At 47.4% G+C, this 120,057-nt stretch overlaps 2 protein-coding genes and 3 long non-coding RNA genes across 9 annotated transcripts in view; 4 read left to right on the forward strand and 1 right to left on the reverse strand.

Moving 5' to 3' along the window:
- ZFP64 (ZFP64 zinc finger protein) overlaps nt 1-6,197 on the forward strand; it is an 8,871-nt gene extending 2,674 nt beyond the window's left edge. Inside the window, exons 3-6 of the mRNA XM_064391423.1 lie at nt 401-562; nt 859-921; nt 1,407-1,658; nt 3,420-6,197. Coding sequence (XP_064247493.1) covers nt 401-562; nt 859-921; nt 1,407-1,658; nt 3,420-4,711 — 1,769 coding nt within the window. The 3' untranslated portion in view covers nt 4,712-6,197. The remainder of the gene's footprint in view (nt 1-400; nt 563-858; nt 922-1,406; nt 1,659-3,419) is intronic.
- Nucleotides 6,198-21,798: 15,601 nt separating this feature from the next.
- On the forward strand, nt 21,799-73,530 carry LOC135282210 (uncharacterized). Of its 2 annotated transcripts, none has more exons than XR_010348504.1 (4): nt 21,799-22,125; nt 67,591-67,641; nt 69,880-69,929; nt 72,804-73,530. It is a non-coding gene; the product is annotated as an uncharacterized LOC135282210 (long non-coding RNA). The 2 variants fall into 2 exon arrangements; XR_010348503.1 differs by lacking the exon at nt 21,799-22,125 and adding an exon at nt 39,232-40,452.
- A 10,974-nt stretch (nt 73,531-84,504) lies between these two features.
- LOC135282027 (uncharacterized) lies at nt 84,505-86,027 on the reverse strand. The gene is made up of 2 exons (XR_010348384.1): nt 85,735-86,027; nt 84,505-85,014 (listed from the first exon to the last, which is right to left on the reverse strand). It is a non-coding gene; the product is annotated as an uncharacterized LOC135282027 (long non-coding RNA).
- A 265-nt stretch (nt 86,028-86,292) lies between these two features.
- LOC135282028 (uncharacterized) lies at nt 86,293-96,013 on the forward strand. The gene is made up of 3 exons (XR_010348385.1): nt 86,293-86,431; nt 93,252-93,373; nt 94,141-96,013. It is a non-coding gene; the product is annotated as an uncharacterized LOC135282028 (long non-coding RNA).
- Nucleotides 96,014-97,386: 1,373 nt separating this feature from the next.
- On the forward strand, nt 97,387-111,616 carry SALL4 (spalt like transcription factor 4). 4 transcript variants are annotated; one of them, XM_064391599.1, is made up of 5 exons: nt 97,387-97,538; nt 97,819-97,948; nt 104,943-107,465; nt 108,059-108,366; nt 109,435-111,616. In XM_064391599.1, exons 2-5 carry the CDS (start codon nt 97,879-97,881, stop codon nt 109,852-109,854), a joined length of 3,321 nt encoding a protein of 1,106 aa, XP_064247669.1. In that variant the 5' UTR covers nt 97,387-97,538; nt 97,819-97,878; the 3' UTR covers nt 109,855-111,616. The 4 variants fall into 4 exon arrangements, with proteins under 4 accessions (XP_064247669.1, XP_064247668.1, XP_064247670.1 ...); XM_064391598.1 differs by lacking the exon at nt 97,387-97,538 and having other exon boundaries at nt 97,672-97,948; XM_064391600.1 differs by lacking the exons at nt 97,387-97,538; nt 97,819-97,948 and adding an exon at nt 98,342-98,585.
- Nucleotides 111,617-120,057: the final 8,441 nt, after the last annotated feature.

The raw sequence follows: 120,057 nt of genomic DNA on the forward strand, positions 1-120,057 counted from the left end.
TGGGCTATAGTGTTGGTTAATTGATTTAAAAGCTGCTACTTTGGCTGAGATATTTTCACCTGTTATTCTTGTGAGTAACAGCTAAAAACAGTAGAGTTGAAAGAGGCTGAACTTTTTTAACAATTACAAAAATAATTTGAGTGATGCCTTTTGACAACATTTGCCATATAAATAATGATATTTTTTTCTCATTTGGGTTATAACACAGAGTTGAAAAACAGATATGTCTTTATTTGGTGTTTGGAAGAGAAAAACCTTTTTCCTTTCCTCCTCCCCCAGGTAAAGAGCAGCCCAGGAACAGGAATGTTGCTGGAAAAAAAACAGAATTCATGAAACTAGACAATTATTAGATTTTTTTTAATCTGATTAGAGAAGTTATTTAAGTTTTTTGTGTGTTTAGTTTCTGCCCCAGAGTTTGTTTTTGAGCATGGCTACCAAACCTACCTGCCCAGCGAGAGCACAGAGCCTCCAGCTGCTGCTGTCGTCTCCACACCACCGAAAGCAAGGTCCAAGAAACCCTCCTCCTCAGTGCCCCTGAAGAAACTCAGCTGCCTGTACCCAGGTGAGATGGGGATTGTCCCCATTTTAATGTGGAGAGCTTTCCTCTGGTGGCACACAGGAGATTTGATAGCTCTGGAGTGAGCTGCCTCTAAGGGGAAGCATTAGAAACTCAAGTTCACAGGTGGGCTGGTCGCTGTTTTAAGCAGATGTGAGTAAACAAGATGAGGAATTAACTGTCTGTTAACAGTGAATTTTAAAGAATTGTTGAAAATAAACATGCCCAGAATATGGTAATGTATTTTTAATATTTTGTTAGATTTTCCTTGAATTTAATGATCTTTATGCTCCTGTTTTCAGGGTGCCAGTTCAAGACTTCCTATGGTATGAAGGATCTGGAACGTCATCGGCGAACACACACAGGTTTGTGTTCCTGTATTTTCTTTTGGGTTGGTTTCCTCCTTTCAGCTTTTTCACAAAAGCCCTTTTCCTATGAAGTAATGTCCCTATGAACAGGATGCAGACATGTCTGTGCTTTCTAGCATTGTCCTGGCCTGTGTCTGAGGACCTGCCTGATGGGGACATGCCCTGTCAGGCACAGCCGAACACTGGAGGTTGGTTTGAGGCACAGTTTAACTTCTCGAGTGCACACCATGTGTTTATCAGGGCGCAGTGTGGTGGGAGTGCACACACCTGCTTTGCTCTTTATATTAAAGCACTTCCATGATTTTACCTCCCAATTTTGGAGTTGCAAAGGGAGAAGGCTCCAAAGGCTCTGCTGTTTGTCACAGCTACGCCTGCAGCCCCTACAGACGAGTCCCTTTCATGGTCAGCATTCAGTCTGTGCTTTGTGCTTTACCACACACCCTCCCCATGCCCAGGGCTGAGTGTGAGTGCTGCTGTTGCAGGAGACAAGCCCCACAAGTGCGAGGTGTGCAGCAAGTGCTTCAGCCGCAAGGACAAGCTGAAGATGCACATGCGCTCGCACACGGGCGTGAAGCCCTACAAGTGCAAGCACTGCGAGTACGCGGCGGCCGACAGCAGCAGCCTCAACAAGCACCAGCGCATCCACTCCAACGAGCGCCCCTTCAAGTGCCAGATCTGCCCCTACGCCAGCCGCAACTCCAGCCAGCTCACCGTGCACCTGCGCTCGCACACAGGTGGGGTTCTGCTCACATCCCTGGCTGTAAGGGTTGGAGGGTCACAGAGATGATTTGGAGTCATGTATAGGTGTCCAGATCCCCAAAAGGGATTATCTGAGTTCCCAATGAGCGCCCCTTCAAGTGCCAGATCTGCCCCTACGCCAGCCGCAACTCCAGCCAGCTCACCGTGCACCTGCGCTCGCACACAGGTGGGGCTTTACTCGTATCCATGGCTCTAAAGGTTGGAGGGTCACAGAGATTATTTGGAGTCATGTATAGGTGTCCAGATCCCCAAAAGGGATTATCTGAGTTCCCAATGAGCGCCCCTTCAAGTCCCAGATCTGTCCCTACGCCAGCCACAGCTCCAGCCAGCTCACCGTGCACCTGCGCTCGCACACAGGTGGGGCTTTACTCATATCCCTGGCTCTAAAGGTTGGAGGGTCACAGAGGTGATTTTAGGTCATGTATAGGTGTTCAGATACCCAAAAGGAACGATTTGAGTTTGCAACAAGTGCCCCTTCAAGTCCCAGATCTGCCCCTGTGCCAGCCACAACTCCAGCCAGCTTTAGTTTTGTTGCTGCTTCTATTTTTCCAAAATGTATTCTTTTTTTCAAAGCTGTCATGCGCACACCAAATTTCAGGAGAAAAGTATGTAGAATACATTGCTTACTAGAATTAAATTAATAATCTTCTAGAAGGTGAGTGTAATCCCCATTGCTCAGAGCGAGATCATCTTCACTTGTTGAACTAGTCACTGAACATCAGCTTCCTGTAAATTTGAGTGAAACTACTCTTAGAATTAATAATCTGTGGCCTGACACAAGTTTTTATCTAAATCCTGGCAGTGTCAGTTAGGGATGGGCAGGAACATAAAGAAATACAGAGTAGGCCACTCTTTAAACAAACAGAACCAGCATTTGCTATATTCTTTTTTATATATATTGTGCTACCCTGTATATGAAAATTAAGTCATTGAAATATGAACTGTGCCTTCATCAGCAAAGCAGATAAAAATTCAGTAGCTGAGTGTGCAGCTGAGGCTGTAAAATAAACTAGATGAACAAACAGTGCATCTTCATTAATAAAGTCTGTTTAATACAGATAGTACACCATGTATCTCAATTATTAAACAGATACATGGATTAGCACAGTAGGCCACAGCTCGATTTGAAAAATATCCAGCTAAACCTATGACATATGTAGCTGGATAAGCAAATTATGCAAAATTATACAGCTCTCACAAACTTTATAAAATATTAACTTCTAAAATAAATCAGCCATTTGCAGTTTGATTATTAAAGAGGATAAATGCTTCTTGAACTAAATACACTTTCTTTTTCCTCTTTTCACCAAGAGTGTCTTAGAACCTAACAACACAATTCTTCCACTTTTTCAAAATAATGCCTACCTAAAGACTTCATCCTCGGGTGAAAAATACAGAGAACTGTATTTTTAGATTTAAGAAAGAAAAGAGAGTAGTTATTTAGTTAGGTTGCTGAGTTTGCTTTGGATTTTTTTAAATGGCTTTAGAACAGCCTCACTGGAGTTGATTAGGGATTAGCAGAGCTCCACCTTAACGTGGTCATGGATATGGTGACACCAGCCTGCAGATGCAGAGAATGCAGAATAACGGGTTGAGATCTGAGTGTGTCAGAGCAGGTGAGGATCCTGTGTCACGAAATTCCTCCTGACACCGAGAACGCGTTGGGCACTGAGGACGAGGCGGCTGTGGGGGCTTCATCCAGGTGTCCCTGTGTAACCCGTGCCTCCCGTTGGCAGGAGACGCCCCTTTCCAGTGCCAGCTGTGCCCCGCCAAGTTCAAGATCAACTCGGACCTGAAGCGGCACCTGCGGGTGCACTCGGGGGAGAAGCCCTACAAGTGCGAGTTCTGCGAGGTGCGCTGCGCCATGAAGGGCAACCTGAAATCCCACGTGCGCATCAAGCACAGCATGGAGAACACCCTCAAGTGCCCCGAGTGCGACTTCCAGTGCGGCAACAAGACCAGCCTGAGGCACCACATCCGCAGCCACCAGCCCGAGCAGCCCGTCAAGTGCTCCGAGTGCAGCTACTCGTGCTCCAGCAAGGCGGCCCTCAAGGTGCACGAGCGCATCCACGGCAAGGAGCGCCCCTTCAAGTGTGACTTCTGCACCTTCGACACCAAGCAGCGCAGCAACCTCACCACCCACGTCCGCAAGGCCCACGGCGACAAGGCCAAGGGCAGGAAGCACTCGCTGGACAAGAAGGAAGGAGAGAGGCCGAAGCAGGGCGGCTCCAGGCAGGTTGCCAAGCTGGATGCCAAGAAGGCCTTTAAGTGTGACCTGTGCGACGCGTCCTTCGTGCGGGAGGACTCCCTGCGCAGCCACAAGAAGCAGCACAGCCTGTACAACGGCTCCAAGGGCGGCGAGCTGGCCGTGCTGCAGCTCCAGATGGATCCTGGCCGCCAGCCCAGCGCCCCCATCACCGTCAGCCACCTCCAGGTGCCTCTTCAGGCCGCTCAGGTGGCCCCGTACAACGAGGGCAGAGTCAAGATCATCGTGGGCCACCAGGTGCCTCAGGCCAACAGCATCGTCCAGGCCGCCTCTGTGAACGTGGTGCCCCCGGGGCTGCTGGGCACGGGGCAGGAGGAGGTGCTGGGCAGCGGCCGCCTGCAGCTGCTGGGCCAGGTCAGCGTGCTGGCCCCAGCCCCGGTGGCCGCGGGGGACGCGGGGCCCGTGGCGGAGCCGGCCGTGCTGCTGAGCGCCCAGGAGCAGGGCGAGGGCAGCGCCCTGCACCAGGCCCTGCTCCCCGGGGCTGCCCCCGGGCACGAGCCCCCCGCCAGCCAGGCCTTCATCGCCAGCTCCGGCATCAGCTGCTCCGACCTGGAGGGGCTCAACGCCCTCATCCAGGAGGGGGCCACGGAGGTGACCGTGGTCAGTGACGGCGGGCAGAGCATCACCGTGTCCACGGCTGCTCCTCCTCCCCCCATCTTCTCGTCCTCCTCCCACACGGAGGGCCCCAAGCAGAGCTATTCCATCATCCAGAGCGGGGCTCACACGGCACTGCTGTGTCCCGCAGACTCCATCCCCGATTAGGGGCTGCTCTGCAACAGGGGCTGCTCTGGGCACAGAGAGTGCCCTGGAACAGGGGCTGCTCTGGGCACAGGGGCTGCTCTGGGCACAGGGAGTGCCCTGGAACTGGGGCTGCTCTGGGCACAGGGAGTGCCCTGGAACAGGGGCTGCTCTGGGCACAGGGGCTGCTCTGGGCACAGGGAGTGCCCTGGAACAGGGGCTGCTCTGGGCACAGGGAGTGCCCTGGAACAGGGGCTGCTCTGGGCACAGGGAGTGCCCTGGAACTGGGGCTGCTCTGGGCACAGAGAGTGCTCTGGGCACAGGGGCTGCTCTGGGCACAGGGGCTGCTCTGGAACAGGGGCTGCTCTGGGCACAGGGAGTGCCCTGGAACAGGAGCTGCTCTGGGCACAGCGAGTGCCCTGGAACAGGGGCTGCTCTGGGCACAGGGAGTGCTCTGGAACAGGGGCTGCTCTGGACACAGGGGCTGCTCTGGGCACAGGGACTGCTCTGGGCACTGCTCTCTCCTGGGGCACTGCTGAGCCTGCCAGGAACGCCCAGCACACAGCTGAACTCAGGATTTGTCCTCCAGGGCACCTTCCACTTCCTCGCTGTGTTTGTACACTGAAGTATCTTGTGTGTGAGGAGGAGGAGGTGTTTGTATTTCTGTGCCTGTGCTGCAGTCGAGGCCCTGCTCCTTGGAAAGCAGCTGTTGCCAGTGTCCCCAAGCAGTGACACCCCCAGTCTGGCTCCTGGACTGTGCTGCCTGAAGAGGAGATCCTCCCTTGTGCTGAATTACGTGCACAGCAGCCTTGTTTGATGCACACGTGAAAAGACAATGAGCTGAGGAGTTTGCTGGGCTGAGGTCTCTCAGTGCTGTGCTCTGTGTGCACTCCCTGCCCTGGCTGGGCCTGAGGAGCCCCACTGCTCCAGCCCAGGTGAAGTGTGAGGGGCTGCTCCTCAGTGTCTGTAGAAATCAGTACACCTGGTGCTCGAAATGCTCCTGCAGAGAGCAGGTGATTGTTTTCAGAAAGTAAAAGAATGTTGTCCCTCTGTGAGTAGTAACTAACTCTGTTAGCATCAACACAAATCAGCTCTGGCATGGTGATGGCTGTCAGAGGTGCCTGTGAGTTAAAGAACAAAACTGGAAATATATTTTTTACAAACACTACTTAACCTTCTGTTTTTATTTTGATGCTGCCTGTTGGGAGTTGCATGAGTGGTAAAGATGTATTACATTTTGGGTCATCTTTTCACGTTAAAGGAAAAGATTGAATTTAGTTTAATTGTTTTTTTTAATCTTCTAATCCAAGGGTTTTCACTCCAGCAGAAATTCAGGTTGGATCACAAGGAGATGGTAATTTATTATTATATTTATGATAATTATATCTCTATATATAATTTTATTAATTTATTAATTATGATTTATTAATTCATTTGTTGACGTTATTAAATAAATTAATCCGTTTGATTGCATAAATATCATTAATAAATAATTAATTATCATTTCTTATTTATTAATTATATTTATCTCATTTATTACGGACATTTCTCTGATGAAGGAATTCCAGGCTGTATTTTGAACTCAGCAATTGTCCGTGCAAAGGTACCACAGATTAAAGCGGTGAGTTTGCCCATCCCCGGTGGCAGAGGTGAGCTCTGCAGGCAGGCTTGCCTCAGCTCCCAGTGCTCCATGCCATCCATAGGTGGTGCCAGAGGCCCAGGGAAGCCCTGCAGTGTGCTCTGGCTCCTGGATGACATTTCTTCTTTAACACTTCCCTATGAAAACATTTCAAAATTCAGCTTTTTAATCTCACTTAAGCGAAAAAGCTGCAGATAAAAAGAAATGCCCAAAGTTTTCTGCAAGAAGCACATCTGTGTCCAAAACTTACCCCCAGCTGCTGTTAAATTGGTAATATTTTGCTCCCTGGTAATGAACATCACCCTGTTCCAGTCCCCAGCTGTAGGACTGGCACTGCAGGAATGATAAACGGGATTTTGGCAGAGCTGTGCTTTGCAGAGCAGCTCAGCCCCTGCCTGGAGTCACCCTGAAGACGCCACAGCTCTGTTATCTGCCCTGCAGCTGCTCAGAGAACCTGCCCAAGTAGGAAACCAGAAGTTCTGTCATATTTAGAGACTCACCTTGGTGCTGGGCCTCAGAGATAAACAGGAAAGATAAGGAAATGGTGTGAGTGAATAGGCAGAGCTTAGCGCTGCTGCTCCAGCCTGCTTTGCCTGACTGCATCCTGTGAACAAGCTAGAGACTTCTTCCTCCACCCTGAGAAAAACCAGCTGAGAACCGGGGCTGACACCGGGGAAATTTCTTTTCAGTTCTCTCCCCAATATTCTGGCTTGAGTTCTGTGTATGGCAGTAATGGTCTGTGTAGTTTGGAGCTGGCAGGAGCAGATTGTTTTAATCTCTGATGTTCACTTAATACATTCTTCATGTTATCAGCAGAACCATCCCAGGAGGGAGCCTGGTAATTCAGAACAAGTGTCTCCTGTAGAGCTCTCCTGCCTCTGAGCACATGGTAAATGAATCCTGTCCCTCCCTCCCAGAGTTCTGCCATGGCCTCACAGCTCTGGAGCAGGCTGGCTCTCTCCAGGACCAAATATTGGGATGGAATTTTGTTCCTGCTGCCTGGAGATCCCCAAGCTCCCCTGGAAAGTGCTGGGCCCAGGAGCAGAGCTCAGTGTTCCAGTGCTGCTCACCCAGCACAGCCCTGGCTGCAGAGGGAAGGGAAAATGTGGATTTCCCACCCAGCACAGTCCTGGCTCCCAAGGAAAGGGAGAATCTGGATATCCCATCCAGCACAGCCCTGGCTCCAGGAGAGAAGGGAGAATCTGGATATCCTACCCAGCATAGCCCTGGCTCCTAAGGGGAATTATAAATTTGGATATCCCACCCAGCACAGCCCTGGTTCTTAGAGGGAAGGGTAAATCTGGATATCCCACCCAGCACAGCCCTGGCTCCAGAGGGAAGGGTAAATCTGGATTTCCCACCCAGCACAGCCCTGGCTCCAGAGGGAAGGGTAAATCTGGATTTCCCACTCAGCACAGCTCTGGCTCCAGAGGGAAGTGTAAATCTGGATTTCCCACTCAGCACAGCCCTGGCTCTTAGAGGGAAGGGTAAATCTGGATTTCCCACCCAGCACAGCTCTGGCTCCAGAGGGAAGTGTAAATCTGGATTTCCCACTCAGCACAGCCCTGGCTCTTAGAGGGAAGGGTAAATCTGGATTTCCCACCCAGCACAGCTCTGGCTCCAGAGGGAAGTGTAAATCTGGATTTCCCACTCAGCACAGCCCTGGCTCTTAGAGGGAAGGGTAAATCTGGATTTCCCACCCAGCACAGCCCTGGCAGGTTCTGCTCCCTGCACAGGTTTTTCCCAGGTTGCCCGTGGGCTCCCAGGTGTGAGTTTATGGTGTGTCACAGCCTCCCTCCTCCCTGGGGATGAACTTCTGCCTGCTCAGAGGTCTGAGGTTAAACTGGGCAGGCAGAGGTGCAAAACCTGTGCATTTCCAATAAACCAACCCCAGCTCTTGGGCCTTCCAGCCCTTTGGGGTTTGTTGCTGTTCCTGACGCTGCTTTTTAAAGCCAGACCCAGTTCCACATGAGCTGATCCTCCAGCAGACCTGCTGCAATGTGCTTTTCTCCCGTGCTTTGTGAGGCAGGAATACACAACAGGCAAAAAAGCTGAAGAAAAATGCGTTTGGACACCTTTAACTGTGTTTTGGGGAGGCTGGTTCTGACTGAGCCCCAGCTCAGTGTTCCCAGTGGGGTTTGAACAGCATGGGATTAAATTTATCACTGGTGCTGTACCTTTTAGGTGGTTTTGATAAAAACTTTTAACTGTTATTTGCATCCAAATGGGAGATTCCTGCTCCAAACCAGCCTCAGGTGTCCCGTGCACAGGGGGATTCCTGGATATGCCCAGCAAGCACTCCTGGGGGAGTGGATGGGACCAAGCCCCCACTCAGATGAGGCCTAAAAGCAGCAGAACTTGGCCCAAAGCTGCTCTGCTGGGAACTGGGGGAAAACCAAACTTCTATTGAATACATCTGGGGCTTGCAATTGAAAAATTGTAATCAAAATATTTCCCAGTCATTTTGGGATGAGCTCTTTATTACTGCTGTTATCTGACTGCACTGGAAAGTACCTTCTGTTGTGGGCTTAAAACGTCAGAGACATGCCTGGACATTTTCCTCTACAATGCAAAGAACAGGGGAAAGGCTTGGGGTTGTTTTTGGTTTTTTTTTTTTTAATTTAGATACCTTTTTTATTCTGTATTTCTGATTCTTTCTTTATTTGTGTTTGAAGTCAAAATACAGTCAGTCATCCTTTCTGCACTGTGCTGCTCTGCTGACTGCAAAAATATTTCCTGTGTCCTCAATGGCAAGACCTCTATCCTATAATTTCAGGAATATTGACTGGCTGCTCTAATGGCTTTTTACATCTCCAATTGGAAAATCTTTAGCCTTGTTATTTAAATTTTAAGAAGAGAAACCAATATTGTTACAAGAAACTGATGTCTCCTGTCACTTCCCCAATGACCTTTCATGAGGTGATAAAGGTTTCTATAGTGACCTGAGGAAATGATGTCTCAGGTATCAGCGTGAATTAAAAGTCTGGGGCAGGAAAAGCTTTCTTTTCTCTCTCTCAGGTATCCAGTTCTGCCTTTGTCTTTATTCCAGTGCCTGGACATGGAGAAGGACTCAGAAAACATCCAGTATTTGGTTACATGGCTGTCTTTAGAGGCTTCACAATGGTGCAGGGAAGGAAAACGTCCATGGCAAAGCAGAGGTGGATTTTTTACAAGCTGTGTCCACTGAATTCTGGAACCTGTGGGATCAGCCAGTTTATTCCAGCAGCTTCAGGAGCTGTGTTTGCCTCTCTAAAACCAGGAATTGTCACTGACTGCAGATCCAGCTTTGACAGAGGTGTTCAAGTTCCTCCATTCAGACCTGTGTAAACTTACCTTTAATTCTGAAAGTGAAAGCTCTTGGTTAGTGAGAGTGCTGCATTTTGTAGGTAAAAGTTGAACATGATCTGGGAAATAATTAACTGAGCGCCTGCAGAGTGCTTTGAGGTATTTTTATTTGGTTGTTGTCTCTTGGTTTGGTTTTATTTTAAAGACACAAGGATACATTTCTGCCTTCTCGTGCTGCTGGGTGGAACAACCTGTTCTCAGTGTCTTCCAGTTAACAAACCTGGTGTGAGACACTCAAAAAAGCCTTGGAGAAACCTCCAACGTTTTCAGCCTGAGTTTCCCATCGATGTCCTCCAAAGTGAAGGAAAGCTGATAAATCTTTGTGCTGTCTGTGGTGGCAGGGTTTGAAATCAAGGCTGGCCCTGGTGCTCTGAGCTGCCAGAGAATTTTCCATCATTTTGCTCCCCAAGCCCTGGGCCAGCAGAGCAGAGCAAGGCCAGCCCTGAGCCCTCACCTCCTCTGCCTGGTGGTTGTATTTGCACTTTCTAGATGTCAGACTGAAAGAAAAAATCCTCCCTACACCTTTTCCTAGCACAGCTCACAGCTTCCTCCTCCCAAAGTGTGGCTGCCCTTCCTGCCATAATTAATGATTGGCCATAATTCATGATTCTATCAGCAATGTCAGTGTATCAGACATCATTCCAGCAGTTTGCTGCTGGATTCCCCACCTGGAGAAGGATATGGAGAGCATGGGAATAACTTGGATACCTCAGTGATGAGCCAGATGCAAATTCCCAGATAGATCCTGGAGATAGTCACATCTCCTGATGGCCCAGAGGAAAATCTGAAAGAACAGGAATGCATAAAGCTCAGCTGCATAATGCATGGCAGTCATAATTAATAGATTAAAGTTCTTTGTGAAACATGCTTTTTTGTTCTAATAAAGGGAAGGGACTACAAATGGTGACACAGTTTGAACAGAACAGCAATGTGAGATGCCATGTTAGAGTTGTAAAGCTAAAGAGGTGATAAAAATGTACCTCGGGTTTAAATTTTTACAAGGCTGATGTAAGACTTATTACCTTCAATAGCAGCACTTTTCCTTGTCTCTGGGCACTTTGGATCCTTCTGCTTCTCAAAGTACATTAAATTGCTGGGGCATTATTAAAAACTTGCCAATCCTTGCTGCTCAGTTCCTCCTAAAAAGTTCAGGATTCGTCCTGCGAATCACTTTGCCTTAACAATGTTAAATTTTGCTTTTGTTGTAAAATCAAGCAGATCAGCCATTGATAGAACTTTAATTGGCTGGGGATGCTCATGATTTTTTTCCTTTAAAAAAAAAAAAGCCTGCCAGCAAAATTGCTTTTTGGTGATGACTCTGCTTGAAAAGTGCTCTGCAGGGGCCCATTCCCAATTGATTATCTTTCACAGCTAATAGCTTCAAAGGCTATTTGGTGGACAGTCCAGTTTTACATTTAAATGTAAATCTCGATAGCCTTGACAGACTGATGGTCAGAGAAAAGAAAGGTAAAACCAGTAAAATGGATGTACAGCTGCTATAACTTTCACCAGCTCCTCCAGGGGCAGCTGGAGTGAAATTAAAATGGTTGCAGTGTGACAAAGCTCTTCGAGGGGATGGAGGGTGGGAATTCCCTGAGATGCAGCATTAATAAGGTGCTGAGTGGCCTGGCAGCCCTGAAAGTTCCGTGTGGTGTCAGTGGCTCCCATCTGAGCCGCTTTGGGGTCAGGAGGGGAGCTGGGAGCTCTGGAGGCACCTGGGCAGAGCCAGACTTTGGATGGAGCCGCAGCAGGGCCGGTCCTGGCCAGGGCAGGGGGGACACGGGGGGCTCGGCCCTGGTGGCCTGGGCATGGCAGAGGGGCCACAGCTCCCTGGGACCAGGGGTGCTGCCTGGCAGGGCTGAGCTGGCCCTGCCTGAGCGCAGTCTGGTTCTGACAGCCCTGAAATCACAGAACCACCGGGTGGGAAGAGCCTCCAGGGTGATGGAGGCCAGCCCAGCCCCGGCACCTCAGCTGGACCCTGGCACCCAGGGCCACATCCAGGCTGTTAAACACACCAGGGATAGGGACTGCACCACCTCCCCGGGCAGAACATCCCAGAACTTTATCACCTTTCTGGAAAAAAAACTTTTCCTAATATCCACCTAAATTTCTCTTGGTGCAGCTTGAGACTCCCCAGAGTGACTGAGCTCATTCTCACTCATCCTCCCTGGGAGAAGAGGTGGACAGGGAGCTCCTCAGCTCCAAACACCTCAGCAGCCCTGAGAAGGTGACTTTTCCTCATTTTTAATCTTTGTTGCTGTGGAAACAGAGCACAGACACTCACTGCTCCTTTCCACTGCCTGCTTCTCAGGACCAAACAAATCCAGAATTTTCCAGGCTCCCAAAGGAAGGGAAAATAAGGGAGAAGAATGGAGAATGTTCAGTGTAGAGATGCAGGAGGGAAGGTCTGCTCAGGAAAACAGGGAGGTGTTCAGGGGTGCCTGGGGATGGCAGCACAGAAGGTGTTTGTCCCAAGGAACTGGCACCCTGGGAAAACACCCCTTGTCCCTGCTGCCACTCTCCTATGGATTTATGGAATCTTCTACATAAAGCAGAGAGAAGAAGAGAATGCTTTTATTTAGATCAAGTTCAAAATCCAGTCCAGTGGCACAATATTCCTGTGCAGTGGAGTAAAGTGCATCTAAACATTTTTGGTTTTTCTTCTTCATATTTTTCTTTTTATTTTTTTCCCTCTGGTTGGTTTTTTGTTGGGTGTTTGTTTTTGTTGTTTTGAGGTTTTTTGTTGTTGTTGTTGTTGTTTGGTTTGGGTTTTTTTTTGTTTTTTGGTTTTCAACTTCTACAGCTCCATAAATCCTCTGCACCAAATCCCAAACTCCCTCAGGAGTGCTGTCCAGCACATTGATCATGGCAAAATGGGATCACACCCGGGCAAAACCCACCTGCCTTTATTTGTCCTTCAGGGCAGCGCCATAAATTAACAATGATGCCCCCCAGTGAAATCGTCTCCTCCTTCCAACACCAAATTCATAAAAATGCATAGGACGTGTTTAACAAAAACTAACACTTGTTCCTCCTTCCCCTGATAAATTCCCTGCCCCATTTCTTAATTTATTTATTCAGGATGCACAAGGCTGAGGCATCAGCAGAGCAGAGACCCCATCAGCCACGTGGAGAAGGTTGGGACTTCATTGGGAATGAATTCCCTTTTCCTCCCCGGGTAGGTAAGTCTGAAATAACAAACCCAGCTATCAACCCAGCAGCTGTGAAAAGGGAGGATCCATAAAATCCATGGGCAGAAATACAACTTTCTGGGTATGTTAAGCTCTGAATAAATTATCCATGTGGCCACTGAACTTTGCAGTGATCTTTCCACTGACTTCAGGTCAGATCCCTCCTTAAAATCTGCCTTGTGGAATGACTGGTACAGAAACCAGAAACGAGCAGAAGAAAAAACTTTACTTGTTCTTTCCCCTTTTGGCAGTTTCCTGCTCTGGGTTCAGCTTTCACCGATTTATTCCAGAGGCCTTTGGCCCATTGGTGCAGAACTGGTCAATTTGCATGTGCAAATTTCTATTCTTTGCCCTGTCTCTGTTCCATTGAGTTCAGTTTTTGCATTTGGTAAATAGAAATACTTTGTATTTGGAGAAAAACTGGGCCGCACACACAGTTTTTCTTCTGCTTACTACAAGTAACAGCAAGTAAAAAAAAAAAATAAACAAACATGTTCCCCATTAAATCAGTATTAATTCACACAGGAAATCCACTTCATCAAAGGTTTTCCCTTTTGAGCTCTCCATGTTATAAAGATGTTAATTTCTTAAAATCCCAAACTATCATTGTTTTAGCTCATGTTTAGACACAGAGACTGTACCATAAAATTAAGAACATTCCTCTCTTCCCTTCTGCATTGTTATTAGAGGGAAAAAACTTACAAAGCAGAATTTTCTTGAAGGGGACTTCCGGAAAACTTTTCAATTTGTAAACATTTAAGAGTCGTACATAATTTAAATATTGGGTATAATTTCCTGTATTGATGCTGGTAAAAATCTGGCTGTTGATTACTTTTCTGTGAGCTGTTTTTTCTGAAGGAGCACGGTATCACTGTGGCAATCAAAGCAGTTTGGGGCATGGGGCTGTTTAGCATCCTGCTGATGAGTTATGCCATCAATACCAAACTGATTTCCAAGATAAACCCAACTGAGGCATAACAAAGCCCGAGTGATGGCCAACTGTGCTTATGTGATCATCTTACAGTGGTTACACAGCTCAGAGCTGCTTTTATCACCGGCCTGCTGATGCATTTATTGTGGCCTTTGCAGAGAAAAGGATTCAATTAAAAAGGCATCGTGGTGTTATCAGGCAAATTCTTCAGCTCAGCTCCTGGTCGTTAAAGCAGTTACTCAGTTTGCACTGAATGAATCGAAGGAAAATGGAAGCAGGAGTGATTTGTTAGAAAGGCAAAGACGTGGGTACAGTGCAGGAGGAGGACGTGAGGCCCGGGGTGAGCACATCATCCCGATGTACAAACAGCTGCTAATCTTATCAATGCACAGATGCCTCCGTGCTGCATTTAAAAGCAAGCTGCCTTTATTCCAGCTCCCACTCCATTGAAATCTGCTATAAATACCGACTTTATAACACTGACCCAATGTATCAATTGCTCAGTTCAAAAGAAAAGCTTTTTTGGAGGAAGGGGGGAACGGAGTAAACGCAGTGTGCTGTAAAAGCTAAGTGGTTTTATTGGCACTTTAAAATACCCTTTTCTGCTGGACTCTGTCAGCTCTGATTATATATAACAACACTGGTTATGTATTAAAAATGTGTGTCAATAGCTCTGGCAGCACTGTGATTTGTCATTTGTGTGCCAGAGGTCCCAACAGGCTCGATTGACAAAATCTGGCCGTGCCTCAGAGGGATCACACAGGGGGGATGTGTTTGGCTGCTAAATTGATAAGAGCAGCCATCTCAGTGATTTAAATAAGAAACTTCATGGAAATGCCAGTGCAGGCTGCACTTGCACAGCTCTCACAGCTCTCTCCTGGTGCCAGCAGAGGAGCTGAGGCTGCCACAGGGCAGGAGGTCCTGGCAGGAGTTTGTCAATCAAGTGATGAATAAAGAGCAAAGAGTAAGGACAAGGTAATTCCTATTCACACGGGACATTTAATGCGTGCCCTCAGAGCTAGAGCCTGTGAACTGCTGCTCCCAAAACACCTCTGCAGAGGGGGGTAAAGGTGTATTTGTGTTAAAACTTGTGTTTTCCGCTGGTGACTGACTCAGAAGTACCAGACATTTTTTGTGTGAGAGTACAGCCAGGATGGAGCCACTCAGACATCTCATCCTGCCTAAACTCCCTGAATAAGCTGCATTGAAAGCAAGCTGTATCCAAATTGCTTCCACAGAGCAGTCAGGCTTTTCAAAGCCGGCTTTCAAGGCAGGAGTGGATATAAAACAGGGAATAAAGCCTCCCTGCACTGGACACGAGCAAAGCTGTCCTCAGGCAGCAGGTGTGGAGCCTGTTCTGTGCAGGGAGGGCAACCTCTGCTTTTCAGCAGCTTGTTCTGCCTGCGTGTGAGCTCCCAGGCTGGGAAATGAAACATCCCCCAGGACAGCTCCCTCTTTGAATGCTCTCAGCTGTAGCCTACATAAATTACGCTGTGCTGAGACTGGAGGAAGTAATTTAATGCTGGAACTCTGCAAAGGCTCTGGCTGCTGCTTGTGCTGAGGTGTAGCTGTGTTATGCATCACAGATAAACAGGGACTTTTGAGGACCCCCCTCTTCCTCGTAGTCTCCCACGGGGGTGAGATCAGTGAGTTTCTGTTGATAATTGCTGAGCACTCGGTGCTTTGGTTTCTTTTCAGACCATCCTCAGCTGAAGGCCAAGCCCAGAGGATCACCCAGAGGATCAGCCGCTTTGGCCACAGGTGGAGAACATTCCCTTCCTTATTTTCTCTGAATATTGCAGCTCCACCATCCCCAAAATCACCTCGGCTGCATCCTCCAGGCCTGACCATGCCAGGCACTGAGCAGTGCCTGTGTGAGAGAAGCTGCTGCTCCCTGCTTTGCTCCCCTCCTGGGCAGGGGCACCATGGGCTGTCTGCAGCATTGCTGCTCTGAGCCACATTTCTAAAGAAAATTGTGTTATTGTGGCTGGCCAAAGCTCTGCTGGGACCAAGCTCTCAGAGCCCCCAGGAGAGAGCAGCAATGCTTGGAACCACCTGGGGCAGAACCTCCTGCCCAATATCAGCCCTGGCTGACAGCACCGAGTCCTCCTGTGGATGGGAAACCTCAGCATTATCACTGTAGGGTGATAATAGCGGCCTTGTCCTATTTATAAAGCACATACTGCTCTTCCAGCGGCGTGCAAATAGAAGGTAAATGAAATAATCTTTTGAAAACATTTTTTGGTTTAAAGCTCCTTTTATAACCTTGCAGTCCCGAGCGATGGGGACAGTCACAGAGGCTGCTCACATCCTGCCTGCTCTCTCTGGGCACAGGGAAGCAGTTTTCTCCAGGCTGAGTCACAGCAGTGCCAGCTCTGAGTCACCCTTTGGAAGCGTCTCCAGAGTGAAGTTAAACTCAGCAGCCCTGAGCTGGGCTTTGCAAACACAAGAGATGTCCCAGGCTTCTTCACTGCTCGGTTTAGAGACCCTGCTGTTCAGCTTACAAGTGGAAAAACTGTTAATAGAAGGGGGAGGTTATATTTTAATTTATATATTTTATATTATTTATATTATATTATATTTTTATATATTATATTATATTTTAATAATATTATTATTATTATTTTCAAACAAGTTGACCTTTCTTTATAAGCCGCGTATTTTGCCCCGGTCTCTGGGTGCCCAGCCGATCCCGAGCAGTGCCCAGGTGTTTCTGGCCGAGCTCAGTGCTGTGTAACACGAACCCATCCCGTCCGTCCCCGGCCACTTCTGTGAGCAGCCTTAAGATGTCACTGCCCGCCTGGCCGGGCTGTGCCGCAGGAAACACGCTGTTATTTTTAACACATCTCCCTCCTCCGGGAGTGACAGACAAGGTGCTGATGGCAATTGGCTGCTCTCACAGCATTCATTAACTGGGCTAAAAGTGCCTTTGGTTTCCATTTCCTTCTGCTGAGCCCAGCGCGGGAGAGCTGCGGGCTGGGATGGAGCTGGGCTCTGCCTGCTCCTGCTCCTGCTCCTGGGGCTGCTCCATCCTCCTGCCAGGCTGAGCCCTTCCCTGGCAGCCTCCCCAACATCCCAGTGCCTTTTTCCCCCCTTCCCAGCCCCGCTGTTTCTCCAGGTTCAGCTCTCCCTGTGCTGAGCCTCTCTCGGGGCTCTCCTTGTTCCCAGAGGTTCCTTTGCAGTCTCTCCTGCTTTTCCGCAGCTGGATCCTGGCTGGAACACGTTTCCTTGGGGCTCTGGTGGTTTTTAGTGCCTGCACTGAGAGGGCATGGCTGCAGCTGGGCACAGGGAAGGGTTTGGAGGGAGGGCTGCAGGTCCTTGCAGCTCCTGCTGCCCTGGGATGCTGCAGGGAGGTTTCTGGGGCCCAAATAAACCCTGAGAGTCAGTAAGAGTCTGATTTCCATAATAAAATTATAAAAAAATAATAGAAACATTATTTCTCACCCAGCAGGCTGCAGGGCTGGGCAGTGCCAGGTTGTGGTAAATCCCACAGTGCAAACCTGTGTGAGCAGTGTTCATTGTGTTTCATTTCCATTTGCAGGGACCAGGCTGTGCAAAGGCAGGGATGGCTGCTGACCTGAGCACAGCCTGCAGCTGCCAGGCCTTTCACTCAGCTCTTTCAGATCTTGGTGCCACCCTGAACTTGGCCAAAATAGCCACTGACAACCTCCACTGATCTTTAAATTAAATGTGTAGTGCCCATCACACTGACACCCAAGAGCTTTAAATTAAATGTGTAGTGCCCATCACACTGACACCCACAGAGCTGGGACTGGTGCCAGAGCTCTCTTTGCTTGAGAAGTCCTTGGGCACTCCAATGAGTTGAACTGAACGTGGAATTTCTACTCAGAGATGCTGCATGTCCCCTGAGCATCTGGCACTGAGTCAAGGTTAAACCGGGAAAGAGGTTCTACTTTTCATCCCCTTTACCCATATTTACACTTGGCAGATGTAGAAATACAAATCTATATTTGAATATTTAAAATCTATAAAAGTAGAAAATATTTCTAGAAACAAAATTAGGATTTTCAAAATATTTTGTCAGATGTTGCAGTTTGAGCTTCCCCTCTCCTGCTTCCTCCAGGAACAACTCCATATCTGTATCTAATTCATAGGAATAAAATCAATGTATAAATTCACATTAAAGCATACTTCTCTGAAGTACAAATCTGTGACAAAACCCGTCACAACTCTTGGTCTGAGATATTTTTTTTTGCTATTCTACCAGCTCCTCCATCCTCTCTCACAGAAACTTTTTTTTCCTTATAATTCTACCACTGCTTAGCTGGGCTCTGGTCTGCATTTTATTTCCTTACCAGCACAATAATTTAACTGGTGACTCCTGCAAGAGCCCTGAGGTGACAGAGTGCCATGGACAGAACCATCATCCCACAGCTCAGGCTGGTCCCTTCTCACCCTCTGAGGATTCACTGCACATTTCTTTTGGCAGGGAAATCTGCTGTCTGCCAGATTTCTCTGAGTTCTCTGCACTGGGAGAGAGACTCTGGGCGGTGAGGGGGAGCTGCACCCCTTTAACAGTGCTCGTTAATTAGGAATATAAGTGAGGATGAAATAATTGCCTTCCTGTTGAGGAGTGAAACGTTGAAGCGTTGGTGTTAAATGTTTAGATCTCCAAGAAAACAATGTATCCACGTCTTATAAAATTTATGGCTTTGAAATAAAACAAGTAATGGATGGTAAACAGCAAGCAGTGTGAAGAGCACAGCAAGGAGGGTGTGCTGGCTCTGGGGTAGAGCTCTCTGATTCAAGGTTTACTACTCGACCATGGCTTCATGAACCTTTTTGTGACCCCGAGCAAGTTACTCCCATCTCACTATTCTTCCATTTCCTCTTTCTGTAAAATGATATTAATAGCACTTCAGCTGCAGAGCAGGTTTATTGTACAAGGCTTAATGAATGTTTGTCTCCCTGTGATTGAGATTCTTTCCTGCTGGAGGCAAGAATTTTAAGCAGGTTGATTAAGTAGAAAAGGTCTCTAACTGAAGCTTTTTTAAAAAGCAAAAGGAATTATTTCTTAGGGATTTTTTAAATCTTATGTGTATTACAATTGTCAAAATACAGCAGCTTTAGTTCCTCTTATTTAGTAACTTTAGTTTTGTTTCTGCCAGAAATTCTGCTGGGGGATGCTCTGAGTTTTGAAATGATCTAAGGCAGCCCCTGCTAAACTTCTTGCTCTGAGGAACAGCAGTTACACAGTGAGAAAATGTGTCACTGTCTCAGCACTGCACACAGAGTTCTGGAACTGTAGGAAAGAGGAATTTGGGGTGTTCAGACAGATCCAATCCTCCTCCATAAGGCTGCTCTGAGGTTTGAAGCTCTGAGATGTGCAAAACTTGGTGTTCACAAGGAGCAAACTCAGCAGGATGGGTGACAAAGGCTGTGCTGGGCTTGGAGCACCAAATGCACCCAGGAGGGAGCACTGAAGGCAGCCCTGGGACACCCTGAATGCCTCAGGGAGGCAGCAGCACCCACCTGTGCTCACCTGGGCTGGAAATCCCAGCAGCATCCCAAAGCTCCTGCTCTGGGAAAGAGGATTCCCGCTGTGCCAGGCTGCCCAAAGCTGTGGCTGTGCCCTCTTCAGTGTGCCAGCTCCCTGCTGACACCTTTACCAGCCCTCCCCAGGTCCAGAACTTTGTTAAAAATAAATCTCCGTGCCCCACCAAGGAGGGCTCACGAGCAAGAAGTGCCAGGAGCAGCTGTGTGAATTTAATCTCTGTTCTGGGGGTATGATGAAAAGCTTGGCAAGGATTTGGGCAGTGCCCAAAGGAGTGTTCAGAGCACCATGGTGGGGCAAGATTTAAAGCTGCTGCTGGTGGCAGAGACAAAAGATGGGATGTTTTAAGAGTTAGGCCCAACAGCATGCACAGTGCTGCCATTATTATACAAACAGGGCTTAAAGTCCTTGTCTTTCTCCCTGATGTGTTCAAAGCAGTTGCACTGGTTAATAAAAACCAGGGGCAAGTTTTGGGTTTTGTCAGAAAATGGAGTGGTTGGAGCCTCTTCAGAAGCTGTGGGATGTAATTCTGATAATAACTGCAACTTATAGCTGAGAAAACGAGCTCCCTTGTTAGAACTGAAACGGCCAACAGAGACTTTGTAAAACCTGCAGAGAGAGAGAAAACAGGGGGCTGTATAAAGGAATATTTTGCTGTGGGAGCAATGGGTTTAACACTGGCCAGCAAATCTTCCTTTTTGTCCCTCTTTACTTTGATGCAGTGCCCTGATGCTTGCTCCTGAACCTGACCTGCCTGTTCCTGGTATCAGCTGTGGAATGAGCAGACCCAGTCAGAGGCAGCAGCCTGGTGGGGACAGTGCAGAAAGGGGTTCAGAGGCACTCCTGGGGCACATCCAGAACTCCCAGGGGAACCTTAAACCTAAAAATGGAGTTGTATTTCTCTTTCTACAAGGCTGTTTAAGGATAAACTGTCTAATGAAGAAATGATACTTAAATTATTTTTACTTTAAATTCAATAACTAACTACTTGTGTTTTGCAATGTGGACTTTTTAATCTAATTACACATTACTACCTAAACTCATTAAAAAGGTGAAGAAGGACTAGCTTCTGCTTTAAAACTTATTTATATATAAGTTCTTCTTTATATATAAGTATATATTCTCTATATCTTGCTTTATATATATATTACTATATCCTAAACCTTTAAACTCTAAGTTTTCTACTATGTGATATTCCACACTTCTATTTAAACTACACACTCATCATCTCAGTTTTATTATTTAATTTTGGAATTTTTCTTTATGGCCTCATGTAGTGTTCTCTTAGGGGTCAGTGTGTGCTGCTGCCCCTGCCCTTGCCCAGGGACCAGCCTGGTGCCACCACCCTGGTGCCACCAGCCTGGTGCCACCTGGCAGGAGGCTGGCCTGGAGCAGAGCAAGGGGGCTGCTGTAAAACCCAACCAGTTTTGTTGGGGGTTGGATTCAGATAACAAATTAGGCTCAGCTCAGTGAGGAAACTTGGAGGGTTTAAATGAATTCATCGTTTGCTGATGTTTCTGTTAGGAGTAATGTGTTCTTTCTGTTTGGCAGAGCAGTTAAATGTTCAGTGTCAGCCTAATCCTTCTGATGTCTGGGAGGCTTTCATTTATGAAATCCTCAGGTTATTCAGATCCTGCTCATGTAGAAGTGACTACAAAATTAGCATGAAATCTCCCAGCAGAAATCAGAGGTTTCATGGAGCTTTCGCAGTGAAAGAACAATAACAACAATCATTTCTTGAAACCTCTTCACAATGTCATACTACGTTTAGGACGTGTTCAAAACATCAAGTAGATCTTTGCTGTCATTCAGTTCTTTCCAAATAAATTGTGAGAGTCTAATTCAGAGGGGGTTTGCTTCCATTACCTTTTGGCATTCTGAGGCTATGAACCCAATAATCTTCCCCATGCAAAAATATGTTTAATAAGCTATAAAGCTGCATTCTGTCCTCTCTTCCCTGTTATGGGCATCCATCAGCATCAGGAAAGAATTGCACATATAAACATGTACTCAAATGGAACCTGCAGGGAAAATCAGATTGACCATCTTCTTTCACAAAGAATCATGTTTTTCCCAGGCTGTTTGCAGAGGTTTTAGAACCCATTAAAAACAGAGCTCCTCTTTTACTATCCTTAGTCCTTAATTTCTCAGACGTGGGTAGAGTGTTTGTGTTTTCCTAATAACAGTTGCAGGGGTGGTTTGGTGGGAAACTGCACATTTATGTAGACAGTTTTATGCAGCTTTTAATTCCAAGTTTATTAAAGACAGTTTTGAAGGGACAGTTCTGAAAAGAGAATCCATGCTTGCAATTTTTCATGTTAACAGTTTATTTACTGATTTATTTCAGCTGCTAATCTCTCTATTGCATCCCCAATCACTTTTCTGCATCAGAGGAAACAATCAGAAAAAGCTGCCATTGCCCCTCCAGGTTTCTCGTTGGCTAATTGAAGTTTTTGGCTCTTTATCCTGTTGATTAAAAGAACAGCTGAGTGGAAGTCAGAATGCAAAGCGTTTACAGAGCTGCCACACCCAGCCCTGCTCTTTGCTTTACTCTGATTAATTTAGCAAATGAAAAACCCCTGTAAACTCACATATTTTTGCCCATAGTTGCTCTATAGTTCGCAGTAAGCCTTGGGTAAACTGGCCTGGAGATAACAGAATCAGTACAACAAAGGCTTCCAAAAAGCTTTTTCTGTAAAGTAACATTTTGTGCTGGGGCACATAGATGGTATGAAATGGAACAGCCCTTTTGGAGAAGCTGCCTTTAATTCGGTGTATGAGAAAAACAACTGTCACTGTTTACACTCCTCGCTCAAGGTAAGCGTGTTTGTCTAAAGTATTACCCCAGCCTGCCTTGCAAACACTCGAAGCTTGCTTACCATTTTTCTATATATAGACTGCTCTGTGGAACTGTCTTTATCAAAACTTTGGGGGAAATCTTTAACAGGATCTGAGAGACTTGCCTAATTTATGCAGCCATCTATTCTCCTCCTATTGATTCCCTCCATGATATATGTTTATCCTCCCTGCCTGTGAAAACCTGGAATTAAAACCGAAGCACTTCTGGTTTATGCCTGTAATTGCTGGTAGAGAAGAGATGGGGGTTATGCATAAAAGCTGTAATCTCTTTAGTGAGCTTTAAACAAATCATCCTGTAAATCCCAACACAAAACTACCCCGAGTTTACAAGACAGAAACTTCCAAACAGCAAACCCTTACTTCACCACAGTTTTTGGAAACTATTTTAGAGGCCCCTTCCCACACCTTTGTGTGATGAAATACCCTGAAATGAACCAGCTCCCTGATTTGAGAGGGCACAGAGAGACTGGGGCACGCGGTCCCCACATCAAAACTATCCCGGAGAGCTCAACCATTGATGATTTCAATCTCCACTACTTTATCTCTTTGTTTGCTGCTCGGAATGCTACCGATAGCCGCTTTGTCTTTGTAATTGTTTTAATTAGCCGCGCAGCGTGGGCCCGGCCCGGGCCTGCATGGAGGCCGCAGCAGGCCCGGGCAGCTCCGTGCCCTCACGGCTGCCACCGCCTCCTCCTGTGCCCCTTTTTCTGCCCAGAGCTTTGTCTGTGCCACGGGACAGAGCAGCTTGGTCTGTGCCAAGGGAGATAAAAAGCCACCCAGATATTTCTGGGGATGGTTCCATTAGGCCCATGCCGTCCCGTCGCTGCTGCAGGCACGCAAAGCCCATATCGATTGGCCTTCTCACGAGTCTGTCTGCAGCAATTAGGCCGATATTTATGGCAGTTACTGTACTCTCCTCTCGGCGAATTTCTTCTAAATTATTGTTTCTTTGGCTCTCTAGTGTTGTTTGTTCTCGTTGACCACATCCTTCTTTTGTAAGTGGAAATCTGGATGTTCAATTATGATGTAGATCTGCAACTCATTAGCAGTAAGCTTTGGTGCTGTGGCCATTTGAAGACAATTCTGTCATTTAACTTGTGGGAACTTTTGGCAGTGTGTATGTTTTGGGGGGGAGGAACCCAAAAGTTTGGTTTTAAAGTTTATCAGTAACATTAAAACCTCAAATCCTTTCATAGTATAGTTTCTGCCCCCCCCCAAACAAAACCCCCAAAACTAAACAAAACAAACAAAAAAAAAAAAAAAAAAAACACACCAAAAAAAAAAAAAAAAACCAAAAAAAAAAAAAAAAAAAAAAAAAAAAACACCAAAACCAAAAGAAGACCACCACAGAAAAAGAAACCTGTGCCTGGGATAGGGGAATGTGAATAGAGAGAGGTGCTCCATGAAAACACAAGTTTTCTTTGGAGTTGGTTTGTTCAAACTAGCCCAAGGTCAGTCCTTGGCAATTATTGCCCCACTTCAGCATTACTACGTTCTGGGCATTACTAAAAGCATGTGCTGTGTTACCCAGGACTCCAGCCTGGGGCTCTCAAAGGGGGGACCTGGGGTGTTCCCCCTCTGGGATGAGTTTAGCTCATTAATCTGTGTGCTCCATCTCACTGCTCTCCTTGAAATGTGCCCATGATAAAGGATTACTTTGGGATTTGATGGACTGGATTGAGATAATTTTCTACTTGGAGTTGAATGGAAATCCTAAATGCCTGGGAATGTCTATGCTGTGTTAACCTAAAGGCACTGCTGCTTTTCTGTGGTGCCAATCCTTGCACTTTTCCTCTGGCTGGAGAATGTGAAAAAGGTGTATGGTGGGGAGAGGCCTGGAAGTTCTTTCGTAGAACCAGCAGACAAATAAACTCACCTCATGAGGAGTGGGAGGGACAGGGGCTCCTTCAGGAGGGGAAGCAGTAACACATTCCCTGCCACATTTTACCCCTCTTCAAGATAAGAGCTAATTTCAGTTTCTCTGCTCCATGTCCGTGGCTGTCAGACATGAGGGGACAGAGAGGAGTCTGTAGTTTGCCTCAGCACTGCTCAGTGCTGTTGGTGGGGTGGGGAATGGCACAAATTGTCTCAAGATTGATTGATTTTTACATTTATAAGTCATGAAGCAAAAACCTTGGATGCAGATTTCTTGTTTGACCTTGGGCACCTTGTTCAGCCCATGGTGATCCTCAGCCTCCTCCCCCAGGCAGAAGCTGTGGCTCCTTTTGCTTTTCTAGAATGTGGCTAAAAGCCACTAAAGATTGCAAAGAGCTCAGAGACTGCTTGAAGTAAATCTTTTGGGGTTGAGAGGAAGAAATCTGAGCGTATCTCTGATGCCAGTGCTTAGCCAACCTTTACAGAAAAACAAGTAATCTTATTTATATCTGTTTATGTCTATTTGTTTCCCTTCTCCAAATAGAAACAGAACTCTTGAGTGGCACTCAGGCTCAGCTGTGCTATGCCATGGGTGCCAAACTGATACTTGTAGGTGATATTTGAGTATTTTAATCAAAACTGAATCAGTTAAACGCTGCAAATGTCTTTGCACTGTGAAATCATGCACTTGCAAACTGTGAATTTATATTTCTGGAGCCTCCATGTGGATTACTCTGAATTTGGATGTGCATTTACTGCAGGGAGCAGTGGTGGCACTGCTGAGTGGGCAATCCAGTTTGGATGAGCTTATTTCCTGACATATCGTGGACAATTCCTGTACAAATTAAAGGTGCAATTTGGTGTTTGATGCTTTTTCACATGCCAGATGCTGTGGCCACTCTCTGATGAGCCTGAGTGTACAGCAGAAGCTGCATTTCTGTGCTGCCATTACAGGGCAGTTGTTGGGCAGCCTTTTCTCTCCAGCCTGGACCAGTGTTGTGATAATGCTCACAGTGTGCTTTAACAGGAGGGAAACTGGCTGAGCACTTGGATTGCATGCCTGCCTCATAAAGGCACAAAACCAGAACAAGCCGAACCCAGAAAGAATTCCTTGCCTGCAAAAAGCTTGTGGAAAAAGGCAGAATTACCCCAAAGGAAGCTTGACATGTTATTAAGAGATTAATGTACTCTTTGTGATTAGGATGGAGCCTTTGGTCTGGAGTCGATTTTCTTTTCAGATCAACAAACCTTGTTCACTGGTTATTTACTGGATGAAGGCTCCTGTAAAGCACCAGTGCAGAGCTTTTTGTGTTGCTCCATCTGAGTCACAATTTATAAATAATAGCTGTGTTTACAAACGAACCCCGAGCAGAGCTGTGCCGGGCGAGGCAGTGGCTCAGCTGAGACACTTTAATTAGCTCTTACTCAAGAGATGCTACTCAACAAAGGCATCCCAGTGCCAGCAGCACTTGGTGGTGTCCTCATGGCGTGCTGGGTTGGTGATCTACTGACCACTTTGGACACATGATGGTGGTTTTATGTTGGAAATACTGCATGGGGAAGCTCTGTAAGTTCTGTGAGCTCTGGACACTGGCAGGGAGGAGCAGAGCCTCTCCTCTCCCCAGGCAAACCCCTGTGTTGGAAGCTTAAAGAAAAATATCTCCTGGCAAGGCCCACGAGAACGTATCCAGTCTTACATTCCTGGGTTTCCCTGGGGCTCTTGCTGCCCCAGGTGCCCAGTCTGGAGAGGTGGAGATGCCCATGGAGGGGGGTCACCTGTTGGAGAACACACTCACCTTGAGAGACCAACATCCTGCTGCAGAAGCTGTGCTGGGGAGGGGGTTCCTGTCCCTGGGGTGGGGAGGGTCACTGTAAACCTACTGTGGGGCCTGAACTGGGAGAAATCCGTGCCAGAGCTAAAAGTGCTCATTTCTTACACAAGAGCTCTTGTAGTAATGCATTGACCCAAAGGCAGCTTGAGTGTAAACAACTAATTGGAAAGGTCGAGTGATTATTTTCTAGTTTTCATTTTGAGCTGGATGGTGAAATGTTTACATCTCCTATAGATATGATTGATGTGGAGAGCAAACAAGAAAAAAATCCTTTGCTGGGTCAACAGGTTACTTAGAAATGTGTAGAAAGGTTAATCCCAAAGCTTCTGTCCTTCTTAAGTGACCATTGTTATTTATGTATTCATAACCCTGGAAAAATCATAAAGACCTTTCCCCCCACTCCAGGAAGTTATACTCCTGCATTTACCTGTTACAAATGACTAACTAAAGTAATCCACAATTTTTATGACCTCTCACTGCACTTTCAAATGAGGTTTTCTTGCTTTGTGAGAGCTTGCTGAGGTATTACTTTCTGCTCAGGTGTAACTGAAATCCTGGGTCATCCATTCAAGAATGTTGTTGCCTGTGAGATATTAATTGCTTCTCAAACCTCAGAGCTGCTCCAGCTTCCAAAGGTTAATGGAGCAGATAGATTTAGGACATGTTCCTAACCACACAGGTTATCCTCCCTTCCAGAAATATGACACTCGCTGAGATGGGTCATTCATTTTTATTGTTGAAAATGTAACGAAGCATGGCGCTTATAATCCACCGGCTGGGAACATTTTACCTGGGGGAAGAGGCCACGATATGAGAGCTTCAGTGGGTGCTGGCACGTGCAGCTTTGTCCCTGCTCTCTGGGAACAAACCCACCTGGCACGTCCCTGTGCCACCTGCCTGGGCCATCTCCAGAGGTGCCCCCACCCCAGGGCTGTCTCTGTGCCCTGGGTTCTGCTCCCCTCAGCTGACACGAGCGTGCTTTGCCGTGGTGTGAGACACACCCAGTGAAATTTGCAGTGAAACGTTGGGTTTTTTAAATATCACCAGGCCAGGAGCCCTGAACTCTGTGCCAGACAAAGCTCCTGAGCAGCACCAACAAATTCCTCATGTGAGCTTCCTGAGCCCCTCCTCGTTTTCAGGAGTTATCTGAATTCTATCTATCATAAACCCTTGGCAATGCAGCTGCTAAGTTTTGATAAATATTCAATAAGCCCCAGGATTTACCGGGAAGATTCATGAGGGTCCCCTCATCCCTCCCACACACACTGTGGGCTCTGGAATTTTGAAAATATTTGCACAGGTTGTGTGTGAGCAGGATGTGTGGACACGAGGCTACCCTGGTGTGGATAACCTCCAGCTTCTCCTCTTTGTCTTACAAATGGAAGAGCAGTTTGGCTTTCCAAGTCCTGCACCCCTCTATGTCCTGAAAGCACAACCAAGGAGGTCTAAATCTGGTTTATATCAGTTAAAAGCCATATCTTTTCTAGCCAGTTAATGTTTTGACTGATAAATATTATCAATGCTCTGTGCAAAAAAACCCAGAAATTCTTTTTCTGGCTTTCTGGTGTCTGTCAGTGAAGTCAGCTACTTTAAAAGGTTGAAACTGTGATATCAAAGTGAAAATTGTGGTATGAAAGTGTCATCCTTGTTGTTGTTATAACAGGTCATATTAAAAATAATTATGGAAGATCTTTTTAGAACGATAAGGAAAAGAAAAAAGCTTTCAGCAGGGTGTGGGAGAGATCCATGCAAGCACTGATCTTCAGGTGCCATCCTGGGGAAATCATCACTGTCTGTGCACAGGCAGGTGTCACCCAGACTCTTCCCTTTCATCTAAAGGTGAAGGCCCAAAGAAATACTGCCCTCAAACCTGGGAGGGAATTTTACCTTGGGAGAAGAGGCAAAGCTTGTGCTGCAAGTTTTGGCCTTGTGGAAGGGTCCATCCAGCATTCCTGACTCCAGGCTGCTTTACCCCAGGGCCTGTTCTCCCTGTCCTGAGCTAGTGGCAAGAGCTCACTGAAAAAATCTCAAAAATATTCAGTGCAGTTGTGCTTCGTTATTTTAATTTTAAAATTAATTGAAACCCTACATGGAAAGGGTGCTTGGGCCTTGGCAGGGGCTGCCCAGGGAGGTTTGGGGTGTCCAGGGAATTCCTGGAGGTGGCACTCAGAGCTCTGGGCTGGGGACAGGGTGGGGATGGGCACAGCTGGGACTGAATGGACTGGGAGATTTTTTTCCAACCTCAGTGATTCCATTATTCTATATAGATTGGAATATATATATATATATATTTAGGAAGAGCCTGTAGGCTTTTTTTCTGCCCACAGAGATGGGTAGAAAATTGTGATGCTCCCCAGGGTGTTCTCTTGTGGAAACTCAGCTTTATAGACTGCAGAGCTGAGTGCCACACTGTAGAGTGGGAAAGAGGGAACTTTGCACCTTAATCACTGAGTGATACTGAGGATGAAAATATTTCATTACTTAGGGCATAGCAAATGGAAGATCAATAGGTAAAGAGATTAAGAGCACCCAAAACAGGCACATGTTGCTGTGGAGCCAGGGAGGAGGTTGTGAAAGGGCTGGCCAGGGGCAGAGTGAGATGTTTGCTGCTCCTGATGCAGTTCGGGCTCCTCTGCTGCTGCTCAACACAGCCACCCAAGGGTTATGCACACCACAAGGGGAGAACAGTTGTTTAACAGAATTTCTTCACTCCTGCCTTTGGATTAATTGAATCCTGTGCAGGCCTTATCAGGAAGAGCTGTCAGCAAAGAATTCCAATAATCCAATCAGGAGGTCAGGAGTGCCGGAATAAGTATCTACAAATCGGATTGAGAGAGCCAAAGCTGAAGGCAAGCAATATTCCAGAGATGGCAGAAGAGATGATTTCACCACATTGCTGATATCATTAATGGAGATTGATAAGTTCAGCACAACAGCCATGTTTTGTTTATTGCGCTGCAAAGGTGATAATTTAAAATCCTGATTCAAAAGGCAACAGAACAAACCAAGAAGTGTAAATTGGGTGGTAATAGCACCTAAACAGTCCCACTCTCACGTTACAGTCTGTGCAATTTTATGAATATCAAGGACTTTGAAGGAGGTGTCCAGTGTTAACCGCCAGGTGAAGTACAAAGCCCTTGATAACTGAGCAACAAATGAGTTAAGAGTTAGTTTAAAAAAATAAAATCGTTGGTCATGGGACTGCTGGTGTCAAACAGTCACCTAAAATTAGCAGCTATTCCACAGTGCAGATATTCAGGAATACTGTTTCTATCAAACTGTTCTTAGGAGGAAATATTTTAGTGGGTGACTCAAACCTTACTCACTTCTTGTTGTGTGTTTGCTGTTGTATTTATCAGAGGGGTCTCTTCACCTGAGCTGTCACATAAAAACGAGGCTGTCCAGAGGTGACTGAAATAAATCCACCTTGCAGCCTGCTTTCGCCTGTCAGGCTGTTCAGTTTTGGGATGGGGTTTTTTAGGTTTTTCCTCTAGGAAATGACAGTCTCAAGAAGAGAACTGCAGTGTGTGCTCAGGGCAGGCTGTGATGGGAAAAGCTTTGCCCCGGGTGGAGCTGAGCCAGCGCAGACCTGGGGACTTGTGGCTCTCCAAAGGGAAGGAGTCTGAGCTCAGTCAGCCAGGGCAGCTTTGGGGCTGGGAGCTGGTGATGTGAAACCCAATTCCCTAATAGGACCAGAGGTCTTCTCTCACTCTTGTTGAACAATTTCAATTTCCTGCCTGCAGATGCAGAGTGTTTGTCTGCATATCCATGCAGTGCTTGTTTTATTCCTGTCTGCATTACAGGGTGGTATCAAATGGCATAATCTGCATATGTCAATTCAACAGAATGGACTGAAGGTGGGAACAAGTGAAAAGTTCTTAGTTCACTTCCCTCACCCAGGAATGAGTGGCAGTAACTTTGTGATTTAAGCCAGTGTGACTGGGAGTTGATTTGGTCTCTTGCTGACTGCAGAGGGGCTTTCCTGAGCCATGAGGTGCCTCTCTATTGTAAAACCTTGTATTTCTAACCTTTAACATCTTACCAAGAGTACTGTCCATTGCTTTCACATCATTATCTGAGTTTAAATACCTCTCCTCTGAGCTTAATCTTTAAACCTTGCTTAGTGCTACCTTCATACTTAATCATTCTCTTGCTTTGCAAAGCACTTGGGCATCATTCCGATGATAAATTTCAGCTTCATCAGCTACTGACCCACATCTGCTCTGCAACTGCTTGTCCCCACAGGTCCTGGGGTAATGTTATAATTAAAGAGCAGCTGCTGGCACATACAGGCTCCATGGACTCTGTCATCAAAGGGCAACTGATGTCCCACATTAACTGAATGGATCTCTAAGGAATTTCAGTGATAGAAACCAACTTTTGTCCTCGGGAGAAATCACAGCGCATCTGCCTTGTCCTGGTGCTCCTGCCTCAGCCACTGGTGCCTGGAGGTTTGGCCGTGAGGTCTTGGAGAGCACAGGGACCACCACCCATCCCCATGAGTCTGGTGATTAAAGCTAAATAGCAGAGGAATTGAAAAAGTTCATTTATGAATCAGCAAAAATGGATACCGGCAAATAATCTTGTGTTTGGTGTATGATTAACCCTTGGAATTTACTGCAGCGGGATATTACTGAGGCAAATAGTTTAGTAGGATTTAGGGATTAGAGAGATGAATAAGAGGAGCATTTACTGGTTACCTTCTCCAGGTTTAGGAAAGGTAATTTCTTCCCCGTGCAACTCAATACACGAGTTCAGCAAACACCCACCAGCATGAGGACAGGCAATGTCTTCTCCAGCCTGTGGCTCCCAGCAGCTCCCCGGGGCCGGGCTCTGCTCCCCTGGGTGCCAGGCTCTGCTCCCCGGGGCCGGGCTCTGCTCCCCTGGGTGCCAGGCTCTCCTCCCCAGGGCCAGGCTCTGCTCCCCTGGGTGCCAGGCTCTGCTCCCCTGGGTGCCAGGCTCTGCTCCCCGTGGTCAGGCTCTGCTCCCCTGGGTGCCAGGCTCTGCTCCCCTGGGTGCCAGGCTCTGCTCCCCGGGGCCGGGCTCTGCTCCCCCGGGTGCCAGGCTCTGCTCCCCCGGGTGCCAGGCTCTGCTCCCCCGGGTGCCAGGCTCTGCTCCCCTGGGTGCCAGGCTCTCCTCCCCAGGGCCAGGCTCTTCTCTCCTGGAGCAGGATGAACCATCATCGTGCTGGTCAGTCAAGCACTGTCCTCAGAGCCCAACTTCTCCCTGCTCTGGGAGGATTATTTTGGCCCTGTGCTTCAGGCCAGGACTATTCCACACCCTCAGCAGTTTGGGGCTTTGCCCTCCCACCTTTTATTTACTCCTTTCTTTATTTCCAAAGGCCAGCACCCTCCGCAGTGATCATTATGAGTAATGGACAAGCTTATTTATTATAAATCTCTTCGGGGGTAGTTAACGAGGCCAGGTTTCTGTTTAACTGTCCCACTGTAACCTGCTTGGAGCAGAGCTGTGCTCTAAACATAATGACCTCTTAATGCTTCTTATTTATTTATTTAGAGGCAGTATAAACACCCTAGGCCAGAACCTCTGTGGCTACATCAGCCTGCCCCCAGCAGCCAGGATCTGCTGAAATCAATGGGGCTTTACTGATTTACATCCCCTGAGAATCTCCATGTAAAATAAATTCCAGCCAGGAGGTAGAAGATATATGGATATGCAGAAGTCAGATAAATTGGTGTGTTTGTATGACACACAGACATTTCAGGGTCAGCAGTAGGTACAGAAATCAGAGTTCCCTTAAAAGAAAACTACTAATCCGACTTATTAAAGCTGATTTATGTTTGTTAAAAAACAGTCAGGTGACAACTGACTGATGCATATCTTTATTTGCCTTGGTGTAATCCTGCATTTCTGTTTTGCACTGGCAGCCGTGATGTCTCGCAGTTTTCAGGTCAGAGTCTGATTTCAGCTGTCCCCAGGAGGGTGGTGCAGGGAGCAGCACAGCCCTGCTTTGTGTGCGTGCACAGAAAAAACAGCTTTTGCAACACTGAACCCCCCCTCCCCGCACTCCCAGGAGCTGTAAACTGCCCCATCCACCTTAAAAACAACAAAATACCTTTCAATCAAGAACTTGCCAAATGCTTTTCAAACTGCCAGCCCAGCCAGCCAATTTTCATAAATTGCAATAATCCTAATTTTGCCCCTGCCCCGACTGAGGTTGCTCCTCAGAAAATGCCATGCAGGGTTTGCTCCGAGTGAAGTGAGTGTGCATCCCATTTTCTGAGGCCACAGCCCATGGTGTGCACAACTGGAAGTTGGATTAAGCTGCAATAGGTGGAATTCTACTAAGGAATGTTAGTGTTGCATATTTTAAGGACATAGTCCTAGCTGACTCATTTCTCTGCTGTTTTTCCCCCTCCCTCAGGATGAAAGAACAACCCAAAACTTCCAAAACAACGATTTCTGTGGGTTTCAGTGATGTAGCCTTGTCCCTTAAGCCATGACTACTGTACTATGACTTATTATAATGCTGTGCCATGAAACACCTCATAAAAATGTTATTTCCTCTGCTTTCTTCTGAGCCTTTACAAGAAAATTGCTTTCAGTCTGCTCAAATCCTGTTACTTTTCATAACAACCTCTTCTAAATAGAAGCAGTGTAATTAACTTAGATTGATAAGAACAGACCAGAAAAATAAGGGAGATGTTTAACTTTCTTTCCCCTTATTTTGTTTATTGCTTTGTCACTTACCAAAGGTTGGAAGGAAGGGAAAAAAAAAAAAGTAATTGGATGGTTTATAATTTGTGACCATTTAAAAGAATAAATGACCTGAATCAAAGGTCAAAGCCTTTGTGCTTTCTGCAGTAGAGAGGTTTTTGTTTTGTTTTCCCCTGAATCTTTTTATATTGGAAAAAAAGAAAAAAAAAATTAAAGCAGAATGAAATAAAAATCCTCCCTGTGCGTGTTCACGCACGCCAGGGTTCCGAAAGGCCCTTTACATCTTCTGATTTAAATGCCTTTTTTTCCTTAAAGCTTGCAAATATCAACAACATTCCTGCACACTGTAATCAAATACTTTCCCAAAAAGCCATGGAATGTGCCATAATTTGTCAAAGATCCTCACTGACAAGTTTTTAGTAAAGTCCACTACAGCAAACCCTCCTCGGCCCCCTTGACCCACGTAGCAAGAGACCTTTGACCCTATTTGGGCCTCTTTTATGAGCTTCTTTCACTCTGACCAGATGGCTAAACTATCAAAGGTTTTTATGAGTAAAAACTGCTTTTCAAACTCACAAGTTGTATATTTCTCTCCATGTTAATGTGAACTATCAACCCAAAGGCTTTAAATTGAAAACACAAAAGGTGCAGCGCAGCTGCCGCATTGTGCCGGCTGGGTGGGGATGTTTGCAGAGTAAACAGCTGATGGCCACATGAAGACAGTTTAAGGCCAAATAGTTTAAAAAAACACCCATCCAAACCCCAATAAATTATTTTTCCCCCGGATATTGTTTGGAGCCTCTGAACGGGGTGTTTGCATATTCATTCGCAGCTCCCCCCAGCCCAGGCTCCCTCCCTGCCTGCAGAGCGCTGCCCCAGTGGCAAATTAGGACTAATTAGACCAAATTGTGTCAGAAACAAAAATAGAGAGATTACACACTTCTAAATCAGTTTGAATTTCAATGCAAACATCTCTGAACACCTGGACATCACTTTCTTAGAGCTGTTTTGTCCCTTGCTGCCTGTGTGCTCTCAGAGTTGCACTGGGGAGGATTTTTAATCTGAGATTTGTTGTTACTGTACAGGTCAGATACTTTTTTTTTTTTTTAATGTAATATACTCCTATATGTCTTTTATATAAATTATCAATGTACTGTATGTGTTTCACAGTGTTTGCTCTCCCTGTTTTTAACAGGTGTTTACCAACTTTTAAATCAAGATCCTATAAATCACAGAGAGATTAATAACAAAAAATCATAGCCCCCTAGGTTTTCCCAAGAGAGCTAGGGAATATAATCTGCTCTTCCTCTTTCTCACAGGTCTCCAAGAGCTCTTTTTTAACCCTTCCCAGTCTGCCATGCCATTCTCTCTGTGGAGCATTTGTTTCATTAATGAAAAGTCTTGTGTTGTTCAAGTGGGAGAACTCCATTTAACATTCTTAATGAAATTACTTTTATGCAAGGTGTTCCTTTAATTCACTTGGAAATGAGGGACTTAACTGGCTATGTATCTTTTTGAGTCAGATATTCTCTCCTCTCACTTAAAATCACAAAAGGGTTTTGTTTGAAGGAGAACAGTGTAGTCCAAGTAAGATAAAAGATAAATATTGGGAAGAAGTCCCTGCTTTAGTGAAGCCAAGGTGTCTGGTAACACCAGGCTGCTAGATCATGTGCTCATCATGCTTCCTGAAATCCCAAATCCCACAGGCCAGGGCTGTGTCTTCTCATCAGCAGCTGCTCAGCCCTACTGTACTCGGAGCTGTCAGTCATGTCAGCACACATTGCAGGAGAATATAATGTACAGAGAAAGAGATGTAAAAATGTGTCAATTTTTCTCATACCTGAGAGAAAAAAAGAAATCAACTTATCCTTCCCTCCTGTCTAAAGCTTTTCACTTTCTCAGATTTCTTTACATGTGACTTGTTAATCCATCAGTCTTGTTTATCCAACCAGGTTTATTAATGACAAATGTTGCTGGCCTTGCTGAGTTATGACTGTAAACTGAAAGAATATGAGGGCCAAGGTGAAAAGGTGATTTCTTTATAACAGCTGTAATTTATCCTGGGCTTTGGCCAGGCCTTTGATTTTGGACTGGCCCTGGATATAGTATTCCTACTGATTGCATTAGAATAGCCCTCAGGGGTCATGCTGAATTCCAGGGCCCTGGAACCAGTTAGAAGAATGGAAGATGACCATATGTGCAGGGTTAGGGAATGATAATAAGGTGCAGCACAATACCAGCCCGGGTGTTGTGGAAATCCTCTGCTCTGCCTTCTGCAGGCTGTCATTCATATCAGCATTGCATAAGAAATGCACCCCAGCCTGGCCAGGGGGAGGAGAAAAGAAAGCAGGAAAAAAGAAATTAAGTCTCTTAGTTAGTCCTTGGGTTCATTAAATGCCTCCTGCCTGAGAGGGCTGGAGTGTCTCGTGTCTCCTCTGTGGAGGATTCTGAAAGGACAGGAGGGGCCGCTGCCATCGAAAGCAGCTTCAGCAATTGCTTTCCTCAGGTGTCAGTTCCTGTGCAAAAGCCACCCTGCCCCTGTCCCACAAAGCAGGAGGAGATGAGAATATGAGGGTCCCATCCTGGCTGTCTCTTGGTGAGTGTTCCTGTTCAGGTCACAGCCCATGGGATGGCAGCAGTGCTGCCAGGGCAGGGCTGGGCTCCAGGGGTGCTCTCCCCTCCTGAGCCCTTCCCCAGCTCCAGGGAACCCTCACCTCTGCCAGCCTGCCCAAAAGCATCTCTTACCAGCAGCACATCCTCTGCCTTGCCTCTTGAAACTGCTTCACTTCCCGTGGAATTATGAGGGTTTAAAATGGAGTTGTAAGGAGAGCACAAGGCTGTGTGTAATTTTCCTAGCTCAGGGTTAGGGCACTGTACTGGAGAGGTAAAGGGGCTCTGCTCTAGCAAATATCTGCATTATTTCATGTCCCATTCTGAAGTGCAAATCATAAGAAACTACAGGAAACAGGAGGTCTGGGCTCACCTGCCCTCCAGGCAGCTGGATTTCCACTTTGTAGGTGCAAACAGCTGATCCCACCGCAGTGCCACTTGTACAGCTCAGTGACACACACTGCTAGGGACAAGTTTTCACAGGTGCAAGATTGCCTTTGAAAAGAGATCAATCCACCTCCTAAAGCAGTTTTATTAACTGTTGACAATTCCCATTATTTCTCAGGCATGGCTGCACTGTCACTCTTGGGCAGTCCTGGGGAGCTCGTGCTCTCTGCTGGCCTCAGAGGCTTTGGGCAGGGTGATGCTGTACCTGAGCTCCACAGGGCACAGCCGGTGTCTCAGCCAGGGCAAACCTTTCACTGTGGGGACCCAGGCCTGGCTCTGGGGCTGCACACCAGGCTGGACACGCTAGTCCTGCTGCCTGCCAGGCTGTCACTGCGTGCTGCAGCTGTGATTTGCTGCCTCGAGTCACTGTTTTCACACCAGTCAGTCTCTATTAGCACACAGCCTGCCCTCAGCTCTTCCTCCCATGTGCATCTCTTGGCCTCTGCAGTGTTTCACCCTTGCCATGCATTAACTTATTAATGCTCCAGCAGTACTTCATCAATTCAAATGGTCCAGGCTTTACCCAAGGCCAGGATGAGCCCACTCTGATTCACCTTGTCAGGGCGCATCTGAGCATCTTCCTGAAGTGCTGCAAATGCTGCTCCTAAGCAGTGAAATGCACGTTCATGTTCTCTCCAAGGATGAGCTCAGGCAGTGGAATAGCTGGGATCAGGAGGGAGACATTAGGCTTTGCTGAGAGGTGGGAAGGAGAGGTGAACATTTGTGAGGCACTTGCTGCAAGAATTTAACATACAAAGCCACTCAGGCCCCAGCTTTGTGTTCTTCACAGCCAATATTTCAGAAAATGCAGCCTTAAATTCCCTTATGTTCTGACTGCACAATTAACAGCAAGGCATCAGTCTGCATTAACAGAACGCAAACTATTTGAAGTTTCATTACTAAGTATGGAGAGGCTGTGGAGTTTTACCTCAAAATCCATTTCCATTCCTAATGAAGGAAAGCAATTATGTTTATTTACATGTCCTTGTTTCTGAGCTGTGTTTTATATATTTATATGTAGTACTCAGAGCCTAAAAGCACAGAGATAAGGTACCTGAGTATTTGGGGAGGGGGCAATCAGTGGTCCTGCTAGAAATGCTCCACATTTCATGTGAAGCTTTCCATACCTCATTACTTCATTAAGAAGCACCAAAACAGTCACTTTTGCACCAATTCTTAGCCCAGCTGGAGCTGGTGGTGCTGTGGTGGGGTGCTGCTGTATTCCCAAACCACTGCACCACAGTGGCATAAACACAAATTCCCTGAACAAGAGCAGGGCAGTTTGTCAGCACAGGCAGTCATGACTGACAGATGCTTGCAGGGCTGGCTGCTGCAGCTCCTGCCTGCCCCTGTGTCATTCTGGCTCTGCTTGGTGATAACTGGCTGAGAGGTGGGAGCAAACAAACAAGGAACTTCTTCAGTTGCTCAGGTAGATCCATTTGTCAGCCTGACACTGCTCAGTCTGACACTGCTGCTTGTTCGCCCAGAACTTTGGCACTGCTCATTTAAACAGGCACGTTAAAAAGAGCAATAATAAAATTGCGTCCCTCCGTTTGTCCTGGAGGGCTGGGCAGAGCCCTGGAAGGAGCAGGAGGAAGGGAAATGCAAGCCTTTCCCAGGTAACTGCACCTTGGGCTCACGTCGAGCAGAGCCCTGGTTTTATCTGCACATCTGACATGGCACTGGCCTCACTTGCAGAAAGCTGACCTTGTGTCAAACAAGATGATCTGACTGACATTTTCTATTTCTGGAAATGATTAATCTGTTTAGAAAAAGTTCCGTTAAGAAAAGCCTTGAAGTTTCCTTCTAGGTTTTCATTGATTTCTGAAAGATTGAGTTACATTTCCCATTCATTAGAGACTGAGGAGCTGCTATTAGAGAAATGCTGATCCCAGTGCTGGCTGGTGCCTTTGAGCTGTTGGCAGGGGCTGCCCAGGGGGGTTTGGAGTGCCCATCCCTGGAGGTGTCCCAGGAAGGGCTGGAGGTGGCCTCAGTGCAAAGCAATGAGCAGCTGTACTTTCCTTTTACCTTCACCTCCACTCTGCTCAACAATTCCATCTCAAAAGTCCCACAATGCCTTTTTTACCCCACAGAATGGCAGTCAGGGTTCTCTCCAATACTTTTTGCATTTCATTTTTCCCCAGCCTGTTCTGAGCTATAAATACTCCCAGGAGCCATTAGGCTCCTATCAGATGCATTCATATTTGCCCTTCTTCTGGCATTCCAGTCTCCAGCTGAATCTGATAAGCAGATCAGTCACTGCCATGTCAGCTGAGAAGAGCAATGTTGTACCTTAATATTTGTCATCATTACCCAACACACCCATGCAGAGCAAGCTGTGAGGAATGCAGGTTTTCATGCTTTATCAGCTGTAACTAAACATCTGGTTACAAAAAAAATGAATCACTCAAAGTTAATGAAGGTTATGATTTCATATAATCCTTTTCAAGCAAAACAAATTCCACTGGAAGAATATAATAGATTAACTGTGGAACTGAATCAATTGAGGTTTTGCCATCAGTTATTTATAACCCATCCGGTTTCCATTCTCAGCTCAAACTCTGTTTTGTCATTGCCAGCAGGACTTTTGCATTTCTTTTTAAATGTGCTCTCGAATGCATTCATTTGGTAGTTTCCTAGAAACATAACCACTGGTTTAGTTAGGAGTTCAAGCAGATTAGTTTAGTTTGTGTTACTGGAACACTGCTTTTAACAAGTGAGAATAAAATGCAGGTGTTCCTTAAATTCAGGGCTTGTGTGCAATACCAGGGTCCAGCTGCAGAGGTGGAGGGATGTGGCTTTTCTCTCCATCAGCAGATCTGAACTATTTCACACCCAGCAGGAAGATCTTGGCAGTGCCCTGCCAGGATGAGGAAGGAAATCTCAATTTCCCCTCTGGGATGGGAGGGGCTGAGGCACTCTGGTGTTCAGAGCTGCTGCCCAAGGTGGGCAGTGCTGTGCTGGACAGGAGGCAGAGAGCTCCAGGGAAGCCAGAGGCAAAGGAGGGAGAGATTTTATGCTGGTGCTCTTGGAGAGAAGGTTGGAGTTGGCTGGGAAGAGCAGGCAGGCAGTCTGACAGCTCTGGGCAGAGCAAACCAGCAAACCAAAGTAGGGGAAAATGACAGACCGGAAGTCTCCCAAATTGAAAAGGGATGCATGAGTGCTTTAAAATCACTAAACAATTTCCTGGCACATGGGTGACAGAATCTTAGGATGTATGACAGGGGAAAAGTGCTTAAATTAAGCCTCTGGATTGTATTCCCTATCAAATTATTATTTATCGTAATGTAATTTAGACTACTCATTTGATTTCATGCTAAAAGCAAAACTAAATAAAACTGCTTTCTTTTTAAGAATGCTGCTCCCTGCAGCCCTGAGTCTGGGATTTAGCAGACTAATGGGATCAGTCATCCCCTACTTAAATACATCCTGGACAGCATTCAAAGGAATGTGGTTGTTTGTGTCCAAACTGGGCTGTCCTCTTTTTAGCATCTCTGAAAATAAGTGAAGATCCTGGAAGTGCTGATGGTGCCAGGGCAGGGCAGGCTGTGCCTGCAGGAGCATCTCTCCCATCCCACTGGCCCATGGCCTGCTCTCCTTGACTTCCCCCTCTGGGTCTGGGATTCAGTGACCAGGCTGAGTGTGCTTGTGAGCAGTGGGAGCAGTGCATTGGCATCCAGCCTGCTGCTGAGTCCCTAAAAACGCAGGTAAAATGAGATAATTCACATTAAATAAAAGGCAGGAGTGTTGGATACACAGCAATTCAGGTGGGAGCAGTGGGAGCGCTGCATTGGCATCCAGCCTGCTGCTGAGTCCCTAAAACCTCGGGTAAAATGAGATAATTCTCATTAAATAAAAGGCAGGAGTGTTGGATACACAGCAATTAAGGTCTGACCCCCAGAGCAAACCAAACCTTCCTATGGGAGCAATCCCTGAGGGCTCAGCTCTGTCCCCTCGTGCTGCCATGTAAATCCAGAACAGTTTCCTTTGATAAATCTGGGAACGGGACAAAGCCACTGCAATTAATCATTTAGTGATGAAGTACGAAAGCAAATGGATTCGGGATCTTTCTGGAAGGTGAATATGAACACAAAAATAGAGTTGCACTGCCAGCCCCCTTTCTGCTGGATAAAGTTTCACATCCTTTAAAGGACACCCAGTTGTCTCCTCTGTGTAGCAAAGATCTCCCACCTCTTTCACAAAGCTCCCATGACTTATCTATTTTTGTTTTTCCCAGCTGTTGTTGTAAAATCTGTTATCTTTAATGTATTACCCTGAAAAACAACACACCTTTGAGAAGGCCAGTGGACTGTGACATAATTAGATGCAAAATGCACATCTAAAAGCTGTTTACTTCCTGTAACACCAGGATAACTACTAATGAATCACCCACTCTGGGGATTCTCAGTTTGTAACTGGATACTCCACAAACTTCTTATCAGATCAACAATGATTTCTGTCAAAAAAAGGGCAAAAAAAAGAAAAGTGGGGGTGGGCAGGTTTTTTTTTTCCCCCTGAAACCAGAGTTTAGCCTATATGCACCAATTCTAAAGCATTTTTAGCATGTCAGGCAGAGTAGTCATGGTGAGTTTGAAGGGATAAGGGAAGATAAAGTGTATCAAAGCAGGATCTGACACTCGTGATGCTATGCAGACCTTTCTTTCTGAGAGCATCTCGCGGGCTGGACTGACAGCAGGGATTAATCCATGCAATGGCAATAAACAATAGTTGAAGTGGGGTTGAGGCCTAACACCTGGATGTTGTGTTAGCCGCAGCCCAGGAGCCTGCTTCACGCTGGGGCTGAATTTATGTGATTCTGGCACTGTTGCTTTGCCAGCGACAGGTAAAACTGCTCAGCCCTCATTCGTGAAAGGACTTTTTTCCGTTTTTTCCATCTTTTTGTCCATGGCTGTGTGATGCAGATAAAATGCTTCAGCATGTTTCTGTAGGGCCTCGTTGCCAGGTATGAGCGGCTGAAGCGCACAGGTTGCCATTGCGTGGTGATCTCCACATCCATATTTATCCATAGTTATCCATATTCATCCATATTTACCCAGGATCAGCCTTTCCCTGGCTGGCCACGGGCACCCTGAGGTGGGTGCGGGGTCCCAGGGGTGCAGCTGAGTTTCCCAGGCAGGACAGGGCTCCCCTCCCCGCAGGCCGCACTGGGGCCATGCCGAGCATTGTCCTCAGCAGAACCGAGTTTGTCACCTCCGCTCAAGCGTGTCAGCCCTGCCCAGGGTGCAGAGGGGAAATCTCCCCTTATCTTCCTCGGGGTGACCCTTCCTGGCTATAAAACTTGCCAAAAAGTTTGCCTAAAGAAGCCGAAAGGGCATGGAGAGGCTGGAGCTCCAGCAGGGATTTGCGGGAAGGCCCGGTGCAGCGAAACCTCGGTGGGAAGTTCACCGTGTGGGGGCTTTTCTCCATTTTTGACCTCATTTACTCTTGTGTATTATCTCTGACTCCTCAGGGTCAGCCTATGTAGGTCAGGGATTCATTGACATAGATGTTCATCCCTCTTCTTTACAAGGAAAAAAAAGGCAGGGGGGAGAAAAGGGAAAGTGGGTTGGACAGACTGGCAGAAGGCCCCAACAGCCACGTCCAGAAAGTGATCCAGTGGGAGGATGTGAGGGGATGCAGCAAGAGGAAAAGTGGTGCAAGGGATGCTTTGGGCCAGCAGTTTGGAAAGCCATCCGAATTGGGAGCCATCACACTGCTCTTTGTGGGATGGACCAGCCTGAGAGCAGAGCACTGCAGCCATGGCGCACACAGCCCCAAGCACACCTAGGCTGGAGCTCTTCCAGCTGCGTGGTTCAGTAAAATTACTTGGAGGATTTAATTATCGTAGTTGTGCACTAGGAGATCCCCTGAGAAAACAAAGGGAAACGGGATGTATTTGCTGTTTCATGCTCTGTTACAAGCATTTTTTGCATTCAGCAGCACCAAATGATATGAATTGAAAATCCAATAGCTAAGATGCTTGGCCAAGCTCAAGAGATTTTGCTTAGGAAAACAAGGAATTAAATCCAGATTTCCCAAATCCATGTGCAAATTCCATCCTGCCAGTCTGGGTCACTCACAGTGAATGAAATCAAGCTTTGACAAGGGGCAAGATCCCTTTGGCTGTAGTTATCTGGAGGTAGAAGTGGCTATTCCACTTTCACCTGTCTCATCTGGCTCTTTATAACCACCCAGTCTTTCCTCAAACATAGCACTGAGAAGTATCAAATATATTTTTGTGAACCAACCATTCTGTGTCAGCTCCTGCAGAGACATTAATTTGAATAAGTAGCTGTGATATTTTTTCTTCAATGCCTTTCTCTGTCTGGACAAATAGCACAATTTCATCCCCTTCCTCTGCTCCTAGGCCAGTGTATTTAGATGTTACAGAAGAGATTTTGAACTCACTGATCGCTTGCCAGGCCCAAGGTCTGAGGCTGTAGGCAGTGAGGTGTCTGGAATACAGAGGTCTGCCTAACTCAGTCCCACTCATGTGTTACTGGAAGCATTTCTGCTAAATTCAGCCTTACCATCAGCCTGGTCATGTTTACAATGTGGCCCTTTTGGAATAGATGGGAAGGATTTGCAAAGTGAATGTGCCTATAAAATCTCTTATTTCCATGCATCATTTGAGTGATTGTGTGTGCAGGAGGACAATGACTGAGTTGTTTCCTATGTATTCAGCAGTTTTTTCAGGCAGCAGCGTGGGCACAGTGGGTTTTTAGGGGCATTCATCAGTGCCCTCCTCTGTAACCTGCCTCACAAGAGTTCACAGAACTTGATTTCAGGAATGTTAGATTTCCAGAAGGAAAAAAAATAAAAATGCATCAAGCAAAGCTTGGAAATGCTGGCAGGCAGGGGAATATTGCACATTAGGGCAGCTGCTCAGCCTGGCAGAGTGCTTGGAGCCCAGCCATTCCACTGCCTGATGACTGCACCTCTGAGGCCTTTTTCTGCCCATTTTTGGGTTGTTTTTTTTTTTTTTTGCCCAGTTCCTTTAGGCATTTAAAAACCTGTTTCTGGCCATGAAGGCTGCTTGGGAAGGGAATGTCCTTGCTGTGGTCATGAATAGGGGAATGTCTGCTGGGTGAGTCAGAGCCAGCTGCAATTAGGTAGGAGCCACTTTGTGAAACATCTGATGGTGGGGCAGGAGGAGCCTGTGGGGTTTAGGCTTGGTTTTACCAAGACTCAGCACAGTTTAGGCACCAGTTTGTGCCTTCCTCCTCTCTCAGCCCTCCCTGACTTGTCCTTCCATGAGGACAAGAGTGTCGTGGCTTTTTCCTCAGGGCCCAGCACACAGAGGCTGCTCTGAAAACTCTGGAAGCTACTAAAATACAGATAATGCATTCACAATATTGGCTGGATCATCAGATAATTAAACCTTTACGCTAATGAGCACCTTGTAGCAGAAACAGATCTTGCTCACAAAATTTCACCTGTGATTTATTTCTTGATCCACCAAATGTTGCTCACAGGTCTACAACATCTTTTAATCTAAGTGTTCCAAACTGCTTTCAGAACAGGAACTCCCAGGTCTGGCAGCAGCACTGGGTGGGGGATACCCACCTTGTTCATTTGCATTCATTGAACTGCTGTACTAATAAAACAAAGAAAAGCAAATGGAGTCTGTATCCAGCTCTGTTTGGTGATAAACCTCCTTGTCACTGCAACAGAAATGAACCTTTTGTCAGCAGCTCTTAACAGGAGGGCTGCAAAGACCCCACTTCCTAAAGTGAGGAAACGGCCAAGAAACAGCAGAGCTCTGACATCTGAATTTTAATACACCAAGCCCTTAGGAAGCTGATGGGGAGGGGGGAAGTATTTGTGCAAAATGGTTTTATTGGACTGTTTTCTCTCCATTCAGGAAGAGTAGTTGCCCTAACAATGGCACGAATGTAGTGTATCGGTGAGTTGTATCCCTTGAACTCCAACTTACAGAACAAAAGACTTCTAAGAAGCATCCATGCAGCAGATGTTTAGTTATCTGAAGTGTCAGAATGCCAATTAGATATTGAACATGGCAGGAGGAGGGTGGAGTTTCCAAAACAAATGAATGATGAATAGGAACAGTTCCCGAGTTTGGTCTAAAGTCCTGCTGTTCTTTTGTAAAATGATTTGTGGCAAATTTGTTTTGTCACTGAGGCATAGTTCCCCTTCAGGATTTAAGTGATTTTTATAATCACTCCAAGGAAACATAAAAAAAAAAAAAAAAGGAAAGGGAAAAAAAAAGGAGAAAGAATATGAGGATAAAACTCTTTATTTGTTATGAAGAACAGGGTCTAAAAATGAACATGTTTTAAAGTGTAACCAAATAATCCTGTCTTCCATGTGGTTCATACATAGGGGCTACTCCCCCACAGTGAAATCCTAGCCTTGCATTGCAATAGAAAGGGGATTCTTTCTCAGGAGGGAGTGGAGAGGGGGGGCAAAACATGAATGAATTCAGTGGAAATCGTTTGTTTCAGAGATTAAATTTTACATTTTATTGCTAGTCAGTGCCAGGGTAATCTTGTACCTGGTGGCATGAAGGGGGTTAAAACAAAATCAACGAGGTTACAAAATGCCTCTGCAGCTGACTTGCATTTTTATTGTCATTGACCTCAGTAAATCATTGCTAGAAATTAATATAACGTGCACATTTTCAGCTGAGTGCTCTGTGTTTAAAATACTCATCTTTGACTCACAGTACGCTCTGGATTATTCTTCTAAACAGTCACACACAACTTGTAAATGTACTCAGGACAACTGATCCTGTGTGTCCCTGGCAAATAAGAATAATGCTGGGCAGAATAAAATAGCAGGCAGCAGAGAGGAAATTGGACTTGCATTGACTTAAATAAGCAAGTGCTGTGACAAAATTGTTTAGTTCTCTTTTGACCTTTGGAGGTCACGTTTGACTATTTATGCTATCTCCTAATGCTCTACTTCTCCCTGCCTGGTAACAATTATGTGTTTATGCTGTGCTTTGCCTTCCCAGTTGGTATATTAAACAATCACTAATTACTGCATGAAAATATACATTCCTGTTTTGGAGCTTCCTGTAAGCACCCGCTCTATTTAAACAGGCAAGTGAAAACCTCTGTGTTTTAGTCCTGTTAAAACAAAGGCATAGAAACCAAAATATTAAAAAACTGACTCTTTTTTTATCCAGATATAGGAACAAACAGCAAGATTTATTTTGGGGAGGGGGGATTTGAATGATGTGGGTATATTTGGAATTTTTTTGCAGCAGTGTAATCAAAGGAAAAGCTCGGCTGAGCACAATTTTAATGGACATTTTGTGATCATCTTTACTGTAGTATTTGGCCCTTTTGTCTTAGGTGGGGTATTGCTAAGAAAGCTGAGAAAAAGGCCTTTTTTACTGTCCTACATTTGACAATTGCTGTCAAATTCAGCAGGAAGGACAATAAGAATTCAGGGTCTCAGAGTGATCACTGAGTTCTGCTGCTTTGGGAGCTCTCCCTGTTCCCACTGAGCTCCACTGACGTTGTGTATTTCCAAAGGCTGCCAAGCCAAAGGGAAGCTAATTTAAGGTTGGATCCTGATGCTCTTATTTAAGTGAAAGAGATTTGATGTTTAAGATACTCAGAGATTCCATTTTCAACTAAGCAGCAGCCACCAAACACTTTCAGAAAATATGAATAATAAGTTTTCATGGAAAGCATCCAGCTACTGTAAAACCTCTTTGTTTTCTTTTTTTATTACTGTTTTTTCTGCCTCTTTTTTAAATTGTCTCTCCTTTAGTTCAGTGCTGCAACTTGAAAATAATTCAGGCAATTTATTGTTGCTACCATGGAGAGACAGATTGAGCAATTCCCCCCACCGGGGTATTTCAATGCATTTCAATAAGGCTGTTAAGCACCACATAGGTCATGCACTTTGCCCACCTGGTTCCTCGGTGTGTAGTGCTTAAAAGTGTAGAAATCTGATAAAAAATTGGTTACAAAATACAATTTTCTTCTTGCACTTTTAGTTTACAAACTTTATTTCCACACTGAACATTCCTCAGAGAGATCAGTTTGTGCCAATGACAGTGCTGGGTGATTTCTGAGCTTCCTGGCCAGGCTTGGTCCTGCTGCTTTTCCTTTTGGAAGTGCTGGGCAGCTGCACACAGCGAGTGTTGGTTGTGCCCAGCCATGGCCAGTGAATCAGCAAACAGAAATCACCTCTGAAATCTGAATATTCACTTCTATATTCTCCTGAGTATTCTCTTGCCTTGCACTGGAATGAAGTCAGCCCCGTGGTCTGGGTGCCTGTGCTGCTGCAGGAGGGGGTCAGGGTGTGCCAGGCTGTGCCCCCCCCAGCAGGAGGCACACAGTGACAGAATCGTGCTGCCCATGACGTTGCAGTACGTAAAGCAGTGAAACGGGCAGGAAAGCCATTTCCCAGGCTATTTCCTGATTTCCTGCTCTCTGCATTCCTGCACATAAACCTTTAATTCATTTCAGAATGCAGAGGTCATGACAGAAAGTCAGAGGATAAATATACCCTTTTGACAAACAGAAGGTTGACAGCAGTTTTTAGCTGCACTTTCGGGGCCAGGTGTTTCCCATACACTGTATGGAAATGTGGCCATGTTGTGTTAGTGTTTCAACTGTAAACACTCTGCAGCTTTATGCTCCAAAATAATTTCTTGAAGGCAAGGCAGAAATGTTCACAGGTCTGTCTGTCCAGGGAGACCTGGGGTTGCAGTGACCTGGGGACTGCATGGTGTGAAACGAGTCACAGAGTCAGGATTTGTTTGTCAAATGTCCTGCAGGGAATTGCTGCTGATGCAGGAATTACACATTTCATATTCTCTTATGATGGAGCAATGCAAATATTTGCTTTTTGGTAACAAAGCAGTCAAAGACTTAACTGGCAAGGAGGCCATTCTGTGATCCCTGAGTATTATATTGCAATTTTTTGTGCTGGTTTATTATGAGAACAGACTGTGAGTGAAGGGAGAGTTTTGTCACTATTATACAAGAGGAGATAGGTTGGACATCAGCAGGAATTTCCCCATGGAAAGGGTGGTCAGGCTTGGCAGGGGCTGCCCAGGGAGGGTTGGAGTGCCCATCCCTGGAGGTGTCCCAGGAAGGGTGGAGGTGGCACTCAGAGCTCTGGGCTGGGGACAAGGTAGGGATGGGCACAGCTTGGATTTGATGGTCTTGGAGGGATTTCCAACCCCAATGGTTCCATGATTCTGTGAAACACAGGGATAAGGTACAGAGTTATGACTGGTGGCACTTCTTTGCCCAGGCCAAACAATGCATTGTTCCTTGCAGATATTTTTCAAATAAATCTTTGGGCTGTGGGAATGATGAAACAGAAGCATGGCCTGCACTGTGCTGAGCTCAGAGTCGTGCAGAGAATCTCCCACCAGAGAGAGGAAGTGAAAATCCTGCAGTGAAATATAGAATGCATAGGATTTGGTACCTGCCAGGAGGGCTGCACCCCAGGGAGTGAATGCTGCACCCCCAGGGCACGGTGGCTGCCCACGAGTCCCAGCTCAGCCTCTGGGGACGTGCCACAGTCCAAGTCAATAAAGTGCAGGAGTTTTGTTTAGCTAAAAAATCTTTTGGATTAGATGGCTCAACTTGAAATGATCCTCTGATAAGCAGAGAGAAAATACACCCCCTCATTTGCTGTTATTTGGAAAAGAAGAGCCTAAAGAGGAAAGGGATAACTGTGAGTGCCTGGGAGCAGTGAGTTCAGGGGGGTTGCAGATGGTCCTTAAACCATAAGAGCCTCTGGGGCTTCCCTGCTGAGACACTGTCTTAAAAGATAGCTCTGTGCTTTTACCTCTTGTGGCTTTTGGTTGGTTTGTTTTGTTCGTTTTTTCCCTCAGCAAGAGACAGATTTGATCGTTCAAATAAAACTAGAATAGGACCTGCCTTTAAAGAAATAAAAAAAAAAAAAATCAGAGGACAGGGGGCTGATCTCCCTACTGCAAGTGCAAGATCTTGTGTTGTGCTTCCACTTGCACAAGGTGTGGGACTTGGCAATGATCTGTTGGACCAAAAATATCCTGGGCTGCTAAGTAAGGATAAGGAATAGCAAAACAATTGGAGAGAAAATGGATGGGAGAATAAAAATCATAGCAAAAAAGATTGGAAAGAAAATGGATGGGAAAAGAAAACTCAGTTTATCTTTTTCTGCTGTCTTCAGCTCCCTTCTCAGCCCCAAGGCTTGGGGTTTGTGCCAAGGATTTCCAGTCACACACAGGACAACTGAGAACCCACAGAAAGGGAGGGGTGGATGGCACCGAGGAGCTGTTATCACCCAGATCAATGTTTCCTGCAATCCAAACCACTGTAGTTTGCTTGAAATGAATTGATTGCAGCTGTCCAGATGTCACTGGCTCCCAGCAGCTTCCAAAGTGACTTTTCCCCTTGGAAAACTGAAGATTTTCATGTACTTCCCTCATACATCAGGTCTCCCAAAGGATATCCAAGTGTTATTATCCATTATTTTGCTGTTATTATCCCTTATTTTGGGTGCTGGCAGTGGGTGACCAACACAAACCCCCTCTGCAGCTGTTCCAAAAGCTGATGGATAAAACCTGGAAGATGCTACTGAGAAATAAAACAATCCCCTCTGCACATTACTATTATTATTTGCCTTACAAATCAACTTGGTCTCATTAGATACCAAAGTTTGAAAGCAACCTTCAAACAACCCTCCTTGCCCCATCCTCCAAATAAAAGGTGGAGGAGATAAATAGATTAGGGTCCTGTTTGCATATTGATAAGAAAAAGTACATTACATCAATGTAACCAAATATCTTATCACAGCCATTGCAGACTTCAAGGTCCCCATTAATATGAGAGCAGGGGAAAACCTGAGTGTTGAAATCGGCCCATGGAAGAGTTTGGTTCCCCTCACTTTGTGTGAGGTGATGGGAATTACTGTTCAGCAGGGACTGAAGGAAGTGTGGCATCCTCTGAGGTGGCTCAGCTGACCTAAGCCTCCTTCAGTCCCTCACGTGCCTTAAAGTGACTCATGGACAGCAAAGTTTGCCCCAAACTGTGGCAGCAACTCCCCCTGGCCAGCACAGCAGCAGCTCCTTCATTCACCAGCTACTGGACTCTAAGGGAGCACAGTTGCCCTTTCAGATTTTTTTTTTTTTTTTTTTAAGTTGAAGGAAATTTGGGAAAGGAATTTCTAAGCCAGGATGTCAGTGTTGCAAGGATGGATGTGTGTTTTGTGCAGCTCTTCACCTGACTCTGTTTTCCTGCTCAGCCACCTCAGAGGCCTCTGGTTTTGCTCTTTTCCCGGGACAGCAGCAGATTTGGGTGTCCTTTTGGTGTGTTGCCTTAGCTCCAGAGCTGCTATTTAGTGATGCCAGCGATGATTTCCTTTAGTGATGGTTGTTCTGCCTGGCCCAGCCCCGGGGTGGGAGCAAGGAGCAGGTTCTGTGCTGGGATATTCAGCACAGCCTGTGAGGAAGCTGAGGGCTGAGAGCTGCTCAGACAAAGTTTGTGACCTTCCTTCTTCCCCTTCACAAATTGGGTGACGCGATGGGATTCAACTTGGGCCTTGCACTTTAGCCATTTGTGATGGCTTCTCCACTTCCAAATTTCCCCTGAAAATAACAGAGAGAGCAGAGGAGCATTATGGGCTCTGCAAGAAAATCTGCAAACCTGCACTCAGACAAAGGAAAATAGAGAAAAGCAAAACTTGTCTCTATTTAACAAGGTGAAAGGTAAAAAACCAAACCCAGTGTATCAACTGTAAGGCACAGCCAGGGCTTCCTCCCCAAAATCCCTCAGTGAGGAGCTGTCCTGGGCAACAGCGACCCAACAATTTCAAAGTTTCTTTTTTTCTTTCTCCTCTCGGAAAATCCGGGACTCCAACCTGAATGATTGTTGCATGCTAAATAATATTAGCATTTAAATAGGCCAGCATTGTAGTTAACAACTGGGTGAGAGTAATGGGAGGGTGGCAGAGCTGGGTTCACACCTCTGCCCCGGCCCTTTCCTACCCTCAGCTGCGCAGGGAGGAGGCAGCGCCTCTCCCCCTTTGTTTAACATCTTGGCAGGGATAATGAACATCCAGCAGCAGCTATAAAAAGCTCAAATCCTAGGCCTGGCTTTTAGTTTTCCCTCCAACTGTAAACCCATGTCTTGCTCCAAATATGACCCCGGTCAAGAAACTCTCCATAAGCTGCTTGAAACACATTTAAAAATTCTCTTTTTATTTCGTTTAATAAGCTTGACAGGCTCTTGCCCATAAGGAGGCTGCACAGAATATGTGTATACTCAGGTGTCCTCATTGTCACAGCTGAGATGTTGATATGTTGCCATGGAGGAAGGCTATTAATGAGAGGAAATTAAATTAGATCACCTCTGTGCATTTATCTGCACACAGCACAGCTTCAGTCTCGAGGAGAGTGAGTTCTTGTGGGAAAGCAATTAATAGATGCAGGTGCACAGGAAAAAAAATGCATTTCTTACAGATCTCTGAAGTATGCAGATGATATTTAGGCTCTTGGACATGCTAATCACCAAATTTCCCAGATACCGGCTGATTTATTTCACACAAATTTCACAATTAGCAAAATGTCTTGTTTCTCCAGAGCTCCTTTCCAAAGGTAACAGATGCAGTTGTCTGAGGCAGGGGATGTAAATCGTTTTAGCAAGCTGTTAGAGATACCCTGTCCCACAGCAGAATGTGGGATCGGAGGTGCCCAAAAATCCTGGAGCCCTGCTGAGTGCTGAGAGACAGGAGGAGTGTGTGGGGTTAGCTGGGACAGGGACGGCTGCAGTGAGCAGCAAGTGGGTCTCTAAAAACAGGACAGGAGGCCTTTGTGTCAACAGGAACTTTCTGCCCTGATCATGGAGATGGAGATGATGAGACCTGAATGGAGCCCACACTGGATCCTCAATACTGACAGATTGGCTGGGCTGTTTGCTTTGGCTTTTTCCTTCTGCTATATGTTCCTTGTGCCAGTGTGAAGGAGCTACAATTGCCCCTGGAGGGCTCCAGAGCCAGGGAAGGTGGGCAGGACCCTCCTGCACAGCCCATGGACCTCCCTCCTTTGGACTCCCTGAGGAGGAAGGGACAGTAATTACCAGCCACGGGGATCTCTGACCAATCAATTCCCACTCCGTGACAATTCTGCGCTTATTTTGCGTGATGGGGTGACAAACGAAACATTCTATAACTGGAGGTAATTGTCCTCAGTTTCAAAACAAGAAAATTGAGCCCCAAGGTCACCAGAATTACAGTCAGCTACAACACAAGGTATTATCCATAGGGGGTAAAAATCCACCTTCTGAACAATGAGCTCGGTAGGAAATGGCACAAACTCTTTATTCTGGAAGGAAATTCTGTAGACTCTGAAAAACCGTAATTAATATAGAATGTGTATATTATACATTAACAGTGTCTTAGCAATAAAGAAATATACTAGATCTAAATAATTATGTCACCCAAGATTTTTAAAGATATCTTGGACTTCTAAGTTTCTTGAGAGATGTACTTAAACTAACTTGGTTTAAGAAAATGTACAGTATATTTGCTGAGGTTTTGTCCCAAATTAAAATGAGTTAAGGACAACTTTTTCTTCTCTGCTCAGCCACAAGGCAGCTGAAATCTGAACAATAAATTCTGCCCTGGGCTGAAATCCTGTATGACAATCCCAGCCCAGAGGGAAATTTCTGAGATGAGCCACAAGCCCTGCAAACAGGAGCTGATAGTGATAACAATCCCTGCCAAACCTTTCACCGGGCCTGTGCTAGTGTGTGCCACTATAATACAATTTCGTATGTTAAACAACAGATGTCAAACAGAAGAAAGGAAAGAGGCCTTTGCTTTTCTTCTGTTGTGGACCTTGTTCTTCCAAAGCAGCCATTTTTTCAGTTGCCATGACAGTGTTAATAGGAGTTTATCATTTTCCCATGCCTGCTGCATACTAATGAGGGATCAATTCATGACTGTTATCTGTAAGGCTGGGAAGGTCCAGCGCCAGTCCCTGGAGCGTTCAGCACCTCAGTTTTTAGGGAGCACTTTGTGCTGCTCACCTTTCATCCAGGGCAGGCTGAGGAAATGCAGCAGCCAGGGCTAACGACCCAGTACAGCCACCAAAAAGTTTGATTTGCTATTTCCTGATGTGTGCTGGGGAAAAGCAGCTGTGAAATATTCACGGAGATAAGGAATCTTCAGCTGTGCGGGGAAATTGAGATTTCTGTGAATTTGGCTGAACTTGGGGCCCTGGAAACTTTTTCTTTGGAGCATTTAGGTTTAGGCTGTGAGGGAAAAGGCAGATGTCACCTTCTGCAGGAAGCACTGGGATCTCAGAGGGGTTTGGGCAGGGCATTGTGTGGGGTGGGGGTCCTGCTCCCACCAAGCATTTGCCTCAAATCCAGCGGTGAAAACAGATGAAGAAACTGAGATTAGGGACTGACTGCAGAGCTGGTGGGCGTGGGATTAAAGTGGTGCTGAACAGTTTTATCCTAAAAGTTTAGGACACAAAATCCAGCCCAGCATCACAGACTGGAGGAGCTCAGCCCCAGCTGCAGAGGCTGCTCCTCCCCATCAGTTCATCAGCTGCACTGGGAAATCTGGGGTTGAAATAGGATTATTCCCATTTCGGCTGTGATTTATTCTTGGTAGCACAGTGAGTTCAAAACAAGGCCTGTTGGAGCTCTGTAAGACTTTCAAATGCATTATACATCATGACACTGATAATACCATGGATTTCTAGATGTAAATTTTTCACCCATTTTCCTTTTGGCTTCCTGTGTTTGTTTTGCTACTATAAAAGCCCAAAGAAATGAGGGCAGACTGTTTTCCCTTTTTCTCCACGCAGATTTTTTTTTCTTTAAAGAATTCTGAAAGCATTTTGGTCTTTTTTTTTTTTGTTCATTCTTTTTCTTTTTGTGTGTGTGTTATTTGCAGTTGTTCTTTTATCACTATCTTCAGGAAGCAGCATTACCATGCTGCAGATAAGAGGCACATCCAGATGTGCATATCAAAGGATGAACAACTACTTATTAAGAAAAACTTCTTTTGCGCCGAGCAGGGTTCAAAGGAAGAGTAAAGTCTGAGGCATAAGCGACAAAACTGTCTGGCAATTCTGTGCATTGTCAACCTAATGCACAGAACGGGGGAGAAAAGGGTTTCATCCCAAAGAAATGGCTGCAAAAAGTGGAAAGGCAAAAAGACTGGAAGGGCAAACACCTTTCTATGCAGTGACAGTATCACCCGTTCCTTTAATTTTTGTACATTAAAAAAAAAATAAGTTGTTGAAATATGACTTCTTTTTTGGGTTTTTTTGGCTGTAATATAAAGCAAAAAGTTCCCAGGAAAAGGCAGATGAAACCAGACTCCTGATCCCATTTGGATAATGCTGGGAAATGCTTGAGCTTATGATGACTGTGTGACAAAATATCCATGTGTTACTCACCCTCTTCATAAAATATTAAAAAAAAAAATCCCAAATTCCTCTCCATTGCTCCTTCAGTGGGGTTGGATCTGCTGGAATGATGAAAATCAGCTTTGTCCCCTCTGTTCCCCTGCCCTCTCCCACCAAAGGCTGGGGAGACATCTCCAAGGAGGGTTTATATTCTGCTTTCTCTTTGAAACGGCTGGACTCTGAATATCTGAAATTACAGCTCATTTCAGGAGCTGAAATGTAAAAATGCTTCTGAAATTCAGGACTGTAAGACTGGGAGTCTGATGGAAATGTTGGGGTGAGCAGGATGTACTCAGGATTCATCCTGCAAATGATCGGGGAAATTCAGTTGCAAGCACAAGATTTTCCCTCGTTCTTTGAGAGGCCTTTTGACAGATTGATTATTTCTAATCAATCTTTCACTGCGAGTAAATTGAAATAAAATCATATTCAGGTTCCCAACCTGACAACAACACAGCATAGGATAGTTTAGCAGCTGCCTTAATCACTGCAAGTTTCTGAGCTCTTTTCATCTTTAGCTCTGTTGAAAATATGAGATTGCATAATGCACTCCTATGTTTTATATAACAGCCTCACATGGCTTCACATTATAATTTCACATCACTTTTACCTCAGAGTTTCTAACAGGTCAAGTAACCTTCTGATTTCATTTAAAGTTTCCATTATTCTCTCCTGAAAAGGAAAATCTAGCTCTTGTTTGGACAGCTTTGGTAACTCCAAAGGAAAAATTGGGCATTATAGTGAATACAAAAGATTCACTTTCCATGCATTAGGCTTTTGAATTGCTTTCTTAATGCAAAGTTGGACAGGAGAGTATAGGCAGGGAAAAAAGATCATTTTGTGTCCATGGTCAGATGTCAATATTGACAAAAATAAATGGAATGTAACAATAGATCCTTGCAAAGATGAAGGTCATATGACTAAAATGTCTAAGCAGACCTTGCACTGTGGCTGTATCTTATTGCTGTTTGTGATAAATCACTGGGTCCCCCCTTGTTTAAAACATGCAAAAAGAGTTAATCTGGAATTTTAGCCTCTTTTAGGCAATAATAGTGAAGGTGAATCTGAACTGCAGCACTTAAACAATGAAAATAAAACTAAAATTAAGAAAAAGAAAGCAAGAAATAAGCCTAGGGATGTCAGGAGTGTTGGTGTCACTGAGGTCTGTGCACATCACTCCCCACTGCATGGTTTGAAATTTATTTGCTCCAGACTCAGACATGCAAACTGCTCTCCCTGCCCAGGGCACTGGCTGGGCTCCAGTTTGTAAATTGGGTTAATTAGTGATAGTCTGTAAATGCACTGTGGCTTCAGCTGAGAGCTCTCCTCTTGTCAGCCTTTCTTGCCCAAGTGAATCCCTTTATGAAATCGGTCTCTGAGATTCTTCCAGGGTTTTGTTTTGCCCGGTTAATGCCATTGTTTAAATGGAAGAGGCTGTTCAGCATTCAAGCCTTTTCCCCTGGAGGCTCTTCCCAAAGTGAGGAGCAGAGCTGAGCCCTGCACAGCCCCTGGGTGTCTGTGCCACCCAGAGTGGCACTAAAGCCCCAGCAAAAGCTGCTTTGGCTCCTGGGCATCACAGAAACCCCACTCGTGTTTGGGACCTTTGGCTCAGCAGCTCTTGAGAAGTTGGAAGCGTCATCATGTGAGGTCTCCACACACAGTTTCTCATTTTTGGTGTTCTTACCTCTTCCTTTTTTATTCCCTAACCCTGGCATTACTGATTGTGTGAATGTCTGGGTACCTTTTGTGAGACTGACAGATAACCCTTGGACACCTCGTGTTCCCTGTTCAGAAATATGGGCAGACACCGTAAACCAATTTTAAAAAATAAAAAAAACACTTCAAGTACTTCAATTTCCAGCTGATTTATAGACCTGATGAAAGCTATTTTCTTGACATGAAATAATTTTTTAAAAATTACTCTTTGTTTATTACCACTGCTGTCTGAGAAGTTCCTCATGTCTTGTCTTGCATGACAAAAATGGACTGTTGAGTTCAGCCCAGAAGACAAAGCAGTGGCCAAAGGTTTCCCAACCATGGCATTGTCCTCCCGGGGTGCTGAACAGCCCCAGCAAGTCTGTTTCAATTACACTGCCATTTCCTAACTCAATCCAAAATATTTCTTCAAAAGGCTCATCTGGTTTAGGGTCATGATCACAGGTGGAAGGTCAGTTAGTCATTGGCAGACATTCTCTTCTCACTCCAATCTTTCATAAATCTTCAAGGAATGCAGCAGTTTATGGCAGGGGGAGCAGGGCAGGGTAAGAGATATTTACACAAAATTCTTCCAATTCACTGTAAGTAGGAGTTTTTCCTTTTTGGAAATGAGGCTGTTTGCCCACTCTGAAGGAGAAGGAGCTGCATTGCTCCTGGGCACAGGAGGTTTCTGTCCAGCACAGGATCTGAAGGGAATTGATGTCAGGGTGCCTGCAGTCACTCATTCTCCATGTGCTATGGATATGATAATGCTGGGCTGAGCCACTGCCACCTCTGTGTGCCAGTGGAGGGAAAAGACTGGGGGAAAACCCTGAAATTTCAACAAAAGCCACGTCGTGATGGCTTTATTTGCTGATTTGTTCAGTTCAGGACATGGAGGCTGTGCCTGGCCCCAGCCCAGCGAAGGGAGATAAAACCTGAGGCAGAAGCAGGTCCCCAGGGGTGCCCTCAAGTGCCACCTCCTCTCCCCCAGCTCCTGGAGGTCTAAAGCCACCCTGGCAGTGCCAGTCCTGGGCTCACCCCTGACAATTTCAGTGCAGCACCCAGAGGCTTTGGAGAGATTCAGGCAGGTTCATTTCTCTGACTGTGAATCTGAGCAGGGCCACGGTGGGAAATTCTTACTCTGACCCAGTCTGGCTTCTGGAGTGTCCTGAGTGAGCCTGGGGCTTGTCTGAGCTGCTCCAAGTACAATGGGCCTGTCCCAGAAAACCAACCGTGCTGCCACTGAATGGCAAAAGAACAGTTCCTTAAACAGCTGCTGAAATGAACTATTAATTAGATGCAAACATGGCAAGGAAGATTCCCGTGTACCCTTGGTTGTGCTGGAAAATGTACAGAAATTGTCTGGGTGCTTCAATGTTCTTGTGTTAAAAAAATAATTAAATACTAGAACAGTTCAGTTATACTCATCACACAAAGAGTGTTTTCCCTCATTCGGAACAGTTTGTGAAGTTTGGTAGGTGAAAACTGTTAAAAAGATGTCAAGTGTTAGCAGCAATAAATCCGTATTGGTTTTGCTTCTCAAAAAGATTACAGATTTTAAAAAATCCATAGCAGAGATTTATCCAGTGTCAGCAGAACTTTTAGTGCCTCTCATAAAAAATATATGGGCTGATTCTCCCCTCCTGATTATTGGTAGAGCACAACAAAAGAGTTCTGAACATGGGTTTGATGATGGGGTGTGAAATGTTTCAGTGATTTGTTTTGTGTTTGTTCCTTTCATTTCTAGATCACTCATGACAAACAGCAATGTATCAGCAGGACGAGACAATTTACCACTGCATGAGCTAAAAGGGGGAAAAAGTTCCATACATTTTATATCCCTTTTGTAGTCACTATAGTGCACTAAAGATGACCGTGGGTCACGGAGCTTGTGCTCAGCACAGTTTATGTGTTTTATAACTTTGGGTGATCTCACCCTGTTTATTTTAGGGTCCTTAGATAAGGATGGTGTTGTCTGGGCTTTCTTTCATAAAACCCACTTTCCTGACATGAGTCAAAAAATTACTTTCTCGTAAAAATAAAAAACCCCAAAGCCCTCAGCTGAAGCTTTTCCCCCTTCTCAACTGAATGGATTTTTCCTTTGTTTGTACATGACAATTTGGGGGGGAGAGTTTTGTGCTTCATCTGCTCATGTGACTGTGTCACATGTGTATCAGTTACAAAAGGAGCTTTGGCATGTTATGTATAAATCTGCATTAAGAGAGAAAATAGGCAACTTTTACGTGACTGGTATCTCATTCCCAGTAATTAACTCATTAACCATCTCCAGCCACTGTGGAGCAGGGGCAGAACAGCAGCAAAGGAAGCTTTTTGTGGCACCTCCAGGAACAGTCAGTATTCCTATCTCAGCCTCCGGTTCTCATGGCATAAAGTAAACCTTTATAAATCACAAACTGCTCATGTAAAGGCTCTTGTGGTGATTTATGCAGGAGAGGATAAAAAACTCCAGTTTGTCACTTCAGACCCGTGGTGTCTGTCTCTTTCTGTAGACAGCTCACCCCAAGCAACTCTCAGATTTGTTGGCTGGTCTGACCTGAATTTGAGGGGAAGGCAGAAGTCTCAAAGATTGTGATTCATTTCATGAGAAGTGCTGGATATCAGAGAAGGGCATTTTTATTTCCAGGCTGCAGAAGGGGCTCTCATGTGTCCAGTCTTTATTGGACTGTGAAGTATCCAACTGTAAAATAAACAGGAAACCTTCGTTCCTTTCACTGCTCTTTCTGTGAGATTTCCCCCAGCAAGTAAGTGCCTTAGAGAGGGCAAAACCAAAAGGGCATGAGCACAACCAACAGAAATTACTATAAGGCAGGTTTTTAAATTTGAAACAAGCCTTGTAGTTTGTTCCCTGTACCAAAGACACACAATCCCTTTCATCTCCATCACGTAAAACTAAAACCAAGCAAGTTGCTGGAACAGCTGGGCTATCTTTATCTCGTTCATCAGCATTTTATGATAATTTTGAGTTAAAACTGTGCTGAAGGCAAGTTCCTCTCTCCCTGAGTGTCACTACATCCCTGGCAGGGTGCAGGTAGCTGCTTTTCCAGAAACCCAGTGTAACTGCTGCAGGGTGGGGGTCACTCAGGCAAGGTTCCTGCATCATATTTTGGGAAGCTCTGAAATGCCCTGTGCTCACCCAGGGCTGAAGGAGTGCTCTGGTGCCTTGCACAGGTCAGGTTTATTCCCTGTCTCAGCCAAGTGTGTGCTCCCAGGGCAGGGGGGTGAGGAGCTCCAGGACAGCCCAGCCAGGTGCCCGGGTTTGTTCCCTCCCTCTGCAGAGCTGGAGCTGAGGGGCTGCTCTCATTAAGCTGTAAAAGCAGGAGTCTGCATCAGAAGGAAATGGCCACATAAAGCCATCCCCTACAAAAGGTGACATCCCTGAGGTTATTCTGGTTTAAAGAGGCTTTTTAATTTGTCCGTGGGTGAAAGGAAACGTGGCTTTTGTGCAGAGGTTCTGATAAATCTCTGTGTGACAAGAGGCAGTGCACAAGGCACAGGGACAGAGTCCCTGCAGGTGTGAAAGGGCCCTGTGCCCACCCAGAGCTGGCAGCTGAGGGCAGGATCCCTGCAAAGCATGGCTTAGCCTCCAAAAGGCTGTGATCAAACATTTTGGGGTTTTTTCCTTCAATATCACAGCCTATCTGAGAGATGCACTTCTCTTTTCGTGACACATTTTCATTGGTAACGTCGGAGCAAGGTGGAATCAGGAGGTGAAGGTGACAAATAATGAGTAGGTGTTATCCCAGGCACTCTGCTCAGTGGCTGCACAATTTCCACTTGTGACAAGTTTGCTCCAGCACTCAGGGCTGTAATTCATTGCCAGAGGTGCAACAGGGGCTGCTTGTGCCTCATCCCCAGCAGGACAGCACATCCTTTGGGAACTGTAATGTTCCCTAAACACCTGGGGGATACTACTGGTGTTAGAAAGTGGGGCTAAAGATGTTCCTTTGGAGGGGGACGTCCAGCAGGCCAGCCCAGGATGGGCACAACCATCCCAGCACTGCCAGGCACCAGCGAGCCTTGCATTTACAAGGTCAGTCTGAGTTGCAAATTGATCTAGACCTGTTTGTGCATCCTCTGAATTTCCTGGCTTCACTATTTGGTCATTTGGGTTCAGTGAATGGAATCCTTTCTTTTGGGCATGGTATGAAAGTCCTGCTTGCATTTAGCCCATCAGCAGTGCCGTGGTGCTCTGGGCACTTTGTAAAGGAAGTCTGGCTGGAATTGCTGGTTACCATCATAACTGAGAGGCACTTCCTTTCATGCCTCCCTTTAAATGCAGCTCTGATGCTCGCTGGTCATAAATGCAGCCTGGTCCCTGCACTTGAAAAAGCTGGGGAAGCACATAAGTGATTCTGGTATTTTCCTGTTCCCATTAAAAATGCTCCACGTCCTGTATTTGCACGGTTGCCAGTGTGATTTCGCTCTGGCCTGCTAAGCTCTTTTCTCTCTACTGTAGGTCTAATTGTACCATTTTTCCAAAGAGAAGCCCAGGTTTCCCCTTTCCATGGCCCAGAAACGCTCCTGCTGTGTCCCTGCAGCCCAGCTCGGTGTCCCAGCAGGGCACAGGGGGCACTTCCAGCCCCACTTCCTTCTCCCAGGGCTGCCCCTGCCCCGGGCACTGCTGTTTGCCACACCTGCTCGAGGCCACCAACCCCTTTTATGAGGAAAACCTTCATACCTTCCAGTAAAACCTCTGCTGAGGCTGCCACCCCCTGAGCCTCCCCTCCCGTCCCTCGGCAGCTCCAGCTCCCCTGTGCTGGCAGCAAACCCATCCCTGGTTTGATCCATTTGGTATAAACATTTCCTGCAGCTCATAAACACCTTTGTCATTTATCAGTGCAGAGATGTTTATTGGCCAGATAGAAAACTCTGATGGGATCAGGGCTCCTGGAGACTCCCTGATCCCCTGTGCTGGCTCTCCCCAAAAAGGGGCCAGGTCTTAATTCCCAACACGGGGCCCCCCAGTTTTTAATTGCTCCTGGTGATGATTGCAACTTCCAGCAGGAGCTGGCGAGCGCTGTCTGAGCAAAGCTGGTTTTACAGCAGTGCTGGGACGGGCCAAATTGAGGGAGGTAAAAGGGCTGGTGGGGGAGGAAGAGGAGATCTATAACTGGCATGTTAATAAAACTCCAGTTTGTCACTTCAGCAGCACACCCTGAGTGTAATAACTAAGCTTCCTTTCTATACCCCCTATGAGCTCCTTTGTATTGACAGATGCCATTTGTTCATTTACGACGTGATAATAAAAACCTTCAGCTTTACTGAATGTTGTTCTTTTCCTCCCCTGACACTGGGGCACCAAATGGTTTGTACTGCACTCAGCAGGCACTTTTCATTAAAGATCATGCCATGAAAATGAACTGTATTTGAAAAGCATTTAGGAGCAGAAGTTCTGCTGTTGAATGGGCTGCACAGAAACCTTCCCTGGCTGCTTCCCAGGAGCCTCACAGGCTCCCACGGGGATGCTGGCATCAGGGGCGTTTATTTGGGAGTCCAGCTGCTCAGACTCCTCTAGCAGTGATTCTCCACTGCTATCAGCTTCCTGTGATTATTTCTTTTTTTTTTTTAATCTCTATCTGATTTTAAATGCCTCGAAAAAAATCTTTGTGCTTATCTGTGCTTCTTGAAACTGGTGATTTCAAAGTTTTCACACTCATGTAAATGAAGCCTAACTGTAAATTTGGATGTCTGAAAACTAACTAGGAATTTATAATTAAGCCTTTATTCATTAATGCTTTAAACATGGCTCAAACCATATTTTAAATGCTGGTCAAAATTCAGGCTGTGACAGCGACTGTGACTGTGATTTCATTGCAAAGTTACAGAATGCTTCAGATTCCCACTGACCTGATCAAAACATGAATGCACAGCTCTGAGCTGCACTCACCCTGGAACAGCAGGCCCACAGGTTTGCAGTGCTCTGCCCAAAATGTAGCACTGTAAAAAAAGTTAAAAACAAAGCAACGAGCAACATTTGTTCAACACATTAATTAAATTTTACCCTGGGCAATACATAATATTTCTCTCCCTCTGCAGAGTCAGATATTTAGTATCTGGCTGTAGGTTTTGCTGTGAGAAAAAAAAAAAAAATCTGCATTAATTATTTCTAATTAAGCCAAAAAAAAATTATTATTGAAGCAAAAATAATTAACGAAACTGGAACACAGCCACACACTGTACTTTTTAAATACCAACAGAGTGCTCTCAGCATTTTCCCTGGGCAGAACTCTAGAAACTCATCACCAGCTCCTGCAAAGCTGCAGTAGACCAGTGAGTATCTTTATTATTTTGATGATTTAAATTAATCATATTTCATTGTACTTTAGAAAATACCTGTAAAAGAAGCGATTACTAACCACAAAAAAAGGCACTAATAACTGTTCTCGTCCTTCCCTGCTCATCCAGGAGGGACTTTTATCACCAACATTATCACTTGTTGCCAAACAAGTACAGAGATGTTAGCCCGGAGGATGAAATAGTTTAATCATGGGGAAACAATTTGCAGTGCCCAGATCTCAGCTGGTTCCCTTTCATCTGCTCACAGTTACTCAGCGACTCCCGAAAATCTGTTTTGTAGCTGTAATAAAATTCACTGGCCGCTCTCGCACGCACACACCAAATGGTTTGGCTAATTCTGAAGTGTTACAGTCACCTGGAACAAAGACAGGATTCATAAGTTTTCAGGGGGAGCATTCTGGGCTTTTTAAATCACATAAACATGATATTTGCCTTTCAAAAAATAAATGAAGTGGAGATTATAGATGTAAGGTCCGGGTTTATCTCTGGATCTACAACATCCATGTTGCACGTGTGTTCTCACCCTGTATGGATGCACCTTGACTATTAAAAAGCAACAGTTGCATTTATTCAATAGCCCCTTTTCCTTAGTGTGACCAAACCCAAGCAATTACTTCTTGACAATTTTTCGTTAGAGTCTGAATAATTTTAACTTCGTCAGAGCTGTCTATGAACTCCTAATTTGCTGCCTGAGCAAGCCTGTTTCTCAAACTTTGATTAGCCTGGCAGTATCTTCTGTAATCTCTGCTAAGAAAGTGCCCTCTAACACTTTAAAGCCTTGTACATCCGAATATGAGCAGAGGAAATACAGGTCTGCTGTTTTTCATATTCTCTTATCTCTTCCTCTCGCACAAAAATGACTTTTGCCGAGCGCAGATAAGATCTCTGTGTGAGCACAAAGCTCCGGGGTTAACTCACGGGGCTGCTGCTCGCTCTTCTCAGGCTCAGCTGCTCCCGGGCCGTTATTGTGGTCGCTGCAGCACAGACAGAGCTGCTTCACCTGCCAGGCTGGGCACCCCTGGGTGAGCCACAGGGACAGCAGGCAGGCCAGGGCTGGGGACAGCCCCTTCTGACTGCTGCTGGTGCCCCAGGTTCGGCTTTTCTGTGTTTCAGGGTCTGTGCTGCTTTAGTGTGTGGGTCTGGGTTCATATTTGGGATGGTGAGCTCTGTGCACAGAGCAGGGACACAAAACAATTCCTGCTCCAGCTGGGCACCAAGGACAAATGATCCCAATCCCAGCCCAGGAGCACAAACCCCGTGGGCTGCAGAGAGAAAAACAAGGATGGGAGTGCAGGGGCTGCAGTGGGGTTGGACACTGAACTGCAATGTGCACATGGAGCAGAGCTGAGCCCAGGGAGAGACCCCGGCAGCGCTCGTGCATTTTGGGGCCATTTGGGTTCATCTTGGGTGCATTTTGGGACCATTTGGGTTCATCTTGGGTTCGTTTTGGGACCATTGTGGTCTATCTTGGGTTCATTTTGTGCCCATTTTGGTTCATCCTGGGTTTATATTGTGACCATTTTGGTCCCTCTTGGGTTCATTTTGGGACCATTTTAGTTCATCTTGGGTTCATTTTGGGACCATTTGGTTTATCTTGGGTGCAGCCCTGGCTGGGCTCTGGTGCTGCCCAAGGTGGATCCATGGAGGAGATCCTTTTAATCAATCCCTGCTTTATTCTTTAGCTCCATCCAGCCTCTGCTCTAGGTCAGGTTCTCAAGGCATCAGTGGCAGTAGCAGAGCAGTGGGGTCAGGCCAGGATGTCCCTGCAGGAGCTCCCTGGAGGTTCCATCAGTCCCTCAGAGAGGTTTGGGGTGCAGAGGGGACACCAAGATCCCCATGGTGCTCCAGCTGCAGCATAGGAACATCCCTGTGTGAGGTGAGGGAAGGGGGAAGCTGAGAGCTGGGCTGGGGATGGCCAGGGGCTGGTGGTGTCTGAGGGGGCTGGGTTCTGTCAGGACAGCTGCCCCTACCCCAGCCCACCCCTCTGGTGCCCTCACTGAGCCCTGAGGTCCCAGGGGACAGGAGCTGGGCAGCTCTGAGCACGCAGAGCAGGAGCAGAGCAGGAGCAGCCCATCCTGCAGCCCTGGGCTGCTGAAAGCCATGGTCAGCTCTCTGTGGTGTGGGAACCAGCACAGCTTCTCCACAGGGCATGAGAGGGGCACGTGGGGCCCCTTGCAGCCCCCTGACAGCCCCTGTCCCTCAGCTGGGACATCCCTGGGCTCTGCACAGCTCCCAGCCAGCAGCGCTGGTGGAAACCCCACCGTGCTCACCTGGCAAGAGAAGAGCAGAGGGAAGGACATGCTGGCTGAGGACACTCACAGTGTCACGTCCTCCCTCAGCTGGAGACTTCCTGGGCAACCTGGAGCAACCTGGCTGCTCCCTTTGCCTCAGTTTCCCCTGGGTGCAGGAAAATGTGCAGGTTTCAGTGTTTCCCAAGGCCAGCGTGCTGTTGTGACACATCATATCCAGCTACTCCCTAATGGGGACCATATAAATTCCATGGCTCTTTATCTGATCCAGCAGTCATGAGTCTGCCTGTCTGAAAGCTGCTGCTGCCCTTGATAAGAAAACATTCCTGCTCCAGAAATTCCTTGTTGAGGGAAGTGGGGAAGGTCTCAGTCATGTTCTGCTCAGCAGGTGCCTGGGCAGCAGCAGATTCATGGTCACATCCCTGTGGGTGAGAGTCTCTGTACGTGTGCACTGAGGTCCCTGGAGAAGGGGGCAGTGCTTTGGCAGGCACCTGCTGCCATTTCTGCAGTGCCAAGGTAGCCCTGCAGCCCAAATTCTTGGTGATCCCTTCTAAACAAACTGAGCAGGAATTACTGCTCTCATGGGCTTGGTTTGTGGTGCTTCTTTAAAGCAAAATAATGGGAATTAGTTATTCTAATCTCCTTTGAAAATTAGATTTTCATGTGTTTAAATATGCATAAAAGTTCTTGACTGTCACCCTGAGTATCCCTGTCCATTTTGGGTGGCACCTGAGGGCACTCAGAGATGCCTCATTTACCTCCTGTGGCCAGCTTCCCAAAGGAACCCCAGATCCCACTTCTCTCCCTCCACAAGCAAACCAAGAAGAGGTTTCTGGGTCACCAATGGGCAGCACTGGCAGCGTCCCAGCTGGGCACAGCTGGTGGCAGTGCCATGGAAATCCCTGGGCAGTGCTGCTGTGAGCTGTGCCCTGGGCAAGGCCAGCTGCTGAGCCACAGGGACCTGAGCTCTGTGTGTCTGGCACGGAATTCTCCCTTCCCTCCCCAGCTCTTCCTTGCATTGCTCCTCCCCACAGTCAGTCCTGCAGGGTAAATGCAAATAACCTGTTTATTACTTCAGCAGTTCATGAGAATCGTGACTTGTCTAGTTCTGTTTATAGAGCATGTAATCATTAGCATAAAATAACAACAAAGATCAAATCACCATCTGTATTTAAAAGTGACCTGGAGTCTTCCCTGGGACAGAAATATTGCTGTGAGCACCTCAGAAACTTTGGGGACCTCAGCTAAAACCTTTTCTATTTTTAACAATTCCCATCATTACCTTTTTAGTTATTAGTTTACCCATAACCATTAGTTCTGGTGGGCTTTGCTGTGAAGTTATTTATGTTTTGTTGCTATGGCAGTTGCCTCTGGTTTTGAAAGGTGGGGATGTTTTGTCACTCAATTGGAATCAGATTAATTGAGCTCCTTCTGATATAAAAGTCTCAAATCAATACAGTGTTCACCTTGTAAAATGCACTTTTTTTGGGTTTGTTTAAAGCCTCCTGAGATCAGATGCATTAAAATCCACGTGGAACTAACTTTTCTTTCTCTTCTCACCCCCACACTTCCCCATATGTGGTTTTGATTTTCCCCTCAGGGTACCTATGGGAGGTCTGGAAAACTCTTGGGAGCTTTCAAAGAATGTTAATATGTATAACACTGCATTTTCAGTTTTAAATACAACATGTAAAGACCTTTCTTTTGAGGATAAACAAGTAAAGCTGCTAGCTAAAAACTATTTGTAAGAAAAAGTTCCCACTTACCATAAAAAAGCTTAATAACATTTAATTGTATTTCATAGCATTTTGCACCCATAGTATTAAGCTTTTACAGTTCCTTGTAAAATGTCTGGGCAACACGGACTTTCAATTCTTCTGAGCTGGTTTTTAACTTTTCTTGATAAGGAATTTCTGCCTAATGCTCCAGTGCAGCATTTGCCATTCAAACCTTGAGCATTTTGTTTGCCCCAGAGCAGAGCCCGGTGCTGGTATCTGCAGAGATCTAACACAGCCCATCCCTCTGCCTGGTGCTTTTGAGAGATTGCAATCAATTTGTGCCATAAGTAATTCTGCAGACGACAAGAATCAACATTCATAAGATCAAACTGTGCAGCTGAAGCACAAAGAGCCAGCACCTTTGGCTAGATGGTGATTTTGTGGTGGTGATCAGCAGGCATTAAGTTATTGGTTATAGCTGCACTCCCTCATTTTACCCCGACTTGAAGAGTTAGCTGGGCAGTGCTTCAGATAAAGACTGTGAAATTTGATCACTGGAACTAAAATGGATGGCTTAGCTGCCTAATCTCCTCCATCCCGTTATCATCAGCTCCCAATCCCCTCCCCACACCATCTTCAAAATTGGGAAACAGCCCCAGACTGATGGGAATATGCTGCAGAGTTGAACAAACAGCTCTCCCAGACTGTGTGGCCCCAGCCACGGGCACAGGTGGGCCCGGTGGCAGCCCCAAAGGGGAACACTAACTTTTGGGGAGATCATGGCACGTTTGTGCGTGGGATCAGCTTTTGGGGTCGATAGCTGATTGTGTGATAGCAGGAGCACCTGAAACATCTGATAATACATTGCTAACTTGTATAATCTGCCTTTATCCCAGCAAATTGCCTCTGGAGGCCAAATCTTCACGGAGAGGGAGAAGTTTGGGTGAGGCAGGAGAGGGAGAGCTCTGTGCCCAGCCACCAGTGCAGCACAAAGGGGGCAGCAGAGCCCCGAGTGCCCCCCTGCCACGGCACCAGGCTGGCCTGGGGGCTTGCTTTGCTCGCCCCCAAAAGGGGCTGAGTCTCCACTAATGCAAACGAAGGGAATTGGTTTTGCAGCATTGGTTATTGATCCCTTCCCTGTGGATGCACTCACGCCCAGATGTGATTCCTTTGTGCTGGCCTTCTCTTCCCCCACAGCCTGGCTCACTCCTGCTGCTTCCAGAGCCAGCTGCCCAGGCTGGAAATGCAGCAGGATTGCAGCCTGAGCGTCATGCATGGAGCCTCCCTCACCAGAATCACTTCATGTGAAGGAAAAAATGAGTTTACTACTGACATCACATGTCCCTTTTTCACCCACAGATCTTACTGAGCTTCACAAAGGGGAAAATTGTCCACATTTTTGTGATCACAATAGTAAAGTACAACTAAATTCCTAGTTTAATATGAGGTGTTTATTCCATGCTGCAGGAGTTTTTCAAATCCCAGATTTTGAATGTATTAGATGCTGAAAATATTTTTAGGGGAAAAATATTTTTAGGGGAAAAAAGTGCTTTATTTTCCAAATTTATCTCTTTGTGAGAAAAGATAAAAAAAATGGGACAGAAAGCAAGTGGATTGGGTTGAGAATCTGAACCTCTGGAATTCCAGCAATATAGATTTATGATTAGATTTTAACTGCACAACTTACTGGACATATTGATAAAGCATCCCCATCCACGTTGTGTACTAATGCACTTCCCACAGAAAGGAGCTGGTGCTGATGAAGCCAGCAGGGATTTTCTGTGCTGTTATTTGTGGGGTTTGCCAGTTTGGCACTGCTCTGTCAGCTCTGGGCTCCTGCTCCTGCCTGGGGACAATGTCTGTGCTCTGGGCAAGGGGGACAGCTCCCAGGGACAGCTGGAATATTGTGGGTGGGACTGGGGCTTGCCTTTGGTCTTCACATTGAGGCATCAGGATTGCTGTGAGTAAGGAAATGATGGCCTAATTTAATGTATTATTGTTATGGCTTATGGGTTTCTTCTATCTCATTTCAAACCAAATGTCCTCTGTCCAAAAGGAGAAGCCTCTCAGAGCCTGCACTCCCCATCCCCCTTAGCCAGCCAAGGACATATTTAAAACTTAAGGGCAAATGTTCCATAAAACGCTGCCCAACCCTTTGCAAATTCCCTGCATAACTCTCACATGCATCCTCTAACTTCAGTCCATCCCTACTCCAAAGTTGTAATTTGCCCTGCAGTCCTTTTCTCTCTCTCTCTCTCTCTCTCTCTTTTACAATCTCTGAGATGGCAATTAGCTCAAGAGATGCACTCAGAGCTTCACTTCAATTACAGATCCCTCCTCTCAAGGCTCTGCTGCTCCATGCTAATTTAAACGTCCTTTTGCATGAAGCATCAGTCTGAATTCTTTAATTGTTCCCTCCTTATCAGAGATTTGGAGGCTTTCCACCCATGGGTGTGGTAATCATAGTCCCGAAGGCAAACCAGGACGAGGTTTTGTTAAAGAAAATCCCCTGGGGCAGAATCACTAAAGCTAAAATTAAAAAAAAAAAAATAGCAAGACTAGAGCTGACCATTAATGCAGAGTTTTTCTCTCCACAGAGCTGACAGAGCTTCCAAAGAGGAGTGAACGTTGTCACCTGCACTTTAGAGGTGAGCCAGAGCAGAAAGTCACACCTGATGGGTCTGGACAGGGCAGCCCTGATGTGGAGCTCAGAGCTTTGGAGCGTTTGCTGCCTGAGCTGTTATTCCCTGGTCTCTCCTGGATGAGGATACAAAGGGTGATACAGCAAGGGCCAGCACCACCTTCCCTTCTGCTGCAGGTCCTGCAGCTTTGTGGATTTGGTCTGAAATCATGCAGGGGGTATGATGAGTGCAATGTTTCTCCTGCTGTGAACCTCAGCCCTTGTGCCTTTGGTTTAGCTCTGTCAGTGCAGCCCAGGGCTCCCCTTTACCTTCCACACAGAGCAGATATCAACAACACGGGGACAAATATGAGCCTGAGGTACCAGATACTGAGGTACCAAACATGCTGGAGCAGCCCCTGGGAGAAGCAGAAGCAGCACAAGATGCCCTTGAGGATCTGAAGGAAGCTGTGCCTGTGTCCACGCCAGCCTGGAAAATGCTGCTGGGCCTGGTGGTGCAAAGCCAAAAATTGAATTTGACACTTTGCTGCTCCTCAGACTCCAAAGTCCTGCTGCTGTGTATTAAGCATCCCCCTGGTGAAGTTAAAGCAGCTCATAAAAGTGTGAAGCAGAAAGTCCAAACTTACATGGGGACTGTTCCATTTTCTCTGTGTGGCCATAGTGGGGTTATTTATGGTACATGTAGGAAAGATTAAAGGTTTTCATAATAAAGGAAAGCGAGAGCTCAAGAACTGGGTGCCTCCTAACAGCGCTGACTCTGGAGACAGGATAAATCACCCAAGCAACCATTAAAACTTCAAGAAGATTGCTTGTAAACCCCCAAGCCATGCCAATAAAGCATATTCCTTGCCACGGAGCAGCCCAGATGGTGGAGCTCAGCAGTTTTCAGAGCTCAGGGCTCCTCAGTTTAACCCTCGTGCCTGTCTCCTCAGAGGGCACAGTGCCAGGGGAGCACTCTGGATGGAATCCATGGGATCTGTAAGTGTGGGATCACAGGTCAGAGGGCACAGTGCCAGGGGAGCACTCTGGATGGAATCCATGGGATCTGTAAGTGTGGGATCACAGGTCAGAGGGCATAGTGCCAGGGGAGCACTCTGAAATCTGCCAGGGTCGGCTGTCACTTGTCTCTGCCCCAACACGGGAAAAGGTGGTTCTGGGCAGGCCGCGCGTTGAAGAAGGAGTCTGGACTCTTGCTTTTGGTCTTCAGTTGAGTTTATTGTTCCTTATCTCCAAAGTTTTTCTGTCTGTCCAGCCAAGGTCTGATCAGCAGGACAGCCAAGGGCACTCTCCCCCGCCCACGGGGCGGTTGTCTCTTTTATAATGAAAACTACTGTATAAGATATTTACCTTCTATTTCCAATACTTTTCGCCCTTGTTGGCAAGTGCACCTTCTCCATGAACCAATCCACACGTGCCAACATCATCCTGAACATGGATGCCAAGGAGAGGAAAGAAGAAGGACACGCCCCAATCCCTCCATCTTAGAACCCCTGACTCCCATGTACAGGATTCCAAACCCCCCTGTACAAGGTTCAAACCCCCCCTGTACAGTGCTCCAAAATTTTTTCCCTTCACCCTGTGATTGCTACTACTGTGCTACTTGAACTTTTGTGGCCTGTAATTCTTTATATAAGGTTGGCGATTTGCTCCATGAATTAAGATCGAATTTCCAGGTGTCTTTGGCTTCCTGCCAGGGTCTCCGAGCCCCTGCCAGGGCTTTGAGACATCCAGGGCATCCAGAGAGATGTCCTGGGTTCTGACAGGAATCCATGGGATCTGTAAGTGTGGGATCACAGGGACAGCAGAGGGAAGCTCCCAGCTCAGAGCTGGCTCCATTTCTGCCCTCAGCAGCTCCAGGCCCTTCTGCATTGTGCTGCTTCTTGGGGGGCTCCTATCATGACACAATCTCAGAGACATGTTTTTATGGGTTTTGTGGGCTTCAGGAAGTCAGGAAAATATTCCAAGGCCCTTCAAGGTTCTGGTTCATTTGCATTTTAAAAAGTCAAGTCTACCCATTCCTTCCACCCTGAAGGACCAAGTGAGAAGTGCAATAAATCACAGTTGGAGCTTGTGTGTGGCACAGCAGCAGCCAGGGATCCTTCCCTGCGTCCTACCCCAGAGAAAACCCCAAACCAAAGTTTTTGTATTGTTTCTCCTCATCTTTTTTGTTGTTTGGTTGTCTGGTTGGGATTTGTTCAGTTGGTTTTGGTTTGTGTTGATTTTTTCTTCCCCATTTCTGTTTCAGGAAAACCCTGCCCAGATTTTGAGGTGTGGCCCTGCTCAGGCTGGACAGAGGTAAGTGCTCAGGAAGGTGATGAAGGAGTTAATCTGGGCCAGCACTGGCCCAAGAATAATTCCCAGAGATGGATCATGCCTGGTCCAAATTCTACAAGTGGATTTTCCTCATGTTTCATTTATTTTTCAAGCCTTGCTCAAGAGAAGTAACCAGATCCAATTTTCACATTAGTTCTTCAACTTGATTTAAGAGAGAGGAGTAAATTTTTGAAGAATCTTAATTCTGCAGGCTCCCCATGGGGGTGTTCAGTGATTTTCTGGGGAATTCTGGTAACAGACCCAATTCCCACAACAGCAGCTTGGCTCTTACTGGGGGATTTCTGCTGTTGCTACATAATAAATCCCAATTCTTATAATAAAAATAAGGAAAATCTACCAGCATTCAAACCATTGGTAGTTAAGCAGTTGTTCAGATCTTGGGAAGCATTTTTTCCCAGACAATATAAGAAAGTCTTTCTGGGACAGAGATGAAGTAAATATCTCAGAAATTCATCACCATTGGTCACCTGTGCAAGTCAGTGGCAGTATAAGAATGACAGTCAGTGCATTTCCATTCTGGTTTTTTTCATGGAGCCATTCCAAAGCTGTGCAGGAGGAATTGTCCTGTTCAGTTGAAATCCATGGATCTTTGTTCCATGCCTTTGGTACAAACTGGGATTTAACAGCAGGAGGAGATGGATCCAAAGCTCCTGTCCATACAAACCAGGATGTTACAGTGTCCAAAACAACCTTCAGATATCCCATTTACCACAGGCTGCCTGCAGGCCTGGCTTTAAATTAATGAATATTCCAGTCCCCTGAATGAGGGAAGGAAGGAAAATTTAGAGGAGCTAGAAAACATCACTAAAAATTAGGTGATAACGTCACCAAGCCAAAATCCTGCATCTTTCTGGGGAGGAAAAATGAAGAAATATCAAAAGTGTCACAGGTGACTTGGGTAGCAGCTGCAGCAACAGGAGCACTGGGATGGCCCAGGAAACTCGAGTCCAGCACTTGGCACCTGAGTGGGGACACTTTCCTGTCTGGAGACACCAAATTGTGTGTCATGCATGGCCAAAGTGCATTTTCTTTGTCTGTGGGAAGGTCAAAAGCACTGAAGCACCAGACCTGCAGTCAGACCAGTGCAGAAGTGAATTGTGAGTATAAAAAACTGGCAAATGTGAGGCAAGTCTGTGAATAACTCGTTCCTGTTTATTTCTGCTCCCTTTCTCCCCAGATATTTCTGTGTTGCCAACACAATGTCAGTATCTGATTGGGTTTTTTTACTTTTTAATTTTCCTCCTGAATTAACCATCCTCCCAGAAATGCCCATGAGATTTGAAGTTAGCCTGGAAATCTTTCAAAGGACCCCAAAGATAACTGCACTGGGTCTTCCATTGCATTTCCATTTTATGGCATCTTTTTATATTCTGCAGTAGCCTTTTCTGAATAAAAATGAGACAGCCTCTTAAGAGGCCTTTTTATTATTTGCATTTGGCAAAAACAGCCTTAATGAGCTGTTAAGAGTCATTCCCCAGTCCTATTGTTGGCGATGCATGGGAGCCTGTAAAGTGCTGAAAAGCCAAAAGACAATTTATGATCCCTGATGCCATCCCTTCCTGAGACAATCCCACAGAAAGGAAGATATCTGGGCAGTAGGAAGTCCCGTTATTTAAATGCCTGAGTAAGTTTTACTGGAGTCATAACTGTGGAATTTGCTATTTTCATTTCAGAGCTCCCCCAGCCTGCTCCCAGCTCCTTCCCATGTCAGAGAACGGGGAGATGACTCAGGGAAATCTCCCCATTCATTCCGGGGGGATAAATAGCCCCGAATTCCAAGCAGGCAGGGATCAGTCTGTGAAACTGCTGCTTCTGCTGGTCTGTGCTCAGCCCGCTGCACTTTGCTCTGGGAAAGAGCAAAAGAGCTCGAATTTCCTCAGATACGGGACAGGGGGTGGCTCTGCACCGGGAAAATCCCAAATACAGAGTTTGTGCAGGCTGAGCAGCACAGGGTGTGAGGCTCTGGCACTGGGGTCCCTCGGTGTTAGGGATGTAGTTAGTAATTGTTGGCTGTCGGGACTGTATCACGGTCGTGAATAAATTCTTTTTGTTTTTATTAGAATGGGGCATATTTCATTTTTACCTATAACACTTGGGAAGGGGCAGCAGCCAGCAAATGCCAGAGGTGTTAGCAGTGACCGAGGTGCTGAGGGGACTGTCACAGGCTGGGGACAAAGGCAGAGACCTTGGTGCCACCACTGACCCCCAGACGGCTCCAGAAAAGAGCCAATATTGCACCCCTGTATTGTCCCCAGCTCTGTAAGTGACAAACTGACCTCTCCGAGCAGGCTCAGGTGTGTGCATCGCTCAGCAGCTCACCTGGGCAGGTGAGCCAAATCTGGGACAGGAGCTCAGGGCTGCTCTGGGACAGGAGCTCAGGGACAGGAGCTCAGGGCTGCTCTGGGACAGGAGCTCAGGGCTGCTCTGGGACAGGAATTCTGGGCTGCTCTGGGACAGGAATTCTGAGCTGCTCTGGCTGGCTGAGCAGAGATGCACCAGGGAGGCCTTGCACCAGCACGATTCTCCTGTTCTGGGAGCTGGAATCACTTCCAAACGAGGAAGGTAATTGAAATAAGGAAAGATTTAAAAGTCTCTTTTAAGAATACCAGCACAAGTTCCACTTTCTAGCTCTGTCTCCCAGGAAGTTTGATAAAGGATCTTAACCTGTAGTGGTTTTTCCCCTGATCTATCATTTTTTCAGGCACTTTTGAATTTTGAATTCCCCTGAAGTATCAGGCTCTGACTCTGATGGCATCCCAAAATGAGCTGAGTGACTTTTGATGATCCCCTCCTGCATGAACAGCACTGCAGCTGCTGTATAATTTTTTCTTGCAGTGGGGATCTCTGCTCTGCTGCTGGGTTCCAGCCCCAGCCTTTGTGTGGAGTGCAATCATCAGCAATTACCCACGTGCCCAGCATCGTGTCAGCTCCTCACAGCTCACAGCCACACCAGGGAAGGCTCCTGAGAGAAGGGTGACAATAACGTGATGCAAGCCCTCAGCAGCTGGATTCTTGGCACTTCACTTGGCTTCTGATTCTTTAAAATGTTCTTTCCTTGGGGAATTTTATTTGCATGAAAACACAGCACAATAATTTGATGACTGCTCACCCTCATGATGTGCAGAGAAACAAAGCAGCTCAAGAGTGAGCTAAGCAATCAGTTATATTTAATTTTTTTCCTGAAATCACACCTCTTTCACTTTTTTCCCTCTGCTGTGACTTACAAAAGTGCCTTACAGTGCAGCTGGGTTATGCAGTAAAACGAGGAGCTCAGAGCTGCTAAAAGGACTATTCTTCTGTGCTCTGGGGAACAAATAAATGTCCTGTTCTGCCATGGCCCGAGAGCTTTTGTGCAGCTCACAGCACAAACCCCACTGCTCCCAGTGCCCATCCCAGCATCCCTCCTCAGAGCTCAACCTCACCAAAATAATTGGTGTGAAGCAAACATGCTCAGCCCTCTGCCTTGCCTTGCAGACTGAAGGGAGAATTGAGAATTCCCACTTTGTTTGTGGGAATGGAGGGAGCAGGAAAGCAGGACAGACCCCAGCTGAGGGTGGGCCATGCACAGGAGAAACCCGGGGCTGAGAGTGCAGTCCCTGCCCCAGTGATGTCCCTGCCCCAGGGCTGTCCCTTGTCCCCTGTCAAGTGGGGAGATGCTGGGAGATGCTGCTGGCCTGAGCAAACTTCAAACAGCCCCGGGACTGAGAACCCATCCCAGGGACTCAGAACCCAGCCCAGGGACCAAGAACCCAGCCCAGAGACTCAGAACCCAGCCCAGGGACTGAGAACCCAGCCCAGGACTGAGAACCCAGCCCAGGGACTCAGAACCCAGCCCAGGGACCAAAAACCCAGCCCAGGGACTCAGAACCCAGCCCAGGGACTCAGAACCCAGCCCAGGACTGAGAACCCAGCCCAGGGACTGAGAACCCAGCCCAGGACTGAGAACCCAGCCCAGGGACTCAGAACCCAGCCCAGGACCAAGAACCCAGCCCAGGACCAAGAACCCAGCCCAGCTGCTGCCGTGGTGAGCACCCAGTGCCCTTCCCAGCCTTGTTCCCAAGTTCAAGTCCAGCTCTAACTACCAGCTTTGCCCAATTATTCTCCCCCAGATGGAAGCTGTAATGATTCATGAGCAACTTTACACGGGGATGGATCAGCCCAGTTCTCCCTTCTCAGAATAAATCTCTATAAAAAGCAGAATAAATCTGTATAAAAAGTCCTGTGTGAAACTTTGGGGCTTCTTGGCATCACCTGGAGTCCAGACTGAGCTCTGCCTCCAGCCTGGCCCAGCAGAGCCCACCAGTGCCCACCCCAGGCCTGGCAGCTCCTCGGGAGGGAGGCAGAGCAGGGCACAGAGGAGCAGCCCCTGCTCATTTGTCTGCCTGTATATATATATATATTTTATATTTTATATATTTATATCTTTATATATTTATACATATATGTACTTATATATATATTTATATTTATTTATATATTTATATTTATTTATATATATTTATATTTATATTTTTATATTTTCCATATTTATATTTTATAGTTATACTTATTGTTATAGTTATATTTACAGTTATATTTAAAGTTATATTTATATTTTAAAATGCATGTATATTTATGGTTATATTTATATTAAAAATTACTTATATTTACTGTTTTGTTTATACTTATATTTACTGTTATGTTTATATTTAAATATATATCTATTTCTATTTAAAAACACATTTACAATGCTATTTATCTTTACATTCACATTTATTTTTATGTTTACGTTTATTTGTGTAGACATGCAAACTCCCCGCGGAGGAAGGAAAAGGCCAGCCCTGGGTTTGAGGCGGGTGGGAGATGGGCCCGGAGCTCGTGCTCGGTGTGCATGTGATAAAGCCAGGCACAAAAGCCGCTTAGGACCCGCGGAGATTAGCCACAAGAACCGAGCCATTCTTTTCAGCAGGCGTTATTAGCATATTTTTCATCAATCCTGCACTGAACAGCTACCATAGCAGGAAGTGGTGTTTAACCTCCCGTTCCCACGTAACGAGATTACTGTGCTGGTTGTGTTCCATCCATCCACAGGAGCCTCCTGTGCCCGCTTCACTGCATTCACTGGGCTCCAGCCCCAACAGCAGCAGTGCCCCAACGTGAATTCAGAATATTGATATTTGCAGCTGGGTTTGTGTTCCAGGCTGCTCGGAGGGCGGTGGAGAACTCGATGGTGACAGACAAGGGTGTCACTGAGAACCCTGCCACTTCTGGGAGTTTGCTTGCATTCTGCAAGTTAAAGTTGGTTTGAAACAGATGAACATCACCTGAGTCCTGAGGCACAACCAGGTGAAACTAGTTTTTCCTTTATTTATACATAAAACTCTGAGCCAGGGGAACTCTGCTGCCATAAAACTTTGGTGTTTCACTGAATTCACTGAATGGGAAAATGACAGGAGTAGAGTTTGGAATAAAACTACAAAGCAGGTGAGCCTTATGGGATTTCTGTTTTCAACAATTCCCTGCTCCTAATAGTTTCATTTTTTAATTTCTCTTTTTTCCTAAAGAGTTTGTGGGTTGTAAGACGGGTACCGGGAATGGTTTTGTTATTTGAAGGATGCAGCATTAATTAATAAAAAATAACTTGAGAGGGGAAAGAAAACCTTGCAACAGCTGAATTTAGTACAGCAGAGTTACAGCAGCCTCTCCCTCTTGGAGAAACTGGTTTGTTCCACAAAAAACCCTTCCAAAATAATTAAAGGAGTCTCCTTTTCCATCTCCTGTAAGAACAGGGTTTACCTCTGTGTAAAAGAAAGGAATAAATATAGGAGCTAATTAAATCCAGCCATTTAGCTTAACAATGCAGCTGTTTTGCTGTTTGCCTGCAGTGTTGCATGCAGCAGCACAAAAGAGACACTTTGGATTTTTATCCCCCTTCCACCCACCTTCCCAAGACTCATCAGCACAGCCCTGACCCTCTGCATTGTCTTTGAGCCAAAGGAAAAGCTCCAAGTGAACAGTGACAATGAGTTTTCATGCCCAAGATTAAAATTACCAAATTAGGAAAAATTCAAGATGGGATTTTTTTCCCCTCCTCTATGCTGCTGCTTCAGGGAAAGTCTTTAAACCCTTCTGTTTGTGCATCTTCAGGCTGCAAAGTTAATTTAAAGGGGCACTGCCAAGGTTAGCAAGCTCAGAATTTGATTTGACTGGCTGTGCATGTTCCCTGATCACTGTTTGGAAAGTCTGCATAGCTCTACATCTTTTTATCTTGAGGGAGGAAAAAAAGTTCCTGCAGGGAAATGCATAAAAGCTGCAGGTCTGACTCCTTGGGCAACCCTGCAAAATCTGCCCAGCCTTTGTACAGAATAGAGGAAAACCATTTTGGGATGAAAAACAACTTCCTGTGTAAGGTTCCCAAAGGGATGGGTTCAGTTAAAAAAGAAAACGGTGACTGAGGAGGAGGAGGGTTCTGTCAGTGGTGTAAAATCCAAACCAACACAGCAAGTACCTGTCAGTGGCTTTGGGGACACTTTTTATTATTCAAATAACTTCTGAACAGCAGCCTCAATGCTATCGTCTTCATTTTGCTCTGAAAATATCAGGTATTCACTCATGACTTCGAGTGACAGTCAAATCCCATTGAATTATTCCTTCAAAACAGCACATGGAGCACCTGAGCTGGATTTCCTGTGCTCCTCCCAGCTCCTGGTGGGTTTTCCTGGGGAATTGCAGTGTGGGGGTCTGAGCTGGCTCTGGCACATCCATCCCTCTCTGGGTGCTCAGGTGAGCTCAGCTCTGGTGGGAGCTGTCCAGCAGCACACCCAGGGATGCTCTGAGAGCCCCAGATCCTGCTGTGCTGCTTTGGAAAAATCCCAGAGAAATTTGGGACTGGGCGTTGTCATCCTCTGGGAATTGTGCAGAGCCACAGCAGCAGCTGCAGGGAGGGCAGGGATGAGTCCTGAGGAGCACAAACTCAGCCAAGGAGGGATGGGATGAGTCCTGAGGAGCACAAAGTCAGCCAGGGAGGGGAGGGATGAGTCCTGAGGAGCACAAACAGAGCCAGGGAGGGCAGGGATGAGTCCTGAGGAGCACAAACAGAGCCAGGGAGGGCAGGGATGAGTCCTGAGGAGCACAAACAGCCAGGGAGGGCAGGGATGAGTCCTGAGGAGCACAGACTCAGCCAGGAAGGGATGGGATGATCCCGAGGAGCACAGACTCAGCCAGGGAGGGCAGGGATGAGTCCTGAGGAGCACAAACAGCCAGGGCCACATCCCTGTGCCCAGCCCTGCTGCCCTGCTGTCCCACCCACACTGATTTCCAGGCACACACTTTCTCCTGGGATTTCTGAAATGTTTAAAGCTGGCTACAAGCACAAGCAGTTTGTTGAATTAGGACCCCAAATGGCACCTTCTGCTCTTATAAATTACATTGTAAAGTTCATTTTGGAGCATCATGGTAGAATAAATCCTTATCTTAGTACTAATAAAAACCACTGTTATTGGTACCTTTCCTGTAGCAATTCATGGAAAGAGAAAGGCTGTACAACTGCAGCTGACCTTGCTTCTTGATCAACCTGATAATTAATAGGAATGGAGAGAAAGCCCTGTATTCCTGAGTGCTGATCGGGCAGCAAAGGCACTCCAAACATCTGAAGAAAAAACAGTTTGTTAATTGCTGTCTAGACAGTTTATTGCTGCAATAAGATCAAAACACAGAATACTGAGGTTTGTGGTATGAATCATGCAGACTAAACAATTGTTTTATTGCATTTACAGAGCGCTTGATTTATAATGCAGTCAGCTCGGTAATAAAATTCCTCCATTGTATATCCTGAATAATTTCACCTCGTTTCACATCTCCCTGCTTGAATTCTGGACGGAGATGTTTTAAAAATGTCTGGATGGAGAGGGGATTAGTGCCATGTGTACATAAAGTCACTTATCTGGGGTCTCTGCTGCATCATCAGAGGCATCCACGCTCAGCCAGCAGTGCTGTGGGATTGGGGGTACCCTGAGGAGCAGATTTATGGGGCTGCAGCCCCGAGAGGGCACTGCAGGGACAGCCAGGCTGGCCCATGGCAGGAGGGCTCATCCCCCTGCACCTTCAGCCCAAAGGGAGCAAGTGGCTCTTCCCCTTCTGCTTTAACTTTATCACTCTTCTAAAAAGGAAGATTTATCTGTCTGCTCCTGTGGGCATCTCTGGGGGGTGAAAGGGAGATTTTTTGGAAACCAAGAAACATTTAGGATGATGGAAATTCCTCTTTGTTGAGCACTGGGCTGGGCTAAGGGAATAATTGCAGGACTGAGGCTGTGCAGTGCCAGCTCTCCCTGGGAGCACCAAATGATGTTCCCTGTGCTCTGGGTAAGACATCTCTGTGTTATTTTCATTTCCTAGTTTTGACAAATTATAATCATCCCAATATCCCTGAAGACCAAAGAAATAACAGGTGGAGCAAAGTCAGAGCAGAGACCTGGACCTGGAGAATCCCAGCTCCCCAGAAGCTGGGCTGCCATTCTGCCCCAGGGGGAGGAACTGCAGCCTCGTGGCCAGAGGGATGCTGAGAGAGAAGCTGACATGCAAACAGAGCCCAGCAATGGGAGCTGCTCATCTGCACCTAGAGATGTGCATTAACAGTTGTAAAGTAAATCCACAGCGCCCATGGCAATAATGCAGAACTCTAGTTTTGCAGTTTGGAATGTCCAGCCAAATTATCTGTGTACTTTCTAACAAAAGTGAGAATCTGTTGCTTCCTGAGAGGATTTGACACTAAATTTACTGGTAAAAACTGCAAATATTCCATTTGGAGCCCAGCTTCCCTGCAGGTGGGGTCAGTATCTCTGGAAGGGGTGTGTGGTGTGGTGGACAGGACTCTGGCCCACGCTGCAACAGCTGCCAGAGCTTTGGGCACAAATTCTGGCAGTTTCCTGCTCAGGACGTGCAGTGCCTGACGTGCAGCAGGGTGTCAGCACCAGCACCAGCCCTGGCAGCTCCCAGGAGGCTCCAGAGCCCCCAGAGCCTGGCTCAGCTCCTGCCCACCCCACTGGGGACGGCCAGAAGGCTCTGGCAGGATCAGGGCACTCTTGTGAAGAATTTTGGGAGAGAAATATGAGAATTTGCTTTGCCCCCTTTTCAGCCTAATTTTGATGTTCTGCTCCCTGATGGCCTTGAGTTACTTTATTATTATTATTATTATTATTATTATCATTATTATTATTATATTATCAACATAATCAACATTATCATCATTAGTTTAACAATAACAATAACTATAACAATAATAGTTGTAATAATAATAGATAACAACACTAACACTAACAACAACAACTATAATAATGACAATAATAATGATAATGATTATAATGATGATGGTGATGATAATAATAATAATAATAATAATAATAATAATAATAGTAATAATATTCTCCAAAGAACAACTTCAGTGCTCCAAAGCTCTGCTCCAAAGAGAGCAGAGGAGTTTCTGGTGGGGAAAGAGAGGGAGGCAAGGATTCTGTCTGGGGAAAGAAAGGCACCACAACCTTGGAGACGCTGTGAGCAGCAAGTGCAGGTGCTGGAAGGCTCCCAGGTGTGACAGTGCCTGTCCCTGGCAGGGCACCCTCTCCCCCAGCCCAGCCCAAGCACTCAGCCCTCAGTGCTTTATTTTCCTTTACGTGCCTTTAAAGGCTGTGAGCAGCATTTCTGTCGTTTATTGCTGCTCAATAAAGTTTTATCTCGTGGAACTCCTGATTTATTTACTCCATCTTGCAGAACAGACACGTGCTCTCTCCCACACCAGCACCCCTTTACCAGATTCATAAAATGTGTTAACAATTCGTTTAAAATTCATACAGGAGGCAGGCCCAGGTGCCTGGCAGGGCAGGGCAGAGCAGCAGCACGTGCCCTGAGCGTGGCACACGTGTCAGGGGCTGCTCTGAGCACTGCAGGGCTGCCCTGACTGCTCCCAGCCACTCAAACACCACCTCCACGCTGCCCTCTCGTCACCCAGCTTTGCTCGTTTTCCTCCTCAGCCACCAGGAAAACACAGTGAGCGTGGCAGGTTCAGAGTGGCTGAGTTTATCTGCAGCCTTTCAGCTTCTGCTCTCCCTGTTCAGCTGGGCTTTCCCTGCCCTGACAGGAGGCAGCTTTTTGCTGCTCTGCCTGTGGGTTAGGAGCTGAGAATCAAAATATGAGGGGGTTTTATCCCTCTGTGCCCCTGGGGAAAATCATCTTAGCAGCAGCTCTGGTGATGGCTGTGGAGTACCCCTGTGCAATTCCCAGGAACCCAGGGAAGATCCAAGCTTTGTAAACCCTTTATGCCCATGCTGCCCCCACTGAGCCATGCCTGTGGTGTCTCAGACACTGTCCCAGAGTGCCAGGAGCTGAGCTGGGCTGCTGGCAGTGCCACTCTGCCACCTCAGGTTATGTGCTGCCCCAAACCCACCAAGCCCCGGGGGTGTTTGTTTGTGGATCTGCACAGCCCTCCCCATTGTATGGAAAAGGTCCTGCAGCCCCTCCTGAGCTGCTAACAAAGGCCCGTTGTTGGAGGGTGTTACATCCCCTGCTCTGCCCAGGACCCACCCTTGGGGCACCGAAGTGCAGGGAGTTCATGCGAGAACTGCTTGCTGCTGTTTCCCTTTCGGGTTTTAATGGCATTTGTGCAGGTGCACAGCTTACAAAAAGGTTTTTTCCTCAGTCTGAACAGAGTTGGCCCAAATTCCAGCTGCAGCAAGAGCCCTTCACAGCCAGCTGAAGGTTGATTCTTAACAGTGCTCTCCAAATTTTGTGTTCCACCACTGAGAATTGCTCAGTTTTATTTGGTAATGATGTGTTTGAGTAGCTTTCTTTTAAATCTGTTTGATAGGTGGGGGCAGTTTGTGCAGTCCAGCCAAGGCAGCTGAGGCTGTGTGCAGCTATCCATGAGCTCATTTCGGTGCAAATGCTGTCTTAGTTAATTAACAATTATGTTTAATTGCAGAATCAAGCCTCATTACGTGCCAGGCAGCATAATCATCCTGATAACCACTCCAGAGGCCCAGACCCCTGGGCTGGGGCAGCAAGGGCTCCGTGCATCCTTCCCCATCACTCCTCTCCCATCTCCATCCCTGGATCCCTGTCTGGTTTAAGGCTGGAGCAGTTCCCAGGCTGGTGACAGATCTCAGAACAAGGAGGGCAGCACAGGAAGGATTTTGGTGCCTGGAGCAGGCATTGGAGGGAACCCTGGATTATTGGAAAGCACAACAGTGCCCAGCCCATGGTAAGAGCAGTGGTGATGGCCCCAGCCTGCACTGCTGCCTGTTCCCATGGGAGAATCCCTCCCAGCAGGGCTGAGCAGGGGCTGATGCTCTGTCTTCCGAATTCCTGGAGGGCTGAAGCTTATTTGTACATCAAACACGGCCCAGTTGGAGTCTAGCAGGCAGAATCGTCCCCCTAATATAACTCAGCTGTGTGTGTATTTCATTGCAAAGAAAATACAGCCAGGGCTTGCACCAGGTTCCCTCGTCAGAGGCCACAACGTCAGTGCTAAAAGCTCTGCTGTGTGCTGAAAGAGGGGCACCAGGCAGGATAAATGCAAATTTATTCAGAATCATCTGAGATATTTGGAGTTACAGGCACAGGGGAGCTGAGTCAAGCCACTTGTCCCAGCTTCTGTCACCCAAGCACTAACCCTCTATAAATCATTAATTTCCAGACTGTTTATTATCCAGGGGAAGTAACAAACCAGGAGTATCACATAACACATCCTAAGAATGCCTTGTTCATTTTAAGAGCAAATAAAACTAAATAGCACCAAGTTGTTACTGATGCAGCCTAGGAGGCCGAGCAGAACACAAAAAGGGGCCTTAATCAGACAGAGGCCACAAAATAAACAGGGAAAAAAGAAAAAAAGAAGGGAAAAAAGGCTTTGGGCAAGGGTGGCCACACGTAGACATCTTCACATGGAAGTTCTTTGTTTGCTGTCCCAGGGAATTGCCTCTGCTCCTTCTGTGCTGGGGCTTGGGAGCAGCAATGGTTTCCACAGCTGCTGCTGCCCTCTTCTCACAGCCACCATTCCACCCCTGTCCCCAAAAAAGAACCATCACAATTAATTAGTGAAAGCAAAAAGCAAACTCCTGGCTGTTTGGTTAGCAGGGCTGTCCCTCGTGTCCCCAATGGCTTTGGCAGGTGGCACCAGGAGCTGGGCAGGGACATTGATCCCAGCTGAGGATGAGGAGGAGCAGAGGCAGCTTCAGCTGAGCTCTGATCCCTCTGCAGTTCCCCTCCTGAGCAGCCCCCAGACCCTGCCAGGGCAGGCAGAGGATGCTCCAGCAGCCAGAGCCTGCCCTGGCACAGAGAACAGAGACCATCCCCTGCTCCAAGGTGTCACCGCAGAGGTGCGAGCAGCAGCAAGGAAACGAGACCCGCGAGGTGGGAATTGTGATTTATTTAGTGGCCTCTCAGTGGATAGTGCTGACAGCTGGGAAATGCAGGTCTGCTAATGCAGCACAGCCAGGCTCTGGGGCTGCTCCTGCTGAGCCCTCCCTGCCTCACTTTTTGTCCGTTTAGTTTTCCAACTTCCCCCAGGAAAAGTCCTTTTCTGGGCAATATTTCAGGGTTTGTAGTGAGCTGGGTGTTCTGCTGGTCACACTTGTCAGGATGATGCTGTACTTCTGAAAGGGATGTTAGCAAAACTGCAATCCAGGCCTCACACGTTATTTTGCTCCATATGTTATTTATTTCAATCTTTTAAGGTCCCAAAGTACTATATATTTACAGCTGCCCTTTAAAGTTATTGTTAGTTACAAAATATTAGAAACATAGTTTCATCTATAAAATGTATAATTAATTTAATCTTTACCATACTTTTTCTTACCTCACACAGGAAGCATTTTACTCTGATGAATACCATGGACATATAATTAGTACTTTTAGCATAAACTAGATTATAACTTACACTGTCCACCCTGGCTCCAAAAACCCTTGCAGATTTTAATTCAATTGCTGCCCTTTATCTGGATGAAAGCGTTTGAATTCAATTATTGGTTTGATTCTTCGGGGTGCATTTGTGCCTTTGGTTAGGTGGTGGTAGTTTTAAACACGGGTTCAGTGCAAGTCTCAAATTAGGCACTTGCATCTATATTTAGGCAAATACCAGAGTTTAAATGCTGAACATCTGATTTCTCCAGCTGAGGTTTGCCCAAGTTGGGGTTTAATGGGAATCAAGGCTGCAGGGAAAGTAAAGGGAAACAAATTCTGTGTCTGAATTCCAGTGGGAACGGGCACCTGAAATGCTCAGGCTCTTCTCAAGCCCCCTTCCTTGCCTAACTCTGCCCTGCAGTGCCCAAATCCCTTTCAGAACCTGCAGGACACAGGTTTCAGAAGTGTTTACCAGCACACCCAACAAAATCCCCTCATTCTCTGTGATTCCCATGCCTGAGAATTTCAGATATTTTCAGCACTGAGACCCCCCCGAGGCAGAGCTGCCCTTCTGTATTCCAGCTGGAGGTGAGGTGGATGTGGGTGCAGATGAAAGGCGTTTTGGCAGGGGCTGTGGAGGAGCCAGGATCTCTGGTTTGGGGTGTCTCTCCCAGCTGGGGCTGGTGCTGCAGGCTCTGGGACAGAGCAGAGCCAGCCCATTCATCCTCCTCCTCCCCAGAGCCAGCCTGTGTTTATAGCAGCTTGTTTAGCTTTCCCCTAATGCACATCCTCGACCCACCTCTCATACACATCCCCAGACATGTTTATGAAAATTCTTTATAAGCAAAATATTTTACTCGCACGGAGCGATTCAGCTTCAGAACAGCACCAGGGGCTGGTCCAGCACTGTCCCCGTGCATCTTTTATTTGGGAATTCAGCCTCCAGCCCACCCACATCACCACAGGGAGAGCAGGAGCTGTGTGCATCCATCCTGTGCTGTAATTATTAGTCAGCAGATGCAAAGGTGTGTCACCTTGATTTTTTAAGATTTTCTAAGCCTTCTGGTGTTTATATTTTTGTAGCAAACTTTTTTACACACTTTCTGTAAACAACTTATTGTTTAGATTATTTTATGGAGGAGGAGAAATCTGATGGGCTGTTGGTTTGCCCAGTGTCCTTGGAGAGGTGGCACTGTCACCCTCCAATCACTGTCACCTTTGGAAATCTATAAATGTTGGAATCAGAAAATAAACTTCCTTTTTCTACCTCGAAAACAGCAGCGTGTTTGTGTCGTGTTGTTTTATGTTTTATGTAGTGACAAAGGTGAGCTGCCAGCTGGGATTTGGGCCCAGCTTTGGATTGAATTCTTTCAATGTGTCTTCAGAGCAGGTGGTAGATCCCTCCACAAAGTGAATTCCTGAGCTGTGACCTGCTCTGTCAGCCAGCTGGGAATCTGTTCCACCAAGGGGCTCCAGTAAAGGCAGCGCTGAGCTGCCTGAGCATCCACACCTGATCCAAAGAGAGCTCAGCTCCCACAGAGCCCACGACTCCTTCTGGGGGTGCTCAGCACTTCTGAGCAACAGGCAAAGGCTTTTGAGTATTAAACAACAGCCTGACTCCAGCAGGAAGTAAAATCATTTCAAATTTGCAGAGAGAGACATAAAAAGGGGACATGACATCCAAGAGATATTTTATTATATTAGACAGCAACTCCATAGGAAGTGCTTTCTCAGGGAAGTGATTTATGGAGCTGTGGGACTCGTGGCCACCCAGCCAAGGATTTTAAAAGTGTCATGCACAGACTGGATGCCAGAAGTGTCTTTGTTTAACTGGTGATGCTAATGGCATTTCTGCAAGGCTGGTTTCACCTCAGGCTTCAGATCTGATCTGCACTCTGATTTTCAGCTGAGAACAGAACCAAGTGTGGTGCCTGATCGTCTTGCTGGTCTTTGGCACTATCTTTCCTGAGCATCAGATGACGCCCAGTATCAAAACTCCTTCCTGGATGAGACAGGCACCTTCCCCTCCTCCTGGTTTAGTTATTTCTGTCCTACACACTCATCTCTGTGGTCCTAAAATCAAGTTTTGGTGCTCACAGTGTGCAGGAAAGGTGAAATGTCCCTCAGAGAGATGCTGCACTCAGCCTTCTGCTGCATTATTTATCTTTATTCTTTCCTGAGGGGAAAAAAATAAAATAATAATAAATAATAAAATAATAAATAAAGTCACACAAATAATGTCACAGGGAGCCATCAGCTGGGCTCCTTCCTCAGCAGCAGAACTCCTCCCTTCCTGGCATCCCCAGCATTTCTCCTCCTTATCCTTGAGACCCTTCCCAAGTTGTGCTCCACAATCCATTCCCCTGCTGTGATCCTCACACTAAAGGGACTGGGGTTCAGGTTCCAGCAGGCTGAAATCTGATTTCCTGCCTGTTTTAAAACAGCTTTCTGGAAAGCTGAATATTCACTGAGTTTAGATCAATAAATCCCTCATAAGAGATAAACACAGCATTATGCTCCTAGTTCTAAGAGGAAAAAAATCCCTATAGAAAAAATAGAAGTCCTACAGAAAAAATCCCTATAGAGCAAAGGCATACACACTCACACTGCCAGATATTAGCTTAAATTATCCCCAAAAGCTCCAAAATTACCTCAAAGTTATCTGAGACTTTAATCCATATAAATAAATATATACATATAGACACAGAGAGGTTATATGTAAATACTGGAAATATCCATATACTGAAAATATATATACTAAAAATGTTCTGTTTACTTTCTGAGGGTTCATGACCTCAGGATGAACCCCACCAAGACCCCACATTTTCAAGCTCTTCTTTATTATCCCATATTTTAAGATTACTTCCGAGATGTGCAGAAGAAAGGCTTCTCTTACAAGCATTTGTTTGTCTGGGAACTGCAGTTCCAAAGAAACCTCAAACATCGTGGGAGCTGGAAACCCGAAACCAAAGAGTTTGTACCCAGAACCTGCTGGGTAAGAGCAGAGAGGCTCTGAATACTGCTCAGTCACCTTCAGAACCATCAGCTGTAACTGCAGAGCCCCAAAATCACGGAAGTCTGTAAAAATATCCTCTCAAAGCGTGAATCAAACCCATTTTTCCTTGTTTTTTGAGCACACATGGATGGAACTTCCATCGTATTCACAGATAACAAAACCACACTTGAATTTGGTTTACACGTGAGATTTGATTGCCAGAGCTCGAGGATCACCTGGACAACACTCCCAGGTGGGGATCTTGGAGTCTGCAGGGCCAGGAGCTGCACTTGGTGGGTCCCTTTTCACTCAGGAGACTCCTGAGTGGTTCCATGAAATAAAATCCATTTTTCCTGGGGTAAATGTTGAAAGCAGAAAGGAGCTGGTGGGTCACCAGCACTGTGGGGGCCAGAGCCTCAGGTGTTCCCCATCACCCCAGTGCTAATGAGCACGCCCACCCATCCCAGGAGGGCTCTGATCATCCCCACCCATCCCACCAGGGCCATCCCACCCATGCCAGGCCCTGGAGGATGGGGCTGGGTGAAGATGCTGTTCCGTGGCTGCAGAACAGAGCTGACACCCTGCTCCTCGGGGCTCAGTAAGTGTGAGAAGGTGAATTTCTGGGCTCCTCCCATTCCCTCCTGCATGGCACTGCCGTTCCCTGGCCAGGCTGGCAGCTGGCAGAGCAGCTTCAGGGAGCAAATCCATTGCAGGGGAGGCTGCAATGCCCTGGGGACAAGAAACCCAGGGGCAGCATCAAGCCTTGCTCATTACACCAAATTTCAAAGCCTTGCTGAGTTTATTTTCTACACCAAACCTTATTTTGGTGTCACTGCCCCTGCTTAGCTCTGCAGACCCCTCACTACTGGAAAAGCTGCTTCACCCTGGGGAGCACGGGCAGTGCCAAGCAGGGACAGGAGGATTTTTAGGGGATTTTCAGAGTTCTGCTGTGCTGTGCAGCCCTTGGGGAGGAAAATGCAGCCTGGCCCAGGGGATGCACCCCTGCATTCTTGCAGGGCTGATGCTGTGTGCCTTGCCTGGGCTGTCCCAGCAGAATTCCCAGCTCCCTTCTCACGGGCAGGGTCTGCAGTGAGCCCGGGCAGGAGCTGCAGACAAACCCTGCCTGCCCTGAGCTCAGCCTGAGCAGCACTCCTCACTGCGGGCACCAGCACAGCCAGGCAAAGCTGCAGGGACCAATCCTGGGCTCATAGTCACCCCTGCACCCAGCAGAGCTCCCCCTCCTCAGGAAGAGTTACAAAACGCATTAATTGAGCTTCGGGGTGGCTGATAATTACATAATTGCAGACTAATTTCCCCTTTCCCAGAGGTGAAGTTACGCTGGTGGCAAAAAGACCCACAAGAGTCTTCTCAGGAGCAGAAATTCTGCTGCATAAACCAGGGCTGAGCCTGGCTTTGGGGGGGCCTGAGCCTGGCTTTGGGGGGCTGAGCCTGACCTGGGGGCCTGAGCCTGGCTTTGGGGGGGGCCTGAGCCTGGCTTTGGGGGGCTGAGCCTGACCTGGGGGGCTGAGCCTGGCTTTTGGGGGGGGGGCTGAGCCTGGCTTTTGGGGGGGGGCTGAGCCTGGCTTTGGGGGCCTGAGCCTGGCTTTGGGGGCCTGAGCCTGGCTTTGGGTGGGGGATGAGCCTGACCTGGGGGGCTGAGCCTGGTCTGGGGGGGCAGCTTTGGGGCTGCAGCCTCCCCTCCTCCCTGAGGGACCCACACACACTTTTTGTGGCCGTGGGCTGAGGAGATGACCCAGCTGAGCCTGCAGCTTGCTGGCTGGGGTTTTTTTTCAGCTGGGTTATTTTTCAGCCAGTGCAGCACAAAAAGAACAAAAGCGAGGTGGGAGCTCAGGCTGGTTGAGCCGCGGTGCTGCTCGTGCTGAGGCTCCAGTGTCACCGAGCTGAGCTGGGGGCTTTGGGCTCTGTGGGCTCAGAACCCTGTCCAAAGCCTGGCTGCCACATCCCTCCTGTGCCCATCGCTGGCGGGAAGCAGGAATTTGGCTCATTCCAACCTGGAACTTCATCATCATCATCATCAGGCTCCTGGCTGGGCCTCCTGGGCTCTGCCATGTTCTGGTTTAACAGCCCTGAGCACCCGAGCCCAGAATAAACACCAGGGGCAGGCTGAGGGGATGGGGCTGTGGTGCTTCCATTTCTGCCAGAGGCATTAGCACCCGAAATTCAGGCTCCTCTGCCTTGATTTCACCCAAATTCAGGCTCCCCAGCCTTGATTTCACCCCAAATTCAGGCTCCTCTGCCTTGATTTCACCCCAAATTCAGGCTCCTCAGCCCTGATTTCACCCCAAATTCAGGTTCCTCAGCCCTGATTTCACCCCAAATTCAGGCTCCTCTGCCTTGATTTCACCCCAAATTCAGGCTCCTCAGCCCTGATTTCACCCCAAATTCAGGCTCCTCTGCCTTGATTTCACCCCAAATTCAGGCTCCTCAGCCCTGATTTCACCCCAAATTCAGGCTCCTCTGCCTTGATTTCACCCCAAATTCAGGCTCCTCTGCCTTGATTTCACCCCAAATTCAGGCTCCCCAGCCCTGATTTCACCATTTCTCCTCTGAGGTCACACAGTGACTCCTTTAAAGCCAGGAGCTTTAAGGTGTTCAGCAGGGGTGAGGAGGATGTTCCACCTCCAGTTCTTTCTCACCTCACCTGCAGGTAACGCCCTGAACCTCGATGGGCCCTTCCAGCCCCAGGCAATAATTTATGCTGCTCTAGGGAGGATAAAATCTGCTTTTCTTGAGATTACCTCATCTGGTGTCTGAAAGCCCAAGTGCTTCCCAACCTTTTGCTTTTCCCCAGAAAAGAAGAAATATTTCTCAGCCATTTCAAAACTTGTGGCTTCATACTCCAATAACAGCTTGGAAAGGTTTGTAGGAAACAAGTCTGCAAATGTATTTAGCGTATGGAAAATGATTTTCTGAAGAACATACAAGGTGTTCTATTTCACCTAATTCTCTGTATTGATTTCTGTGGCATCATCTTCTTCCTTCCCTTTTTCATCTTTTAATGCATTTCTATTTCTTCAGAACTCCCCGGTTCTTTTACAAAACAGAACAAAGAAGGTTCCCTTCCCAATCAGTAATTTCGTTTTCTTTTGTAATTGTAAAAAGAAACTCCTGAAAAATCAATACTTGTTGCCAAGTTGTACAAAACCGGGAATGGAGCAAGGTTAGTAAATAAAGGAAATTGCATTTTCTTCCTCTCTTTGGTCACCCTTTAGCACACGCAAGGTGACTGCCAATCTCCTCGGTGCTTCCACCCCAGCTATTCTCCCTTCCCTCCCTGGAAATTCCCAGGTCAATCTTGGAGATGAAAAGAAAAGTTTGAAAAGAATTGTTCTTGGAGCCAAAATTCCTGATGTCCCGGATGAGAGCAACCCCCAGCCTGGCTCCTGGGGTAACCTGAGCCCCCTCAATTAACCAGCCCCAGATAAAGATGGCTCATGCTAAAGATGTCACACAACACCCGCCTCAGAAATTGGAAATCTCGGCTGCAGGGAAGATACCTGCTCGGCTGGATCAATAGGTTCAGCATATATCAATATTTGGAGACGATTTACTCTCTTGATGTGCAAAATTGAGTGAATTCGTGCACCCGAACCTAACAAGAGCAGCTTCTTGTGGAAAAGCTCTTTAATTAAACGCACAAGGGCCCATTTACAGGTAAGAGCTCAGATCTTTCTGCGAGGCTTTTTGCCACCTGTAAAATCCCCACTCAGATTTTGGGAGCTGCTTCCAAATCTGAAGGGAAGGAAAGAGCTTGATTTTTTTACCAGCTTGATTTGCACCTGCAATTAAACAGACACCCAGGCCAGGCCAATTTACACTGAAACTTAACTGCAAGCATAAATCTGGTGTATAAAATGACACATAAATAAATACCCATGATCTGCCACACAAAGGAGCCAAGAGTCCCATATCTCCTTTTTCTGTCATGGTTACAGGCCTCACTTTGGGCCACAGAATTACTTTAATGCATTTGTCTTTTTGCCTAAAAATACCTGACTGTGGGATGGCAAAAAAATAAATCAGGACCCAGTTTGTCCTGGCACACTTTTAAACAGGGATGTTGTTAACAATTAATCAGCAAAAGAGTGGGGGGGTTACAATTTATGAACTGCTGTTCCAGTGCCCTCTGAAGGGGCTTTGCTGCTCTCGAGTTTTGGTGGACAGAGCCAGGGCTGAGTGTTGTGAGGAATGGGGCAGGGGATTGTGGTTTGCTGAGGCTGATTTTTGTTTTCTAACCCATATTTCATGTGTGGAAGGCACTTTGAGACCTCAGGGCTGGGCACAGCCCCAGCAGAGCTCCTTCTGTGAGCGCCACATGAGTGCAAGGAGAAGGTGAAGAAAGGGAACATCCAGAAATAACCAACAGCAGCCCAGGCTGGTGTGAAAACACCCCTCACACAATAATAACCGATAAAACTGAGTGTGTGGGGGCCGTGGGGAAGGAGATTGGGACACTGAAGGAGGGGGGGATGTGAGCTGAAGTCATTTGGTGCCTGGAGCAGGCTGGAGCATCCCCCAGGAGCGTTGGGGTCTCACGTTGAACCAGGACTGGGGATTTGGAGGGTGGAGCTGAAATTTCCTTCGGTCTCAAGGCTGGTCTGTTCAGAGGCAGTTAGATTTTTGGTTTTCTCCCCAAACTGTATGCAGGAGGGTTTTTCTGTGCTGTGATCAGCCTGCTCACGGTGTGACCTACTTACCCAGTGGCTGGAGGCTCGCAGCAGTGACAGACTGAAGGCCACAAACAGGAAAAGATATCATATATAAAAAAAAAAAAAAAAAAGTTTTTCAGCTTTTGTCCCTTAGGTGCTGCAAGGTGTCAAGCACTGAGCCAGGCTGGGACCATTGTTCACCCAAGTGCCCCTTTCAAATGGAAATTCTGCCCAAGCCACATCAGCCAAAGGGGTTCTGTGCTTCACCCCTGGCTCCTGCTCATACCCCAAATAAACCTGAGGCCTATTAGTCCATACTTAGGACTTGTTGCTGGGTTTTAAAGCTTCTTGCAGGCACAGTTTTAGCCTAATCTGGCTGTACCACTACCACGGGCAAGATTAAAAAGTGGCAAGTGACTTGAATGTACGTCAGGAATCTGATTTAGGGTTTTTATGAGTGAACTGTCTGTTAAAAAATATCTTTCTGGAGCTCCACGGGCCTGGCTGTGTCCACACAGGAAACAGGCTCAAGGATTCCCAAAGGTTTGTTGATTTTTCAGCTTTCATGCTCCGAAGATATATTTCCTTTGAAGTGTCTCAAATAGGGTAGTATCCAATTATATTTGTAATCCCAATCTAATTCAATCAGGGACTCCAATTATAGCTGATCTGCCTCTTAATCTAGTTAAAGTCTGTGGAGTAGACTGGGCCTTGGCTAACATAACTACATTAAAACTCAGCTGTTGATCCAGGGACAACCAAGTTACAAGACACAACTAGCTGCGAAGTGGGAGGTTTGCCATGAAAATGGGTTTATCCTGCTTGAACCCAAGCCCTGCACCAGCTCTCCTGGCAGCCAAATCCCTGCCACGATTATCAGTATGAAGGGCTTAAAAAGTACTTTTGTTCTGAGCCAAATACAGATTTCGCTTTGGCTGCTTGTTTTCTTCCTCCTGAATTCTTCATCCCCCACTGAGGGACAGCCACGTCCACAAGGGCATCACCCTGAACTCTTTGGAGCCTGCAGCTGCCTGGCACCTTCCCTGCTCAGGGGTGGCCCTGGCACAGCTGGAGCACCAGGCTGGCAGAGCTGGAGCAGCCAGGCTGGCAGAGCTGGAGCACCAGGCTGGCAGAGCTGGAGCACCAGGCTGGCACAGCTGGAGCACCAGGCTGGCACAGCTGGAGCACCAGGCTGGCACAGCTGGAGCAGCCAGGCTGGCACCCAGGGCTGCCCAAACCCACCCCCAGAGCCTCCCAGGGCACTCAGGGGAGCTGATACACTCAGCTGAGTACAGACATCAAATATTAAAGTGTGATCCAAACTTTATTGGGCTGGTTCTGCTGTGGCACTTCAGCACCTCTGAAAGTCCAGACAAAAACCCCTCAGTTCATTTGAAAGGATGGTTTGGAAATGTCATCAAAGGTGGAGAAAATGCACTGAAATCAGTTTCTTGAGATGATTATGGCAGGCAGAGCACAGCACCACTGAGTGCTGGACGAGGAATGACCTGCAGGGATGGGGAGAAGGAAGGGATCAGCTTCTCCCACTCTCTTGGTACCAGATCTGTAAATTGTGAGAGGAGGACAACACTCTGTAAATTGTGCAGATAAGGGTGACCATTCTGTTCTGTCCCCTGCATTCCCCCTCCCTCCTGGCATAAAGAGTAGAGCACTAAATTTGATCATTTTAGGTATTCAAGTCACCGTGCCAAGCTAAGGCTTCATAAAAAACAAACTCATACATTTGTGTCCTTTTTTCTGTCAGCTTTTATTTGGATAGTTTTGTGTTGATTTCTATTCATGCTTTTAAGTGTTAATGGTTTGGGTTGGGTTTTTCCCTGTTGATTTCCAACCACAACAGTTAAGACAAGGGGCTTGGGGATTTTTTAGTTGTTGATAATATTTTCCTTTTTTAACTAAAAGTTACCAAACAGCAGATGGCACTTCCCCAACCTGCTCTGAATCTCCACTCATAACTGGTTGCCAGTCCTTCTCAAAGTGTGGCATGAACCAAATTCACCCATATGGAAAGTAGCCAAATTTAGGACTGGGATATAACGGATAAACGTAATTGGAAAAACTGCTGTAGCAGAAGAAATGGAATTAGGTCTACCACATTCAAAAAAATGTTATTAATCATAGTCATAAAAGCAGAAAATGAAAGCTAATTTTACTAAGTGAAAGCCCCCTGCTAAGTGGTATTTTGACATCTGAAAATAATTCAGTTTCGATCTTGGTGCTCCGCTGACACGAGCAAGGAAATTGATAATTCTCTCTCGAGTTGCTGTTTCAAGTCATCCCCACCCAGACGATTTTCTCTGCAAGCCCCAGGAGCACAGAGCTGGCACCAAACCCAGCCCTTGGCCAGGACAGTCATCACCAGCTGCTTTTTAGGATAACACAAGTGGGACAACAAATGGATTATGGAGCAACACTGCCTCAATGTCTGAGACAAGGACACAGGGGAGGGGGTCTTCATTTGCTACCCACTAACTTGTATTTTCACTGCCATCTGGTTCAATACTTCACTGGCACACTCAGATATTGTTTGGTATTCCCTGAAAATTAAAAAAAAGGCAAAAAAAAGCCTCATAACCCAATTCCAAAGCATGCAGGGGATGAGCCCAGGCTGAGGCAGCCCCGGTGCACCCTCACACCACTGCTGTAAAAAGGGGCAATAATGAGAGTCTCCCTAGGCTCCATTACAGCCCAGTGCTAAAGAAAGGGTTTGTGTACCTTGTCTGGCAGGAAAGGATCTCACAGGATTCCTGTTACTCTCCCTGATGTATCACTGGGCCACGAAATTCAAAGAAGACAGCAGACAAAGCCAAGTTACACCTACCTCTGATCTTGGGTTCATTCAGAAGCAAGTAAGTGTTTGAAATTGAACAAATATTGCAGAGGAGGGGGAATGTTATTCACTTAACACCCAGGCAGCCCATTCCAAATGTACTGGTGCTCTTGGGGAAAGCTGGACCTTGCTCTCAGAGTGCATCTGCCATCTAATACAAGACATTGCACAAGGACGCTGAGGAATCAGAGCTGATAAAGTTTACTCCTGCACAGGTGAAACACTCGGGCATTTTAACAAACACCCAGAGATTTGTTTGTTTACCTGCCTAACCCACATGCCTCTCATTCCTCCTTGGTGGCTCTTTCAATAACTTCCAATTCCTGTGTTATTCCTTTCCCATGTGAGGGAGAGCTGAGCTTGGAAAGAGAGTTTCTAGCAATGGCCTGAAGGTCAGTAATGAACAGGGTACCCCGTGATGATACCAGCCTGAAAACACAAATAAAAGCAGGACCACGGCCCAGCTGACTCGTGTCTGCATGAACATTAATGTCTCATAATGTTAATGTTAATTATTAACATTAATTCCCTCTTGGAAGCTGCTGCTCCTCTTCCAGCAATGCTGTGCTGCATTATCTGGACCCAAAGCACCACCAGGTCGAGCAGGGAGCTGTTCCCTGGCTCCTGAGCTGTGGCTGAGGCTGCTCAAGGATTGTTCTCCATCCTTCTCCCCCTGCTCAGCCCCACTTTGGTGCCTCTGCCCTGCTGGCTGCTGTCTGGGTAAGGTTTGAACCCTAATTCTGCTCCCAATGACCACATTAATTTGGGTATTTCTTCTCTCTCCAGGTGATGACTGTCACTCAATGAACACAAACTCATGTCTTCAGAACTCCTCCCCTGTGATCAGGTTTGACCAAGGTGCTCAGCAGCTTCTAGAATGAGGATGGACTGGGGGAAAATAGAACCTTTATTTTCCTGTACATGAGGAAAAAAAATCCCTCCATTATCGTAGTTATAATGGCATAAAAGGTGTTTAAAGAGGAGCCTCCTGGGTTTGGACTGGGACAGAATCTGCTCTGGAGGAGTCAGTGCCCTTGCCAACACTCGTTTAACACGCTCATGAACTGCTCCTGAATGTGAATGTCTGAGTCTCTGCACTCAATCTTGATTAACTGGCCCAACCATGAATGTTAATCACCCTGATTTACATTGCCTGCAGAGCTATGGTCAGCTTCATATCAGCAACCTCGCAGCTGCCCTGACGTGTTCCAGGGGGAACTTCCAGGGTGCTCCCAGCCCTGCAGAGGAGGAGCAGGGCAGGAGTGCCCCGGCCAAGGGAACTGCTGTGCCTCACACACCTTTCCCTTTTTGGGCTCTCCAAGCTGTAAAGGTGTAGGTAACACACAGGAAAAGAGGGTTTTAGTTACATTTGGACTCTGAATACATAAAAAAGGACTTAAGTTTGACATTTTTGTGTTCTTCCCAGCAACAAACAGCTGCTCAGAGATGAGGCAGGATTTAAGGCAACGTCCTTTCCCTTGGTGGGAGCTAGTAAGTGAGCACAGGGAGATGTACACAGGCTTTTCCAGGGATGTAACCATTCTGCAGCACCATTCCCGAGCACAGGAATTTCCAGGGCTGGGCATGGCCAGCTGCTCTGAGCTCCTGGTGGCAGGAGCTCCACGTGCTGCAGAGGCAGGGTGTCCCAAAAGCTGCTGTTATCACCAGGAGCTGCTCCTGGAAACTCGCCTGTCAGGGACGCTGCTCGGCTCTCTTGGTGGTAGAAGATTGTTCCTCTGGACTTTTCTTAAAAAAATAAATAAAATGTCAAGCCTGAAAAGGAAGCCTGCTATTTTTCAAGTCCAGGAGCTGTAATCATGCTAATCCATATGATCGTGCTAAAGCCAAGCAAAATGCCTTTTGCATATGATGTAATCAGCCAGGGCAGCCTATTTATAACCACGGCTGGCTGGGAACACCTTCCCAGAAAAATACAACCAGGACAGCTTTCCCTCGGTCACATTCTTCCTCTTCCTCCCCGTATTTTTCACTTTCTTTGTGCTCTTTTGCCTACTTGTGCTGCCTTCCCAGCCTTAAATACAGCAACTTTTTAATTTCTATTTTAACCTAATGCTTCCCGTGCATTTTATTTTATCCCTGTTTTAGAGCTGTGCTGAGTGAATTCGCAGTCCTGTGAAATCAATACCAAAACTTCTATTGATTTCATATAATATATTCCTTTAAATTCAGTACAAATGCTCCACAGGAGTTGTCTGTTTTAAGTATGGATCTACTGTACAGGGCTGTCAGTCTCTCAGCTGGATACATAAACCAGCGTGGTTTAATAAATTCATTGGTGTGGCTTGGGAGCTTTCCGTGTAATAACTGAAAATCTGTTGCTCATACTGAGCATATCAAGTGTAAAAGGAGAGGATTCATCAATGTGAATATCTATCTGTGGATCAATTGGTATCAATCTTGTTTAACAGTCTGTTTCCTCAGGACACACTTTGGGAACAAAGAGCATTTCAAACTGTTGGTTAAACAAACAAATATAGAGAAGCTCTTTGGGCAACATGGGGGTGGAGTAAGCATCAGATAAAAATTGAAATCAGCGATTTCAAATGCCCGTTAATCTCTCCCATTTCATATTAGTAAATACAGAGTTTCTCTTGATGTAATGTGCCCATTAAAGTGCATCAAGAATGGGGCTTCAAAACCATTTTTTGCTCGCAGAAGAAAGTGACCTGGAAACCAACATTTGTCCCCTGAGCTCCATGTTCAGTAGCTGTCCAAGGAGGAGGGTGACACCTTCTGCTCCGCAAGATTTGTGTTATCCTTAGCTAAATAAAACCCCTTATGAGGTGCTGTGAAAACAAAACCCACCCCCAGAGGACACAGAGCTAATTAGATCAGGATGCACTGCTTACCTCGATCTACAACAGTAAGATATTTCATTTCTGTCCCATCCAGGTCCCCCCTCCTCAAGCACCACCAAAAGAAAGAAAATCCTGACCAGTTTTTGGCATGACCGTGCACAAGCACCAATTTTGGGACAGAGTAAATGCTGTAGAGCCCCCGGGGGTTTTGCAGGGCAGAAGTGCCAGTGCAGACCCAGGTGAAAGGAGCCCGTGGTGTTGTGCAATGTCCTGCGGCAGTCGTGTGGCTGCCGGAGGTGCCACGGCTTCCTCCCCGTGCTGGGTCAGATGTGGGGTTTGCAGTGTGCCCCACCCCTGCCCTCGGGGGATGCTCTGCTCCCGCAGCAGCCCTGCAGCTGAGCCCTCCCTGCACGGGCAGGAAACTGAGGCACGCACCCTGCTCGCTGATGAGTGCAATGGCAAGGGCAAGCCCCGTGTGCTCCAGTGGACCTGACTCTCCTGAGCCCTTATCTCATGTCCTCCTCCTCCCAATCATCATCATCATCTCTTCATCAAATCAATCTCTCTGCAGCGTTTTCCAGCAAAGCACTTCATTTTTCACAGACACACCTGGGGCGTGCGCGTTGTTCTATCACAAAGCAATCGTGTCCCACAGAGATTTTGCAGTGTTTGCAGTTTTTGGAGTTGCTTGGGGTGTTTGCAGGTTTTGGAGATGTGCAGCTCACATCTCCACACATTCAAGGATCCTCACATTTTTGCTTTTTTGAGACCAGCCTGGCTCCGGGGGGGTTGGGGTGACTCTGCTGCGACACTCGGGGGCTTTGCAGCACAGTTTAGAGCCGGGCTCAGCTGAGCCGGGTCCTGCAGTCGCCTCCAGCCATAGGGACCGTCCCCAAAGTGCCACCCAGCGCCGGGGGCCACCCGGCTGCGGCTCGTGGGGAGGATTTCCGCGTGGCTCCCGTTCCCATGGAGCCCAAGGGCCGAAAAGGGGAGTAAAGATGGAAATTATTCCGCTTTGTATTAACGCAGCCAACTTAAGTGTGGGAAAACCCTCTCCAAGCGCTGCTGCTTCAACTTTTTCACACGAGCCTTCACGCGCCTCGCGCTTTTACTCGCTGTTAAAAATAAGCGTCTCGGCATCGAAAGGAGACTTTAAAAGAGTCCTCGAACAGCTGAACCGAACCAGCCTGATTGAGCTCCGCTTTTAAAGCCCCTCCAGCCGCCCGCCCCAGCGCGGTACCCGCGCTCGCTGCTCCCCCCTTATCGAGCGACAAAGGGGACAAGGAGCATTGTCCCGGGCTGCCGCCTGCTTTAGGGGAAGGGGTGGAAAAAAACCCTCTTTAAAGCACGATATAAAACGCGCAGGTGAGGCAACAAAGGTGTTGTCCGCGTGTGCTGGCGGGGTGGCCCGGGCTGCCCGGCCCCGCGGGGCTCACGCCTTTGTCGCCCGCCGGGGCGGGCCGGGCGCGGGGACTACATGGCCCAGCGTGCCCCGCTGCGCGGATCAATGGGGCTGATTTGAATAATCTGTGAGCCCTTGGACTCAGGCCAATCAGCCGTCAGGGACCCATGATAAATCGCAATGCATTATTGATAATAATAATTACTCTGACATGCGCATTCCGCCCAAATTTCCCAACTCTAGGAATTTGTTGTGAAGAGGAAAATAATTGCTACTATTGCACGCTCCCGATGCTGGTGCACCATGTCGCGACGGAAGCAGGCGAAGCCCCAGCACATCAACTCCGAGGAGCAGCCCCCAGATGCTGCAAGTGGTGAGCGCAGAGGGGCGCGGAGCGGCCGCGGTCCGGCCGGGCTGATGCGCGGGGAGCGGGGGCGCTTCCCGGGGGGATTTTTCCTCCCTCGTGCTTCGCGGGCTCTGCCCGGAGCCGGCTCTCGGGTTTTTTTTTTGGGGGGCAGAATTCCCCCCGCGGGGCTGAGCGAGGCTCGGGCTCCTCGTTGTTTTCGGGGGGTTTCGGTGCGGAGCGCAGCGCTGCCCGCGGTCCCGCGATGCCCGCGATGCCCCGCACGCTGCCCCGCGGCCGCGGAGCCTCCGCCGGGTCCCGCGTGGGGCCGCGGCCGCGTGGGAGGGGAGCCCCAAAGGCTCCCCGAGGCGGAGGAGGGAATCGGGGGGATGGGGGTAAAGGGGTGGGGGTGCAGAGGGAGAAATTGCAGACAACTTCGGAGGGGTAGGAAATGGCTCGCGCTGGGTTGCCTCGGTGTGCTTAGCGTTTCGTCGGGAGTTAATGAGAATTTTTGTGGGGCTTTTAAAAAAACAACCAAAAAAACAAAACGGGGGAAAAAAAACCCCTCCACGCTCGGACTATTTTTGTTGGAGATCACAATCGCCCTGGACCTTTTGTAGCTTGACCTCCAGCCATCTTTGATTTCCGACTTCCTAAAATAACTCCGGTGAGCTAACGCGGGGTGTGCGCGGGCGCCTTGTACCGGGGCGGCCTGGGGGGCTCCGCTCTGCCGGCTTTTGGGGAGCTCGCCCTCCTGGGCCGCGCTGCGCGAAAAGCAGGAATTCCGCCCCAAATCGGCCGGGAGCTGCCGCTGTGGGGTGGGCGCGCAGGGGAAGGGCAGGGGGCACTCTGGGCGGCCCCCGCGGCAGCGGGGCTGCCGGAGCAGCATCCTCCCGAGCCGGGCTGCGGCTCCGGGCGCTCCCGCCCTGCCCGTGCCGCTCCCGGGCGGAACGCGGCCGGAGGAGGGCACGGCCCGGCCCGGCCCGGCTGCGGAGAGTTTGTTCGGAGTTGTTGTGCCCAAATGTTTCCGTGTGCACCCCCCAAAAACTTTCTTTGGGATCTTTGCTTGGTTTTGTGTCCGTGCCTAGAACTGATCAAAACCCCCGCACGTTACGGGAGCTGCTGATTCCCAGCCCGCAGGAGGTTCGGGCTCTTTAATTTTTTTCCCCCTCCTCCCCCTTCTCTTCTTTGAGTCGAAATGTGCAATTGTTGGGTCCGGTTAATGGTGACTTAAGAAACAGCATGCTGGCCAGAAGGCAATAAATCCCATGTTTAATGCATGACTGTTTTCCTTTGTGCATATGGTTAGGTTGGGGGATGGAGGTGATGTTTCCACATGTAAATCTCTGCCCGCTGCTGGAAAGGCACCTCCGGCCCCGCGCTGAAACAAAAGGGTTAATCACTCCTGATGCGGCCGCTGGGGCGGGGGAGGCGAGGGAGGGAGGGAGGGAGGATCGCTCCACACCGCGCTCTCCGGGGCAATGGCCAGCTGCTTTTTTGTTATTGTTGTTCGGCCTTTTTTTTTTTTTTTCCCCTCCCGTTCTCAATTTTAACAACCAAACCCTGGATGAAATCCCTCCGGGAGCGCGCAGCGGCCGCCCGGGGAGGCTGTGGCCCCGCTGCTGCTCCTGGGCTGCTGTGGATTTGGGGGGTCGGGATCTCCGCTCTCCCAAATGCAACCCGCGGCTCCGGCGCCTCGGACCGCCCGCCAGTCTCCCAAACAGTCTTGATATTCCCCGCTCCAGGTGTGCCCGTAAATAATAAGTGATGAAGTTGCATAACAAAGTCGAAATTCCGCAGGGATTTGTCCGGGGCATTAGCGAGGATATACACATACTCGTAATAATAAAATCAAGCCCTTATCTCCTTTTTTGCAAGTATTCCCTTTTTTTTCCGCAAAGCGATTTGGGACCCACCTCTGTGAACAATGCAGCGGGTTAAAGTGTCCCGCGAACCTGGGGATCCATTAACAGGTCAAAAAATCAGCAGGTGGTCACAGGGGAATAATGCTACACACTGAAAATTAGCATTTCCACAAAGGGCTTGAAAATGCCCATTGTGCCGGATTGCTGCCATTAAAAATCGGATTCATCCTTAAAAATACAGTATCAAACTGCAATTTTTTTTTCCTCAGGGTAAAATTAGCGTAGCTTTGCTTCAATTATATCTCCGATTCGCGCGCCGAGCTCTGTAGGACTGGAGAGGGATGCTGGACGAGGAGAGGTAGAACGAGGAAAGCCCAAGTTTTATTTTGTGGTGGTTTCTTCGGTTTGTTTCGCTGGCCCGGCTGCGGGAGCATCCCCGGGGTGCCGCAGCCTGGGCAGGGGGACACGGAGGGGGGCGATGCCCGGCTGGCTTTTCCCTTCACGCGAGTGAAACATTATATTGGTAGCAGGGATGGAGCCCTTTCGCCGCGCTCGGCGGCATGTGACGTTTTGACAGAGCTGCTGCTCTAACCTTTGCCTCCTCCCGCTTGCTGTGGGTGGTAAGTTGATGTCAGGCTCACAATTAGGACTCTCATGCAATTGACCTTGGCAGCGGGGTTTGCGCCGCTTAGCTCGCCCTTAAACACCGCGCGGGTGTTAAGTGTGCTCCAGGTAGGGCCGGGCAGCGCGGGGGGCGAGGGGCCAGCGGGAGCGACCCCCGTGGCTGCGGGGGCGCTGCGGGGCCCGCTGCCAGCTCCCCGGTGGGTGCGGGACCCGCTGCCAGCTCCCCTGGGTGCGGGTCCCGCTGTGAGCCCCGGTGGGTGCGGGACCTGCTGCCAGCTCCCCGGTGGGTGCGGGACCCGCTGTGAGCCCCGGTGTGTGCGGGACACGCTGTCAGTCAGCCCCGGTGGGTGCGGGTCCCGCTGCCAGCTCCCCTGGGTGCGGGACACTCTGTCATCTCCCCTGGGTGCGGGTCCCGCTGCCAGCCGCGGTGGCCCTGCCCGGGGTGGCCGCGGTGGCCCGGCGGGGCCGGAGCACGGGCCGTGAGTGCCCTCCACCGACCGGCCCCGGCAGCGAGCCCGGCCCGGCCCGGGGCGCTCCGAGCGGGCTGCGCCCTCGGGGTCTCGGCTCCCCGCTCGTTTCTGCGCTTATTTCGCTCCTCACAAGCAAATTCGCCGTGGGTTGTTGTGTCTTCTGCTGAATATGTCGCTAGGAGGTGTGGATAGGCCCAAGGGGGGATTAGTAAGATGGTAATGAAATAACTGAAGCCTTGAGAGAGAGGCTGTAAGCAGTGAGATGCCGATTTTGGGAGAAACGCGTTTCTGCCTCGTTCTTGGGTAGAAAAACGCAGCTGATGAATTCAGCATAGAAAGCACCAAGGCCTGTGGAATATCTCTGAGTTGTCAGTCGTGCGTTTCGCTTACTCAAAAAAGTGATTCAGTCACAGTTAAATGCGCTAAATGGGGATTGGTAGTGGGAGAAGGGCGATTTGGGGCAGTTCAGAGCTTTTGGAAGTCTTCTCCTTTGGAGAAGGAGAAAAGCATCAGGGAAGCGCCACCCTGAGAGCGACAGCGAGCTGATGGCACAGGGCTCCTGTCTGGGAGAGGAGGGGTGGTAATTAATCCTCCGTGAGTTAATTTAAACCGGGGAAGTGCATGGTCTTTGTTAACCTTAAAGTAAAAGTAGTTGATCAGACTCGGCTGTGGGGAAAGTAAGCTCACCAAAAGTATCAAAACTCCCGAATAAAAAACGTGAGTGGGAAAGCTTGAGTTCTGTTTCGTCCCAATTCAAGTGAAATAAAGTTGAGTGAAAAAGTCACTAATGGCTGAGATGAGTGGTAGGCCAGCAGCACCCTTCTTGAAATCACATCAAACTAGATTTACCTCACTCCTTTTACTGCTTTCCTTATAAAAAAAATCATTTGAGCGGTGTGGATTTTATCAGCCCTCCTTGTCGATGACCGCCTTGTCCTACACAATAGTGGATTTTATCCATCCATTTGCCAGTGATTCAATCTAACCCCCCTGCTGGGTTTACTGCATTCTTCTAACTTATTGGATAACTAGATGCTGAGAGATAACATTCCTGAAATTCGGGGGTGGGGAGATAAAAAAGCCACAGCAGAATTGTGTCCCTGGGACGCCTTTGGAGAGGGTTAAGTGAAGTGCAGGAGGAGGAATGGCCGTGGCAGGGCAGTGCTGGGTGAATCCTCGGCCAGTGGTGGGCAGAGCTGCCCTCCTGGCATGAAAAACCCCGAGTTCAGGCCGTAATTTTCGTTTCATTTCATTCCATTCCATTTCATTTCATTGCCCCATCGCTGCTGGGCTGGGGCAGCTGAGGGGCTCTGATGGCAGCACTTGGGCCAGGGGAGAGGAGCTGGTTACAAATCACGATGGGTTTTTTACAGAAACACTCAATTACTCCTTTGTTATTCCAGCTACTGTAAAATAACCCAGCGTCCTACTTGTGAATTTACCTAAAACCCTTTCTTTAAGGTAAAAGAGAAAATAATGCATAACTTTCCTGTTTGTCATGCAGCAAGTCGTTTCAAGGTCTGAATTGAATTTCTTCAGCTAATGCTTCACTGTCAGGGGAAGGAGAAAATGTGACAGGGCAGGGCTGCCAACCTCTGCTGCCAGCACAGGGACCTGCAGTGCACTGGAGTCTCCTTCTCTGCTGCTCAGAACCAGGAAAGCTCTTCACAATTACAAAAATGAGCAGCGTGGGCTGTGCTGGAGATTGGGAAAGGGGCATTGAATTTAGTGTGATCTTATCAGCACAGAAGGAGAAAAATAAGAAGTATTATCAAGGGGAAGGAGATAAATGATCAGGTGCTTTGAAGCAGTTAAAGTTTGAGGACTTGTCTAGACATTATCCTGGAATATCTCCTTGGGGGTGGGCAGCAGTGCTTGGTGCAGACATTTCTGTGCCACTGGAAAAAGTAAAAGCTGAGGTTATTTTTGAATATTTCGTGACGTGGAAACAGTGTCCTTCTGCCTGGGAGATGGGACTGGGAAAGCCCCAAACACTTAAGGATTTGGAAAAGAGATTTTCATGTTTTAGTGTTCTGTGAAACAGGAAAGTAGTAAAAGACCTCTCAAGTCAGTGTAGAGTAGTTCTAGATGTGTATTCTCTCTCTCTTTTTTTTTTTTTTTTTTTTAATCCAGGTATTTTCTTTCCAAGTACATCTGCTCAGACTCCTGCAAAACGAGTTTAAAATAAACTGTTCTTATTCTGGTTGACTCTGTTGACCAAGTTCTGAATTGTGCAGCAGTGGTACTTGTCTGCAGGCTGGACTTCTCCGTGTGTTTTTAGAGTTAAATCACTTTTAGAGACCTCACTTTAAGGATATCTGGGATGGGAAAAGCGTGCTGCCATTCTTGTTTCTTTCACTTTACAGGAGTTGTTTGGGCCGAAGGGGAAGTGTTTCATTTTCCCTGTTTGAATGGGAGGCACCCAAACATTTTGGATTATAGCTGTGCTGAGAACTGCCTCCCTCCCCATTCAAAGAGTTGTGCAGGTTTGGATTTATTGCTCTGCAGATCACAGCAGAGCAGGCCTCTGAAACTTGCGAATTTTTGTTATTGACCAAATGTTTCTTTTTACAAGTAAAGTTTCACACGCGCTCAGTGCCACACAGCATTAAACGGTTGGAGTTTGCTTTGTTGAGCACACACGGTGCCCTTGGTGAGGTCAGAAATGACAAGGTTTGCCATATCCTCCCTCCGAGCGGTTTTACACCCTCTCAAGCAGGGTAAATGTGCTCGAGCTGTCACCTGGACATGGTCCCCTCCTCGTTCGGGGTGGTTTGGCCACACCTTGCACAAACCAAAGCCACAAGAAGCTCCTGAGCTTCACCTGGTCCCACCCCGGGGTGGCTGGGGACCCGGGGCTGGAGCTGGCAGGTGACAGGGGTGACACTTTCCCCCAGCTCACTGCACCCTTGGCACCCAGCAGAGCAATTTCACTGAGCTCCGGGATGTCTCAGCCAGGGGGGCTGGAATCCAGAGCCTTTCTGCCTCCCCCTGGATGGGAGGCTCTCCCTGCTGCCCTGAGCTCTGCCCCACCTCCAGCAGCCTGGGAGTTTGTTGTTTGAAAGATGGCAAGGCTGAGCAAAAACATCCTGTTTTGGTTATCATTTCTCTTAACCTTTTGCAGTTCGGATATTTCCCCGATTTTTTTTTCTTTTTTGGTCTGTGTATAAATTCTGCTCAGTCTGAGCTGTGGTGTGCTGCTGCTGGAAGGGCAGGAGTGGACTCAGCTTGACTCAAAGCCCAGCTTGGCTTTCCCTGCCCGTTCCCAGAAGTGGGTGAGTTCTGGGTGCAGCTGAACGAGGCCTCCTGCGAGGTCGGAAATGCCTTGGGTGTAGTTTTGTGAGCAGGACTTGTTACTTGTATTATTTTTTTAATAATCATGAGTATCAATGGAGGCGCATACTCTAGTGTCATGTTCCCAAATTTAATCAGGTGTTTGCTACTGTGTCCATGAAGTGATTATTATTGGGCTGTGTTTGCTTTCAAAGGATTTCAGAGCTGATATTGGCCTTGCTTTGCTGTTGTCAGCCCTCATGTCTTGTAATTACTTTTGTAATGACAGAGCAAAATCTCGTTTAGATAGGGACAGTAAGAATTGCTCAGAATTCCTGCGTTAACGATCTTATATGAATTTTTGAGGGATGCTTAACAAAGAATTAGAACCTGAAGTGTAAACAGATAACTCGTGTGTGGTGTTTTGCTCAGTGCTTCAATGCCTCCTCTGTCCTGGTGTTCCTTTTAAGCTGTGTTGCAGGTGCTGCCTTGCAGAACTCTTCCAGGGGATTTTTACCTGTATAAAGGGATTTGAAATAAATCTCTTTTCATTGAGCCTTGTGAGAGTCCTTTTAAAATATGTTTTTTCTTGTAAACTGAACTGAGATGCAGATTTATTTGGGGTTGTGAAGGAATTGGCATCAAAACAAAGAGCAGAACTGCAGATTGATCTGCAAACTTGATTCCAGTGTCTTGTACTTTAATTTGCAGTTTGGGTGGAGTCAGTGATCTTAATAGTGAATGCTTGGTCTAAATCTAGCAATTAATAATGTGACTTTCTTTTATTTCAAGGGAGTCCACAAGACGTCCCAGGTGATAGAGATGGTGAAATGAGTTCCAAAAGGTGCCGCACGGAGGAAACCAAAATCTGTGAGAAATGCTGTGCAGAATTCTTTGTTCTCTCCGAATTCCTTGAGCATAAGAAAAATTGCACTAAAAATCCACCTGTTCTAATCATGAATGACAGCGAGGGAGCAGTCCCCCCTGAGAGCTTCTCCGAGGCTCCTCTGGGGACCTTCCCCAGCGACCGGACACGCAAGGACATTCAGGCCAAGGGCTGCACTGGCTCTGTGGAAAAGAGAGAAGGAAAAATGGATGCTGAGCCGGTAGGAGGAATGTACCTTAAAATAGAGCCCCCCCTGACGCCTGCAGCTCCCGGCCTAAGCTATCTACCAAAACCCAAAGTACCAAACACTAACGTGACCTTGCAGACCATCCGTGGCACTAAGGTGGCCGTGAACCAGCGCACGTCGGACGCCATCTCCTCCTCGGCAGCCGGGTTCAATGCCATCCCCATGATCCTGGAGCAGCTGGTGTGCCTGCAGCAGCAGCAGCTCCAGCAGATCCAGCTGACGGAGCAGATCCGCATCCAGATCGCCATGATGGCTCCCCACGCCCTGCACCCCTCCATAGCAGCTGCTACTGACCCGCTCAAAGCTCTGGGTGCCCACATGTCCCAGCAGCTCTCGGCTGCCGTGGCTTTAATCGGACAGAAAGCTGGGAGCCAGAGCCTATCACTGGAATCCTTGAAGCAAGGAAAACTACCTCATTCTAACACTGGCATTGCAGCCGCCAGCTCGCTGGCTGCTGGGCTCTCCTCCTCCTTCCCCCTGAAGCCAGAGGGGAGCCGAGGCCTCCCCGGCTCCATCTCTCAGTTCCCAAATCCTTTGCTACCTCAGTCCTCCGGCTCGGTCATCTTCCAGAACCCGCTGTCGGCCGTCTCGTCCGTGATGGATTCCTCCAAGAAGGGCAAGGGGAAGCCGCCCAACATCAGCGTGTCTGAGAGCAAACCGAACGTGGAGGAGCCCTTCTTCAAACACAAGTGTAAATTCTGTGGGAAGGTCTTTGGCAACGACAGTGCCCTGCAGATCCACCTCCGCTCCCACACCGGGGAAAGACCCTATAAGTGTAACATCTGTGGGAACCGCTTCACGACCAAAGGAAACCTCAAAGTGCATTTTCAGCGTCACAAAGACAAGTACCCCCACATAAAGATGAATCCTTACCCAGTTCCTGAGCACCTGGACAATGTTCCTACCAGCACTGGAATCCCGTATGGGATGTCTGTGCCACTGGATGAGTCCAACCTGATTGTGGACAGCAAACCTCTCCTAACAACAATGCCTACCTCTGCGGCCACCGGCGCACCTCAGACCATCTCCAGCCTGGCAGGCATCAAGGAGGCTCTGCCTGGCACGTTCTCAAGTGAGCTGCAGTCCAGGCCCTCTCCCGAAAGCGAGGGTGGCTCCTCCTCGTCGGGGGCGGTCGGTCACGAGTCGGGGACGGAGCAGAGCTTGAGCTCGCCACAAGCTGCCTGCAGCGTGAGCATCTTCCACGTAGGTGGGTCAAACGAGCAAGGCTCAGAGACATCAAAGCTCCAGCAGCTGGTTGAAAATATCGACAAATCCACTTCTGACCCCAATGAGTGCCTGATCTGTCACAGAGTGCTGAGCTGCCAGAGCTCTCTGAAAATGCATTACCGCACCCACACCGGGGAGAGGCCGTTCAAGTGTAAGATCTGTGGCCGTGCCTTCTCCACTAAAGGGAACCTTAAAACCCACTACGGCGTCCACCGGGCCAACACCCCTTTGAAGATGCAGCATTCGTGTCCGATTTGCCAGAAGAAGTTTACAAACGCCGTGGTGCTGCAGCAGCACATCCGCATGCACATGGGCGGGCAGATCCCCAACACCCCGATGCCAGAACCGCCCTGCGACAGCGCCGAGGTGGAGCCTGCCCTGCCCGAGAAGAACGGAGACATTGCTCGCCCAGAGGAGGTCGTGGAAAGCATAGACATGGAAGACGACATGGACTCTCAGGATGGCCCCAGGAGCTCCTCCAAACCTCCTACTCCCTATGATGCACAATCAGAGTCGCCCGCCGCGGCCGCCGCCTTCTCCGGGGCTGCAGCGCTGGAGAGTCAGATGAAGATGGCCGCCTCCTCGCTGAGCTTGCAGCGGCAGAGCAGTCTGAAGTCCAGCGACAACGGCTCGGCGGAAAGCGATGGCATGACCAACGACTCGTGCTCGGTGGCGGGCGATGCCGACTACCAGAACGGCAGGAGCCCCGCCGCCTCTGAGGCCGCGTCGCTGCAGGCGCTGTCCCCGGCCAACAGCCAGGCTGAGAGCGTCCGCTCCAAGTCCCCTGCCTTCAACACCCAGGAGGATTCGGGCACGGGGAGCAAGCCTGAGGGCCCTGAGAGTGCTCCTGCAGAAGTGGAAGGGGTCGTTGGCGCTTTGGATTTAACGTACGGCAATATCGGTCGGAAGGTCATTAAGGAAGAGCCTGGGCTACACTTTGCGAATGGAGAGTATGGTGAGTAGTGCAGAATGCTGGCAGGGATTTGGGGTGGGGCAGAAGGAAATCAATCCTAAAAGGACCAACAGGAAACCAAACTTCCTCAGCTTTCCCCTCTTCCTGCTCCTCTGTTTGGATAAGGGCATAGGCCCTATCAAGTTTTCCTGACTAAGTCAGGCCCAAAATTCAAAGGCCTAACAGCTGTCATCTCCTTATAATTAATGTAGACTGCGCCCTCTCTGTCTTTCCTGGCCTCACTTGACATCTCCTTATAGCTCTTTAAAATTACACATTTGTGTTTTAAGGGAAAGCTGCTTATCCCAAGAGTGTGATGTGGAAACCCTAAAATAGCCTGTGGGGTTTTCAGGCACTGTAGCATTGAGGTTAACCTTGATCTAAATTTGACCTGGAAGACTTTCTATCTCATAAGCTCATGAACAAACCCAGGGATGAACTGATTTGTTTTGGGGTATCCTAGGAAGTGTGGTGGCCTCGGCAGGTGTGCTCTTCAGGCACATGCAGCTTCAAAGGCAGGGCCTTGAGTCTCAGCCAGGCTTAAGCTTGGCAGCAGAATTAGGCTGGGCTAAGCTTCACCTCTGCTTCCTTTCCAGGTCGCAGCAGTATTCCAGCTGCTTTTGTCAGAGCCCCACCAGCCCTGATAAAAATGGAGCTGCCCAGCGATCGTCCCCTCAGCACTGGCCACTTCATTGGCCCTCCAGCTCTGTCCCCCGGGGTCACCCCTCTGCTGGTGCCACGCCCCAAGTTCTGCCGTCCTGCCAAACAGCACATCTGCACTACCTGTGGGAAGAACTTCTCCTCTGCCAGCGCCCTGCAGATCCACGAGCGCACCCACACCGGGGAGAAGCCCTTTGCCTGCACCATCTGTGGGAGAGCCTTCACCACCAAGGGGAACCTCAAGGTGGGTCCTGTCTGTTGTCATCTCCTTGGTCTGTGAGACTAAGACTAGAGATGAAAAGACTTTCTAATATTTGAGCTGCTTCTGAGGCAGCGCTGATTTTCTTTTAGTTCCTCAAATACTTTTGACCCTTGTCTCCTTCCTGAGTTTCTCCACACAGTTTTTTGTGTGTTACTGGGATCACCCACAGATCTTTGCTGCTGTCCTTGACTTTCCTTTCGGGATGGAAGGGGAGGCTTAGCCCTCACTAAGCAGATTGCTTTTTTTTTTAATTTGGATTTGGATGTGTCAAGACATAAGCATTTCATAGACTGCTACAAAATGCTGCCTGCTGAGTAAATGCATTACACTGCACTGCTTAAAATTTTGTGAGATGAGGAGGGATAAACTAGGATAATCCTGAGATGGCACAAAGTGCTTTGGGGATTGTGGCTAAGCACACGCTGAAGAAGTGCTGTGAGTCTGTCCTTTTGCCAGATGAATCCATTTGCCCCATGAGGGATTCAGCTCCCTCACTTGCACAGAGGCTTCTCCCTCCCTGTGAGAACCTCTTCAAGCTCTTCAGTTCTCTTGCATAAATGCTGTTGGGGAGAGAAAATACTCTGCAGTGTGTGAGCAGCAGTGCCTTGCTGGAAGCACCAGCAGAATGTGGTGTGGAAGATTTCAGCTTAAATGAACCTCTCTGCCAAATTACTTGGTGTTTTTTTTTTTGCATTACCCTTTTTTTTTTTTTCAGTATGGTCTGTTTGCAGCAGATAATGTGGTTTCTGTTTTGGGGGAGAGAGGGTGTCTTTGCCAACAGCACTTATTCCAAGTGTAAAACAGTCCTCCAAGCCCTCTAGCAGCCAGCTCCAGAGAGCCACGGTGATGTCAGGCAGTGAATGACTGTGTCTGACACATGCCAGGAAGGGAATTGTGACAAGAGCCACCCAACTTAATACTTACCTGAATGCAGACAGAGCAAACCTGACTTCTTTGGGCTCCTTGGCTGCAAGCAAAGTAGAATTCGGGTCCGCCACGGAAGAGCTGCGGAATTAACAATTCTCTTTGCTTTCCCCCCCTCTCCGGAAGGTCCACGTGGGAACCCACATGTGGAACAACTCAGCCAGGCGGGGCAGGCGGCTGTCCATCGATAACCCCATGGCCCTGCTGGGCAGCGACCCCAAGAAGGTGTCGGAGATGTTCCCCAAGGAGATGGTGGCGCCCTCGGTGAGCATCGACCCCGCCGTGTGGAACCAGTACGCGGCCGTGCTCAGCAACGGGCTGGCCGTGAAGGCCAACGAGATCTCGGTGATCCAGAGCGGGGCCCTGCCCGCCCTGCCCGTGCCCATGGCCGGGGGCTCCCCCGTGAACTCTGCCCCGGCCTCCAAGGCGGACTCGGCCCAGGCTGGCGCCGCCGAGGCGGAGAAGGCGGGCGGTGCCGGCGCCGACAGCGTGCCAAAACACCAGTTCCCTCTCTTCCTGGAGGAGAACAAGATCGCCGTCAGCTAAAGACTCGGCAGGAGCTGACCTACAGAAAGAACAAATATATATAGACACAAACCTATATTTTTAAGAGATTCCACTTCGGCCTCCTATTTTCCTATTGACGTGCAAATGATTTTATGGTTGTCTTTGTAAGAGTTGCCCAGAGTACAATCATGATATTGCTTTGCAAATAGTAACTAATAAAGAATAGGATTTCCTTCTATTTGGAAAGATGCGGGTCTTGCAAAGTAGTTCTTACGTGTGACTTTAATGTGTACAAGCCTTACAGAAGTTTCTACAACTTGAAATTCCAAAGGTTAGAATATTTACCTCTTTGTTTAATAGAGTGATAATGGGGGTTTTGAATAGAGTGGAAACAACCTACTGTTGATGGAAAAGCTTCTATTTACTGATGAGAAATGGAAACTATTGATGCGGGTAAATATCCTAGAATGTCTGCCACCCTCCTAGAATTTTTCTGTTTGGATTTTTGGCTCTGTGTGGTTTCTGAATGTACTTTTTCTTAATAATTGCTATAAAAACTACAAAGTTGTTTTTTTTTTTTAATTCCTTTGGTTTTTTGCCTCAGAAGTTCTATGAAAAGCAAGTTGCTGTTTTTCTTTAGTCACTGCTCCTAAGAAATTAATTCTTTGTGTTGTTGACTGCTGCTTATTTAATACTACTACTAGGACAGTCCTTCAAGTATAGTGCCAAAATTCCTGCTTCCAAAGATGTGCAGTTTTTCCTAGATGTTTTATTTCAATACCGAGAGCCCCAAACAAGCGTGGGTGGGTATGTATATACTTTTTTTTTTTTGTTTTGTTTCCTCTTGAAAGGGAAGACTTGCCTTGGGAAGTCAGGTCTGAAAGCTCTGCAAGGAATCTCAGGTGACTGTTGCAATTTGCCATGGGAACTGGTTTCCTTAGCAAGAGACTTTTTGTTTTGTTTTGCCTTTTTTTTTTTTTTGTTTGGGTAATTTAGGAGATCAGTCTGTGTAAACCTGTATTTAAATATGAAGTATTCATGCTTAGGTTAAATGTTTTGTGGGTTTTGGATGGCATTCCTACTCTGGTCATTAAGGTTTTTTTGGTGGTCTGCGAGCTTGCATTCCACCAGAATGGTGATTAATGATCCATGTGTGTTGTATGAAGGTTGCTGGGATAGTCATCTGGATTCTAAGTTATCTACCTCATTTTTTTCCTTTTGTAGCTGTAGTGTCTATTTTTTCTAATAATGACCACTGTAATGACTGAGATTCGAGCAGATGCTTCCATGCACTATGTGAAACCAAAACCTGTTGTATTATTAGTGGAAGCACCTGAGGAGTTTTGCTGGACTGACCTTTCGCTATTCCTCGAACGCCTGCTGGAACTGGATGTGGAGTGGGATCTGAACCAGGCTGCAAAGGGAGCATTTGGTGTGGAAGGACTGAAGGAGGGAGAGAAACCTGGCTGTTGACTGCAGGAAATCTTCAAGTCCAGTCTCTCGTGGAAGGCCCCAGAAATGCAGATTTACCAAAAGTTTGTGTGATGTTGTTGCACCTGATTCTTGCTTATGATCTCTGTATGCCGAGTTGTGCCTTTCCTGCTGGACTCGTGGGTAAGAACATACCAGTACCTGTTTACACTGTAAAATGGATATTGTTACATAGACCACGCAAAAGGCATCCCAATTGTCACATTTCTACATTGTGAATGTATGACTTCTAAGAACTCTGTAGTTTTGAGTACCTACTGATGCGTTTCTGTTGACGTTTTTGAGAATAAATTTTGGGATGGCTTTTTCACACTTTGGCGCTGAACATTTTTCTGGCAAAAAGCTTTTTTGTGTGCTGAGGAGTGAGTTGAGGAGGCAGCACGCTGCTTCACTCCAGGGACCTGAAATCCAGGAGTTGAGTTGGGCTTTAGTTCATTGCTCAGAACAGCAGGAACCAGGGCGCTGTGGAGGAGTTGGAGATCCATTCCTCAGGAACAGCTGGGGTTTGATGCAGGGGTTGGGATGTGCCAGGGATGTTGATTTCCACACTGGAATAGAATGACAGCAATATGTGCAATCATTTTTGTACCATGATCATCCTACAAAGGGAAAAAGAATATTAAGTTGTCAAATTGCCAGTGCCTGAAGATGCTGGCTGCATGGAAAAGGGGTAAATAACTTCCCTCAAAGAGCAAAGAAAAACAGTTCTGAGAACAGCCCTGATAAAATGTAAAGTGCCGAGATCCTGATTCTGGCATCATAATCCAGCAAATGGTTTTTTGCCTTTAGGAGGTAACAGAGAAAGAAAAGGGGTGCAGAACCAGGGAACCCTAAAGCTGCACCTTTCCAACATCAGAGCTGCCTGATCACGGTGCTCCTTGCTCAGTCCTTGGGAGTGCAGAAAGCAAACCCTTGTTTTCTCACCTTGCCAAGCTCTGTAGGAAGGGCAGGACAAGTGTGAGGTCCAGGAAGCTCTGTCCCTTGCAGTGCTGGGCTGGATTTCTGGCCAAGCTCTGGGGCTCTGCCTCTTCCTCACCATCCACAGCAGTGCAATTCCACATTCACACCTCTGCTGCCTTCAGGTGTATGCTCAGCAGGCTGGACACTGGGGAAATGAGGAGGGAAGGGTTTTATAAAGCCTGAGTGCTGGTCTAGACCTAAACAGCGAGGAAAGTGCTGGCACAGCACGAGGCTGTGGCACCCAGGTGTGATGGGGCAGTGGGGTCAGGCTGGGCTGTGCCTGCCTTGGGCCAGAGCCCAAATGCTGTGACCTGCTCTGGGGCACTCAGGGCTTTGCTCTCCTGGCCCAGGCACTGCAGGGCTTTGTCTGGGGCACTGCAGGGCTTTGCTCTGCTGGTCACTGTGCCAGGTACTGGCTGTGCCCCACGCTGTGACAGCCTGGTGACGAGGCAGCTCCTTGGAGCAGGGTGAGATCCCTGGCTAAGCCAGCAGGTCCTGGATCTTCCCCCACCTCCTGGGTCACAGGTACGACCTATCTGAGCCTCCCCACAGCAGGAGCTGGGCCACGGGGATGTTCCTACTGCAGGGGAGAGTTTGCACAGCAAGCAGGGCTGGGCATTTCCTGCTCTCCCAGGTGTGAGAGCTGAGCCAACGCCTTGGGGAAGGCAGTGTGCTGGAACTGCCCACAGTGGCAAGTGTGCTCAGCTTACAGCAACATCTACAGTTGCATCTTGACAATTAAAAGAGACAGCTGGTTGTCTTGTGCCTTTGCTGTGACTCAGGAGTGAGTTTTCGGAGCTGATGCAGCTGCAGTGGTGTGAGAGCAGAGTGAGCTCGGTGTGTGCCCTGTCTCTGCTCATCAGCCTCTCCTCTCGCCTGGAGGACTTTCTGTTGCTGTTTGCTATTGCTTGCTTTGCCCCTCACTCAGGATTTGCAGGCTGTTGCTGTTGTGGAAGTAGCAGATGTGCTTGCATGAGCTAAGGTAAAATCTGACTTGCTTAAAATGTCAAATTTGAACTTTGGATTGCTTAAAACAAAAAAACCTGAACAGTAAGTAAGTACATTTGCTTTACTTTAATGTATTACCTCAAGTATTCCTGTAAGGAAAGATTTCTTTTAACCTGCCCTTTCTGTTCAAAGCTTCCCAAAAAGTCGGTGGGAACTCTGAGGAGGGAGTTTGACAATTGTGCATGAGCAGCTTTGGGCTGAGCTCAGCGAGGCTGGTTTGCCTTTCCACAGCTGGCAGTGGGGGAAGGACCTGGCTGAGGTGCTTGAACTGATGGGATGGCAGAGAGGGGCTGAAACAACAGGAAAGAGATGAGTATGACATTAATTTGATTTTTTTTTTCTGTTGAAGGCCATGGTGCTCCTTGCAGGGTTTGCAGTCTGGAGTCAGGGAAGGTGATCATTTCTGTCTGCAAAATCCCAGTGCAGGCAGAAAGCTGCCCTGGTGTCTGGGTGATGCCAAGAGGTTCCTGCTCAGAGCTGAGGCTCTCTCTGTGCTTTTCTGTGCTGAGTGCCCAGCCCAGAGGGCTCCTGTGTGCCTGCCCTTGCCCTGCCTCCCTGCTGGCCGGGCTGTGCTCAGCGCTGGGCTCACGTGTTTGCCTTCAGCTCACATTCACCACTGACCTAGAAAAGCTCCTGGCACTGCACAGCCACAGCAGGACAGGAAACAGCTCAGAGGCACAGCGAGAGCCAGCAATTACACACTCCTGGAGCCCATTGCCATGCTGTCTATTCTGCTATCGTGGCTTTGGTTTGTCTACTTTGAGTTCATTGCACATAAAGGGCTGTGCTCTTTGCAATATTCTGGTTGCTGTTGGTGCTGGCTGGTTTATTGGAAAGCTTGTTTCTTAATGTCTGTTATAAGTGATTTTGTGCTGGACTTCCCAGCCACTCTCTGGCAGCATCACTCTCCTTTTAAACTTCTTTATTGACATATCTGATTGTCTCACAGGCCAAAGATTCACTTCTCTGACTCAATTACTTCGTGCACAAAGTGGAGTCTCGAGTCAGAATGAGAACAGGGGATCTCAGCATGGGCCTTGTTTCCCACACTTGGTTTAGGCAAAATCCAGACATGACTGAACATTTGTGTAAGTGTCTCTCTAAAGAAAACTAAAACCCCAAAACCAGTAAAACTCACAATATCTAGTGCTATTAAATATATACGTGTATTTATCTTGTTCCTAGGCCAGAGCTCTCAGTGCCACCTCCAGGAATTCCTGGGACACCTCCAGGGCTGGGCACTCCAAACCTCCCTGGGCAGCCCCTCCAAGGCCTGGGCAGCCTTTCCAGGAAGGACAAAACTGAGCTGAGTCCAAGCACTCAGCTTATGAACCCATGGCAATCTGAGGGCCAGGCACACAAACCACGGTGTGCTGTGAACAGGAGGTGATGCAGGAGGAACGAGTGGGGAAAAGAATGACAAAGAACCTGGATTCTCAGTGTGGTGACACAGAACCAGCCCTGAAATCCTCTGTTCACTGCTCTTCCCAGACCCTCCCTGGCTCTGCAGCCCTGCAGATTCCTGGGGTGACAGAGGATGTTTTCAATCAGGTTACCTGGGTTGGCTTCCCAGCCCTGCACAGTCCTGTCCATCCACTTGGCAAAGTTTGTTTTAGAAAAATTTGTCTCCATGCAGTCTAGATGTTCAGAATACCAAACATAACTTTTTTTTTTTTTCTTTTTTTTTTTTGACACACTGTTTTGGTTTTCTTTCCCACGAAACCAGTTTGATTACTTAGGTCCTTAAAGTTCAGCACACATCCAGGTGATTTGCTGCCTCGGGGTACCTAAATTTCTGTATGTATTAAAAGTACTCCACTCCTCTCAAGTCCCAAAGTTCACATTTGAAAAACATCAAATTCCATCATTACTTATTCTTCTGCCTCCCCCTAAATTCTTCCAGTCTTAAATGACAAAATAACTACATTATGTAGGGATTTTATTTTTTGGGTTTTTTTTTACTTTTTATAAAAGTTGCACATATAAAATGTGTAACAAATATTTCCAGTTTATAGCTTTATATTTTTTTATCACACTCACAGGGGGTGTAACACAAAAACAATATGGCAAGAATTCACAGAACAGCTACAGCTAATAGCCAGATCATGTCAAGAACTAACAAAACACAAACACAAAATGCAAGTGGGAGTGTATTTGCCTAGAAAGCCTTTTTCTTTCTTCATTTCTTAAGCTGACAGCTGTCCTAGCTGAACGACAGTTTGACTATTATAGCTTTAAAAATTAGGTGCTAAAGGGTTGTTTTCTTCTTGATCCACAACATATAATTATGCGAGGAAGAAAAAGATCCTACACAAAGACTGCACTTCCTCAGAGCAGTATCTGCTCTGAAACTTCATTATGAGAACGCCAAATGTTCCCCGCACAGCAGAGCCCATGGCAGTGGGAGCTTTATTGTAGTTTCCCTTAGCAAGTGTTGATGGATTTATGGAGGGCTTCATTAAATATGGGCTTAAAGGATATCCGCTATCGCCCACTTGTCAAAAGCAAAAATAATATCAAAGCCGTGGGTGCAGCTCCAGCTGCAGGTGTTAACAGTGCTCGCTAATCTGGGAGTGTTTAAGCCCCCAATTAATCGCAGTGGTCTTGTCTGAGCCCAGCCCTCTCAGAGATAAATTTCCAAGATGAATGCATCCCGTGGAGGCTGGGGGCACTTGTGCAGCGATCCCACCCTGCTGATGGCTCGTGCTGGGCTGTCCCAGCCCGGCCTTGTGCTTCCCTGTGGGGCCTTGAGAGGCTCCCTAGAACACAGGCTGGGCAGAGCTAAAGGATAAAGCAGGGGTGTCTTAAAAGGCCTTCAAAGAACACACCTTGGGCAGTGCCAGAGCCTGGCCAAGGCTACACTCAAAATGGGTGGTGAGTCACGAGTTTTGGCAATTTTATAAATTCTGGTCCATTTCCACACTGGGGTAAATTGTCCAATTCCAGCTCCAGGTTAAGCAGTCCCGTCCTCCCAGTTTGCTCTCCTCCATTCCTTGTTTTTTGCACTTTTTGGGTCTGGAGCTGCAGCGGTGTGCTTGGTTCTGGGGCTGGAAAAGGATTATTCTGTGTGCCTGAGCTGTGAGGAGAGCTGCTGGCACTGTGTGTGGAGCTCAGAGTTATGTACCAGTGCAGTACGGAATGTGGAAAACATGAAAGCTCAAACTTGGGGCAGCACATGGCTCTCAGTGCTCCTTCCCAGCAGTGGCTTCGTCTGTGGAGCTGAGCTGGGAATGGGCAGGTTTGCTCTGATTTTGGGGGATTGAATGGCACAGCCCAGGCTCTGATTTTGGGGGATTGAATGGCACAGCCCAGGCTCTGATTTTGGGGGAGTGAATGGCACAGCCCAGGCTCTGATTTTGGGGGATTGAATGGCACAGCCCAGGCTCTGATTTTGGGGGATTGAATGCCACACCCAGGCTCTGATTTTGGGGGGTTGTGTCCCCCAGCCCAGGCTCTGTTTTTGGGGGATTCAATGCTACAGCCCAGGCTCTGATTCTGGAGGGTTGAATTCTACAGCCCAGGCTCTGATTTTGAGGGATTCAATGCCACAACAGGCTCTGTTTTCAGGGATTCAATGCCACACCCAGGCTCTGATTTTGGGGGATTGAATGCCACACTCAGGCTCTGATTTTGGGGCATTCAGTGCCACAGCCCAGCCCTGCTCCAGCGCTGCCTGAGGAGCAGTGATGTTCCACAGCACCAAGCCCACCTCCTCGCCTGTCACTGTGGGGTGAGTCAGAGCACGGGGAGTTATCCCAGGGTAGGAGCCCAGTGCTGCCCCTTTGCCCTTGGCAACCAAATCCCTTCTCCTGCCTTCCTGCCAAACGGGGCAGCTGCAAACACAGCCCTGAAACAAAGCTGCAAATACCACCTGCAACGGGCTGTGCTTCCAGACAAAGGGGTGCACCCTGGTGTTTGTAAAACATGCACTTATGGCATCAGATAAGAACAGGTACAGGGAATAATGGCAGGACTTGGGCTGCCTGTGGAATTATAAACATTTTGTTCAACCAGTCATACACCCTCAGTCTGAGCCAACTCCTTAGATGTCGGAATTCTCTATATTCTGATATTCTTTAGGAAAAAAATAAAGTAAACAAACCCAAAAGTAGTTCCAAAAGTGAATTAATCTTTCAGCTTATAAGAAGTCAAGCAGGATATAATTATTATGACTTTCCTCTGTGTTCATCAGGAAAGAAAAAAACCCAGTCCTATGCATAACAAGCCCAATTATTTATTTAGTAGTGAACTATAATGGAAGAAAATTTATAGCATATTGTGCTAAATAGGTAATGAGTACAATTTGCAAATGCATTGTCAGAGCCACCCATCCATTGTTTGAGTGGGAAACTGGCACCAGGACTTGCTCCTTGAAGGAGCATGGGCACACCCCCAAAATACAATTTATTTATACTTCTTTGATCAGTGGAGCTGAGAGACCTGGCTGCATTTGAGGATCAGGGGGGCCCTGGAGGCCTCACGTGTGGGTGAGAAATTGGTGTCATGGGCAGAGAGCAGGGGCAAAGGCACGGGGACAAGGAGGGGACAGTGCCCTGCACCGCGGAGCTGCAGGGGAGAAAGGCAGCAGAAAGGGCAGAAAGGCTTCCAAAACCAGTGGGAAACTGGCAGGGACTGATGGACACAGCAATTTCTGGTTTAACTAAGATGCATCTGCCGCCAGTTGTGTCCCTAGGCTGGGCTTTGCCAGGCTCAGCTTCCACTGGTCTGTGTGAGCCTGAGCATCAGCAGAGCGTGGGAGACAGTCCACAAAACACAATCCTGCTGAGGAAAAGGTGTTAAATCATCCCAGTCCACAGCTGCCTTCATCCAGCCTTTGGGTTCACCGTGGGGCTCAGCCTTGGACTTGCCAGTAAACCATTGCTGGGTGAAATGGGGTTTTGGGGGGCAGTGGTGAGAACGGTGACAGTGTGAGGGACTCTCCCTGCAGGGCAGCTCAGAACCACTTGCTGGGATCACAGGGAGGGGTATAAAACTGCTTGCTCTGCTGTTAATTTAATCATCTGGGGGAAAAAAAAGTCCTGGGTGGAAAAAAAAATCAACATAGATAATGATTAAAAATGATGGAAAATATCTCAGCTCCTTTTAATTAGCAGTATTAATTCAGGAGCTTGCAGGGCTCCTTTGTGAGCCTGAAGTTCTGTGCTTGCAAAAACAGAGCATCAAAGCAAGCCAGTGGCATCAGAAAAAAACAAAATCAGTTTTATTTCGCTTGATTTAACAATTCTAACTTCTCAGACTGAGGCTGGAGGTTTTCCCTTGGGCATTCCTTCTCAACAGGGGAATGAAAATCAAAGGCTTGGAAACCAGGAGAGCTCGTACCTGCTGTGAGTGCTGAGATGACAAGTCATCCTTCCAGCAAAGCAAATGTTATGCCAGAAATATGTCAAGGAGTGGGTTGAGTCACATTGGGCCACAACCTGGTCTAGACCCTCCAGAGTGGTTTTCTAACTAAAACCCAAAGTTTCTCAATACAAGGCAGAAAATCAGAGTGCCCATAAAGAGGCTTTGAGCATTTTTCTGGCTCCTCAGATGCTGTGTGAGGCTGCAGGGCATCCCTTTGCTCCTCCTGTAGGATTTCTGGGACTGAGTCACCTTACAGCAGTCAGTGGCTCCTTCTCCCCCGTTCCTGGATGTTGGAGTGGGGCAGGAATGAGGAATGAGGAGTGAGGAATGAGGAATCAGGAATGAGGAATGAGGAGCTTCAGCTGCTCCATGTGAAGGAGAGATGTCATGAAGTTCTATCTGATCACAAAGGTGTCAGGGGCATTAAAGAACATTGGATGTTTTCAAACCCAGTGCCACTTTCACATCAAAGCAAATAAAAATTGGCATTTGATAAGTTTAATTTTAATCAAGGCTGCAGGCTCAGACTGGCATTCCAACCCGTACAGCATTAGGGCAGTGGGTTTGTAGCAATGGTGTGACAAGGTCCCTTTTAGCTTCTTCAGTTGCTCTTTTTATGAAATTACAATTTGCAGTGAATTCTAGCATCATATCCTTTCATATTAAAAAAAAATCAGATGTAGAATATAAGAAAAAAATAGAGCAAATATGTTTCGTGACCTGAAGTGGTTTTGGGAGAAGGGATTTCTTTTTCTATTTCAGTTGTCTCCACGAGTGGGTAAGAAGAGTAAATTGGGAAATAAGAAATTAAAACATGGTATTACTTAATCGTTTTTGTAAGAAGACAGCCCAAGTTAGGATGGCATTGGAAATATCTGTCTGAAAGTCTCAGTGCTGGTGCCTGAAACTGGTGTAACTCTTCATGGTCTTGCTGAAATGTCCTCGTTGCAAAATGTCAGGATGACTCTGCTTCAACCGTAAGGGAAAACATTAAATGACAGTTGCAGGTTTTGTGCTGCTGGAATCCGTCGTGTAATGAGGCTTGAAATCAGAAACAGAAGTGCTGGAGCAATTTGTGCCTAAACTTGCAGAGCACAACTGAATTTGGATGCAGAAGCGGGTGTTGAGAGGAGCGGGTGGAGGTCAGCGGGCAAGCAGGGTGCGAGCAGCAGGAGCAGGAGCAGGATCAGGATCTCAGCCCCGTGCCACGGGTTGGGGGTGTCACAGGAGGGGAACTGAGCCCCCAGCAGAGCAGGGGGAGGTAGAGGACACAGGGGGTGAGCTGAGTGTGGCACAGCACGCACAGGGTGAGGCAGGGCACACGCGGGGTGAGCTGCGCGCCTTGGGCCGCACAGGAGCGCTCAGCGCGGAGCTGTGAGCCTGGGAGAGAAGGGGAAATGAGCGCGAGGTGACGGGGAA

This window comes from Passer domesticus, chromosome 16 (genome assembly GCF_036417665.1).
Source record: "Passer domesticus isolate bPasDom1 chromosome 16, bPasDom1.hap1, whole genome shotgun sequence".
NCBI lineage: Eukaryota > Metazoa > Chordata > Aves > Passeriformes > Passeridae > Passer > Passer domesticus.

Bases quoted from the DNA above. Each gene is read 5' to 3' on its own strand.
- SALL4 (XM_064391599.1), top strand. From the start codon at position 97,879: ATGTCGCGACGGAAGCAGGCGAAGCCCCAGCACATCAACTCCGAGGAG. The intron at 97,949-104,942 runs GTGAGCGCAGAG...TTTTATTTCAAG, and splicing joins GCCCCCAGATGCTGCAAGTG to GGAGTCCACAAGACGTCCCA. The intron at 107,466-108,058 runs GTGAGTAGTGCA...CTTCCTTTCCAG, and splicing joins CTTTGCGAATGGAGAGTATG to GTCGCAGCAGTATTCCAGCT.